The sequence below is a fragment of the Rhizophagus irregularis genome, chromosome 15 (genome assembly GCF_026210795.1).
Source record: "Rhizophagus irregularis chromosome 15, complete sequence".
Classification (NCBI taxonomy): domain Eukaryota; kingdom Fungi; phylum Glomeromycota; class Glomeromycetes; order Glomerales; family Glomeraceae; genus Rhizophagus; species Rhizophagus irregularis.
Window position 1 is genome coordinate 846,340 of NC_089443.1, and position 136,964 is coordinate 983,303.

The 136,964-nt window shown below is 25.7% G+C and overlaps 27 protein-coding genes across 28 annotated transcripts; 13 read left to right on the forward strand and 14 right to left on the reverse strand.

The window, feature by feature from the left end:
- Window positions 1-309: 309 nt before the first annotated feature.
- Window positions 310-994, reverse strand: OCT59_006949 (uncharacterized protein; the record flags this gene model as incomplete). Its single annotated transcript, XM_066138194.1, has 5 exons — window positions 310-348; window positions 447-518; window positions 586-617; window positions 748-766; window positions 842-994. The coding sequence occupies 5 exons, from the start codon at window positions 992-994 to the stop codon at window positions 310-312; spliced, it is 315 nt and encodes a 104-aa protein (XP_065998410.1).
- A 5,269-nt stretch (window positions 995-6,263) lies between these two features.
- Window positions 6,264-10,346, reverse strand: OCT59_006950 (uncharacterized protein; the record flags this gene model as incomplete). The annotated part of the gene is made up of 4 exons (XM_025323590.2): window positions 6,264-6,276; window positions 6,375-9,654; window positions 9,740-9,829; window positions 9,896-10,346. 4 exons carry the CDS (start codon window positions 10,344-10,346, stop codon window positions 6,264-6,266), a joined length of 3,834 nt encoding a protein of 1,277 aa, XP_025172245.2.
- A 9,962-nt stretch (window positions 10,347-20,308) lies between these two features.
- On the reverse strand, window positions 20,309-20,548 carry OCT59_006951 (uncharacterized protein; the record flags this gene model as incomplete). Its single annotated transcript, XM_025327250.2, has 1 exon — window positions 20,309-20,548. The coding sequence occupies one exon, from the start codon at window positions 20,546-20,548 to the stop codon at window positions 20,309-20,311; it is 240 nt and encodes a 79-aa protein (XP_025172244.2).
- Window positions 20,549-21,020: 472 nt separating this feature from the next.
- OCT59_006952 (uncharacterized protein) lies at window positions 21,021-23,094 on the forward strand (the record flags this gene model as incomplete). Its single annotated transcript, XM_066138361.1, has 3 exons — window positions 21,021-22,682; window positions 22,932-23,011; window positions 23,088-23,094. 3 exons carry the CDS (start codon window positions 21,021-21,023, stop codon window positions 23,092-23,094), a joined length of 1,749 nt encoding a protein of 582 aa, XP_065998411.1.
- A 4,766-nt stretch (window positions 23,095-27,860) lies between these two features.
- On the reverse strand, window positions 27,861-29,375 carry OCT59_006953 (uncharacterized protein; the record flags this gene model as incomplete). Its single annotated transcript, XM_066138420.1, has 4 exons — window positions 27,861-27,928; window positions 27,998-28,392; window positions 28,521-28,867; window positions 28,947-29,375. 4 exons carry the CDS (start codon window positions 29,373-29,375, stop codon window positions 27,861-27,863), a joined length of 1,239 nt encoding a protein of 412 aa, XP_065998412.1.
- Window positions 29,376-33,652: 4,277 nt separating this feature from the next.
- OCT59_006954 (uncharacterized protein) lies at window positions 33,653-35,971 on the reverse strand (the record flags this gene model as incomplete). The annotated part of the gene is made up of 1 exon (XM_025320047.2): window positions 33,653-35,971. The coding sequence occupies one exon, from the start codon at window positions 35,969-35,971 to the stop codon at window positions 33,653-33,655; it is 2,319 nt and encodes a 772-aa protein (XP_025172241.2).
- An 8,626-nt stretch (window positions 35,972-44,597) lies between these two features.
- Window positions 44,598-46,895, reverse strand: OCT59_006955 (uncharacterized protein; the record flags this gene model as incomplete). Its single annotated transcript, XM_066138526.1, has 2 exons — window positions 44,598-46,618; window positions 46,694-46,895. The coding sequence occupies 2 exons, from the start codon at window positions 46,893-46,895 to the stop codon at window positions 44,598-44,600; spliced, it is 2,223 nt and encodes a 740-aa protein (XP_065998413.1).
- A 123-nt stretch (window positions 46,896-47,018) lies between these two features.
- On the reverse strand, window positions 47,019-48,932 carry OCT59_006956 (uncharacterized protein; the record flags this gene model as incomplete). The annotated part of the gene is made up of 1 exon (XM_066138591.1): window positions 47,019-48,932. One exon carries the CDS (start codon window positions 48,930-48,932, stop codon window positions 47,019-47,021), a length of 1,914 nt encoding a protein of 637 aa, XP_065998414.1.
- Window positions 48,933-51,320: 2,388 nt separating this feature from the next.
- OCT59_006957 (uncharacterized protein) lies at window positions 51,321-51,884 on the reverse strand (the record flags this gene model as incomplete). 2 transcript variants are annotated; one of them, XM_066138658.1, is made up of 4 exons in its annotated part: window positions 51,321-51,398; window positions 51,478-51,542; window positions 51,675-51,704; window positions 51,785-51,884. In XM_066138658.1, 4 exons carry the CDS (start codon window positions 51,882-51,884, stop codon window positions 51,321-51,323), a joined length of 273 nt encoding a protein of 90 aa, XP_065998416.1. The 2 variants fall into 2 exon arrangements, with proteins under 2 accessions (XP_065998416.1, XP_065998415.1); XM_066138657.1 differs by having other exon boundaries at window positions 51,385-51,398; window positions 51,474-51,542.
- A 2,547-nt stretch (window positions 51,885-54,431) lies between these two features.
- OCT59_006958 (uncharacterized protein) lies at window positions 54,432-57,948 on the forward strand (the record flags this gene model as incomplete). Its single annotated transcript, XM_066138735.1, has 6 exons — window positions 54,432-54,656; window positions 54,735-54,804; window positions 54,900-55,087; window positions 55,174-55,522; window positions 55,699-55,796; window positions 55,894-57,948. 6 exons carry the CDS (start codon window positions 54,432-54,434, stop codon window positions 57,946-57,948), a joined length of 2,985 nt encoding a protein of 994 aa, XP_065998417.1.
- A 1,047-nt stretch (window positions 57,949-58,995) lies between these two features.
- OCT59_006959 (uncharacterized protein) lies at window positions 58,996-59,415 on the forward strand (the record flags this gene model as incomplete). The annotated part of the gene is made up of 1 exon (XM_025311381.1): window positions 58,996-59,415. One exon carries the CDS (start codon window positions 58,996-58,998, stop codon window positions 59,413-59,415), a length of 420 nt encoding a protein of 139 aa, XP_025172239.1.
- A 394-nt stretch (window positions 59,416-59,809) lies between these two features.
- On the forward strand, window positions 59,810-60,016 carry OCT59_006960 (uncharacterized protein; the record flags this gene model as incomplete). The annotated part of the gene is made up of 1 exon (XM_066138864.1): window positions 59,810-60,016. The coding sequence occupies one exon, from the start codon at window positions 59,810-59,812 to the stop codon at window positions 60,014-60,016; it is 207 nt and encodes a 68-aa protein (XP_065998418.1).
- A 1,408-nt stretch (window positions 60,017-61,424) lies between these two features.
- On the forward strand, window positions 61,425-63,826 carry OCT59_006961 (uncharacterized protein; the record flags this gene model as incomplete). The annotated part of the gene is made up of 7 exons (XM_066138925.1): window positions 61,425-61,508; window positions 61,687-61,759; window positions 61,866-62,377; window positions 62,437-62,480; window positions 62,571-62,840; window positions 62,942-63,540; window positions 63,603-63,826. The coding sequence occupies 7 exons, from the start codon at window positions 61,425-61,427 to the stop codon at window positions 63,824-63,826; spliced, it is 1,806 nt and encodes a 601-aa protein (XP_065998419.1).
- Window positions 63,827-75,527: 11,701 nt separating this feature from the next.
- OCT59_006962 (uncharacterized protein) lies at window positions 75,528-77,632 on the forward strand (the record flags this gene model as incomplete). Its single annotated transcript, XM_066139001.1, has 5 exons — window positions 75,528-75,900; window positions 75,983-76,234; window positions 76,364-76,456; window positions 76,523-76,895; window positions 77,104-77,632. The coding sequence occupies 5 exons, from the start codon at window positions 75,528-75,530 to the stop codon at window positions 77,630-77,632; spliced, it is 1,620 nt and encodes a 539-aa protein (XP_065998420.1).
- Window positions 77,633-78,206: 574 nt separating this feature from the next.
- OCT59_006963 (uncharacterized protein) lies at window positions 78,207-78,632 on the forward strand (the record flags this gene model as incomplete). Its single annotated transcript, XM_066139082.1, has 2 exons — window positions 78,207-78,285; window positions 78,505-78,632. The coding sequence occupies 2 exons, from the start codon at window positions 78,207-78,209 to the stop codon at window positions 78,630-78,632; spliced, it is 207 nt and encodes a 68-aa protein (XP_065998421.1).
- Window positions 78,633-78,839: 207 nt separating this feature from the next.
- On the forward strand, window positions 78,840-79,055 carry OCT59_006964 (uncharacterized protein; the record flags this gene model as incomplete). Its single annotated transcript, XM_066139163.1, has 1 exon — window positions 78,840-79,055. One exon carries the CDS (start codon window positions 78,840-78,842, stop codon window positions 79,053-79,055), a length of 216 nt encoding a protein of 71 aa, XP_065998422.1.
- A 540-nt stretch (window positions 79,056-79,595) lies between these two features.
- Window positions 79,596-81,048, forward strand: OCT59_006965 (uncharacterized protein; the record flags this gene model as incomplete). Its single annotated transcript, XM_025331446.2, has 5 exons — window positions 79,596-79,832; window positions 79,904-79,973; window positions 80,055-80,242; window positions 80,320-80,656; window positions 80,750-81,048. 5 exons carry the CDS (start codon window positions 79,596-79,598, stop codon window positions 81,046-81,048), a joined length of 1,131 nt encoding a protein of 376 aa, XP_025187671.1.
- Window positions 81,049-82,548: 1,500 nt separating this feature from the next.
- OCT59_006966 (uncharacterized protein) lies at window positions 82,549-83,298 on the reverse strand (the record flags this gene model as incomplete). The annotated part of the gene is made up of 4 exons (XM_066139275.1): window positions 82,549-82,760; window positions 82,845-82,897; window positions 83,011-83,195; window positions 83,272-83,298. The coding sequence occupies 4 exons, from the start codon at window positions 83,296-83,298 to the stop codon at window positions 82,549-82,551; spliced, it is 477 nt and encodes a 158-aa protein (XP_065998423.1).
- Window positions 83,299-85,223: 1,925 nt separating this feature from the next.
- Window positions 85,224-86,739, reverse strand: OCT59_006967 (uncharacterized protein; the record flags this gene model as incomplete). Its single annotated transcript, XM_066139333.1, has 5 exons — window positions 85,224-85,570; window positions 85,671-86,019; window positions 86,110-86,285; window positions 86,368-86,437; window positions 86,506-86,739. The coding sequence occupies 5 exons, from the start codon at window positions 86,737-86,739 to the stop codon at window positions 85,224-85,226; spliced, it is 1,176 nt and encodes a 391-aa protein (XP_065998424.1).
- A 2,583-nt stretch (window positions 86,740-89,322) lies between these two features.
- OCT59_006968 (uncharacterized protein) lies at window positions 89,323-95,388 on the forward strand (the record flags this gene model as incomplete). Its single annotated transcript, XM_025324158.1, has 4 exons — window positions 89,323-89,493; window positions 89,647-89,719; window positions 89,811-90,308; window positions 90,389-95,388. 4 exons carry the CDS (start codon window positions 89,323-89,325, stop codon window positions 95,386-95,388), a joined length of 5,742 nt encoding a protein of 1,913 aa, XP_025187673.1.
- A 517-nt stretch (window positions 95,389-95,905) lies between these two features.
- On the reverse strand, window positions 95,906-97,218 carry OCT59_006969 (uncharacterized protein; the record flags this gene model as incomplete). The annotated part of the gene is made up of 5 exons (XM_066139491.1): window positions 95,906-95,948; window positions 96,148-96,178; window positions 96,328-96,962; window positions 97,121-97,151; window positions 97,212-97,218. 5 exons carry the CDS (start codon window positions 97,216-97,218, stop codon window positions 95,906-95,908), a joined length of 747 nt encoding a protein of 248 aa, XP_065998425.1.
- Window positions 97,219-98,677: 1,459 nt separating this feature from the next.
- OCT59_006970 (uncharacterized protein) lies at window positions 98,678-99,865 on the reverse strand (the record flags this gene model as incomplete). Its single annotated transcript, XM_066139563.1, has 2 exons — window positions 98,678-98,814; window positions 98,884-99,865. 2 exons carry the CDS (start codon window positions 99,863-99,865, stop codon window positions 98,678-98,680), a joined length of 1,119 nt encoding a protein of 372 aa, XP_065998426.1.
- Window positions 99,866-112,200: 12,335 nt separating this feature from the next.
- Window positions 112,201-112,840, forward strand: OCT59_006971 (uncharacterized protein). Its single transcript, XM_025324160.2, has one exon. The coding sequence runs from the start codon at window positions 112,294-112,296 to the stop codon at window positions 112,657-112,659; it is 366 nt and encodes a 121-aa protein (XP_025187675.1). The 5' UTR covers window positions 112,201-112,293; the 3' UTR covers window positions 112,660-112,840.
- An 8,251-nt stretch (window positions 112,841-121,091) lies between these two features.
- Window positions 121,092-121,307, forward strand: OCT59_006972 (uncharacterized protein; the record flags this gene model as incomplete). Its single annotated transcript, XM_066139706.1, has 1 exon — window positions 121,092-121,307. The coding sequence occupies one exon, from the start codon at window positions 121,092-121,094 to the stop codon at window positions 121,305-121,307; it is 216 nt and encodes a 71-aa protein (XP_065998427.1).
- Window positions 121,308-124,701: 3,394 nt separating this feature from the next.
- On the reverse strand, window positions 124,702-125,505 carry OCT59_006973 (uncharacterized protein; the record flags this gene model as incomplete). Its single annotated transcript, XM_066139780.1, has 2 exons — window positions 124,702-125,316; window positions 125,458-125,505. 2 exons carry the CDS (start codon window positions 125,503-125,505, stop codon window positions 124,702-124,704), a joined length of 663 nt encoding a protein of 220 aa, XP_065998428.1.
- A 3,749-nt stretch (window positions 125,506-129,254) lies between these two features.
- OCT59_006974 (uncharacterized protein) lies at window positions 129,255-131,563 on the forward strand (the record flags this gene model as incomplete). Its single annotated transcript, XM_025331448.2, has 5 exons — window positions 129,255-129,479; window positions 129,580-129,652; window positions 129,750-129,934; window positions 130,021-130,354; window positions 130,440-131,563. 5 exons carry the CDS (start codon window positions 129,255-129,257, stop codon window positions 131,561-131,563), a joined length of 1,941 nt encoding a protein of 646 aa, XP_025187678.1.
- Window positions 131,564-134,643: 3,080 nt separating this feature from the next.
- Window positions 134,644-136,806, reverse strand: OCT59_006975 (uncharacterized protein; the record flags this gene model as incomplete). The annotated part of the gene is made up of 5 exons (XM_025313288.2): window positions 134,644-135,662; window positions 135,740-136,073; window positions 136,154-136,338; window positions 136,428-136,500; window positions 136,582-136,806. 5 exons carry the CDS (start codon window positions 136,804-136,806, stop codon window positions 134,644-134,646), a joined length of 1,836 nt encoding a protein of 611 aa, XP_025187679.2.
- Between the last annotated feature and the right edge of the window lie 158 nt (window positions 136,807-136,964).

The following is a 136,964-nucleotide window of genomic DNA, read 5'->3' on the forward strand; positions in this document are numbered from 1 at the left end:
ATAGCGCTCTAAAGCTATAAGTATCGCTTTTCTCATTCAATCAAATTTTTCTATTTGCCTTCCTCCTTCAAGTGCATCATCCAGCGACTTTTTATTATACTGAACCACGAGTTAAGAATTGTATCGAATTTAAAAAAGTTCGACAATATGTTTACACTTTAACCCAGATACTGATAATATTAAGGAATTCTGTTGTATAGGTATACTGTTTGATGTAAATCATTTCTCTTTCGTACAAATATTTGATAATTGAAGGGCTAATCCGTATTTATCCAGCCAATTTAACGAAGGGAATTCTCCTTTAGATAGTTACGAAGCGTATCCTTTGTTACAAATAATATTCTTTGTCTAGAAAAAAAAAATAAAAAATTCGCAAATATTTATTAAATTTAAAACAATTATGTGTACTGTAAATATTTCCAAACTTTTTTTAAAAAATAATTTACCTGAATTATCTTAATTATCCCGAAAAAATTTATCATCACATTACTATAGTCAATTTCCCGATGTAATTTTGTCTATAATGAATGATATGTAAAATTATTCTTAGTTTCGAATAAAATAAAAATACTCTTAGTTACTTACCTCGTGTAGAATTTCTTTAACAATAGCATCATCTTTTAAATTAAATAATTTCAACGCTACACATTTTTCGTTTCGTCCCAATGCGCTTTATCACAAGCTTCTCCCTGACATTTTTATATCAATTCTGAGGTATTTAAATTAATTAGCTTTAATTCAAAATACTTGTCGCTTCTTTGATTATCTTTTAAATTTTTTTAAAATTAATATTTAAATAAAACAAAACAAACAAATTACAAAATAATAAAATGTTTCATACTTGTATATTAATAATGTAATCAACTGGTGTATCAAAATTGTTTCCATTTAAAATTAGTAGTAATGTTAATGCTACTTCATCATGAATATTATCGTACCAAATGGTTTCGTCCAGATGACATTTCCCATAGGAGTACACCAACACTATACACATCTGATTTCTTATTGTCTATATTATTATTGTCGTTAATTGCTCTTATAGCGTCGCGAATCAATATAAGATACAATTCCAAAACACGTTCTTGGCAGAACTTGATACTCCAACTCCACATGAAAGACCAAAGACTATTAACATGACATTATTTTGATGGACTAATATATTATTAGAATGCTAAAAATATTAATTAAAAGTTAATATACTGAGATTACTAATTAAAAAAAAAAAAATCAAAATAAATAAAATACTTTACGAGATCATTATGAATAATATCTTTTTGACATGAGACAGCATCAGCAATTTGAATTGCAAATTATAGCTTAATATTAAAATCTAATTTATTATTGAAATTATTTTTTAAATAATTTTTCAATGCACCACTATCTGCATATTCAAGAATAAACGAGTAATTTAAACCTACATCATTTTTTTTTTAAAAAAAATAATTAATTAACTTTGTCAACTGATTTAAAATTATATAATACAAATTGTGCTTACTTAGATTACTCGTAATACCAAAAAAAAATTGAATAATATTTTCGTGAAAATTAATTCAATGCATTAATTTTATCTACAAAAAAAATAAATATACATTTAGCAAACTTAGGTAATGGTAATAATTAAAATGTAATAAAACAGCGTTCTGTAGGATAACAATAAATACCTCATTAACGACTTCTTCATAATATCATCAAAGATTTTTAATGCAACGACGGTATTTAAACATTTCTAGTTAGCTCGATAAATCCTCCAACACCAATATATTCCTATCTCATTGTAATCATGATAATTGATATATTCATTAGCAATTCCATCTTTAATCCATTGAATCCAATTATTATCCGTATCATTATTGAAATTACTCGTCATTGTGAAAATTATTTAATTTATAAAAATTAGAAATAACTCTTATATCGATTAAACGTAATTGTGTGACAAATCATCTGACCTGAAATCGTTGATTGGCTGGCTCAAACTCACTGTAGTATAAGCCAAACCGATGATGGTTTGAGGATCATTTCATCAGTTCTGGACGCTCAATTTTGGGGGCAATACTAGCTCGAACTTTTTTTTTAAAAAAAAAACTCTAACCCACATAATGTCTAACCCTACAGATTAGATTATAACGTTATTATCAGATATAACTAAAATTATAATGCCTCGTAGTTTGTTTAAATCACAGATAATTTATGAATCAATATGATAATTCGTCAAGGTAAATTAAAATTTACTGTTGAAACCCCTATTGTTTTCAAAAAAAAAAAAAATATCATTAACGATAATATTGGCTATAATGGGTTTGCGAAATAGTACTTGAAAAAGAGGAAAATTAACTTTAAATGAAATTATTGATGAAAATAATATATTTTAAACAATGTTCAGCCTGATTGGAAATGGTTGATCGCGATACCTTTCGACCCTTTCGTGTATGTGAATTAGTTGATATATAGAATTTTATACACGTTGGAGGTATTTTTTAGGTTTATTTTCTTATTTTCTTTTTTTATTTCATTTTAAATTTTAAATTTATATTAATGTATACATCTGCCAGTAGGATAGATGATCAATCATTTTTGTAGGTTTACAAAATCACTTAATAAAGTCGTACTACGGAGTTCATTAATAAATCACGTAATTAGATCATGGATGTACCATGACTTTTAATGAAATCAAGAAAGAAGATAGTAATTAAAAATTGCGAATTGACTGAAATTGTGCTGAGGAATGTTGATAAAAGTTGTTTGAACTTAAGTCAAATAATGATCGAATTATAAAAAAAATCTTATTTTATTAGTAGAAAGTTTAGGAAAATTAAAAATATCAGTTGGAGATTCTGAAAATATTTCTTATTATAAAATCTGGATCAAATTATAAATTACTCAAAAAAAAAAAAATATTTCAGATATTATTGTTCAAAAAATTTTATTTTTTTGCAACTGTTATTGATACGACGGAATTAAAGAATGGATTTATTTACTTATCAAATTCTTTATGGAAAACAAATTCCTATAATCCATTATTCAGAAAAAATTTCTAAGACGTCGTTACAAGTTGAATTTCTTAAAATTTTAATATTCTATTAATCGGACGGTCAAACTATGATTATCGCAGTTTTCAGAATTCTGTGTACGTTGTGATGATTGAGTGATTATGATTGCAGGACGATTACAGGACGATTACAGACAACATTGTCCGATTTTTGTCTGGTAATCGTCCTGTAATCTAATAATTTTTTTATTAAATGATCTATAGGGGGTAGCACAATTTTGAAAAGTTCGATAATACAGAATTAAAACGAATACAATATAATCCATACGTCAGTAAAGTCCCCCTTGTATAGAAATTCCTCTATTAACTAACTAGACTCTTCAAACAATTCTAGACACCACTTTTTATTGCTAAATAAATAAAGTTATACACCTTCTCATAATTCAGAAAGAAATTTAAACAATAAACAGGTTTATTATATATTCTCTATTTGTAACATATGATTTTCGATAGTATTGTTTTAAACTATTCATGATTTTATGGTCTAAAGACTAAAATAATGAAAGTCAAAATTTTATTATTAATGGATTAGCCAAGTTCCTTTACGAATTCTGATCTGATTCGCATTCTTTTTTTTTCCATCTCATTTGTAGTGAGTGGTTAAGGTAATTCGTAATAATCGACTTACGCACAAGATGCACATGTGTTATTATATACTTTTCCTTCGTAGATAATCACAAAAAAATAAGATCATTTGTTTGAATTATATCCTTATCAAATAATAAAAAGAATATTTTCCGATAAGTAGTAGTAAACTATTAATTTTTCTCACCGTATTCAAATATCCAAAGCTCTTTTAATAAAAAAAAAATAAATAAACTAGATAAAAAGGTCTTAATTTACCATAAGAGTAAGTACTATGTCAAGTATGTCAACATCCGATTTCATATTCGCTTATAATTATGATTCATATTAATATAATTAGTTCTTCTTTTAAATGTTGTTCTTAGAAGTATTTGATACTTCAGCCATCTTATGTGAATATCATACATACTATTAGAATGCTGTATCATAAAATAATATTAATACAGTTTACGAATCAGGTTGATTAAAAAAAAAAAAATTACGATAAATAATATTTTTCAATGTAAACTAGAATTTTATTTGCTTTATTTGCTTTATTAAAATTTTTATTTTCATAGAAAATAAAAATATATAATAATAATAATTTATTTATTTATTTTTTTAGGATGCTAGACAGCCAGACACCAAATATGCAACACGTACTTCCTGAATTATACTGTATTCGTCGTATTGCTATTATTTTACGAAGATGCGATTTTCATTAAGAATTATATTATTATATTCAATTGATAATTAAAATAACATACTATTATTCAAAAACAAATGTATTTTTTTATTTATTAGACAATAATAACACATAAATAAACTATTATTCTTCTAGAAATTTTTATTTATGAAATTAGGACTGAAAGAAAAAAAATGAAATCATAACATTTGAATTTTATAAAGAATGGTCAGATAAGCTTTTACTGAATCAAAATCTGATAAGATTGAATCCGGAATATTGTAATTACGTATAAAAGAGAATATTATGATATGTACACAAAAATATTTAGACAGTAAACATATTGAAATAGACCCGAGTCGGTCCTCGGATGCAACTCGAGTTTTTAAGTACTGAAATATGATTGGCCAGTTTTTTTTCATTTCGATATGTTAGAAATAATCTTTTTTTTTGAAAATTTCTTTACTTTGCAATATGCCCACTCAAGATTTTTGTATGCACTAATTATGATTGCTTTACTCTTAGCTGCTATTAAACAGTTTCATCAGGAAAAGTTCGTTCCATTGGGACACTGGACTTCATTAAACCAATTTATTAAATATTAACTAATGTTATGGAAAATTTCAACTACAGTATTTAGTTTATCTCACCTGATTGCATATCACGAGATGCCAGAGAAATTCTGTTAATACGTGCTACTTTTTTTTTACCTGTGATTAGGGATGGCAACGGTCGGTCACGGTTGGTTATCGGTCGGTCATAACCGGTTAAGGGCCTTTGACCGACCGACCGTTTTGGCTGACCGTTTTTCTGACCGTTTAACCGATCACTTTTTAACGTTTTTTTCTTGATTAAAATTCGTTAAAAAGAAGAAAGTGTAATTTAATAAAAAAAAACGCTATTTAGCTTTTTTTATTGATTAAGTTCGTAAAAAAAGGCTAAATAATTAAAAAAAGGCCAAATAATCGGTTAAACGGTCGGTTAAACGGTCGGTCAAACGGTCGGTCAAACCGGTCGGTTAAACGGTCGGTCAGAAGCCTTTGACCGACCGATATCGGTCACGGTCATAACCGGTCATGACCGGTTAATAACCGTGACCGTTGCCATCCCTACCTGTGATTGTAAAAGTCGATATCCTTGGAAATTATTTTATGTACTATATAATCTAATTACGCTTCTCGTCTATGAAAATTATGTTTATATTTCAGTATTTCTCTATTGTGTAAATTAAAGGAATTAATTAATAACAGATAAGTGATATTATGAGAGTTTATTTGATTAGATGCTAAAATTTTATGCAAGAAAAAGAAAATATTATTAATATAAGAAAGTTTTTAAAAAGAATTGCGTCAAAAAAAGCATTTTTAAATAACAAAATTAATTGGAAAAAGTAATTGAGTATTAAGATTTAAAAAATTTTTAAAAAAAATATTATAAAACGAAAAAAAATATATTTGCTATATTTCAATCACCCTACAGAAGTTACACTCGGAAGACTACGCAATATTGCAATAACGTAATACCGTATTTTACGATATTGTAATCAGTTCAATAGAATTATAAATTGAAAATTTTTTATTGATTATTATGGTAAATAAATACACATTTAAATATACAGTAAGAGAGGATTTAAAAATAAGGTAAAATGGAGAATGGAAGTGACCACGCTAAAACCTTAACGCCTTGAACCTAATCTGACTCATTCATCACCGACTCTAATAATACCGTGTATAGCGCACCGGGTGTAAAAAGAATGAACAAAATCTTGAAATCTGAAAATTAAATTCATTTATCTACATAAAAACGTGTACACAATTCATAAGTTCAGCAAGATCACATTATACCTATTAATGTAACAAAATAATTAAAATTCTAGGAAGCTGAAAGAAAATGATTATGTTACTTAAAATAATAATTGTATTAACTTACTATATTCATTATTTCATCATTGCAATTGATAATTTTTCGTTAAAATTTTCTTCTGTGAGCGTATATCCGATTAAGTTCAAATTACAAGAATGACATCCTTTTTCTTTATTATCAATCTTTAAACTTTTATATTCTGAAGATAAAATACACACACATATATCTATGATTATTGCTTCCTCATTAATTGATAAAGAATCAGTACTATCTTCACCATCATCGGAGCTTGCTATACTCGACGTTGAATTATTTAAATTTGAATTATTATAAATTGGTTTAAGTATTTGAAAATTAATACGATTTTTTGACCATCCAATTAGCTTAACATTAATAGGTTCATAATTTGTTGTTGAACAATGAATATTAATAGAAACGATATCTCCTTGAGATAATTGATGAGAAATTTCGATTGAGTAATTAGAATCAGAATCATCGTTTCTTAATGTAATAGGTTCTTTAATACGGTTAACTGGTAGTTCTCGGTTCCTTGGACTAAATACCAATAACTCTGAAGGTATTCCAGTAATCATCCATAAAATATAACATTCTGTTATATTGATCTCACTATTTTTATTTAGAGTTTTAATCATTGCAGAGAATCCATTAGGATCATATAACCCAAATCTAATAAAAAATTCCGATTTTAAATTCTCTTTTTTATTATTTGAAATAATTGACCCAAAAACTTCATATTTTCCATTTTCGAATGATGGGTTAATATTTATTCGTTTATAGTGCTCAGTATTATCAATATTTAAATCCTCTAAATCAACAATTCCTGTCATTATGATTTTGTTATTATTTTGTGTATTCAATATAATATTTATACTCCTTTGTTGTTCTTCTTTAAGGATATCATATAATGAAATTATGTTATCAAATTCAATAATTTCCAAATCATTATTTATACTTTGAATCCATTTAGGTAAATCATCTTTCTCAATAATACTTCCTTTTTTTGTTAAAAAATATGAAACATTAAAATTATCAAAAAACGGCGCCAAAGATTCAAATGATGATTCCATCTTTTTGAAAGTAAAGGGTAAAGAAGAATTTGGTAAAATATTTTTAAGAGATTTCCCCAAAACGATATTTAATGGATAAAAATATCCATAATTATCAAAGACATCTTGTAAAAATGTAAATGGCTTCATATTTTCAAGTGCATTTTCTATAGCTTGTTCAAATTCTTCTGAAGGTTTAATGTCCGCCTTACTCAATAAAATCCTATATCGTTCACATTTTATCATAAAATGTGTGTAATCTTCATAACTTAAATTAACTGAATGAATAGAATTTTTTATAAATGGTAATAAAGTCATATCTTTGTTTAGAAACTTATTAACATTATTGGATTTAAAAAAATCTTCTAAGGTGGTTATTGGCTTTATCATTTCCAAATATAATTTATCACTTGAATTCACATTTGGAACGTTAATAAAATTAACAGCGGTTTTCTTGCTATTTTCTAATTCAAGATGCTTATTAATTATCTGACCTTGGAAAAGACAAAATTCCTTAATCCATCTTGTCAAGTTAATATATATTGAATCTTTAACCCACTCTCTTAAACTTATTTTCTCCTTAAAATTAGTAACTCCGGGTTGCATTTCATTTACTGATGATGATGATTTTCCGAATCTTAATTCAGAAATGGGAACAAGGTTATTATAAGAAATTATGATATCAGAATTCTTTTGATATAAATTATTCATCCAATTGGTTAACTTATCATAAGTATTTAAATTTTCCCCATCTGATGTTGTTATTTTCGGGAAAAATTTCAAAGCAGTAAAATTATTAAATGGAATTGTTTTTTTATATTTTGCTGAATCATATACCCAAGTTAAGAAAGATTTAAACATGTCAATTTGTGTTGAAGTTGCTGATTTAAGATCATCAATAAATAATTTACCACCGATTAAAATTTTTCTTGGAAATAGATGTCCATACATTTCATATAATTTTACTTCATTATCATCCATAAAGCTTTCAAAAGATTCAGATAAATCAGCAGTATAAGTAATTTCTGCAACAGGAAAATTAATACACATATCTAATAATTGTAATGATTTGTTAATTTTAATGTTATTAACATCATTATTTTTAGAATTAAAACTCAATAAATTTATTTGAGAGTCTCGATCGTTTATAAAAGTATATAGAAAAGGTTGTTCTTTGCATAAACTTATATTTAATTTACCATCTTCAATATATACAGATTTTTTACTAGCTTTTATACTATATCCATCCAAAAATAATCCATGATTTAACTTAAATTTTTGAATTATTTGCTGCTTTGATAATAAGTTTTTTGCACGTTCATTCGATTGATCATTTTTTATATTTAATGATGATGATTCCCCTTGAATTATTGACTTTAATTGCATGTCTAATTTAGTTTTCTCTGCTTGCTTATGTAGAATATCTCGAATTTCTTCTTCTGTTAATCCATAATCAATTAATTTCTGTCTAATTATTTCTAGTTCTTCGGAAGCAAAATTATCATTAGTTAGAATAGCATTTCTTTGTTTTTCCAAAATATTATCCATTAAAAGCCACCCTTCATTATCAAAATCATGTTTTTTACCAACATAATTAACTAATTCACTTAACTCAATGTGTTGAGTTTGAATTCGAGAAAGAAAAGCACTTGTCGTCTCCTTTTTAAAATTTTCCATTTGGCTTTGTAATTCCTCAATAATTTTCTCTTTATTTTTTAATTTGTCCAGACAATCTTGACATTTTCTGGTTTCTTCATTCAGCTTATTTTGTAATTTCTCATTAAGTTCCTCCTTATTTTTTAAATTGCTTGAATAATCTTGACATTTTCTGATTTCTTCATCCAACTTACTTTGTAACTCCTCAATAAATTCTTTATTTTTCAATTGATTTTTAAGGGCAGTAAGATTATCCTCGGAAACTTGACACTTTCCGGTTTTCTCATTCAACTCTTTTTGTAATAAATCAATAAAAACATCTCTATCCTTAAATTGGGAAATAAATTTATCCTGAGAAGCTTCATACTTCATGATTTCTTCATTCAATTTTCCCTCTAGACTCACAGTTCGTTGCAGCAGTTTATTAATGTCATCATCTCTATTTTTAATTTGGTTATTGAGAGCAGTAATTTTCTCTAGAGAATCTTGATATTTTTTGGTTTCTTCATCTAACTTATTTCGTAATACCTCAATTTTCTTTTCATTTTGTTTAAGCTTATTAGTAGTATCATCATTATCTTTTAATTGGTTAGATAAGGTTTTTACTGATTCATCTTGTTGATTATTTTTTATGATTGTTGATTTTCTTTGAATCTTTGCTACTTTATCTGTTACTTGAACTTGAACTACTTCTTCTGTTTCATGATCGATAATTTTTTTAATAATACTACTCTTTAATAAAATACTATTTGGTTTACTATGATCATACTTAACTGTTATTAGTTTAATGAAAATAATATTTGTTAATTTTTCTTTTTTTTATAATTATTTAATAACATTAATAAAACTAGTAATTACCTGAAAATTTCTGGCTCATTATAATGTTATTTTGTTTATAATAATCATTAGAAGTTTTTGGTCTATCTCTTACCATTCCCAATTGAGAATCTATTTAAGAGATTAAAATTATATTAGTATTTTTACAATTAATTGGAAAATTTTATTAATAAATACCTGAAATTTTCTCGCTAACTATGTTATCGTAATGTTCATAATAATCGTCAGAATTCTTTGGTTCAGGAAGTTTATTAAAATTAATTAATCTACTTGTATAAATAGCTTCTGAACGTGTTTTATTACTTTTATAAGATAATAAGCCTAAATTAATTGGAGAAATACTCTCAGCTGAATATTTATAGTTAATTTCTTCTGCTTCTTCAATTTGCTTTTTTAATTCTGTTTGATTGTTAAAATCATGACACCATATGTATAAAATATTTTTAATTTCTTCTGATGTTGGTCGATTTGATGGATTTTCATCTAAGCATTTCTTAACTAGATGTACAATTAATTGTGGTACTTTAATTTTAAATCTTGGTCTAAGTCCTTGGCAAATTTTTATTGCCAAATTTTCATCATTGCTTAAATCATGATATGGAGGTAATCCAGAAATTGCTTCATACATAATTATACCAAAACTGTAAATATCAGCAGCTTTGGTATAATTCTGTCCTCTTAAAATTTCAGGAGCAATATAAGGCAAAACACCATATATATGATTTTTTTTATTTTCTGATACATTATCCGCGGGCTTACATAATCCAAAATCAGTTATCATAGCATAATCGGAAGACATTAATATATTACCAACATGTAAATCTCGATGAATTAATTCCTTCTCATGAATCAAATCAAGCCCAGATGCAACATCCAATAAAATACGCAAAATAGCATTCCAATCTAATTTATTATAATCTGTGCTTAAATAATTTCGCAAATTTCCTTTTTCTGCATAATCCAAAACCATTATATAATCTTTTGTTTTTGGATCTTGAGTTATTCCATAAAACTTAACAATAAATTGGTCATGCTCAAAAATATTTTTATGCAACGAAATCTATACATATAATAATATATTAATAAATGTCACATTACAAATTTAATAAATAAATTAATCTATACCTCATTTAAAATTTCCGATGTATTTTTTGAATTATCTAAGCTTTTCAATGCTACAAACTTATTAGGCTCGAGTCGTTTCCAATTTTGAACCGTATTATCCCAATTTAATATATACCCATCAATCCATTTAGCTTTATATATTCTGCCAAATCCACCCTTTGCAATATATTCAATATCATAAAATCTATCATAAGGTATCCATTCTAATACTTTATGATGAGTATTTGCTGATAATTGAGTATCTTGAATAAATTTGTCAATATCATCATTACCACTAGTCCAATTTTCAAAATTTTGTTGAAAATGTTTTGCATTACATGCTTTACACCAATCATCCTCAGTATTTCCTTGTTTGCATTCTTCACATAAAACTTTTTTTCCATGAGAAATAATGTTAAAGAATTTACCAAATTTTGTTAACAATTTAGTTCGCTCCGACATAATTGTTGTTTAACGTCGAAAAATTAAAGGGAAAGGGGTAAAATTCGGTATTTAAACATATGCGGGTACACCAATTATAAAAAGAAATAACATTGTACAAAAATCCTGGATAGTTACCCGGATGCATCCAGGGTAGTACCTGGATGTTACTCTGGATGTAAACACTACCAGGATGATCATTGAACTTTATACACCGGATGTTTTATATTGTGTAGATCACGAAATTTTACTTCAAAAAATTTTTTTCTTTTATTTAAACAAAATGTTGACTAATGTTCTTTTTTTTTGTAGGTCTAGGAAGATGAAAGATCTAGTCTCCCATTCTGAAGGTATAACCTTCAAAAAAAAAAAAAATTTTAGGTCCGGAACGCTGTTCTGGACTCAATTTTAAAAAAATTCAATTTTTATCTTTTTTAAAAAAATTTTTTTTATTCTAAATAAATTTCGTTATTTTAAATAGAATTTGATTTTTATTTTATTCTTGAAAAAATTTATCATTTTTAAAAAATTTATTAATTTAAATTATATATAATATTATTATTTTAAAAAATACGTTTCTTATTGTTAAAAGTTCATTTTTTATCATTAAAAAATTTGTTTTTTATTAAAATTTATTAAAAAAATTCGTTTTATAAGAAATTCGATTTTTATTATTATTGAATAACGTAGGACAAGTATAATCACGTGCTAACGCCCTATAAGAAATATGTATACGGAAAGGATACGTTTTGTATACATTTTATGTACGTTTCTATAGATTCCGTATACAAATTCCGTATATTTAATAAGCAATTCATTTTTGAACATTTTTTAAAAAAACTAATGTATACGAAATGTATACGGAAAAAATTAATCATACGGAATGTATACGGAATTTTTAAACTTAAAATATTTTTAGAAAATAATTTTACAAAAATCTCGTATCATAACACGAGATCACGTGATTGTTTATTGTTTTTGTTATGATACGTTTTTTGTTTTTTATATAAACCCTTACTTTGATGAGTTTGATCTTCCGATCTTCCTTTCTGTCTTATTTTTGTTATTTTTTCTAAATTTTTCTTCTTTTTTCGTCACCCCCCTTTTAAAAAAAAATTTTTTTTGATTTTATTCTTTTATTCCCACCCTTCTTTTTTTTTTAAAAAAAATTTCTTCTTTCTATTTCTATTTCCTCTTTATAAAAAATTTTTTATTTTTCTAACTTTGACGTCCTCCCTTTAAAAAAAAATTTTTTTTTAACTTTCCTAACTTTGTTACCCTCTTTTTAAAAAGATATTTTTTTTTTATTTATTCTTTATTCCACTTTCTTTTTTTATTTATATTTATCCCTTTTTTTATTCATAGGCCAGCAGATTTTTTTTTGTGAGAAGATTCAGTTTCTTTTTTCTTTTTTGTAGATCAGTTTGGGAGTCCTTTCCTTTCTTTTTTGTAGGATTGTTCAGGATTTTTTTCTTTTTTTAGGTCAGTTCAAATTTCTTTTTTTTTTTTGTAAGTTGGGTTCAGATTCTTTTCTTTTTGTAGGTTGTTTCAGTTTTGTTGCTTCAGAGTCTTCTTTTTTTGTAGGTCAGTTTTGGATTATTTTGTTGTTTTAGTTTCTTTTTCATCAGATGCTTCATAATTCTTTTCATTTATGTAGGTCAGACATTCTGGAGTTCCCTTTCTTTTTTTGTAGGAATGCTGACCTTTGGTGACTTGGACGATTGCAGATACTATATGAAGGGGGGGGTATAGGTTGTTTGACTCCAAATGAACCTGAACTTATAGATAATTTTGGTTGCAATAGGTGGTTTTAATAAGAAGGGAATTTTCATAATGTATTTGTATTTTGTTTATTTTTTTTTTTTTATTTAATTTAATAAAGTAAAATTAGATTTATGTAAATATAATTATAGTAAACTGTAATACAAATAGTAAATTCAGTGACCAAATCGTATAAATTTCGTGATAAAATCAGTGATCAAATCATGTAAATTCCATATGAATTCCGTGCAAATTCCGTATCCAAACCATATTTTTAGTAATACGGAATTGTGCATTTTCCCGTATCCTATTATGATACGTTATTTCTAAGGAAAAAAATCGTATAAAAACTTTATAAAAAACGTATCCAATTTTTTTATAGGGACGGCATGCGCATATACATTACATCATTATTACATAATCACTGATCAAATAAACTTATCCTACTAATTAAGCCACTTTAGACCGCTTTTTACAATCAGCATTTAATGGGTGGGAGAACGTAAACTCACAAAATCAATCTCATAACTGCGGACAGTATAATCACGTGCTACTGCGGAGAATTAATACTATCATCTTGGCTATTTTTATGCCAGTTCTTGAATGCTTATAAAAATAAGCGTATATGTATATGGTAAGCAGAAGGAATAATAAGTAAAATAAATGTTAATAAATGTTAATAAACGCGTAGTGAAATAAAGTATATTAAAATATTAATAAATATATCACTGCCGATCAATTTACGAAGGTTACACAATAAACAAATGTAAATTCAATCAAATGCGAATACGGTAATGCACACACTAGCATATACACTCAGACGCAAATATTGATTCACAATAGAACAAAACTCTAAAATAAACAATGAGATAACTTCTTTCAATAAATGCTTTATTAAATTCAAGACAAAATTATCTACTATTACATTGATTTGGAACGCATGTATTTATAACAATAAAATCTATGCTAATCATGTTTAAAATATTATATAAATGCTACATGTTTAATAAATTAATGTTATATGTTAAATATATTAAATATGTGCTATATGTTAAATATGTTGCATATGTTAAACATATCGAACATTCGTAACATGATCGTCGGTCACATGATTATTCGATTAACACTATTGTGTGCTTCGGATAGAATTATTGACGAAACTTGATTACGTTCGAGCATTTTCTTATTACCCTTTTTATAGAAGCGATGATTCCAAGGTTCTTAAAATTTATATAATTAAGAATAGCAAGTGTGTACATCATGTAATAATGTGATCGTACAATTCATATATATTTTGCGACTGTTAATCAATATATAGCACAAGTGAATAAATTAGTAGATTATAAACGCGCAATGAATTCAATTAAATTTATATAATTTAGGCCATACAAACTTAATTTTATGGTAACCCGCCGGCAACCTAGCTTTTAATTTGAATTTTTTTTCAATTTTTAAAATACAGCAAAATTCAAAATATACGGGACACTTGAGAAATTTGATTGTCGGGTTGTCGGGTAGTCGGGTTACTCGGCAGTGGTTATTTATTAGAAAGTACAAATAACATGTGACATGAGTATAATAATAGTAGTACTATATCAAATTATATAATAACCTACTTACCTACTGCTGAGTAACCCGGCTACCTGACAACCCGACAATCAAATTTCTCAAGTGTCCCGTATATTTTGAATTTTGCTGTAATATAAAAAATTTTTTTTTAAGACTTAACAAAAACTGACCGCCGGGATATGAAACCCATTTATACCACTTTGTGTCGCCTTATTGCTTAGAAATGTACAAATTATTTATATAAAACTGTACAAAATACTGAACAATAAAATTACATTATTAAAATATGCAAATAATATGTATTTTGAGGGCACAATTAAATCTCATTTGTAAACGATAATTTGTAAATTGTAACGTCTCTCATCCTAAATTACTGTGTTTTACGTTTCTGCTGCTGATATACTTTCGATAGAACAACGTATCAATGAAGCGAATATTATTATGATCATTACGAATTTGTCAACATAGAAGAGATAGATGAATCATACAAAGCAAATTGAAAACAGGGGTAACATTAAAGTCAATTAAATGACGATAATTTCAGTGAAATTAATTGCATATGAGGTATTTAGAGTTCTTTTTCTAAAAAAGTTGTATATCGTGTAGAATAATTATGCCATTTCAACAAAAAAAAAGTACGTATTGTAGTGTTTAATATTTTACGAGTAGTCTCACATGGAATAACCAAGTCTAGTTTAGGCAAATAATTTTTTTCGCTGGACGCCTTACATACAAAATGGGAGGATATTTTTGCAAGCATATATAAATAACATAATAGTTCAAAAAGAAAAAAAGAAATAATTAAAAATAGAACTGAAGCATACTAGTAGATTAGTATGACAAAAATATATTAGCCACTCAGAAATAATCATAAATTAGTTAGTTAAATACTTCATTACTAAAACAATAGTAATTATCTTTTCTATATTAATATATTATACAATATTTTATGTATTAGATAAGAACTTTACACTTCAGTACAAGTTATATGTATAATACTATAATGGGTTATCCTACTATTGTTTTTATAAATGTACAAGTTGCACTATAATAAAGTGGTTAAAAATTTAATTTATTATATTGATTAATAAATATTAATCCTGGTGCGAGGCAATGAGTGACTGTTAGTTAATTAATTAAAAAAAATTTTAACAAAATAAAAAAATAAATATCTTATTGTCCTTTTTTTTTATTCGCTCTAGAACAAATGAAATCAGTTTATCTTTTGAATTTAAATGACAAAGCGTCAATTGTAATTTACTCAAAATAACGAGCAATATACGAGCAAATTTTAAATAAATTACTTACATTTCTTTAATAATAATTAATTCATTGATTTTGTTAAATTCGTTATATTTATAGTATTTTATATGTTTCATTGACATTTTTTATCCATTCTGAAGTATTTATTTGGTCTAACATCTGGTTTACATCTTGAGAACTTTTTTAAGTAATAAATATAGTAAAATTCAAATTTTAACTCAGATGTTATACCACTGCGGCGGATTTATGAAATTTGGCAAAAACCCTGCTGCGCCCTCGGGAATTAAAATTGACTTACAGAAACATTAAGCTTTTTTCCTAGAAAATGTCAAATATGATGCACCTTTAACACTGGAAAAATTGGTTAGGTAACGGAAAAATTGGTTAGACGCAAGATTTGGGGTATAAAAAAATTTTTTAGGGCTCATTTTTGACTGTTCACTAATAAATTTGGGAAATTTGGTGGCTAAAAGACTGTCAAATATTTATTTAATTTGACATGACGGACAAATTTAGGGTATTTCATAAATCCGCCATGATGCGTAATCATATAATAATATTATTACCTCATTCTATTACCTTTTTCACTTAATTGCCAATCCGTCTAAAATCGGCACTGCGTTACTAATAAAATTCGGGGATAATAACGATAATAAAAAACCCCGTTTTTTACATCTCACGCGCGGGATAAACTTTCACCCATTTCACCCATTTCACAAATAAAAGTACCCTTCAATTTTTTACTAGTTCTATAAAGAAAAATATTTAAAAAAAAGTCTTTAAAAAAAAGCTTAGAAAGCCAAAAAATATATGTTTGTAATGTAAATAACATAATATAGTAAAATAAAATATTGAAATTTCTTACATTTTAAGGTGTAAATCTGACGCGCGTACATAGTAAACTCCTTATTTTGCATATGAACGTATAATTTTTTTTTTGCAAATTCTTTTTTTCAAGTATTTTTTCAGTATATCATATGACTTTTATTTATAGTTAATATGTCGTCTATGAAAATATCCCTTTCTGAAGATTGTGTTCTAGCACAAAATCGGCAAATTCAACCCCGAATTTTATTAGTAACGCAGTGCTGTTCTTAGACGAATCGGCAATTAATATAACAGTAATTGTCCGGAGCAAAGCGAAAGGACTACGCATTATAAAAATTGATCGATCACGTGAGTTTCTCTGTCCCTCACGTCATCCAATGAAATCGCAAATCTGAGTTTTATCTCTTTTTCGCACCGGATTTACAACAGTAGTTTTATTTAGCTTGATAAATTTTGAAATTCATTATAATCATTACCATTATTTGTCTGAAGCGATTACACAAATATGGTCACGTGCCGTCGTGATGATATTTATTTATTTATTTATTTTATGTGAAGTCGGAAAGACTATTTAAGAGAACATAGAATCTAAAAGACCTTGTCCAACCTTTAGTCCATCATCCACCCAACATCAGGAGTTGTATTTTTTATAAAATCTATGCAACATCTATTAACCTATATGTATCCAATATAAATTTGTTATATAAATTTTTATAAATCCGTAATATATATAAATAATTTATTTATTTTTCACATAAATATAAAATTATTATAAATAATTTATATAAAATCTATATAAATATAAAATTATTTAAATATAAATATATGTGTAATTTATAGCCAAATAAATTTATACAAATATTTTGAATAAAATTATTTAGATATAGAATTATTTAAATATAAATTTATATATAATATATAATTAAATAAATATTATACAAATATGTTATATACTAATTACATACATATAAAATTCAAGTACATATTTTGTATAAAATTTTCATATAAATTTGTATAGATTTAAAAACATTTATATATTTTATTTAAATTTTAAATAAGTATAAAATTTAAAGTAATATATATATATAATACAAAACTATCTGATTCCATAATTCAGAAATATACTTATATTATACCACCTAATACAAGTAATTTTTTTTTGATTTATATAATTCTACATACTACATATATAAGATATTGGCAGTGGATGTTTTATATGGTGTATTCTCAAAAGTGTGGCATCCTCTATATTTACTCGTACCATTAGTACATGTGTCAAGAGTGCAGTGTGGCACAGTATATTTGATTGACGAAATAGAGGACAAACATATAAAGATTTTAAAAGACATACAATATTTTTAAGATAAAATTATTCTAATAAATGATGCTCAAAGAAATAAAGTACTAAATGACAAATGACAATGTAATAATTAATTTTTTTCGTGCCAATAAAAAAATAACCAAGTACAATAAATAAAACATTTAAAAATACTTTTACATCAGTATAAAGTAATCATGTATATTCTCATTATTCTGACCATGACCGAAATTAGACAGTGAAAAAATGAGAAAAAGATATATAAAAATAACTAGTAGTAGGTAGAGCTATACATAAAACGCTACATGAAAGAAAACATAGGAACATAATTGTCTTTGAGTGATTTCCTTTTTAGGAATGGAATAAACTAATTTATACTCAAAAAATTTTACTAACCATTTACTTTAACTGATAAACTTTTTTTTTTACTTCGCTTACGGTAAAAAAAAACTTTGCAATCTTTTACTTTTTTACTCTGTCAATAAAAAAATTCTTTCACTTTATTTTTCAAATATATGAACTTTCTCCATTTTAATTACCATTACACACTATCAAATACGAAAATTTTAATATTTCATCAAAAAAAAAAAATACTTTATTAAAAAAAAAAAGATTACTATCCTGTATAAATATCGAATATCCAATATTGATACGTGACCAAATTGAAGAAATTCATTCTGGTGGAAAAGTATAATACTGAAAAGTTTCTTTACTCTCTAAATAACACACTTTATTGAAATAAAACTATTAAAAATTTTTACATCGCCAATGATCTCATCTTAGTTTCAAAATATTTATTTATCAAAACTACTATTTCCGTCCATTTTCCCTTTATTTTTCCTCCATAACCTTTTCAAATGGTTATTCAACTTCATTCTGCACTTTTACCAATACATTTTTACTCTTTTTCCTTTTTATTAATATTTGTTTTAGTAAATGCAAACTCCAAACATATTCATGATTACTATCTTCCCCTCTAAATAATCTTCTATATTTAACGAGCTTGTTGTAATTGTACAGTATCTGGTGTCACTGTTTTAGCTATCTGTCCTTTTTTGTAACATTGTTCTTCTATGACTTCTTTCACCTGATCTTTCGCAATATCTTTTGCTAAAATTGTATTCAGTGATTTGGAGTTTTGTTTAATTCTTACTGAATTTTTCTTTCTTGTAGGTTTCCAGATAAAAAATTCTTAATAAAAAATATATATATATATTCACTTAGGACATTGGACTTTCTTTAACGAATAATAGAAGATGGATGTGTATAATTATTTTATTTATTTTGAAAAAATATTTTAATGTTTCTTTTTTTGTAGGAATAACAGCATTTGATAAACTGGATTTGAAAATACTTAACGGGTATGTATAAATGTATAAAAATAGGTGATGGGTTTAACAAACACAACTTGAAATTAATGGAGCAAGTGAGTATAAGTAAATGTGGGAATTTTTTTATTTATTTGTTTAAGAGAGTATGGATTTTTTTTGTAGAAATACTGAGTTTAACGTACTAGATTTGAGAATTTAATGGAAGATATGGTGTAAGTATATATTAGCAGGATTTCTTTTTTTTTTGGTTTGAGAAACGTATTTATATTCCTTCTTTTTTTCTATAGAAATGCCAAGATTAACGAACTGGACTTATTGAAGGGCAGGTAGGCATAAATTAGGTGGAGAATTTCGTATTTGTTTATTTGTTGGAGAAATGTTTTTTAATGATTTATATTTATTTCTTTATTTTTGTAGGTAATACGATCAAACTGCTCGCACTTCTACTAGGAAAGATTCTACTAACAAAATGATATATTGCTCAATAAAATAAGACATTCACCATAATGATACTGCATCAACAGCCAACTGGATATTATGGTACACGTACAACTAACTCCTCTGTAACCCATGGTATCAGTATTTTATTTAAGGATTTTCATGGACCTTAATAATTTGGGAATATTAGGTGATATTATATTCAAATTATTAGAATTTCATTTAATAACAATAAGGAAATCATGTATTATTGTTGTGTAATATTTAAAAATAAAACTTATTTACAATAAATTTACAATTTACGAATTTATAATATTAAATAATAATTATATAAAATATACATACAATAAAATTTATTGAATGTTAAATAAAAAAATTATATAATTCTATATAAATATATTTTACACATAAAATCAGATTCACATGAAATCCACGTTGGGTCCTTAAAACTACATAGAATAGTATATGTAGATTTTATATATATTTTTCACATAAATCTACATGGAATATAACTCCTGATGATGTCAGTTTTGACAGTTAACGAGTCTCGTTCCACCAAGTGTTGCAGTTTTTGTAAACATTAGAACGATCTTTAACCAAGAAGGGTTTAGGTCGAGTTAAATGTTCTTCTGATCTAATAATCATATTTTTTAAACGATTCCACCGTTTGATTTGCTGTGGTGTTCTAGCGGCATCAAATTCAAGATTCTTGTATTCTTTGTAATACATGCGCGTAGTAGCAATACCTTTTTTTGTATTGGTAGTTGTAGGTTCCATTGTTTTTTGTAAATAACGGTCTTTTTTACCTTTCCATTCGTTGTATCTATGAGTAATAACGTCATATGAGAGACCTAAACGTGTTGAATGATTTATTTATTTATTTATTTTATGTGACGTGTTGAATGATCGTGACGATCTCCGGTAACACCAACTACACCAACTAATTTTCTATTCCACGTGACCTAAAAATATTCATCACCAGCAGCATCACACCCACCGCGTTTTCATTGTTTATATTTTATCTGAGGGACGGGTTTTTTTTGCCTCCAAAATTATATTTTTCACATTCCCTTAAATGTCACTGGTCATGTGGGGTAGAATTTTTAATTATAAAATTGTTGGTGTTACAACGGTAAATTCGATCTCCGGTTGTCGGGGGACATATTTATTTGTGTACAAATGGCTTGAATAATATGTGCGACATATAAACCCCTTTCTAAATTTTTTTTTTAAAAAAAAAATTTATATAATGTCTTTTCTTATAGATTCCAACGCTATTGTAACAGTAAAAACTATAGTCGACCCGCCATCATATCCACCACCCAGCGCTAGGACAGTCCGTTTAAATCTTGAAAATAATTTATCAATAATTCGTCAAGAACTTAAAGATAAGAAATTTATTGATAACACATTGTTGTTTTCAAAAAAGTATCGTGATGACAACAACGATAATATTAATTATGGATTTTCTGAAATACAACTTGAAGAAGAGGAGGATTACCTTCTAAATGATATTATTGTAATTATTGATGAAAATAATATTTTATACTTAAAACAATGTTCAGAACCTGATTGGAAATGTTTGAGTAAATTACGTAAAATAGATTATGGGTGTACCATGACTTCTAATGGAATTAAGAAAGCAGATAAGAGAGCATTTGAAATAGAAGATTGTGAATTGTTTAAAATTGGTGCTGAAGGATGTCGGAAAGGGTTTGTTGAATTTAAGTCAAATCATGATAGAATTATGAAAAAAAACTTAATTTTTAGTACTGATTTTAATTTAGAAAGCTTGGGAAAATTAGGAATATCAATTGGAAATATGAGAAATGAAGGAATTAATTCTGAAAATATTTCTTCTTATAGTTTTACACAATATGACAAAGTATCATTAAAATTTGGTGATCATTTAAAACCGACACAAGAATTTATTGAAGAAGTAGAGAAAGCCATTAAATCTGAAGATTCTGCTGAAAAGTTTAAACAAATAACTGAGCAATATGGTCAGTTTATCCCAACGACAGTTATTTTGGGTGGTAGAGCACATTATGATGAACGTGCAACATCAACTGGATGTTCTGCAGAAAATTCTAAAGAAGCCTCTATGAAAGTAAATGCCGGAGGGACTCTGGAAGTGAATGCAGCGGGTACTGCCGGTTATTCAGAAGCAAAGTCAAATCATTATAAATCTAACTATACAAAATTAATTGGAGGAGAACAAAGTGACCTTGAAAATTTTGACGAAAAAGCTTGGTTTAAGACCTTAGAAAATTATAAAAATTGGGATTGTATAGAATTACAAGGCCTAATTAGTATTTTCCAACCTATACCTGATTATTTACGTAAAAAAATCATTGAATCTGTTGGGAAAAGAATCCATCATTCAGGCTTTAAAGTAATTAGTTATAACTTGGAAAAGTTTGGAAAACCAAAAATCTTTGAATTTAAGGATGTTATACCTCCAAATATCTTAAATATTATTCAAAATAAAGAAGCAGACTGTAATGTTTTTGCAACTGTTATTGATATGGAAAAGTCACAGAATAATTTTTTTACCTGTCAAGTACTTTGTTCGCCAGGTGGAATACCAAATCTTATAATCCATTGTATTCAGAAAAAATTTAAGAAACGTCAATGCAAGTTAAAGATCATATGGATGGTAATTGGATATTATATAGATTTTAATTTCATAATTTCAGATTTCAATACTCAGTTGAAGATTTTCAAAAATGAAAATACGTCAGATGGTCAAACTACGATTAATACAAAACTATTAAACTTTGAATATGATCCATATATCAATGAAATTCCCCCTTGTATAGGAATTCCTGTATTAACTAAATTAGACTCTTCAAATGATTCTTTCATTATTGGACATCACTTTTTTAATGCTCAAAAAAATAAAACTAGTGTATGCACGTTCTCTTACAATTTGAAAGATAGTATTTATGATAAATTACCTGATTTTACTTTTTACACGCTCATTATTCCAAATAATAGTGCTCATAATATAATTTCTTTTTATCGTCGTTCATTTTCAAGAAAACTATATATTAATCGATCTAATCTATTTATTAGTTTATATTCTACTAAAGAAACCAATTGTGGGCCAATCTTTTTAAAACAAAATTACGAAAAAATTAGAACAAAATCTATTAAGTGTAGATGTGAATGTAAAGTTAAGCCTTTGGAAATATCAGAAAATAACATTAAGTGTGCTTTCTTTGATCCGAATGACAGGTATTCATTTTTACAGCTATTTTATTTGTTTTTTATATAATTACATTTACGCTAAAGTATCTACTGTATTTTTTAGGAATTAAGGAATGAATGAGTTCCCTAGATGTAGAGGGAACAGTGTAGAATTTACTCTCCAAAAGTAAAGATTGGTTGTTCCCGCATATAGTCGTGAGACAACCACGTGACATTTTATCAGAATTTTTTCCCGTGGTTTAATATATAATTCAATTAAGAAAATTAAGAACTATAGATTTTCAAACAAATGTATTTTATGGTGATTTTATTTCATTTAATTAAAAAATATCTTGTATTACTACTTTTCTATCAATGCTCGTTTGTATCATCATTCTCAATTATAAATTTTTTTTTACTTGGAAAATTGAATTTGTGGTTCGTTTGAGAAAGCCAGTGTTAAATCTGACCTGATAATAAGTGGTAACTATTAAAATTACTTTTTAAATCTGTGACGGTTAATCCATGTATTAATACTAACGTTGAGGAGCTCAGGATTTGCCAAAACTTTAGTAATTTGGTTAAAATCGCTTTACTGTCTAATGAAAACTGACGAAGTTATACTAAGTTTCTGATTGATTACAATACATTTACATATAAATTTTTTGTCATGGCCAAAGACATAACTACTTGTATGTTTTCTCGTTGAATTGAAAAGTTGCTAGCAAGACATCCATCAAGCGATTGTGCTTAACCGAAAATATTAATGAATCGGTGCAACATTAACTGGTGAAGAACAGATTTTAAAAAAAGTGATATTATAGATACCTTAGGAAAAAAATAATCGAAAATAGTTTAGGAAAGAACAGTGTATGAGATCCAGCTGTTAAAGTTGATGACAAATTAATATGACAGATTTTTCAATTTTAAATATAAATATAAAAACACACATGTACTGTACATAAGATTAAGATTAAAAAGAAATTATTTACTCAAGATAATTAATGATACGCCCCATATTTACTTTAATATACTGCAAAAATCCAGAGCGAAAGTTTCGTTAGTTTACGCCAGTTTCGAAAATTTGGTCGTGTTTCGCTAAGTTTGCCAGTCATAAACAAGTTTCGCTACAAACGTTAACTCAAATATGCGCGAATTGGATCTTTGATCATCTCGATATATTGGATTAATTACGATCCGTTGATACCCGTTTGACGTAATTAAATTTTGCCTATACTATAATACAGGTGTTATCTATTTGGTTACGGCATATTCTTGTGTATTTGTCACGGCATTGTACTTTATTGCTTTTAGGTATGAAACTTTAACCGATATGCTTTCGATCTTACCGTACCTGATTCTTTGGATGTTTATATTATATAAATACAACTTAAACTTACAGGTGCGGTACGAAATCACCTAATAAAATATAATACCTACAATATTTTTTTCTTTTTTAATTTAATTTTTAAAACTTACCACCAATCTATATTTATTAATAAATATTCATGTGGTTTACAATACTACCCAAGGAGACTCTGGAACACTTGTACGCTTTAATTTAGTATTTTCTATTTAAGAATGTGATAAGTTCCACTTCTTTTTGTTCTCACCTTTTTTCTCACTTCCTTTTTTTCTGGACAATCACCTTAAAGTATTTCGTCCTTTTTCTTTTCTTTGAAAATTCCTTTTCCTCTTTTTAGGGACGCTTGGGTACATTATTTAGGATTTCTTTCATTAACCATGGTAAGTTTCTCGTGGTACTGGATATTCTTTCTTTAGAAGTATTTCGGTTTGGAACTTTACTTATTATCAAATACTAATATTTTTCAACATTTCTTTTTATTTCTTTATTTTTAAAGAAAACCTGATTTTAAAATTTTTTTAGTTGTTTTGTAATGTTAGAACCTTAAATGGGTTTACATCAAAATATTTAATAAATTGTAATTTATATAAAAAATTAACAAAGATCATTATAATAAGCCTTTTAAAGCCTTCTTTATTTACAAAATTTAAATTTTATCAAAATATTAAGTAGCATATTTTTTGCAAAGAAGAATATTTTTAGTAACATATTTTTCATGAAACGCGAAAGAATAAAATTTCTTAAGTTGCAAAATTCTAAACCAGAACCAATCATATTTAAAAAAAATTTTTTATTGTTACTAATTAAGCTTAATCAATGATCGATTTGAGAAATCAATATGTTAGACATGAATCAAATGCGAAAATTGTTAACCGGAGATTTCTCCCTCATGTGATACATGATGTTATATATGGCCAAATTTGTAATTTTGTTTATTTATATTTACATAATTACAAATATCAAAATAATGTAAATAATGTTGTATTAAGCCTCCAATGGTACTATAATTTATACCGGTTTTTAAACTGGTTTATTATAATCGGTTCCAAATTCTTTTTCGATAGTATTTGATTTATGCAATATTGCAATATTGGCTAACCAAATTGACAACATAGTACTTATTTTAAGCAATTTTTTTAAAACTATCCAAATATAGTGAAAGAATATTTGCGGTCTAAATTAAAAATAAGAAATTCTTTCTATTAATGGATTAGATTATTTAGATTATTTTCACTCGCCTATACCCATAACGAATTTGAACTAAATCCCACATTCCTCAATAGGATGCAATGATGCAATCATGCAACTTGTATTATTATGCATTTTTAAAATGACTTTATAGATCGGTCGTCATCAAATAATAAAAAGGAATTTTTTCCCACCGTACTTAAATATTGATATCCTTTTTTTTTAAAAAAAAAAATGAATAATAAAATTAATAAAGATAAATGGGTTCGATATATCAAAGCTAATAAACATATAACGAATTCCAAAATATAGAATATAAATGCGATAGAAGATTTGGGAAAGTTTATCGAATATTATCGTTACATTAATATCTCTTAAAATGGTAACAATTTTATGATAATGAGGTATATGTATAAAATTTATTACGTATTATTTAATGTTTCTTAGTTAAATTTTACTTATACCAAAAAATTGAATAATATTTTTATGAAAATTAATTTTATTCAATAATATTATCAATAAAAAGTAAGTACATATAAATTATATAAATTAAATTTATTAAATAAAAATGCATGTATTGATTTAAAAAATACATTAAAATAATATTTTCTTTCTTTTATATGATAAAAATAATAAAGACAACAACAATAATAAAGATGATAAAGACAACGTTGATTCAGGTTATTTGTTTATTTTTCGAATATGCCAATAATGGTATATTGAGAGATTATTTCAGCGAGTTAGATTGGAATATTAAATTACGTTTTACGATTCATACATCGAAAAATATTATACGTCGTAACCTAGTAAGTAATGATCAATTTGATTTCAAATATTTGTCAAATGTATTAATATTTATAAAATGGCATTCTAATAGTTTATTTAGTTCATACTGAAAAAAACGATTAAATTAGCTGATTTTTGTCTTTCGCATAAGTTCAAATGTTTCTACTGATATTATAAAAAATTACATCGTTATAAAGCGAATAAGAAATTGAACGTGTGAACGTACTCTTATGGGAATTTCGTCTAATAAAAGAACATTTGAATCTTTCTCTTTTTCCGTTTAAAATTTTAAACATTAATGTCGACTTTTGGTCTGATCTATCATCTGCTAGCATCCTAAAAAAAAAAAATAATTTTATTTAAATTATTCTTTGATGCAATAAATATTTAAGAAATCAAATAAATAATAATGATGGTTATACTTTTATAGTTATTAATATAATCAATCGGTGTATCAGAAGTTGTAAATTTATATGCAATAAGTAACTTTCTGAATTAAAATCGATTAATTTAAATATGAATAATTTATTAATTTATTGCATACAAATATGATACCACTAATGAGAATATACGCGACAACAGAATTATTTGTTTAGATATTGATTTTATTATATGAAGATTTTATTCAAAGGAATTTATTATGAATATGACTATAAAAACATACAGTATAATATTCGAAAACAAAATGCACTAAACGATATATTTAATTATTTATTAAATGATAATAAGAAGAATAAATTTTTTATCGATATGGGATTGGAACTGAAAAAAATGAAAATGAAAGCATTTGAATTACTGTATATAAAAAAATGGCTAGAAAAGCTTTCGTTGAACCTGGAATAAGAAGTGAGAAAAGTAAAAAATGCACAATATACAAACCGAAAAAAGAATAGGAAAAGAGAACAGATTAATAAATAATAAGAATTTTGAAAGTTTATTTAGATTTATCAGAATTTGTTAATTTAGTGTTTCTCTCGCATGAATAACAACGAATAATATTTTACGATTTTATCAAAATAAATAGTGACGAATATAAATTCAAAAATTAGTTTATTTAATACATCATTTTGGATTGTTTTGGTAAGCATCATTTCTGTTTCGGAAAATTAACAGTAAGTGTTATCATATGTTATATTTATAATTTCTTTATTTGCTATGAATCTTTTCTATCCCCTCCTATTAATTTCAGTTTAACAATTTGTTTATTATGAATAATTTTACAAATTCAAAATAACAAGGTACTTAAGGTACTCTTATCATATATTAAGATTATTATTTATAACCTTAACTCAAAGTGTCTTTAATTTTGGCATTATCTTTTTGTTTCGTTCATTTTTTTTTATTTCATATAGTTATTCAAATTATACCACAGAATTTATCAATTATCTTATAGCTAAACTTGGCTAGATTAAAGAAATGGAACTTGTTAATTTAAATAGCCTAGCGTGAAATAAAAAGAATTTTGGTTTTTTTTAGTTTTAAAAAAAAATATAATTTTAATTGGAATGTGTCTGATGTAGTAATTTACAGTTTAACTTTAAATGAGATTGTAAAAAATTATACCCGTTCATTATTATCTGATCCTTCTAAAGAGAGAGAAAAATCGTATTGCCGAGTACAGTATACTATTAATAATAATATAATATGTTAGATTAAAATATTGTTTACTTAAGTTTATAAAGTATACAACATACTATAGTCGTTCGTCTTCATTTCAACATCCTTCGCTGCAGTGAGTTGTTTGAGACAGTCAAGTTTTTTACTAGCAAGCATATTTTGTGATTTTTTCAGAGGACATGAATTTGCAGCTAATTCTGCTAATTGTAATTTCCACTTTTCCTCCCGTTCATGGCTAAACGCTTCTTTAATTTTTATTTTCGTTTCCACCTGACTATCGCTGTGTTCAAATTTACATATAACTGTTTCCCATTTTACAATTTGCCCATACAACTCATCAGTTGTTGGTCGATTGGTAGGAATAGGATCCCAACAATGTTCCATCAAAGTAGCATATGGCTCAGGCGTATATTCAGGAATTGGCGGACGTTCTCCTTCGCAAATAGCCAGAACTAAATGTAAGTCATAATCTCTATCAACAAAAGGTGCTTACCACTAATTATTTCTAACATTAGCATTCCGAACCCGTAAATATCTGCTGATTTGGTGAACTCTCCACCACGTAAAACTTCTGGTGCGACAAATGGTAAGACTCCATACAATGATTTATCTGCAGAACTTTGATTTGCAGGACTACACAAGCCAAAATCTGAGATCACTGATTTAATAGTATTATTATGAATACTATTCAAGATGTTACCACTGTGGAAATCTCTATGGTGATAATTTTTATCATGAATGGCACTCAATCCATCGCAAATATTATAAAGCATTTTAATAATGAGCTTCCAATTCAGGATACTGTAATTTTTTTTAATCAATTCCCTCATATTACCATCATTTTGGAATTCAGTGACAATTACATATTCTCCATTTTGAGTATCACGTGTCATTCCATAAATTCCATTACAACGTGCTGTGTAATTTAACATCAAGTTATTCTTGACCTGCAATATAATATTAGATTGTGTGAATATGATTACATTTTATTATTCCATTTATAACTAATTATTTTAAATTATATACCTCATTCAAGTACTCTGAACTCACACTAGTCACATTTCGTAATTTTTTTATTGCCACTTTCTTGTTGCTGTTCCGATTCCATCCAGATTTGTTGATATTCCAAGAGTCAATTGGACCATCTTTCCAAATGGCTTCATATACATTTCCAAACCCACCATAAGCAACAAATTTAATAATTTCAAGGTTTGAATATTCAATCCATTCAATTAATTCATATTGATGATTTGCATTGAGTTGTGAATCTTGAATCAATTTATCAATTCTTAAACTACCACTTTTCCAGTGGACAAAGTTATTACGAAAATGTGATGAATAGCATGGCTTACAATAAGATAATATTTCATCAGCAAACTTTTGACCACACCCTGAACATCTATCAATTTCTATAATTTTTATATTTTCATATCCTCCATATTCTACGTTTGTCATATTTGTTCTTATAAATGTTACTGTATAAATAAATATTTTTTTTATTTTTTTTTTCTGAAAGCATTATTTAAGTAAGCGAATTAAAGTTATTGTGACCTATAGGAGGATCCCCGAACTAAAGAGATTTTTTTTTTTTTTTTTTTAATACTGGAAAATTATTTGAAGTTAAAATTATGAAATCAGAAATCAGTAAGTTAATGCAAACTACAATGATGAGCATATGTCAATATTGTATTATTAATAAATTCATCCAATCAGTCAATCCAAAAAGTTCATGTTTGCTGCATATCTGCATACCTACATGCATTGCATCCCTTAATATTCTTAGTGTCATCCTTGTTCTAAATATTTTCTCATTAAAAACCAAAAATAAATTATAAATATAGTATCATTCATTTAATGTAGTATCATAACTTTATCGATTTCAAATATAAATCAAATTATAGTCAAAAAGAGAAAATTGAAGATTGTATAACCAAAACAAATTTTTATTTTCAAGACAATACAAAAAAAAATTATAAGTTTTATTTACTGTAAATGTTAATTGACCTTGATAATTATCAAAGAACTAATTTTAGATTAATAAGAATTTACATAAAGTTATCATAATGAAAAAAAAAAACTAGCTCGTACTACAGTATATTATTGGTCGATCTATTACTGTACAAAAAAATTTGTTACCAATAATTATTTCTAAATTTATCACTTCTTAATAATTTTAAAGTAAACAAATTTTAATTCCGAAATAACGTGACGTTTTCAGTAAAATGTTTTGATTGGATATTTAATAAAGAAATTAAAATATCATGAATAATTACAATGTTTTCAATTCGAATTATCATTATTTTGTATGATAGTCCACTCGCCTTACAACGAATTTTTGATTCAACGAATCTCCAAATTTAGCGTAGCGAACTTTTGATTTTATTTTTTAAATAAAAATCAAATAAAAAATATAAACCTTTAAAAGTTTATATAAAAAATTATACTGGATATATAGTATAGAGTTATAGACATTACATAAATTCTATAAAAAAAAACAGAAATACAGAAATTGAATTACTTTTGGCTTGAAATTTTAGCCGAAAGTCACATGACTAAAATTTTTTATTTCGACTATGGTGGTCGTCACCTATAAACAACAATATTAATAATAGTCCGAAATTTAAAATTTTATTTATTTATATTGTGTAACTTATTTTTAAAGTACTTTGCTAGAATATAATAATTGCCGCGTGAGCGGCAAAATTTTTTTTTGCTATATTACATGGAATTCTTGTGGATTTCCATGGAATTTTTGTAAAATCCATAAAAATTACATAAAAACTAGTCCGAAATTTTATGTTTTTATTATGGCTACTTATTAAAATTATCTAACTTTAACCCATAATATTAATTAAAATTCTTATTAAATTCTATAAAATAACCCGATAGAAATGTTCAGTACATGTTGTTCTATCATTTTATCGGTTTAGTTTTTTCTTTTTACTATTCAATTTACAATTTATAAAAATTTGAAGTTACATAATATTAGTGTGGTTTATAGGTGACGTCCACCATAGTGGCTTCTTCTAACATATTTGGACCATCATGAAATCTTGATTGGAATTCATTTCCATTTTTTTTTTCTTTGATTTGTCGAATCAAGACATAAATATCCAAATGATTATAAATTTTGATCCTTTATATTGATTTTTTGAGGTTGATAGGTATAAAGCATTAATTATGTTTATTAATAAACTTCATTCAAAAAATTAATTATGTCTCGGAAATATATAATTAACTTATTAACTATCTACAACCAATAATTGAATGTTTTATCTTTTGACATCAAGTTTATTTTTGAAAATCTTGCAAAAATAATTCCTAAGCAGTAGTATCGCATAACCAAAAAAAATATTTTAACGAGACAATATTATATTATTTTATTTTAACCTCAATATCTTTATTAATTATAAACCAGCCCTATAAGAAATATGTATACGGAAAGGATACGTTTTGTATACATTTTATGTACGTTTCTATAGATTCCGTATACAGATTCCGTATATTTAATAAGCAATTCATTTTTGAACATTTTTTTAAAAAACTAATGTATACGAAATGTATACGGAAAAAATTAATCATATGGAATGTATACGGAATTTTTAAACTTAATATTTTTAGAAAATAATTTTACAAAAATCTCGTATCATAACACGAGATCACGTGATTGTTTATTGTTTTGTTATGATACGTTTTTTGTTTTTATATAAACCCTTACTTTGATGAGTTTGATCTTCTGATCTTCCTTTCTGTCTTTCCCTTCTTTCTCTTTTCTCTTGTCTTATTTTTGTTATTTTTTCTAAATTTTTCTTCTTTTTTCGTCACTCCTTTAAAAAAAAATTTTTTTTTTGATTTTATTCTTTTATTCCCACTCTTCTTTTTTTTTAAAAAAATTTTCTTCTTTCTATTTCTATTTCCTCTTTATAAAAAATTTTTTATTTTTCTAACTTTGACGTCCTCCCATTAAAAAAAAAATTTTTTTTAACTTTCCTAACTTCGTTACTCTCTTTTTAAAAAAATATTTTTTTTGATTTATTCTTTATTCCCCTTTCTTTTTTATTTATATTTATCCCTTTTTTTATTTCATAGGCCAGCAGATTTTTTTTTGTGAGAAGATTCAGTTTCTTTTTTCTTTTTTGTAGATCAGTTTGGGAGTCTTTCCTTTTTGTTTCTTTTTTTTTTTGTAAGTTGGGTTCAGATTCTTTTCTTTTTGTAGGTTGTTTCAGTTTTGTTGCTTTAGAGTCTTCTTTTTTTGTAGGTCAGTTTTGGATTTATTTTGTTGTTTTGGTTTCTTTTTCATCAGATGCTTCATAATTCTTTTCATTTATGTAGGTCAGACATTCTGGAGTTCTCTTTCTTTTTTTGTAGGAATGCTGACCTTTGGTGACTTGGACGATTGCAGATACTATATAAAGGAGGGGGTTTTGTTTCCAATTAAGTTAGACATTCTTATATTTCTTTTTTTTGTTTTTTTTTAGGTTGTTTGACTCCAAATGAACCTGAACTTATAGATAATTTTGGTTGCAATAGGTGGTTTTAATAAGGAGGGAATTTTCATAATGTATTTGTATTTTGTTTATTTTTTATTTTTTATTTAATTTAATAAAGTAAAATTAGATTTATGTAAATATAATTATAGTAAACTGTAATACAAATAGTAAATTCAGTGACCAAATCGTATAAATTTCGTGATAAAATCAGTGATCAAATCATGTAAATTCCATATGAATTCCGTGCAAATTCCGTATCCAAACCATATTTTTAGTGATACGGAATTGTGCATTTTTCCGTATCCTATTATGATACATTATTTCTAAGGAAAAAAATCGTATAAAAACTTTATAAAAAACGTATCCAATTTTTTTATAGGGCAGTTGTAAGAGGTAATTACGATCTAGAAAAATAACATTATATATTTTAATAAGTAAAAACAGTTTGTATCAAATGGAATGAACATCTTTTCTTATTAAAAAATTGCGATACTAAGAAATTACAATATACCTGATTTATGACAAATGTATATTATGTATATTGAAATTATAAACCCAATTTCAAAATTTCAATAATATTTTTTTTTTCTTATTTTTTCAAATTAAAATCACAATTTAAAAACAATATTATTCTGAATAAAATTTCACTTTTTTAGTCAAAATTAATTAAATAGTTAATTATTGGAAAAATCCAAAAAAAAATCATTTATCTGTTATAGTCATACAATTATTTCTTTATTTGTTAACATAATCCTATTAGATAAATTTTTATTTTCTAATTTATTTTAAAAAATCAGTAATATTAAAAGTATGTATAGATATCTTTAGTTATACAGTGGATATTTTCTAACCACATACAGTACAGATAATAAACTACATTTGCTTACCAATAAAATTAATTTCAAAATAATCAAATTTTTGATCGATCTTAATGTAATAATATTTTAAAATACCGATAAAACATATTGGCTTTTTACATTGGTGAATTAAATGAATCTTATATATTATACTAAATATGGTTTATTTATTTTAATTTAAATATAAGTATAAAAAATTTACAATATAAATGGTTATTTTAATGACTTATACAAAGAACTTTCAAAAAGTTTTTATAAATTAATAAAAAAATCTCAAAATTCCTAGAACTATTAATGTTCAATAAATTCTAGAATACTTAGTTTCACTTCAATGAATCAATAGCTATTTTATGAACTGTACTATAATCCATCAATATGGTTAAATCTAAACTTTTGCTAAACTTTTTAATTCTTTTTTTTCTTGGTTTAATTCTAATTTCAAATCATTCAAATTCTTTCTTAATGAATTTATATCTTCTGACATCATATTAGAATTTAATTGAATTCTAGTTCCTTCCTGAGAATTAGTAGCAAATTTAAAAATTTTGTATTTATCAAGATTGAAAGAATTCAACTTAAGAATATTTTCAAACATGAGGCTAACTTCCAACTCCTTATTTTCCTGAACAATTTTCTTTAAGGAATAATAATTTTTGTTCAACTCTAACAATCCATCATTATATTTTACAAGAATACTTTGAAATTCTTTAGTATATTTATCAGTCAATTTAGAGGTTTTCATATCTCTAATAGAACCAATAGTATTTCTTTCCTTATTAATAGAACTTTCTAGATGATTACAGCAATTTTGTAGTTTTTTAATAGCTTCTTCTCGTAAAGTTAAGAATTCACCCTTAACTTTCAGAAAATTATTGACTTGATTGAAAACTCGTTTTTTTCTATTGACAGTATAGGAAGTTGAAGTTCTCAATAATTCTTGTTGGAGATCATTCATCTCTTTATGTTTAGCTTCTTTTTCTTTATGAATTTCTTTAGTATTTTTTCCACTAGTTAATTTATTTAATAATTCCTTATCAATTTCACTCAATTCTTTTCTTTTATCTTGTAACTTTTTAATACGCTCTTGATCAAGGTTAATCAGCCTTTGTTCTAATTCATTTATTTTATCTTCTTTAATCTGTAAAGCTCGAGTTAATTGCATTTTGATTTGTTCTTCAATAATCAATTTTTGTTTCAATTGAGCAATTTCTTTTTCCAACTTGATTTTCAATTTAATTTTAAGCTTTTGTTCTTGTGAAAGACCTTCTGTCATATTGTATAATCTGATCTTTTCTTGTTCTGTCTGTTCATAATTAACTTGAAACTGATTTAAATTATTTTCCAATTGCTCTTTTTGTTCAATTAAACTTTCTTTGTGAGATTTTAATTCTTGAATATTAGCTTCTATTTGAGATAATTTTTCTTGCAATTTAGTTTCTTCTTGCTTTAACTGGCTGATTTGATCTTGAACTTGCTGGTTAGTTAGTTTATTTTGTTCTAACTGTTCAGTTAAATTGGTTAAATTGCCAGTTAATTTTTGCTTTTCATTTTGCAGGTCAATAATTTGGGTTTGTAAAATATTTTCTTTTTTTGCAAATTCTTTAATCTGTTTAGCTAATTTAAGCCTCAGATTTTGATTATTTTCATTTTGAAAACTTTGATAATAAGTTTCAGCAATCTTTTCTAACTTAAGATTTTCGTCTTCTATTTGAAGATTTCTTTGTTGTAAATTAACTAACTCATTTTGAGAACTTTGATAATAAGTTTCAGCAATCTTTTCTAACTTAAGATTTTCGTCTTCTATTTGAAGATTTCTTTGTTGTAAATTAACTAACTCATTTTGAGAACTTTGATAATAAGTTTCAGCAATCTTTTCTAACTTAAGAATTTCTTCTTCTATTTGAAAATTTCTTTGTTGTAAATTAACTAACTCATTTTGAGAACTTTGATAATAAGTTTCAGCAATCTTTTCTAACTTAAGATTTTCTTCCTCTATTTGCTTATAACCAATTTGAAATTGATTTATTTGATTTTTAAATTGATCTTGCTGAGATTTTAATTCTTGAACAATGGTTTCTGTTTGGACTAATTTATCTTGCAAATTATTTTTTTCTTGATTTAACTGACTGTTTTGTTTTAACTGTTCAGTCAGCTTACCATCTAAAGCTTGCTTTTCACTTTGCAGGTTTGTAATTTGGATTTGTAAAGTACTTTCTTTTTTTGCAAATTCTTCATTTTGTAAAGTTAATTCCATTTGAATATTTTGTAATTCATTATGAGAACTTTGATATTTTTGTTTTAGTTCAATTAATTCCCGAGGATCTTCTAGAATTAAAAGTTCATTTAATTCTTTACTAGTAAAATCAAGTAAATGACTTGTATAGCATGCTTTTGGATGAGATTCTACAATAAGATTATTATGCTCAATTGGTGCATTTATAAATTCCATAATATTGCTTTTCAATTCTTCATTAATATCTCCACCCAAAGGACGAATAATCCAATTTTTAATAATATCTAAAACTTCTTTAGAAGATGGCCTTTTTAATGGATTTTCATTCCAGCATTTTTTCATTAAATCTATATAACATTGTGGAGTATTTCCAATAATTTCAAGACGTTCACCTTTACAAATACTTAAAGCAAGTTGAAGATCATGTGCTTTATTATTAAATGGTGGAATTTCAGATGTAAATTCCCACATAATTATAGAAAAACTATATATATCACTAGCTTGAGTATAAGATTGACCTCTTAAAATTTCAGGTGCTATAAATGGTAAAACTCCATAGATATCATTTTCTTTTAAAAAAGATTTTGCAAGTTGATATAATCCTAAATAATCACTAATAAAAATTCCATATATATTTTCTTCATATTTGTTACATAAAATATTACCATTATGAAAATTATAATGAATAAGATCTTTTTCATGAATATTACTAAGACCCTTAATAATTTGATATAAATAAAATAATCTTTGTTTCCAATCTTTTGTTATTTCTGTTAAACATCTTTTTAAACTATTCTTATTTGTATACTCCATTATTAATACATATTTTGAAGTATTTGGATCTTTTGTAAATCCATATATTTTAATAATTTCATATGAATTAATAATTTTCCACTATAAAAAATAATATTTATTAGTAAGTTAGTATAAATAAATTATAATATTAAAAAAAAAATAATGATATTTAACCATACTTCATTTAAAAATTCATTTAAAATTTCATCTGAATTATTAAGATAATCAAAGTATTTAAGAATTACTTCAATACTATTAAATTTAGCTTTATATATAGTACCAAATCCTCCTTTATCAAGATATTCAATATTTTCAAATTTATCATAAGGAATCCATTTTAATTTATTTTTGGAAATAAATTGATCCACAATTTCATTTCCACTAGTACCAAATCTTTAAATATAAAAATGAAATTATATTAAAATTAAAATTTAAAATAAAATTTACAATTAAAATTTAAATATTAAACAATATTAATTATACTTACTCTAAATAAAATTATAATATTTTAATATAATAAATAATTAACTTAAAATTATAATTTACTAACTAAAATAAATAAAAAGGTTTAATTATTATGAGTAAACATTGTATAATTATAATAAATTAAATATAAAAATATAAGATTATTATAATTAAAAAAATGCAATACTTACAGGCTAAAATATATTAAAATTGTATAAATATAACAGGATTACTTACGATCTAAAATATTTGGATAATCTTTAAAATAAAGAATTTAGTTAGTTTAAGTTATATTACTTATATGTAAAATGTTATTTAAATAATAATAGAATTAAATAAATAACATACTCCCTATAATATTAAATAAATAATTTTTTAAATAAAGAATTTAGTTAGTTTAAATTATATGTAAATTTTATATAAATATAATAGGATTAAATAAATAACATAACATACTCCCTATAATATTAAATAAATAATTTTTTAGTAAATAAAGAATTTAGTTAGTTTAAATTATATATAAATATTATATAAAATAATAGAATTACTTACATTCTAAAATATTTGAATAATTTTTTAAATAAAGAATTTAGTTAGTTCATATTATATAAATATAATAGAATTAAATAAATAGCTTATAACTTACCAACTAAAAGAAATTATAGAATAATTTTTTTAAATAAAGAATTTAGTTAGTTTAAATTATATGTAGATATTATATAAATATAATAGAATTAAATAAATAACATACTCCCTATATTATTAAATAAATAATTTTTTAAATATTTAGTTAGTTTAAATTATATGTAAATATTATATAAATATAATAGAATTAAATAAATGGAAATAATAATTTTACGCAGGTGCGTTGCAACGCACCCCCCTTTTTGGAAATTATTAAATAGTAAATTTGCTGATCATAACGTGATCATAAAATTTACTATTTAAAAATTTCCAAAAAAGGGGGTGCACAGTTGCGTTCAAAATTTAAACCCTAAATGGATAACTTATAACTTACCAGCTAAAAGAAATTATAGAATAATTTTTTAAATAAAGAATTTAGTTAGTTTAAATTATATGTTAATATTATATAAATATAATAGGATTATATAAATAACATACTCCCTATATTATTAAATAAATAATTTTTTAAATAAAGAATTTAGTTAGTTTAAATTATATGTAAATATTATATAAATATAATAGAATTAAATAAATAACATACTCCCTATATTATTAAATAAATAATTTTTTAAATAAAGAATTTAGTTAGTTTAAATTATATGTAAATATTATATAAATATAATAGAATTAAATAAATAACATACTCCCTATATTATTAAATAAATAATTTTTTAAATAAAGAATTTAGTTAGTTTAAATTATATGTAAATATTATATAAATATAATAGAATTAAATAAATAACATACTCCCTATATTATTAAATAAATAATTTTTTAAATAAAGAATTTAGTTAGTTTAAATTATATGTAAATATTATATAAATATAATAGAATTAAATAAATAACATACTCCCTATATTATTAAATAAATAATTTTTTAAATAAAGAATTTAGTTAGTTTAAATTATATGTAAATATTATATAAATATAATAGAATTAAATAAATAACATACTCCCTATATTATTAAATAAATAATTTTTTAAAATAAAGAATTTAGTTAGTTTAAATTACATGCTAATATTATATAAATATAATAGAATTGCTTACGATCTGAAATATTTGAATAATTTTTTAAATAAAGAGTTTAGTTAGTTTAAATTATATTATTATAGATATAATAGAATTAAATAAATAACTTATAACTTATTACCAACTAAAAGAAATTACAAAATAATTTTTTAAATAAAGAATTTAGTTAGTTTAAATATTATGTAAATATTATATAAATATAATAGAATTACTTACGATCTAAAATATTTGAATAATTTTTTAAATAAAAGAATTTAGTTAGTTTAAATTATATATAAATCTTATATAAATATAATAGAATTAAATAAATAGTACTCATAACTTACCAACTAAAAGAAATTACAAATAATTTTTTAAATAAAAAATTTAATTAGTTTAAATTATATATAAATATTATATAAATATAATAGAATTAAATAAATAACATACTCCCTATATTATTAATAAATAATTTTTTTAAATAAAGAATTTAGTTAGTTTAAATTACATGCTAATATTATATAAATATAATAAAATTGCTTACGATCTGAAATATTTGAAAAATTTTTAAATAAAGAATTTATTTAGTTTAAATTATATTATATAAATATAATAGAATTAAATAAATAACATACTCCCTATATTATTAAATAAATAATTTTTTTAAATAAAGAATTTAGTTAGTTTTAATTGTATGTAAATATTATATAAATATAATAGAATTAAATAAATAACTTATAACTTACCAACTAAAAGAAATTACAAAATAATTTTTTAAATAAAGAATTTAGTTAGTTTAAATTACATGCTAATACTATATAAATATAATAGAATTGCTTACGATCTGAAATATTTGAATAATTTTTTAAATAAAGAGTTTAGTTAGTTTAAATTATATTATATAAATATAATAGAATTAAATAAATAACATACTCCCTATATTATTAAATAAATAATTTTTTTAAATAGTTAGTTTTAATTGTATGTAAATATTATGTAAATATAATATAATAGAATTACTTACATTCTAAAATATTTGAATAATTTTTTAAATAAAGAATTTAGTTAATTTAAATTATATGTAAATATTATATGAATATAATAGAATTAAATAAATAACATACTCCCTATATTATTAAATAAATAATTTTTTAAATAAAGAATTTAGTTAGTTTAAATTATATGTAAATATTATATAAATATAATAGAAATACTTACATTCTAAAATATTTGAATAATTTTTTAAATAAAGAATTTAGTTAGTTTAAATTATGTGTAATATTATATAAATATAATAGAATTAAAGAAATAACTTATAACTTACCAACTAAAAGAAATTACAAAATAATTTTTTAAATAAAGAATTTAGTTAGTTTAAATTATGTGTAATATTATATAAATATAATAGAATTACTTACGATCTAAAATATTTGAATAATTTTTTAAATAAAGAATTTAGTTAGTTTAAATTATATGTAAATATTATATAAATATAATAGAAATACTTACATTCTAAAATATTTGAATAATTTTTTAAATAAAAAATTTAGTTAGTTTAAATTATATGTAATATTATATAAATATAATAGAATTAAAGAAATAACTTATAACTTACCAACTAAAAGAAATTACAAAATAATTTTTTAAATAAAGAATTTAGTTAGTTTAAATTATGTGTAATATTATATAAATATAATAGAATTACTTACGATCTAAAATATTTGAATAATTTTTTAAATAAAGAATTTAGTTAATTTAAATTATATGTAAATATTATATAAATATAATAGAATTACTTACATTCTAAAATATTTGAAATAAATAATTTAGTTAGTTTAAATTATATGTAAATATTATATAAATATAATAGAATTACTTACGATCTAAAATATTTGAATAATTTTTTAAATAAAGAATTTATTTAGTTTAAATTATATGTAAATATTATATAAATATAATAGAATTAAATAAATAACTTACACCCTGTAGCATTATTAATTAATAATAATTAGAAGTAAAGTAATTATAGTCAATTAGACAAAATATTATAATTGTATATAAAAATTAAGTATATACAGTAACTTACAATCTAATTATTTAAATAAATATTATTTTTAGTTTAAATTATATATAAATACTTTTAAATTAATATAAAATTAGATATTTACTTTCTATAATATTAGTACCGTAATTATTAAGCAATTATATTATTAGTTATTTAAAATATCATGTAAAATACAATAAAAAAAATATTATAACAAAATAAATTAGTTGGTTATATAAAATATAGGTAAATAATTTAATTATCATTCCGATTATAAGATAACCTATTACTTACGAGCTAATATAGTAAAATAATTTTTAGAAATAGTTTAAACATTTAAATTATATGTTTATAATTTACAAGCTGTTAAATAATTTTTCTTACCTTTATCTTTCTCAATTTTTGAAACTAGTTTCATTATGTTGCAAATTTGGTTTGAAAAAAATTTTAGAGCAATTTCAATTTGTATTAGATATCTATATTCATATTATATACTTTTTACCTTCATCGTTACTTTGAGCCATTACTAAATAATTTTATTAAAATTCTTCCTAAAAAATAGGGTAAATACAATTAAAACGCCTTTATTCGAGTATATATAGTTGTTTGTGTAATATTATCTATGCAAAATGCAGATACCAATTTCCAGGTTTTAGTTCCGGATATATTTAATTAGGCAGCAAGAACCGTTAGAGCGTCCGAAATGTTGATGGAATCACTAAATTATAAAAATAACAACTTTCTTGTCTATAATATAAAAAAATCTATTATAAGGCCGGGCAAAAATAAAAATGACCCGGCCGGCCGGCATTTTTTTTTATATTTGTAAAATTTTTTTACGCCACATTGGCCAATAACTTATAATCACGTGATAAAATTTTTTACTATAAAAAAAAATTCCCATTTTTCGAAAAACTGACCCGGCCGGTCACGAGAATCTAAATTTTTTTTTGCCTGGCCTAACGAAGAAAATGCTGCATACCATTGAACGAAGTAAGTATATAAACTCTATATATTAAATATATATAAAATTACTCTTATTACAACTAATTTTTGTTCATAATGAATTTTTATTTAACATAACGAAAATATTTGTGCGGCACGGAAGTTGAAACCGGTTTTCATATTATTCGGGACAAAGTAAAATTTTGAACCCGACATCCGGTCCGGTATGTCGGATCATGTTAGTTTATTTACATAACGATAATAGTTAAAATAGATATAATTCATTGATTCAAAATTTCATATCATATCTAAATTTATTTTTTCCAAATATATATATATAAATGTCTCAAACTGCATCTTTAACTTATACAAACTAAAACATATCGGACAAATATTAGGACTATAACTTGCGCAAAAAAGTGGAAATAATTGTATTTGTGCACCCAAGACTCATAAAAAACCAAGAGGATCTCTTCACAAACCAATTACAAAAATATGGATATATAAAATATAAAATATAAGAAAGCAATAGATTATGCCTTTTATGCATAGTTTAAAGATAATGTACCTACTAAACTTATAGTTCCCGATAGTTTAGATTTTATTAACATATGCAAAAGTTACAAATATGAAATCAAAACAAAAAAGAAAACAAGTATAAAACTGCGAAATCAATGTAGATGATCAAGAAATGAATAACCTTATTCCAAAACTCATATCTAAGGTTAGTAAATCTTGATTCAAGTGACAATCCGCCGACATCCGACATACCGGCGGATGTCGGGTTCAAAATTTTACTTTAGTTGTCCGAATAATATGAAAACAGCTGTAATTAACCGTTAAGGTACCTCAAATTTCGGGTTAACCGGTTAACCGATTAATCAACTCTATTTTGTTTTGCTTTAATAAAAATAATTTTTATTACATTTTTATAAAATATTATTATTTAGTATCAGTGATGATGAAATAATTTTCTTACTCTAATTTTTTAGGATTAAACAAATGGCAGCAATAAGCAAAAAAATAAAAATTATTCATTCTTATAAAATTAATTATTGAATTTAGAAAAAATAAACTTAAGTACAACAGATTTCTTATCAATATTAATCAATGTTAAAAAATATTTAAAATTTATTTTGTTTATCTATGTTAATATTCGTAAACATTCCCTGCGCCATAAAAATCATAATAATTCAGAAAATTTATATATTTAACCGCCGATTAATTAATTTAACCGATTATTATCCAGGTTATGATGGTTAATCGATTCCTTGTCGGACCATTTTCTGAATACCATTTTCCTGTATATACCTTTTCTCGAATCCAATTTTCTGAATGCTTATTTCCAGAAATTGATCATTTCCTGAAACTCCATTTTACCAAATTCCAATTTCCCGAATCTCAATTTCTGGAATTATATGAAACATCCAATTTCCCGAATTCTTTTATCCTGAATTATTTTATCCCAAATTCCAATATCATGAACCCTGATATTCTGAATGGACATTTTACTGAATTTAATATTATTTTGTATAATTTTACATCATAAATTAGAATTATTAATTTCATAAACTCAGCCTTTATTTTATTTATTATACTAATCAATAAATTATATATAATGCATATAATATAATATGTAATAATTAAAATAAATAATGCAAAATCAATCAAAGTATCTGTTTGAAATTTGTACCTGTACCAAATCTTTTTCTCCTAAAATGCAAATTAATTATATTTACTTGATGTTTAGGAAAATATTATCAAGCACTTAAACTCAGTGGGTCAGAGAAAAATTTTGTTAGCTAAAAATGTAATATTTCCTAATTGATTGTATATTGCCTTATGTTTACTTCATATTTACTTCAATTGATCATAGTAATACTTGTACAGGTAAGGGATGCTTGAAAAAGCCACTCCCTAAATTACATATAACATGTTGGCGTTTATACAATTATAGCAGAAATGCGCAAAGAGCAACATCAAACTCATTTGCTAGCAGAAAGTATTCTTCGTGGAGAACCTTTACCATACAAACGCAAGCATCTAATAGATTGTGAAAATCGAATTTTAACAGTTAATAATCAGTACTTTGAAAAATTTTTACAATTGTTAACATTATATCTGCTTATAAATACTGTGTATTTGAACAATAAAACCTATAGTTATCAATAGTTCTTTATTTTTTAGATTTAGTATATAGTTTATTTATAAATCATACGAAAATATACAGTTTATTATATAATTCAAGAAATTGTCCATTCGGAATATTAGAATTCGGAATATTAGGATTAAGGATATTTGAATTCGGGATATTGGGATTCAGGATATTTGGATTTAGGATTCGGGAAATTAGACTTCAGGAAATGGGATTCGGGAAATAAGGATTCGGGAAATTGTATATTTCAAGAAAATGTTCAGTTCAAAAAATTGGCATTCAGGCAAATGACTTCGGAAAAAGATATATTCAGGAAAAAGGCATTCGGGAAATCGTACTGTAACCAATCGATTATTAGATCGCCAACTTCTAGCGTGACATACAATATGTCGTGTAGACGAATTTTCTTATAACGAAGGCCTGATTGGCCAAACCATCAACTTTGATATAAAGCGAGTAGAATGAAGCTACTAAAAGTTTGAGTAATTGAATATCACTATTTCTATATTTTCTATATTCTAGTTTCTAATACGAAATGATTACGATTATTATAATAGAGATAAAGAATTCCCCCATTTCAATATTAAGATTTTTGAATTAGAATAATTATCGAAAGCTTCTTTGATTATTTCTCTAAATAATTTACCACAAATTAAAATTTTTCTTGGAAATACAGTATATCCCATATAATTGAATTTCGATTATTTATAGAAGTATATGTAAAAGGATTAAACTTATGTTTAATTTACCAGCTTCGACATATACAGTACTATATCTATCCAAAAATAATCTATTTATTTGTTTTGTAATAAGTTTTTTACATATTCGTTCGATTGAATATTTTTTATATTTACGATTAACCGATATTATCATTAATTAATTTTATTTTTAACCTAATTTCTTCTGCTAGTTTATCAAAATCTTTACTTAATTTAAAATTATTATTAGTTAAAATAATGTTGTTTTTTTTCTAAAATATTACCCACTAAAGAGTTGTCTTTTATACAAGTTTACGTTTTTTCAACATTAAATCAATTAGCTTTTGATCAGCTTGAATTTGAGAAATTAAAATAAATATTTCTTTAGAATGAAAATTCTGAGAATATTGATATTTTTCGATTACTTCATTCAATTCACTTTTTAACCCCACACTAAGTTCTTCATTATTTCTTAATTGGTAATTAAGGGGAGTAAGATCCTCTTGATACTCTCTGGTTTCTTCATTCAATTGCCTTTTTAGTTCATCAGTTTGTTGCTGGTGTTTATTAATAATATCACTATTTTCCGATTGTTTATTGAGAGCAGTAATTTTCTTCTGCGAATTTCGGTCATTTAACTTATCAATAAATATCACTTCATCCTTTATTTCATTATTAGTTTTCTCCTCATTTTGTTTACCGGGCTTATTGATAAGTTTTTCATTTTCTTTCATTCCATCATAGAGAGCAGTAATTTTCTTAGCACTTTGTTGTTGGAGATTACAAATAAATTTTTCCTTTTCTTTTAATTTGTTATTCAGAATTTCAAGAAGCTGTTGTAAATTTCCCTTATCCTCATAAAGTTTTTTTATACAAGCTTGTTGATTAATTTGTTCATTTTGAAGGTCTTCTTTATGCTTTCTAGTCTCTTCAAGTTTATTCTCCATTTCTTTAGCTTTCGCTGCTTGTTCATGTAACAAATGTATTTGCTTTTTCAAGTCATTCATTTGCCTTCTCAATCCGGATGTACCATTTTTAGTGAACCTTTTTTCGTGCTCTAATTTTTTTTCGAGTTTATTTAATTCTACTTTTTTTTCTTCAATTCCAGATAACGATGATTTAATATTATCTAGTTCATTTTTTATGTTGACATATTTTTCATCTTCTAATTCCAATTTTCTGTTCGTTTCTTCTAATTGTTTTTCTGATTGTTTTATATCTTCCTCTTTGATCGCCAACTTATGTTTTAAATCCTTTATTTCTTTTTGTAATCTTTTTTTTTCCACTAATTCCTCGGCAATAAGCGATTTTAGCTTATCCTCTTCATTTATTTGCTGCATGGTTTGATAATAAACCTCATAATCCTTCTCTTTTTGTTTCAATTTCGTATTTAATTCATTGACAAATTTTTTCAAATCATTATTTTCTTGTTTCAAAATATCTTTTTCTTCCTCCAAATTCTTTACTTTTCGCTCCAGTTGATTATATTTATTTATCACCTCCTCTTTTTTTGCATGCAAACTACTCCCCTCTTTTTCAAGTTCTATAAATTTAATCTTTAAATTTAATTTTTCAAACTGTTTGTTTTTATAATAGAGATCTTCATTTTTTTTAACTAATTTCCAGTTATTTTTCCACGCCTTCAAATTATATCTACCATCAATATGACTTATAGTATAAATTTCAAGTTGTTCGTATATTTTTTTCACTTTAGCTTCCGATCTTTTATCAGCTAAGCATCGAAAATTTGTAATACTATCAGGTAAGAATTCTATACCAGATTCTATATCAGTATTACTAATACTTAAACTCTCTAATTTAACCAATTCTTTTAAAGGCCTCAAACTACCATGAAACTGATTATATATTCCTTGCTGGATTCTATCTCCATCAATGTTTCCAATAAGTAGTTCCTTTAAATTAACTAAACTACTAAAACAATTTAAATTTTGAGAAAAAGAATTATCAAGTAAATTTAAATATTCCAATTTTTCATTATTTGTAACGGGTAATTTCAATTCATTAAGTTGATTAGAGTTAGCCGTAATAGATTTAATATTCAAACAATTACTTAGATCTAAACTAACCAATTTATTTTGGGAGCAATCAATCTCAATTAATTGTTTATTCTTACTGATATCCAAACTAGTAAATTGATTTCTGGAACAAATAAATTCCTCTAAATTAACAAACTCGGACAAATCCAAATGAAATTCTAAATTTTTATTATCAATTATTAATCTGTTTTCCTTTTCTTTGTCGATTTTTGTTGGATATCTTTTGTTTATATATTTTCGTATATTTGCTTGTTCTAATTGTGGTTCTATTATAAACATTGAAATTTAAAAATTTGATTATATTATTCGTAATTACAAGAAGAAAAAAAAAAATAACTTACCTTCAATATAGTTATTTTCGGTTAGATTATATCCCATTGTATATCCCTTTCCGTTAATATCAATTATTGAATTTCCAAGATCTGAATGTAGAGTACAAACTGCTACTTCAACATTAGGTTGAACGTAATTAAAATCTATATTTGTATTCGAAATATTTAAATAAACACAATTCCTTGACCATCCAGTAAACTCGATATTCATAGGCTTAAAACAATTAAGAGAAATATCATATCCTTGAGACAATTTGTGGGAAGTTTTAATTGAATAAGAAGAATTATTACGTTGTAATGTAATAGATTCTTTAATATAATCAACTTGTATTTCTCAATTCTTTGGACAAAATACTGATAATTCTGAAGGATTCCCGATCATCATCCATATAATACGACATTCCTCTTTGCTTATATTTATATTCTTTGAAATATTTGTCGTCGCGGAAAATTTATTAATTTCATATGATCCAAACGTAACAAAAGTATCTTCCAATTTTGAATTATTTTTTGAAACAATTGATCCAAAAACCTCATAATTATTATTATCCAACGATGGTTCTATATTAATAATTATCTTCTCAGTAATACTATGTGAATCTTTTAAATTAACACTTCCGGTCATTATAATCCTAAAATTATTTTGCTTATTTAAAATTAAGTCTATTTTTTTCTTTTGTTCTATTTCAAGTATATCATATAAAGGAATTATATTATCATATTCAATAATTTCCAAGTCATTCTTTGTATTTTGAATCCATTCAGATAAACCATTTTCTTCAATAATATCTTCTTTTTGCGTTAAAAGATACGTAATACCGAAATCTGCCAAATGCGATTTTAAAGATTCGAATGCTAACGATGCTAAATCAATCCTTTTTGAAATGTAAGATGAATTTTCTATTGTATTCTTAAGAGATTTTCCTAATATAATACTTAATGAAATAAAATGTCCATATTCGTCAAAAATTTCTTGTAAATATATGAGTGGTTTCATACTTTCAAGTGCTTCTTTTATAGCTTGTTTAAATTTTTCTGAAGGTTTAATATTATTTCTGTTTAATGAAATTTTATATCGTTCACATTTTACTATAAAATACGCCTTATCCTCATAACTTAGATCATCTGCTGATACTTTAAAAAACGGAAAAGAGCTTATATCTTCATTATTATCAGTTAAAAAGATATTATTATCAATAAAAATGTCTTCTAAAATAAGCGTCGGTTTAATAATTTCTAAATAAAATTTATCATTTGAGTCTATATTAGGAAAATTAATTAATTCAAAAGCATTTTCCTCGCAAATTTTTAATTCAAAATTTTGATCGATTATTAAACCTTGAAAAAGTTGAAATTCTTTAACCAATTTTGTATATTTTAAATATTTAGCCCAATTTTCTAAGGTTAATTTCTCTTTAAAATTAGCCACTCCAGGTTGTTTCTCATCTATCAATGATGATGTTGTATCGAATTTCGAAATGAGAACGAGATTATTGCAAGAAATTGTATCGGATTTTAATTGAGAAATGGGAATGAGATTATTATAAGAAATTATTTCAACCTTATCATCTCGGTATAAATTATTCATCCAATCGGTTAATTTTTCATGAGTATCTAAATTTATTCCTTCCGTTGTTGTTATTTTTGGAAAATGATTCTGAGCGGCAGATAAGTCATTAAATGGGATTTCTTTTTTATATTTTGCAAAATTATATACCCAAGTTAAGTAAGAGTTAAAAATATCGATTTGTGTTGAGTTGATAGATTCAAGACCATCAATAAATAATTTTCCACCAATTAAAATCTTTCTTGGAAGCAGATGACCGTACATTTCAAATAATTTTTCTTCATCGTCATTCGTAAAGTTTAAAAAAGATTCTGATAAACCGGCATTATAAGTAATTTCAGCAACAGGAAAATTAAAACATATTTCTGTTGGTCGTAAAGATTCGTTTAATTTACCATCATTTTCATTAGAATTAAAACTGGAAAGATATGCAGAAGGTTGATCATCAAATAAATTTATATTTAATTCGCCACTCTCAATTAGTACGGCTTGTTTACTATTTTCTAAACTACACCCATTTAAATATAATCCATGATTTAACTTTAATTGTTGAACTAATGATTTTTGGTTATTTTTTATTAGTCCTGAATCTTTTAATTTCTTTAATTTTAAAGTTGTCTGAATTTGTGACCTCTCGTTTATATCATCATTTTGAAAATTATTCTCTTTATTTTGTTCCATTTTGAAAAGTTTTTTGAATCAATAGGTATGTAAATTTTATTTTTATTTTTTATTTTACAGAAACAATAATTTCAGAAATATATCAATATTCAATAGGTCTATGAAACGTAATTTAGATTTTAAAGTCATATAAATACAATTTTATCGTCGTAACACCAAATTAAAATTCTACCCTCACGTGTCCAGTGACATTTTAAGGGAATGTGAAAAAAAATAATTTTGGAAGGCAAAAAAAAACTCTCTCAGATAAATATATAAACAGTGAAAACTCGGTAGGGTGTGATGCCAGGGATGAAATATTTTGATATATTGATATAAAAATTGACATCTTGCATCTTGCCGTACGACCTGTACGTACTTACAATGAATAATTGTTCCCACTATAAAGTCTGTTTTGGTATTTAGAAAATCAGTATATTACGATTATACAAATGAATGCCGAACTAAGGTAATAAACATGACTGTCATATAAAAAATATTATACTAATTAATACAATAATCAATGAAAATGAATCTATTCCAAGTAAAATTTCAGATGTTAAAGATCGACATTGATCATATAAAGTTAGATCCTGTTATGGCTTTCAATATGATAAATATATTTTCATTTACTCTTCTCAAAAGAATATGCACAAAAAAAGAATAGGTTTGACTTTTTTTTTAAAAAAAAAAGAATATTATGTGACACTAAATTTAAGTTTATGTTAAAAATAAACATAAACAAAGTTATTAAATTGTTAAATTAATAAAAAACTAAATTTTATTGGTTCTTTAAATAAGTACCGTATATCAAATAAATAGAAATAAAACAAATAAAAACAAATAAATCAATCGTACATATGATCTGCGGTCATAGCTCAACCCTCGGTTCCAACCACTATAACGAGTATTTACAAAAACGGAAAATTTTTTTATAATGAACCTTATATTAATACAAACAAAAAAGTTTCTTTTAACTAAAATATTTTGTTAAAGAATTTCCAATTCTGTGTATATTTAGTAGATTTTAAAACCAATGAATTATTTTTCTAAATTTCTCAAAGCTTCTTTATTAAATAATAGTATCATTTCTAATTTTTCTAATTTTTCATCATTTTCAAGATTTGGAATTATTGTACTTATAATTTCTTTATCTGATAATAGTTCTATTTGTATTTCATAATTTGATCTTATGAATTTAATTCCTTATTTATATAATATAATTGTTATCATTCAATTATCACCCTAATTCTTTTTAAAGTGATTCGTGAACAATATACTAGTGATTTCACGTGATATTCACGAATATAAATTTATAATGTACGTTCTAATAGTAAAAGTTCACTATATCCAATATCGAGATTTTAATAGTAAGTTTACTATAACGAGCAAGATTTATTAGTAAGTGAACCGGGGGAATAAAAAAATTTCACTATAAGCCAAATTTACTATAACGAGCTTCATTAAAACGAGCGTTGACTGTACATGACTTTCTTGTACATGTTGCGGACAAGACATTACTTTTATAAAGACAATAAAGACCTGGTGCATGTAGTACAAGAGATTGGAACTAACCTTTATTTAATCAATTAAAAACCAATTGACCGAAGGTCCTGAATATTAAAAAATATTAAAATTTTTCTTTTGACTGCAAATTGTACTAATTTGTTTTTAAAGCATTCTAAATTCATATTTTAATCTTATTAAAAAAAAAATTAATTAAAATTCGTTTATTAAAATTTGAGTTTAGAGAAAAATCTCTATCTCTAAGCCGCATTAGATAATTCGACCAGAATTACAACTTAGATAATTTTAATTAATTAACTGATTTTTGACCGGGTATACTTGTCCGAAATTATGAAGTTCAACTATAAGATCAATGGATGTTTAATACACTCATTATATTAATTACAATTTTTATAGAAGGTAATTTGTTGTATAGTTGAATTTAAGAAAACTATTTATACTCAATGTATGTGTAAAATTTCACCAATTATGCCAGTTTATGTACAAAAAAAATATTTTCTTTTATTATCACTCGTTATGACTTATGACGCGAAAGATCTTTAATTTTAGCATATTTATTATCACAACGCAACGATGCGGTATAATCTACACAATATATTAATAATCAATACATACTCATATTTAATAACTAAGTAATTAATTTTAAAATATAACTTTATTACGTCTTATAAATAATTATTCTAATTATTATAAGTACAAAAATGCTACCTTTTCAAAAATAAAAAAAGTAGTTGTGAATCTTTCATATAAAAAGCGATAATATTCTAAGCCCCAGACAAAGTAATAGAGAAAGATACGCATGGATTATACCTTTTAAGATTTCTAAAATTAGTACATCACGTTATTAAAAAAAAAAGACCTTAATTGAATATACAAAAACTTTCAAAAGAAAAGGTGTGCTGCTAGGGCAGGTAGCACTGGTAGCAGGTAACGTAGGTTGGCTAAACTAATTTGATAGTTCTATTCGCAAATAAAAAAATATTTGCTAAAATGTTAAAAGATTAAATTAAAAATTAAAGAAAAATGGAACTATACCAACATTATCCAAAGAGCCGTTCAACATTGTCCAAAGAAACTTAATTATACATTCACCGAAATCCACATCTAAAGAAGGAAAAAAAATAAAATAAAATGTTACGTTAAAAGATGAAAGTAAAATAATTTAACGAAGAAAAAATATACTCACTGAAATCCACGTTCGAGTCAAAGAATCACTTTAGATAAAAAAAATGAAACCGTGTGTCCAGAAGGCCGGCAAAGAATAGTCTAATAAAGACAAAAAAAAGAACGGTGTATTAATAGAGTAATGTTCGTTAAAAGATATAAGAACAAAGAAAAATGCTTACCAAAATCTGGCGTCCGTACTTGTATAGGTGTAAATATAATAAATATTGTATCAAAAGTTATAGTATCTCTGAAATTATAACTAAATAGTGCTGCCGTCATTCAAATGATATATCCTATAGGAGGCGCACAACAATACTACACACATCTGATTCTGATTATCGACGTTGTAAGGTACAATTCCAAAAATATCTTTACAGAATTTGATACTTCGACTCTAACCTAGCGTATCTTGATCATATTCTGATAAATAATATATTTGAGGATGCGAATTTAATAATTGATGTATCAAACACTATTTGTGAATTATAAAGTTTTTAAGAAAATAATATACTTACTTACTAGGCCACAATTTTTCGTTCAATGTAACATTATTTACATATTCAAAAAAAAAAAAATGTTTTGGAACCTCGTTGTCTTTATCATCTGGAAGAAATGAAAAAGTAAATTCATCAATACTTTCAGCCAATTTTAAAATTTAATTAAGTTCAAAAATTGAATAACGTTAATAATAATATCTAGTAAATTTAAATTTTAAGTAACGCAGGTATTATACGTAATCATTTAATAATGGCCTTACCTCATTATATTACTCTTTTCGATTTTAATTGATAAAAACGGCAATTTCTCAATAAGTTTGATAAACTTATTCCATATTTTGAATCATTGCTCAGTATGTTAAGGCCTATTTTCAGCTATATTTTTACGTTTAAAAAAAACAGAATCTATTTATATCATCCCAACCACATGATTAAACAATGTAATAAAAAAAAAATTTTTGGTAATATACCGCAGTAGTATTACACAATAAGTAGGAAACGATATTTAAAAAAAATTAAATACAAGAAAAAGAAAAAAAAAGTAAGAAAGAAATAATCTTGTTTCACAAGATTTATTTATTATCGTAATGTTTCACAAGTTGAATGATTTTCGCTCTGGAGGCATTTATGTGACAAATCATCTGACCCGATGCTTGTCGATTGGCTGTAGAAAATTGCACCTGATAGTCCCGACATCATGGTGCAAAGCATGAATAATTCTTTTTATAGCACAGTTTTGATAAAAAGGAACATTCAAAATCAACTGTAAACTTTCATACTAGACGATTTTTGATCTGTAACCCATGCAATTTTCTTCATCCACTTACGTCATAATTCCCTTTTTGAATTAAACTGCCCCTGCTTAAGATTTCCAATATAAGTATTTTATGTATACTCCGAAGCAAAGGACTATATAATACTATGCAATATGATGTTCAATGCCTTTTAAATTTTTATTATAAATTTTGATTATTCTAATTATTTTAATTTAATATTCTAACTATACATAGTTGCATTGATAAAGGATTTAATTTTGAAAATGACTAAAAACTTCCTCTATCATGTTTCGTAAACCCTATAAAAATTTTTATTTCAAATATTTCCATTATTTCTCCGTTGCTTTCGTAAAAATTCCGTAAAAATAATACATTCCCGGAAAAACATGGAAATATAAAACACGGATCACAAGAATTTTTCAAGTCGTTTCTAGTAAATTTGATCGATTTTTTCGATAAAAATTGGAATTCAAATTTAACAAATTTTTTTATTGTTCTAATTAAGGAAATTGGTAATAAATGTTCGATTTGAGCAATCAAATATGTTAGACATAAATCAAACATGCATTGAATGATCACTTGCAGCAACTAATCAATGAGATTAAAAAAAGTACGAAAATTGTCAACCGGAGAATTCTCTCTTTTTTTTTTTATGTAATGCATAATGTTATATATCATTGTTTTTTGCTAAAAGTGTCATGTTCCCGGATTACTTGACAAGAATGAAACACAAAAATGGATGATTATACATTGTGTTAACTAAAACTGCAATATACTGTATCTAACCCTAAACTTAAGTTCGCGCATAATATGAGGCGGTTTTTCTAATTAATTTTTTGGCGTATTATATGTTTATATTATATAATACAAAATATAATAAAAAAAAAATAAAACAATTCTATACAAAAAAAAAAATTTTTTTTTTAATGAAATAAATAAATTAAGACTCCGAATTGACTAAATTTGTCAAATCAAATGTAAAAAACTAAACTGGGTTTATTATATCCGGTTCTAATTCTTTATTTGTAACACAGTAACACATTTTCGATAGTATTTTGACTTATGCATATCGACCAATCGATTATTAAATAAATAATGCATGTATTGAAATGATCCAACCAAATTACAGTTAATTGTTGTCAATAAATATCAATAAAGAAAATAAATAGTACTTAATTTAAGCAATTTTTTTCAAACCTTCCAAATATAGTGAATTAATATCTTGTGGTCTAAATTAAAAAATGAAAAATTCCTTCTATTAATGGATTAGATTATTTTCGCTCGCGCCAGACTCCCACGAATTTTGAAATTTTTGAAATATTTCCTCAATAGGATAGTCAATACCTTTGAAATAATAGTTTTTTGTTTGTTTTGTCGGCTTAATGCAAACAACAATGATGCAACATGTGTTATTATGCAACTTTCAAATGGCCCTGTAGATCGTTTAGCGTTATCAGGATTTATTGTTATTATTCCATCGTTACTTAAATATCGAGATCCGATCCTTCTTTTTTTTTTAAAAATAAAATAAAATAAAATAAAATAAAATAAAAATGAATAAAATTAATAAGGATAATAAATGGATTCGATGGATCAAAGACAGTATTGCTAATAAATATATAAATTATCACGATTACGACGAATTCCAAAATCTAGAATATATATGCGATAGAAGATTTAGTAAAGTTCATCGAGCAAATTGGAAAAGTTTGAATAATATCGTCACATTAAAATCTCTTAAAAATGGTAGCAATTTTATGAAAGAAATTGTTAATGAGGTAAATGAATAAAATTTAATTATATATTATTTTAATGTTTCTTTAAATAAAAATTTATTAGTTTTTTTTATTATTTAGATAACGTTATTGAATAAAATTAATCTTCATAAAAATATTATTCAATTTTTTGGTATTACTAAAATGATAGGTATATTAAATAATATAAAAGTGCATTGCTAGTGCATTAGGTAAATATTAAAAGATATATTAATAATTTATTTTTTTTTACTTTTATATGGTAAGATAATAATAAAGATAACGTTGATCCGAATTATTTGTTTATTTTCGAATATGCTGATAATGGCACATTGAGAGATTATTTAGAAAATAATTTTAATAACTTAGATTGGAATATTAAATTACGTTTTGCGATTCAAATTGTTGATGCAGTCTCATTTATACATCGAAAAAATATTATACATCGTAACCTAGTAAGTATTTTATTATGATCATCATCATCAAACAATTTGATTAACAAAATATTTGCCAAGTACATTAATATTAATTTATAAATTAGCATTCTAATAGCATATTAGTTCATAAGAATATGATTAAATTAGATGATTTTGGTCTTTCACATAATAAGTTGGCTGAAGTATCAAATACTTCTGCGGATATTATTGGAATATTACCTTTTATCGATCCACAACATTTTAAGGAGAAACTAAATGATAATTATAAAGCGAATAAGAAATCGGACGTGTATAGCGTTGGCGTACTCTTGTGGGAAATTTCATCCGGCAAAAGACCATTTGAATCTTACAATAAACCTCATCAAAAATCGACATTAATGTTGGAAATTTTAAATGGAAGAAGAGAAATTCCAACTTCTGATACACAAATTGATTATGTGAATACCTATAAAAGTATGCATTCATTATTATTTTATTTACAGTTAAACTCTCTATAGTCACCCTTTAGTCACACCATATAGTATTTTCATAATCACACCATTTTTTTTTTGATCCAACTATATAGGGTCGACTGTACTTTCTTAATTATTTATTATATCTTAATATCAAATTTTTTTCTTTTTTTTTAGGATGTTGGCAAGATAACCCAAATGACAGGCCAGATATGCAACAAGTACTTTCTGAATTAAAATCGATTAATTTAAATATGAAGAATGATTTATCATATGTAAATAAAATTAATGAGAATATACACAACGACACCATTATTGATATAGATGAAAATAATGAAATAATTATTAATGAATTGATATTATTATACGAAGATTTTATTCATTTATTATGAAGATGATTATATTCAATTGATAATTAAGAAACATATAATATTTAATAACAAAAACATAAATGAAATATTTAATTATTTATTAAATAATAATAATAAGAATAAACAAAATATTATTCTATTAGCAATTTTTTATCGATATGGAATTGGAATTGAAAAAAATGAAATGAAAGCATTTGAGTTATATGAAGAAATGACTAGAAAAACTTTTATTAAATCTGAAATAAGTGAAAAAAGTAATAGTAAAAAAACATTTAAAGTATGTGTAAAAGAGAATAATAAAATAAATGCACAAAAGTATATAAATCAAAAATATCCAACAGAAGAAGAAAAAGAAAAAGAGAACAGATTAATAATAAATAATAAAAATTTAGAAGGCCATTTAGATTTATCAGAATTTGTTAATTTAGAAAAATTAAATTGTTCTAATAATCAATTAATTAGTTTAGATATAAGAAAAAATATGAGATTAACTGATCTTGATTGTTCTCAGAACAAATTAACTAATTTAGATTTAACAAATAGTTCAAATATTACTTATATAAGAGCTAATTATAATCAACTTATTGATATAAGACTACCTATTGTAAATAAAGAAAAATTAGAATATATAAATTTACTTGATAATTCACTTTCTCAAAACTTAAATTGTTTTGGTTGTTTCGTTAATTTAAAACAATTATTCATAGGAAATACTGATGAGTATAGAATTCAGCAAGACATATTTAATCGGTTTCATGGTAATTTGAAACCTTTAAAAAGCTTAAACAAACTAGAAAGTTTAAATATTAATAATACTGATATAGATTCTGGTATAGAGTATTTACCTGACAGTGTTAAAAATTTTAGATGTTCCATTGATAAAAGACCGGAAGCTAAAGTAAAAATTATATATAAGCAGCTTGAGATTTTTGCTATCGACGTTATAGATGCTTTAAAAGGTAGATATAATTTGAGAGCATGGAAAGAAAATTGGAAATTATCTAAAGAATATCAAAAATCAGCATTAAATGGAAAAGGGTATGAAGAAAAAAGAGTTAAATCAGCATTCTTTACTGCTGAGCAATTAATAGAAATTGGAGTATCGCACGAAGAAGCAAATTCCTTGAAAGGTAAGGAGATATATAAAAAACAATTAGGAAAAGAACTGGGAAACCCCGACGAATTAAGAACCAAGGAAGATGAATATGCAAATTTAGAAGATCAATTGATTAAATCTAAGTCATTGATATCTAGTATCGAAAGTAGAAAAACGGAATTAAAATATCTCAAAAAAAAATTGGACGAACAGAAATATGAAACTAGATCTAGTACAGCCAGCTTGAGAAGGCAAATGAATGACTTGAAAAAGGATATAAATTCGTCATGGAAGAAATTGATAAAAACTATGAAAATAGATAATAAATTTGAAGAGGTTAAAGTAAATGAGGAAGATCAACAAAAAGAACGGAGTCATTTACAAGACTGTTTAGAAAAACTTCGTGAAGACAAGGAAAATTTATGCAATAAACTTGAAATTTATAATAACCAACTAACGGATAAAGAAGATTTTATTAATAAACTCCAACAACAAACTCGGAAAAATATTGAGGAATTAAAAAAGCAATTAGATGAAGAAACCAGGAAATATGAAAATTCTCAAGAGAAACTTGCCATTCTCGATAATCAATCAAAGGTTAAAGATGATCTTATTCAACAAAGCGAGCAACACATTGATGAATTAAAAAGACAATTAAAAGAGATAAATGCCTTGTACCCTCAAATAGAGACTAAAGAAATTGAATTAAGAAATACAATTAATACCATTTCTATCAAGAGCGAACTTGGTAAAAAAGGGAAACGTTTACTGGATAATCTTCTGGAGGAACAAATAAAGATTGTTCTAACTAATGATAATTTTTCTTCAGAAAAACTGGAAAAAGTTAAACTGAAATTAAGCGAAGAAGAAGAATTAACTAATGAAGAAATTCAAAATATTCTAAATAAACAAACAGAAGTAACTTGGTTGAAATTGAAGCTTAAATCCCTTCAAGATTAATTCGTAAATATCGGACTTTAATTTGGTATTACAAAATTTTTTACCTTTCAAAATAAAGTTATCCGTGAAGTTCCCGTAAAATTTATTTTTTTATTACATGTATAAAAATAAACTGTTTTAAATTTTCAACATGTTATGTATAATCATACATTCTTTACAAATAATTTAGCTTTCCCATCCCGTTGGACTTTGCCAGATAGAATTTTTTTTCGACATTTACTACATAGCATAATTAAAAGTTTGTAAAATTATTGCTTAAACACTTAAACGCGACAGTCGTTAATAAAGTATTTAATTTTTTGTCAAATACAAACATCTTTTATTACCAATTAAGGAAAACGCTAAACCTATAGTAGTACTACCCAATCAAGCAGTGAAATGTGACAATGAATCAATCATTGAATGAATAATACAGTAATGAAGCTATACTGGGATGACATCGACTAGAACTACCAGATCATTAACATTCACACATTCCACAATACAAAAAAAAAAATTTACTGACCAAATAATGCATTATTTATTTTCGGGTTTCTTTTACGGAAAAAAAACTATTTTTCACTTCTCTAGCCGATTAAATGAAAAATTAATGACAAATCCTGGTTTATTCATTATTAGTCCGGAGCGAAGCGGAGACTATGTTGTAGTCCAAATCAAACCATGTCCTAATCCTCATCATCGGCCTAAATTAGGAGATCATCGTTGGTACAGTCTTAAGGCATTATTAGATTGAGCTGATAATTCGATTGCCATTACACTATGATTATACAAAAATTTTCAAAATAATTATTGAAAATATTGTTTCATGATCTCTTTGTTTTATTAATAGTTATGCAATCATGAATAATTAAACTGTTGATTAAAAACAAGGAATTTTCAAAAGAAAATTTTATTCTGACTAGGTAAAACATAATCTATGACGTTAATTTGTTATGAATAATAATTTTATCCATTAAATCACGAAAAGAACAATTTTTTTTTTGAAATATAATTCTGAAATAACTTTTTATTTGTAGATACTACAGCTTGCGATTTACGAAAAAGAGAATGTTATGCTTCAAATCGAACAACAAATTATCACATTTGACCTACGGTTATACAATATACACAGTGGGATCTCTCAAATCATATTTTGCGTTAATACTAAATAATTACTTCAAGTCACAAAAGGATTTGGAAGATACACTTGTAACGGCAACAGAAAAGGGTGATCCTACAAAATGGCCATTTCGAACGTTCAAGGAGGTCAAGAAGTCAAGGAACAAACAAAGAAGATGTCGGAAGAGAAAAGTTCGTCAAGAAAACGGAAAGAAGGCCTATTCGAACGTCAAAATCAAGAACGAAAATTATCATTTGGAACAGGGTGATTTTCAAGATCGTTTCGGAATTCGGATGGGATCTCGACAGACTAGAAGAAAAGGAAAAAATCTACATAAAAGAAGTATTACATCCTGCGGTCGATGTTGAGCCAGAGGAAGTGGTGGAAGTGATACTGTGATAGAAGAACAAGAATAAAACGCAATCACGTGACCTCGAGGAGGGCAAAATATCGAAAGCTTTTTCAAGAATCCTCGATAAAAGAGACGAGAAACCGTTAACAGAGGAAGGCATAGTAGCAATTTTTCGCATATCCTTCATTAAAATTACATTGTCATCCTCTTCCTCATCAACTTGAAGTGTAAAATTTTGTATATCAGAAATATGCCTGTCATCAACAGGATTCTTAAGCTTTAACAGATTAAGTCTGTCTGGAGCGAAAGGTTGACTATATTAATTTATGTAGACATTCGGTTTTTGCAAAAGGGGAATATACTGTACAGAAGAATTCGATCGAAAATGTTGGGGCATATTGTCTGATCAAATGGTGAGTAGAGCGAAGATAGATAGAAAGTACGTTCCAAGTTTTACTCCCTATAATTCCAACATGATCCCAACGAAAGAAGCTGTGGAAGAATTCGATAACAACAATAAAAAGATGGCAGATCGACTTGCGAAAGAAGACAAGACGAAAAGGATAAATTCGGAAACGGTGGTGCAGCTAATGTTTAGATTAGCCAGTATAAATTAATTTTGAATTGCTGATCCGTATTCTTTATAGTTAAGACCCAAGTCATGTTGTATATCTAATCCAATTCCGGTTAATCGATTTTTTCATTTATTAAAAATTTTTCGTTTTTTTTCATTCTTTCACCGTTTAGATTTTGTTTTTTTTCCAATTTGAATCAAATTATTATCCTTTTTTTCAGAACTTATTCTTAGGTTTGGATCGGTGATCAGATCAATGTTGCGGCGCCACGGCAATTGCCTTTTTTCCCGATTCTTATTATTAATAATAATTGTATCAAGCTCAATAATAGACTAACATAATTACATTTATTTATTTTTTGTAATAGATCGTTATAATTAAATTTTCTGAGAATTTTTTTTTTCATATTTATTAGTGAAATATTTTTTTTCTAGAGGATGTAATTTTTTTTAATGCTACAATGGAATTTTTTAAGATAAAAAAAAATTTTTTTGTTTTTTATAACAATGTAACAATAAGCTACTTTTTTTGTAATAAATTTTGTAAATTTCACAGTACTGCAACATTTGTTTCGTGTGATAAATAAAATTTGCATTTAATAATAATATTTCATATACTGTATAACACTTGCACACAATTCATTGTTATTTGTATAATCATATAAATTGTGTAATTTATTATATTTATTTCCTATTAATCTCATCTGACTCACACTGCATGGAAATAAAATATAAATGTTATTATTACTCTCTTATTTGATTGGCAGGTATCATCCCGGCGTTACGCCTAGTTTATTTACAATTCAATTCACTAAATTTACGTGAGTATTAATTAATATTCTATTTTCATATTCATTATTATTCAAATTGTAACATAAATATAATAAAAACAGCTTTAACTTATTAATAACACATGATAATATATTTAAGAACAATAGTACGACGAGATTATCATCATCATACATCATTATATTCTACATTTTTGTCAATTGGTGATATAATAGAATTCATTCAAGCAATTCCTAATTAGGATTTAAACTTTATATTGTTATGACAATATTGTTGTTGTGATGATACAAAACCAGAATAATTTCTCAAAAATTGACTAATCCGATAATAAATATTCTTTTTAAAAGTCTTTTTTTATGATTTATTCAAATTTAGTACAACGAAGACTACGCAAAATTGAAACTGATTAACAGCGATCATAATCATTCATGTCTATTCGTTTATCAAATTCAAGTCGTAATCCATTCTGATAATATCCAAAAAAATGTTGCAAAAACTTTCAATTTATTCGCACAATAATAACGCCAAGTAACACAAGGGCAATTGTGTATCTCTTTCATCTTAATTACTGTATTATAAATAACAACTTCGTTTATATAACAATAATTTGTACGTCTTCACGCTAAATCACTGTTTTTTTCATTTTTACTAATATACTCTCGATGGAGCAACGTATAAAAGAAGCGAATATAGATTATTATATACAAAGCAAATTGGAAACGGGGTGGAAAACTTATAACATTAAAGTCATTTAAATTGGATGACGATAATATTAAAGAAGTTGCCCACGAGGTATGTAAAGTTTTTTTTCTAAAAAATTGTGTTATTCTAAAAAAAAGGCATTATGCACTATTTAGTATGAAAGTCTAACACGTTTAAGACTTACGATTTTCATGTGATCACTAAAATTTTTGATTTTTACAGATAAAACTTCGTCATAATAATGATTCTAATAACGTGATGATGGGATTATATGGAATAACCAAGATTGATACAGGTAAATAATTTTTTCACGGGACGCCATAACTCAAACTGTCTAATTATATCCAAATGTATTATAAATACACATATTCTGAATATAACGTGACAACATTATATTTTAGATAAATATTTATTGGTAGTAGAATATGCAGAAGGAGGCACACTTCGTAATTATTTGGAAAAGAATTTCCTTTCGTTAAATTGGATAAACAAATATGAATTAGCTATTCAATTATCAGTAGCGGTAGAATTTTTGCATGAGAGGGGAATCGTACATAAAGATTTACATTCAAGAAGTATACTTGTACATCAAAATTCCATTAGGTTGGCAGATTCTGGATTAAGTAAACGTATTAATAATTCTAGTCAAACTTGGTTAGATACAATTCCTTATTCTGATCCACGAGGATTTGATATTGAAGAAATGTCTTCGGGTGCATTTGAGTTAAACGAGAAAAGCGACGTTTACAGCGTCGGAGTATTGTTATGGGAATTATCTAGTGGGAAAAAACCTTTTTCTGATAAAGTATACAATTCATTTTTGGCTAAGGAAATTACGCAAGGATTAAGAGAAGTCATAGTAGATGGTACGCCTAAAGGTTATTATAATCTTTATAAGAGTAAGTATTTTTTCGTATGTACCCTTTAAAAGATTGTTATTTGTTAATTTTTGTATATGTATATTTTTTGTAGAGTGTTGGAATGGTGATCCAGAGAACAGACCGACAATTCAGAAAGTTATTACAACTTTAAAATCAATAATCAAACAACAACTAATGATTCAACAATTTTAATTTGAATCATGGACTATTCTTGAATGGGTATAGCATAGAACCGAGTAAACAAGCTGTATTTACTGAAGATGGAGAATTGAACATTAGTTTATGTGAGGATCAACCTTTATTGTATACTTCTATAAACGATCGTAACTCACGTAAAAATTTATTAAGTTTTAATTCTGCCGATGATAGTGACGTTGAACTTGATGATTCTCTACAACCATCAGACATATTTATTAATTTTCCTGTTGCCGAAATTACTTATATTTTCGATTTATCTGAATCTTTCTCAAATTTTATGGATGATGACAAGGGAAAGTTATGTGAAATATACGGTCATCTTTTTCCAAGAAAGATTTAATTGGCGGCAAATTGTTTATCGATGACCTTAAATCGGTTACTTCAACACATACTTTTAGTTCTTACTTAAATTGGGTACATGATTCAACAAGATATAAAAAAGAAATCTCATTTGATAATTTATTCGCTTTGGATTTCTTTCCAAAAATAATAACAACAGACGGAATAAATTTAGATACTCGTGAACAATTAACCGATTGGATGAATAATTTATTTCACGATGATAGGGTTGAAATAATTTCTTATAATAATCTCGTTCCAATTTCTCAATTAAAATCCGAAACAACGTTATTAGAAGATGAAATACAACTTGGAGTTGCTAATTTTAAAGAGAAATTGACTTTAGAAAATTGGGTTAAAAATTCAAAATATGCAAAATGGGTTGAAGAATTTCAGCTTCTTCGAGGTTTAATAATTGATCAAAGTTCTGAATCAAGAATTAGTAACGAAAATACTATCGATTTAATTAATATCCCTGATGTAAATTCAAATGATAAGTTTTATTTAAAAATTGTGAAACCGACGACTATCTTAGATGAAATTTTAATAAATGATAACATCATTTCAACTAATAGCGATGAAGATATAAGCTCTTTTCCGTTTATTAAAGTATCAGATGATCTAAGTTACGAAGACCGCGTACATTTTCTGGTAAAAGGTGAACGACACAACATTTTATTAAATAGAAATAATATTAAACCTTCAGAAAAATTTCAACAGGCTATAGAAAAGCACTTGAAAGTATGGAACCACTTATACATTTACAAGCAGTTTTTGACGAATATGGACACCTTATTCCATTAAATATCGTATTAGGAAAATCTCTTAAAAATACAATAGAAAATTCATCTTATATTTCAAAAAGGATTGATTTAGCATCACCAGTATTCGAATCTTTAAAATCACATTTAGCAGATTTCAGTATTCCGTGTCTTTTAACGTAAGAAGGAGATATTATTGAAGAAAATGATTTATCTAAATGGATTCAAAATACAAAGAATGACTTAGAAATTATTGAATTTGATAATATAATTCCTTTATATGATATTCTTGAAGTTGAACAAAAGAAGAGAATAGACATAATTTTAAATAAGCAAAACAATCTTAGGATTATAATGACCGGAAGTATTGATTTGAAGGATTCAGATATTACTAAGCAGATAATTATCCCTATGAAAAAAGTCTGTGTGATTTTTGTTGAAAAATCATTCAATTAAATTCACTACGATTTCTGTATATTTGACCATACAATAATTGTGCTAAAAATTGCAATAAATCACACAATTATTGCATGGTAATTCATTCAATAATTATCCTATTTTTGACCTGAATTTATACAATTATTGTGTGATTTTTGAGCCAAATTTTTTTAGGCCATATTTTAGGAATTATAGGTTAAATTTTACAGTAATAACAGGCAATTTATAAAGTGAAATTATGAATTTTTTTTATTGACTTAAAATATAAAAAATATACACAATATTTCATAAATAAAATACTAAATTTGATATAATCATAAATATAAAAATTTGTAAGAAAATAAAATAAATAAAGTATGTTAGTAACATGAAAGTAAATTAGTATTATCAAAGAAGAAAGTAAATTATTAGTGTAAGTAAATTATTAGTATTAAATAAAAAAGTATGAAGTTAGTGAAGAAAGCAAATTAGTAGTGTTAAAAAGTACTAAATTATTAGTGTTAGTAATAAAAAAGTATGAAGTTAGTGAAGAAAGCAAATTAGTAGTGTTAAAAAGTAAATTATTAGTATTAGTAACTAGAGTAACTTGGTAATTATTAGTGAGTTATAATCATTATACTGTCAGATTGACTCGAAAATTTTGGGTCGGGTCATCAAACGTTTTTATAATTAAATATAAAAAAAATTGATTTTTTTATTAAAAACGTCAGACTTGACGTTTTTATGATTAAAAAATCATTTTTTTACGTTAGATTTGATTAAAAATCAAAAAAATTGATTTTTTTGGTTAAAAACGTAAGACTTGGCGTTTTTGTAATTAAAAAATCAAAAAAAATGATTTTATTAATTAAAAATGTCAGACTCGACGTTTTTGTAATTAAAAAATCAAAAAAATGTTTTTTTTAGTTAAAAACGTCAGACATGACATTTTTGTGATTAAAAATCAAAAAAAAATGATTTTTTTAGTTAAAAAATGTCAGACTTGACGTTTTTGTAATTAAAAAATCAAAAAAATGACTTTTTTAGTTGAAAAACGTCAGGCTTGACGTTTTTGTAATTAAAAAATCAAAAAAATGACTTTTTTAGTTGAAAAACGTCAGGCTTGACGTTTTTGTAATTAAAAAATCAAAAAAATGACTTTTTTAGTTAAAAAATGTCAGGCTTGACATTTTTGTAATTAAAAAATCAAAAAAAAAATGACTTTTTTAGTTAAAAAACGTCAGACATGACATTTTTGTGATTAAAAATAAAAAAAATGATTTTTTTAATTAAAAACGTCAGATTTGACGTTTTTGTAATTAAAAAATCAAAAAAATGACTTTTTTAGTTAAAAAACGTCAGACTTGACGTTTTTTAATTAAAAAATCAAAAAAAAAATGATTTTTTTAGTTAAAAACGTCAGACATGACATTTTTGTGATTAAAAATAAAAAAAATGATTTTTTAATTAAAAACGTCAGATTTGACATTTTTATGATTCAAAAAATTATTTTTTACGTTAGATTTGACAATTTTGTAATTAAAAATCAAAAAAATTGATTTTTTTAATTAAAAACGTCAGACTTGACGTTTTTGTAATTAAAAAATCAAAAAAAAATGATTTTTTAATTAAAAATGTCAGACTCGACGTTTTTGTAATTAAAAAATCAAAAAAATGATTTTTTTAATTAAAAACGTCAGACTTGACGTTTTTGTGATTAAAAATCAAAAAAAATATTGGTTTTTTTTAATTAAAAATGTCAGACTTGATGTTTTTGTGATTAAAAATCAAAAAAAATATTGATTTTTTAATTAAAAACGTCAGACTTGGCATTTTGTAATTAAAAATCAAAAAAATATTGTTTTTTTTAATTAAAAACTAGGTGTAACCCGTCGCGCTGCGCCGGGGATAGTATTTTGATAATAAATATTTACAATATGGTAAGGTTAGACTAATAAATTTATACAATTTATATAATTTACATATTTAATTCTATTTCATCATTTTTAGGTCCTTTAGTTCTTCCAGTAAGGTTCAGTCGTTTTTCATTTTACATTTCGCTTCTTACTCATTTTTTTATTTTTTATTTTGTTTCTGTTTCATATTTCGTTTTTCACTAATTTATTTTATTTTTTTTCAGATATTTTAATTCTTTCAGTTCTACAATTAATAAAGGTATTTTTTTTATTTTTTTTTATTTTTTTTATTTCGTTTTTATCTTATATTTTATTTCTTACTAACTTCATTTTTTGTTTACTTTATGGTTTATTTTTTACTTTGTTTCCTCATGATCACTTTTTTATTTTTGTCTCTCATCATTTTTCACTTTATACTACTTCTCATTATTTGTCTCCCATTATTTTCTATTACATCTTTATTTTCCATTATTTCATTTTCTCTCCAATTTACTTCCCATCATTTCTTTTGTCTTTCAATCACTTCTTTTCATTTCCATTACTTCTTTTCGTCTCCCATTACTTCTTTTGTCTTCTATCACTTTTTTTCGTCCCTCATCACTCCTTTTTGTCTCTAATCACTCCTTTTCGTCTCCCATCACTCCTCTTCGTCACCCATCACTTCTTTTCGTCACCCATCACTCCTCTTCGTCTCCTATCACTCCTTTTCACTTCTCTTCGTCTACAATCACTCCTTTTAGTCTCCCATAACCCCTCTTCATCTTCCCATTACTCCTTTTCGTCTCCCATCACTCTTTTTCATCATCCATCATGTCCTATTTTCCTTTTTGTTTCCTATCACTTCTCATTACTCTTTTTTACTCCCTTTCTTCTTCTATTACTTTCCATTATTCCATTGTTATTTCATTTTTTTTATTAGCATCTTTCTCCTTGATCATTGTCATTTACTTATCTTTTTTATTTATTGTTACTGTTTTTTTTATTGTATCACTTCATTAAAAATAAATACAGTGATTTTTTTCTTTAAAATCGAAAATGTGGGACTTAATTTTAAAAAATTTCATTTAATAAGATTATTTTGAATAAATATGTTTGCAAAAAAAATTTATCTTCACAATAAAATTTTGTTTAACCGATCAAAAATTAGCTAAGCTAAAAAAATCTATACGTTTGCCGATCAAATAAATGGCCTTAACTTTTAAGTTTAAATCAGGCACTGAATCATGCTACACAATTCAAGATTATTTATACAGACTTAATCTAAACGTTAGAAGATCGACATGTATTTTTTTATTATATTATAAAATCACAAAAAAGTATGATTATTAAATATTCACAATAAATTATCTGCTATTATGTTAATAAACAATATAAGGAAAAAAATTTAATTAAAAAAATTACAAAAATACTATTATACAATTTTCATTGTAGTAAAAAAATCTGTTATAAGAATTTATTATTATTAACAAAAATTAATTATCTATTATTAACTAGTGTACTTTTGGATATAGTGAGTGAGTTTATTTTTGAAAGTATACTAATAAATTAATAAAAGATTTTTTTATAACAATAGATTGTGTTAGTGAGATTTATAAAAAAATTTAATGAGATTTTTTTTTAATAATAGTTTGGTATAAAAAAATTTTCATGATTTTTTTTAATAACAATATATTGGTAATAAACAATTAACTTATTAACTGAAGTTAATAATTGTTTTTAGTAAGATTTTTTTTATAGTTCACAGTAACACTAATATTACTGATAAGTAATATAAATAAAACAATAGATTACATTTAATAAGGTTAATAAAAAAATTTTCCAAGATTTTTTTAATGGTATAGTACAATAGATAGATATAATAAAATTTTCTGAGATTTATATTAATAACAATAGGTATGCTAAATTTTTGGTGATTATTTTTTTTTTTAATAACAATGATAGATTGGTATCATAGTACAATGGATGGTATAGTACAATGGATTGATTTAATAGAATTTTTTGTGTTTTTTTTTAATAACAATAGATTGGTAATAGACAATAAAAAATGTTGCAAAAACATTAAAAACTGAACTGATAATGAATTGGCAAATCATATTGGTTTTCAATAATTACTAGTCGCAGTAATAATTGTCTATTACCAATCTATTGTTATTAAAAAAAAGTCACCAAAAATTTTATCATACCTATTGTTGTTAAAATAAATCCCAAGAAATTTTATACCTAGTATCTTTTGTACTATACCAATTAATTTGTCATAAAAAATTCCAGAAACTGATCTATTGTATTAATAAAAAATCTTAGAAAATTCTTTATATCTATCCATTATAAGTTGTAACATACCAATCTGTTGTTATCAAAAAATTTTTTATATTGATCTAATGACTCTATTGTTAAAAAAAAAGTTCAGAAAATATATTTATATCAATCTATTATTAAAAAAAAAATTCAGAAAATTTTTTTATATCTATTCATTGTACTATACCAATCTATTGTTAAAAAAATCTCAAATTTTTTTTATATATCTTAATCTATTTTATAAAAGTTTATTAAGTTATCTATTACCTATTAGTAGTATTAGTATTACTGGAAAAATTTTACTAAAAAACAATTATTAACTTAATAAGTTAATGATTGTTATTACCAATTTATTGTTATTAAAAAAATCACAAAAATCTTATTAAATAAATCTATTGTACTATGATACCAATCTATTGTTTAATATTAAAAAAAAATCACCAAAAATGTTATCATACCTATTGTTATTAAAATAAATCCCAGAAAATTTTATTATATCTATCTATTGTACTATACCATTATATTATTAAAAAAAAAATCCTAGAAAATTTTTTTATACCAAACTATTATTAAAAAAAAGTCTCATTAAATTTTTTTATAAATCTCACTAAACACAATCTATTGTTTATAAAAAAATCTTTTATTAATTTATTAGTATACTTTTACAAAAGTACACTATTTTTTTTGATTTTTAGCTAACAAAAACGTCAAGTCTGACGTTTTTAGCTAATAAAAATCATTTTTCCTTGATTTTTAATAACAAAAACGTCAAGTCTGACGTTTTTAGCTAATAAAAATCATTTTTCCTTGATTTTTAATAACAAAAACGTCAAGTCTGACGTTTTTAGCTAATAAAAATCATTTTTCCTTGATTTTTAATAACAAAAACGTCAAGTCTGACGTTTTTAGCTAATAAAAATCATTTTTCCTTGATTTTTAATAACAAAAACGTCAAGTCTGACGTTTTTAGCTAATAAAAATCATTTTTCCTTGATTTTTAATAACAAAAACGTCAAGTCTGACGTTCTTAGCTAATAAAAATCATTTTCCCTTGATTTTTAATAACAAAAACGTCAAGTCTGACGTTTTTAGCTAATAAAAATCATTTTCCCTTGATTTTTAATAACAAAAACGTCAAGTCTGACGTTCTTAGCTAATAAAAATCATTTTCCCTTGATTTTTAATAACAAAAACGTCAAGTCTGACGTTCTTAGCTAATAAAAATCATTTTCCCTTGATTTTTAATAACAAAAACGTCAAGTCTGACGTTCTTAGCTAATAAAAATCAAATTTCCTTGATTTTTAATAACAAAAACGTCAAGTCTGACGTTTTTGATTAAAAAATCATTTTTTTTTGATTTTTTAATCACAAAAACGTCAAGTCTGACGTTTTTGATTAAAAAAATCATTTTTTTTTGATTTTTTAATCACAAAAACGTCAAGTCTGACGTTTTTGATTAAAAAAATCATTTTTTTTTGATTTTTTAATCACAAAAACGTCAAGTCTGACGTTTTGATTAAAAAAATCATTTTTTTTTTGATTTTTTAATCACAGAAATGTCAAGTTGATTAAAAAAATCAATTATTTTGACGTTTTTGATTAAAAAAAATCAATTATTTTTGATTTTTCAATCACAAAAACGTCAAGTCTGACGTTTTGATTAAAAAAAATTAATTTTTTTTTGATTTTTCAATCACAAAAACGTCAAGTCTGACGTTTTGATTAAAAAAAATTTTTTTTTTTTATTTTTCAATCACAAAAACGTCAAAAATTTTTGACGTTTTTGATTAAAAAAAAATTTTTTTTTTTTTCACATTTTAATAAAAAATGATCAACATACTATTTCATGATCTGTCAAGTTAACATTCTTTTTGAGCAGCACAGTTAAACTCAGCGCAAAAAGTTTCCATAGTGAATGTTCACTTTCTCTGTACATGTACATGTACTGTACATGTTCATGTTCATGTTCATGTTCATGTTCATGTTCATGTACATGTACAAGTACATAATAATATAAAGATTAACTGGAGACTTTTTTACCAAAAAGGCAATTTTTTTCGTATCCACGGCAACTGTGCATGTGGTGATTTTTAAAAATGGAATGGGAAAATTTTGGCGAAAATCTGGTCAAAATGGGATGATCGACTAAAATTTTTTCCCCTTAAAGATAAAAATTACCAGAAAATCTTATCTTTGGGTTAATGTCAGACTTGACGTTTTTGTAATTAAAAAATCAAAAAAAATGATTTTTTTGATTAAAAATGTCAGACTTGATGTTTTTGTAATTAAAAAATCAAAAAAAATGATTTTTTTGATTAAAAACGTTAGACTTGACATTATTGTAATTAAAAAATCAAAAAAAAAATGATTTTTTTGATTAAAAACGTCAGACTTGACATTTTTGTTATTAAAAAATCAAAAAAAATGATTTTTTTAATTAAAAAACGTCAGACTTGACATTTTTGTGATTAAAAAATAAAAATCAAAAAAATATTGGTTTTTTTTAATTAAAAACGTCAGACTTGACGTTTTTGTTATTAAAAAATCAAAAAAAAATGATTTTTTTAATTAAAAACGTCAGACTTTGACATTTTTGTGATTAAAAATCAAAAAAATATTGGTTTTTTTAATTAAAAACGTCAGACTTGGCATTTTGTAATTAAAAATCAAAAAAATATTGTTTTTTTTAATTAAAAATGTCAGACTTGATGTTTTTGTAATTAAAAAATCAAAAAAAATGATTTTTTTGATTAAAAACGTTAGACTTGACATTATTGTAATTAAAAAATCAAAAAAAAATGATTTTTTTGATTAAAAACGTCAAACTTGACATTTTTGTTATTAAAAAATCAAAAAAATGATTTTTTTAATTAAAAAACGTCAGACTTGACATTTTTGTGATTAAAAAATAAAAATCAAAAAAATATTGGTTTTTTTTAATTAAAAACGTCAGACTTGACGTTTTTGTTATTAAAAAATCAAAAAAAATGATTTTTTTAATTAAAAACGTCAGACTTTGACATTTTTGTGATTAAAAATCAAAAAAATATTGGTTTTTTTAATTAAAAACGTCAGTCTTGACATTTTTTGTTAAAAAAATAAAAAATGAAGAAAAAACGTTTTTGCGTTATTTTTTTTATAATTTTATATGGAAAAATGCCAAAACGTTTTTTTCTTAATAGTAATGCAAAAAAAAAAGTTTTTGGCATTTTTTTTAATAATATTATATGAAAAAACGCTGAAACATTTTTTTTACAATTTTTTTATTTTTTTGCAATATTTTATGAAATTTTAATGATCAACAAAAAAATGAAATTATGCAAATATTGAATGACGCAACAATTTAACAGGGACTTTTAGTGGCACAGGAAGAGTTTTTGCGAAAAGTTGGCATTAGAAGTTTTTTTCATTGTCATTGTCATTGACATTGACATTGACATTGACATTGACATTGACATTGTCATTGACATTTTTTTTTTTTTTTTTTTGAGCCAATCAAGGATTTTATTAAGTTAATGGTACGAAAGAGTAACTTTACAACAGTTTTGAGGATAACCTACTACATAAAGAAAGCTACAAGGCTAGCCAAAAGAGTTAAAAACCTAGAAGCCTGCCTGCTCAAAAAAATCGATTTAAAAGGAAAAAAAAATCAACCCCAAAAAGGGGCGAACAGGAAAGAAAACTATAACTAAAAGAATGAAAACAAACAAAAAAGTGCACCAAGATAAAATATATCCCCTATTTGACTACATACTATGGATAACAAACCTATTTCACAAGGACCACCTTGGACCTAGATCTACCTAGATAAGTCAATCCAATAATAGTCCAACATGTGACCACCTTGATCGGCATACTACAAAAACTGCGGTACCCAACCTGTCACCCCCCTTATCACCCGAGTGATCATCGATTTTGAAATTGTAACACCAAGCCACCATGACGATCAAATTTTCCAGTATCCCCCACCCCCAAAGAAAATAAGGTTACACCGAAAAAAGTGACCAAGAAAAACAAAAAACAAAAAAAAAAGACATAAACCTCAGAAAAACTCGAAGTGCAATGAGAAAAACCTGAGTAAAAATCACCAAACATACACCTCAACTCCGTCTCCTTAATTTAGAAGACTAACTCCCCAGTTAACAACATCAACTAGCAAGAAATACGTTGGTCAGGAGCTCCTTCCAAGAAATACCGGTCCGGCCTGCGAACCACTTGGCCAGTTAGACTTTAAAGGCATAGGAACCAAGACGCACTACTTTTCAACCTTTCAGAAAGCCCAGGGGAACGTTCGTATGGAACTGCCATCTTACAGTATTGTTGGTAACTCCAAGACTCATGATAACGGTCCTAACTCAATATAAGCTGTAAGGAGTTCGGGCGAAACTAAAGACCTCGGTAATAACTTCATATAACGTCGAAAAGTCCTTTTACTATCGCTCAAGGCAAAAAATCCTCATATTTTTCATCCATGTCTTCTTGGGAAAAAATGGGCAGAGCCCAACAGGAGAACATTGTCATTGACATTTTTTTTTTTTTTACTGGTTAACATTGTCATTGACATTTACATAAAGTTATATAAGATTAATCTGAGAGTTTTTTACCAAAAAGGAAATTTTTTTATAAAAAGGGAAATGATTTTCAATTTTGAGGCAATTCAGCAGGTGTTTTAATAACAAATTGAGAAATGATTTCCATAGAAAATCTCGTGACAAAATTTATAATAAATTTAAAATAAATGATCAACAAAAATGATCAACAAAATCGTTACTAGTTTTATAAAAAACGCCCAATAATATCTTTTTATTGTTTTAAATAAAAAAAAAGTATGGGTTATAAGGTTGAAGATTCCAAGCTGGAAGGAAGAAATTTCCATTTCGCTCAGTGGTGAAAGTTCGCTTTCTTAATAATAAGGTGTTGTTCCTGGTGATAGTTTGGTGAAGTTTCCCTCTTTACCTAGGTTTTTACTCCTTTGGGTTGGTTTTCCTAGGGTTATGAATTTTTCTTATTTTTTTGGTGAATTTTTCTCGTCTTTCTTTTTTGCCTTCTGCTTTTTGGAGTTTTTCTGGGGGGTAGAGGGGTATCCCAAAATTGATCGACATCAGGTGGTTTGTAGATCTTTTCTTTTGAGAGAGTTGGGTGTAATTTAAGGGGGGTGCAGATCTTGGTGATCAGTTTTTGGTCAGGTGAGATCAAGGTGGCACATGTTTGGACTATCATGGGTTTTTTTTCTGCGGTTTAGTTTAGATTGGAGGGATCATTCGAAATGAGGTGGGTGTCCTTTCGGGAATTGCACGACACTAAAAAGTTCCCCTTTAGTTTACTCTTAGGTAGTTTATTAACTCTGGTAATATAGTCACTTGGAGAATTTATTTTTATCGACCAGTGTGGGGGGATTTTTCCAACCAGGGGCTGGCAGTTCAGTTTGATAATCTGCGGGGTACAGGCTTCAACTTACCAAAACTTAGGTTTACCTAGGCGAGAGTATGGGAGGCAGTGGCGTTATCTGGGTTTTTGTGTCGTGGGGTCTAATTTTAGTATCTCACATTATACCTTCTTCCTGTTAATTGCCCACCGGTTTGACACAGGTCAAAAAGTGAAAAATCAGGCACCAATCAGTCACCAATCAGGTAGCTGATTGGTGACTAATTGGTGACCGATTGGTGCCTGATTGGCATTTTCGCCAAATACCGTCACCAATCAGGCAGTTTGCTAACTTTTGATCCAGTGATCAGAAAAAGATGAAATATAGCTCATTGGAATCGTCTCAACAAGACGAATCTAATGGTAGTAAAATCGCATTTCTAGGATTAATACTTGATGAGAAATTAAGTAAAATATAAAAATGAAAATGTATCATTTATATTTTATTTAATTTTATATTAACTATTAATCCTAGAGATGCGATTTTACTACCATTAGATTCGTCTTGTTGAGACGATTCCAATGAGCTATATTTCATCTTTTTCTGATCACTGGATCAAAAGTTAGCAAACTGCCTGATTGGTGACGGTATTTGGCGAAAATGCCAATCAGGCACCAATCGGTCACCAATCAGGTACCTGATTGGTGACCGATTGGTGCCTGATTGATGCCTGATTTTTCACTTTTCGACCTGTGTGAGTAGATTATTTTCGCGTGTAGTTTAGTTAGTATTTTTGTCAATTTTGGCTTATATGTAATTTTCTACTTATAATCGCGTCCATGTTAGGTTTCTAACTGGAACCCATTAATAAAAATAAAAATAAAAAATAAAAAAAAGTATGAAGTTAGTGAAGAAAGCAAGTTAGTAACATTAAAATGTAAAAAGTTAGGAAAATAAAAAGATAAAGAACACAAGTTTTTCTTACCTGATATTTTAAAAGAAAGTTGAAGAAAAGTTAAAAGGTTAAAAAAACATAAACAAAAACATTTCGCGTCGTCATATTTATTTTTGACGATCAGATCACGTGATCAACATATATAATTTTAAGAGTTGATTTTTACCGCATAATTCTGGCCAAATTATAATTCCGGTCAGAACTAATTGTGTAACCTAATAAAAAGTTTTTGACTTTTTTTTAGTTACAAGATGATACAAAAATTTCACCAATGGGTCCAGAAGATGCCCATTTATAAGCAAATATGCAGTTGAATTTTATGTAACCTTACTGCATAAATCACTTTACTTAGGAAAATCTATTTGTAATGGTTAAAAGTGGTCTATTCGACCCTAAAAGTGGTCAAATGTAACCATACAGGTAAGATGGAAAGTAGTATAGTAGGATTACCCAAAAATTGCTTTCTGTATCCTAAATTTAAGTCTATTTTCAAGTTGTACAATAATCACAATTTTTATTGTACAAAAATTGAATGTTTTCTGTATCCTAAATTTAAGTTGTATAAAAATCACACAAAAATTGAACATTTTCTATATCTTAAATTTAAGTTGTACAAAAATTGCATACTTTTAATATGCTTTGAAAAACTTCATAGCTATTTTTATCTAAAAATCTGCAATAATTGTACAATTTCCACACGGACTTGAACAAATATTGTACAAAAATTGGATGATTTTTTTTCATAGGGTATAAGTATAGAGCCATCGTTGAAAAATAAAAATTACGAGGTTTTTGGATCTATTATTTCAAAAAATAATTCAAGATTGAAAGATATTTTTGTTACATTTAGATCATATGAAATTGATAAATTTATTGCGACAATAAAAACCTCAAATACAAATGTAAACATAAAGGAATGTAATATCCTATGGATGATGATTGGAAATCCTTCAAAATTATCAGTATTTAGTCCGAATAATCGAGAAATACACGTTGGTTACGTTAAGCAATCTATTAAATTACAACGTAAAAATTCTTCTTATTCAGTTAAAACTTCTCACAAATTATTTCAAGGATACGGTATATCTATTAATTGTTTTAGGCCTATTAATATTAAGTTTACTGGATGGTCAAAAAATTGTGTTCATTTAAATATTTCGAATTCAGGTATAGATTTTAATCACATTCAACCTAATGTTGAAATTGCCGTTTGCACTCTACATTCAGATCTTGGAAATTCATTGATTGATATTAACGGAAAGGGATATACAATGAGATATAATCTAACTGGAAATAACTATATAGGAGGTATATTATTTTTTTCTTCTTGTAAATACAAATAATATAAACAACTTTTAAAATTTTAATGTTAATTGATGATTTTTTATAGAACCACAATTAGAACAAACAAATACACGAAAATATATAAACAAACGATATCCAACAGAAAGCGACAAAGAAAAGGAGAACAAATTAATAATTGATAATAAAAATTTAGAATTTCATTTAGATTTGTCCGAATTTGTTAATTTAGAAGAATTGATTTGTTCCAAAAATCAACTTACTAGTTTGGATATCAGCAAGAATAAGCAGTTAACCGAAATTGACTGTTCCCAAAATAAATTAGTTAGTTTAGATCTAAGTAATTGTTTGAATATTTAAATCTGTTACAGCTAGTTGTAATCAACTTAATCAATTAAAACTACCTGTTGCAAATAGTGAAAAATTAGAATATTAAATTTGCTCGATAATTCATTTTCTCAAAATTTAGATTGTTTTAGCCGTTTTGTTAATTTAAAGGAACTATTTGTAGGAAACACCGATGGAGATAGAATCCAACAAGGCATATATAATCAGTTTCATGGTAGTTTGAAACCCTTAAAAAAGTTGGTTAAATTAGAGAGTTAAAGTATTAATAATACTGATATAGAAACTGGTATAGAATTCTTGCCTGATAGTATTATGAATTTTCGATGCTTAGCTGATAAAAGATCGGAAGCTAAAGTGAAAAAAACATATGAACAACTTGAGGCTTATACGCTGAGTCCTATTGATGCTTTTCAAGGTAGATATAACTTGAAAGCATGGAAAAAAAATTGGAAATTAATTAAACAAAAGGAAGCGCTACAACAAGTTGAAAAAGAGTTAGAACTAGACGCTAAATTTACAGAACTTGAAGAAAAAGAAAGTAGCTTACGTACGGGAGAAGAAGATTTAGTAAAAAAGAATATTCTTTTAGAGCAAGAAACAACTAAATTGAAACAATTGATTAATGAATTAAATGCCAAATTGGAACAAAAAGAGTTGTTATTCAACAAACCAAACAACGATTAGAAGAAAAAGAAAAAAAGCTAAAAAGCTCAAACAACAAAATGAGGAGCAAACTACTGTCCTTAATAACGAAATAAAAGATAAAGAGGAATTTATTGATAAGATTAAACACAAATAAAATGAAGAAAAAATTAACGCTCTCGAAAATGAACTAAAGGAAAAAGAGGAACTTATTAATAGGCTCAAACAACAAAATGAGAAAAAAATTGTCGCCCTCAATAACGAAATAAAAAATAAAGAGGAACTCATTAATAATCTCAAACAACAAAATGAGGAAAAATCTATTTCCCTCAACAATGAAATAAAAGGTAAAGAGAAACTAAATGATAAGTTAAATGAAGAAACCAAAAAATGGCAAGATTCTCTTAAGGAAATTAATGCTCTCAATAACCAATTGGAAAATAAAAATGTTTCTATTAATAAACTCCAGAAACAAACTGATGAACTAACGAGACTATTGAATGAAGAAACAGAAAAATATAAAAACATGATCTTGATAAAAAAGGGAGAACTTTCGTGGATAATATTTTGGAAAAAACAAAGAAATGTTATTCAGACCAACGAAAATTCTGCTTCCGAAGAGCTAGAGAAAATTAGACGGAAATTAATTGATGATTATGAAATAACTGAAGAAGAAATTCGAGATATTCTGCATAAGCAAGCAGAAAAAGCTAAATTAGATACGCAACTCAAGTCCTTGATAAATTAAAATTTTGTAGATTTTATATGTCATTTTGTGTTTATGTAGTATTTCTTTCTTTTTGCAAAAGTTTTAACTCATTAGTAATTAATTTCTAAATCGAACGTCTCTTTTCCTTCTTTATAATTACATTTTCTTTTATTGTAATATTACACGTTTTATAATGAGTTTAATAAATATATTTTTTTTAATTACTGCTTGATACATTGTATATTATAGCGAAGTTATTATTCTTTGTTAATTTGTTTTTTTTTTTGTTATATCATATTATTACTTTTGTAGTCAGTTTTTTTGGTTTGAGCTGATTGGCCAGATCTGCTTTGCTGCGCAATCGAACTTCTTATAGTACTTTGTTATACAATTAATTAATTGATTCCATTACATAATTTTATCTTATTTTTTTTATTGTAGCTTTAAAAATTATTATAGTGTTTATTATATTATGTTTGTTTATAATCAATTTATAATTGAAATTTATTATTAGAAAATTCATTTACGTGAAATATTGAATCCTTGATTAGTTTAAAGGTGGTGAAGGCTGAAGATACGATAGCCTTTATCAAAATACTCAAAATACCAAAAAATGGAGTTATTAGCGTATTTTGTGAACGAAAATACGTTGATGGAGGCTGTCGAAAATTCTCTTAAGAATGGATTAGAAGGTAAAGTGTTGGATGTTTCGGACTTTTAGGGATATTGTAAGTGGAAAAGGAGGTAAAGAAGTTGAAGTTAGAGATAAGAAACAGGAGAGAAAAGTGGAAGAGAGTATGAGTGGTATAAATTTATCAAGTCCGGTTACACCTCCAAATAGAATATATGCGGAATTACCGTCGCCAGGTAAAAATATTAATCGGAATTAATCACCATACTCACTGCCAAAGACTACGGGGCTAGTAGTAAGGTTGACAAGGAGAGTACAGATAAGAGGAAAGAAGTTGAAGTAGTTACGAGAGTATCAGAAGATCAAGTTGTTGAAACAATTGAGAAATTTGAGGCGGATATGAACTAGGGGATGTGTCAGAGGATTCATTAAAAAAGAGGGAATTAAAGAAAGATAATGTTTCACCGGAGGAAGTAGTTGAAATCATTAATCAACAAAGGGAAGAGAGTAAAATCCTTTACAAACGTAATGATTTTTCAACTACACAAAATGACTCTGGATCAAGGCTTGACGAGAAGATTGGGAAATTTGAGAAAAAGTTGGAAATAAGATGAAATGGGAAGTGTTAGGAGTGCAGATGAAGTTTGTAAAACATTAGGTATTAGTGCGGCAGATACGAGTCCAGGTGCTTTAGAGAAAATGCAAAATAATTTTAAATTGATTGGAGAAGAAATCATCCGGGTGGCAGAAAAACATGATGTCATCGAAAAATACACTACGTTAAACGAAGACACAAAAGGCTTAAGGATGAAAATAGAGATAAAGAATTGAAGAGTGGGAGTGATAAACGTTTACAGAATAGTCCGAAGAATAAAGGTAATTAGGAAAAGATGGCGAGTTGAAAAAGAAATAAGGAGGATAAAGAAGAGTTGTAAGTTTAGGTAATTGGTTATTTTTAAGTCACGTGATTTAACGTAAAAAATTTTCCAAATTTAAAGTCAACCATATAAGTGTTTAGTTTATTATTGGTTTATACTGTACTAGTGTAGACTGCAAATAAAATTTTCAGTTTTTATTTAGTCTATGTTTGGTGTGTAAAAATTTTTATGTCAACATCGGTATAAATAGATCGATTTAATTATCGGTTTTATGCTGATACTAATAAGGTAATCATGTGAACGTAATAAATTGTTCGATTTTAGCATATGATCGAAAATATAAATGGAGCAAAAATCATGCAATTGTGCAAGTTATGCAGTATGCGTAATGGCGTTAACACACTGCGATTAGCCCAATCGAAGTTTATATAAAATCATTTTTGTTTCATATTTTATTTTGATACAATTTTATTAATTCTGAATACTTTAAAAAATGACGACCAGTTCAGATAACAAAATTAACGATAATAAATGGGATCGATGGATCGAGAATGGAATTGCTAGTGATTATATCAATTACCATGATTTCGATGAATTTCAAAATATAAAACGTATTGGTACTGGAGGATTTGGCGAAGTTTATCGAGCTAATTGGGAAAGTTCAAATACCGTTGTTGCATTAAAATCTCTGAAAAATGATGATTGTTGTATGAAAGAAATTGCTAACGAGGTATATAAATTTAATGATTATTTGGTTTATTTTCCAATAGTTACATACTAATTACTATAAAACTTTTTCAGATAACGATGATGCATAAAGTTAATTTTCATACGAATATTGTTCAATTTTATGGTATTACCAAAAGAAAAAGTGAGTATATCATTAAATAAAATTTAATACATTAACGTTAACGTAGGTAAATTATTTACTAATTTACATTTTATAATGAAGATAATAACAGAGATAGCGTTGATTCAGATTACTTGTTTGTCCTTGAATATGCAGATAGTGGTACACTGAGAGATTATTTAGAAAATAATTTCAATAAATTAAATTGGAATGATAAATTACAATTTGCGATTCAAATAGCTGATGCCGTTTCATGTATACATCGCAAGAATATTGTTCATCGTGACCTAGTAAGTACTTTTTTTTTATTTTAATTTGTATATAACAACGCATATATTAATTTATTTATTATTAATTATGAAAATAGCATTCTAAAAATATATTAGTTCATAAGAATATTATCAAATTAGCAGATTTTGGTCTTTCACGTAGGGCTGAAGTATCAACTTCTACAAACAATATTATGGGAGTGTTACCTTATATTGATCCACATCATTTCAAAAATAAAACAAACAACGATAATAAAAATCTTCCAAGTAAAAAATCAGATGTGTATAGTGTTGGTGTTCTTCTATGGGAAATATCATCTGGACAAAAACCATTTGGATCTAACGATGCATCATTTTTACTGTTTGATATTATAAACGGTAAAAGAGAAACTCCAATCTCTGATACACCAGTTGATTATGTTAATATTTACACAAGTATGAGCCCTAATTCATATAATTCAATGCACTATCTTCGTTAATTAATATACAGTATTCATTTTTAAATTTATTATTTTAAATAATTTCTAGGTTGTTGGCAAGATAATCCAGATGACAGACCAGATATGAGAAAAGTACTTTCTGAATTAATGTTAGTAAATATTAATGAAAAACTAGTAAAAACCTGGGAAAATACAACTGCTAGTGATAATTATTCATCAAATGACTACACGTCGATTAAATCATTATTACATAATTCGTTAAGTTGTTTGTTACAACTTGGAAACGAAGGAATAACTACCAAAACTACAGATGTTCAATCGAGATCAAGTAAGAATGAATTGCTGAGAAGTTTCCTGAAAGATCATAAAGAAAGTCTTAAATTATAAGAGTCTTATAGAAGAGTAAAAAAAATTCTGGTAATACAAACTAGTAAAAAAAAGAAAAAAAAATAATGCAAATTCATTAAATTGTTATATTCTCTTTTCATTTCATAGACTCAAACATTTTCGAAAAAAAAAGATTTAGAAACTAAGTTCTTTAGGTCAAAACGTGAAATTTCAATTACTTCAATTTTAGGATTTTATGTGTGCGCAGTAGTCAATTTAGTACCTGCGTATTAATTTTCTATAATAACTTTATTTAGATTTTAGATGAATTTAGAACATTATTTATTTTATATTACGATCAATTGAAATACTATATTTAAATAAATATCTTAAGTTTTAACAATTAAAATAATGAATTGCTGACATTAAATAAATATACAAAAATATTGCCTTTTTTTTGATTTATAATAGAGTAGATAGGAATTAAAAAATTAGGATCATATAGTAGTACGCGGAATTTACTGAGTTGGGGCTTGATTCCTAAACGTCCGCAGCTTCATTTGTTTTTTATATTATTTTAGTATTCATCTTTATCTAAAAATAAAAACCTGTTATTCCATGGGTATCTAATAAATACTCCATATACACCGATGCTCCCCTCCCTTCGGGGGGTCCACAAGGCATCGGTGAATATTTCAGTTATTCATTGATACCCATGGAATAACAAGTATATATTTCGCCATTTCGGTCAATTGTAAGAATATTTTTTTTTTTTTACCTTTTTTTCATCAGAGTCGCCGCGACGGAAGGTCGATCACGGGATCCAAGAATTCGGGTAGTTGGAATAATCACCCGGGTGTCGGAAATTATACGAACAGAGCGCAACCTATGAAATAATGAAAGCCGTATGCGTTTTTATTTATAAAATTAAATAATCGTATAAAGCGCTATTATGAAATATCGCCCCTATCTACTTTTAATTACAAGCGCAGAATTTAAAACGTGTACGCTGCGCCAACTGCACGGATCCAATTTCTATCACTGTCTGGGTTAAAAGGAATATACCGTTATAAATATAAATAAATTCTTTTTAATATTTCAATACGATTTATAGGTTTATTAAACTTTAACTTGTAATACATAAGTTTCATTTTAAAAAAAAGTTTTTTACTATTAAATTAGTATTTTAGGATACCACCACAGATTTATTGACAATAACGTATTTAGTTCCATTTATCATATTAATATTTATCATATTAATAACTAGGTATTAATTTAAAACGCGTCTTAAAAATATAAGTATTACTTTTGCAGAAATAAAAAGTAAACTTTGAATCTTTATATAAAAAGCGATAGTATTATTATGAACCCTTTTTGGCCCTAAATGGCACGCCGCGTCGCCGCTACGCATGTGATAAAATATAAGCCCAAAATTGAAGTAAATCTTACACTCGCTCAAGGATCAAGACTTTTCTTATGATCTTTCAGGAAACTTCTCAGCAACATATTCTTACTCTGTAGTTGTAGTGGTGGATTTTTCATCAATTTCTAATAAACAATCTAATGAACTATATAACAATGAACTAATTGTCGAGTAATTACTAGCTGATGTTGATGAGTAACTATTTGACGAACTATTTGATGTATTATTATAATCACTATTAATAGCGTTGTATTATTCCAAGTTTTTTGTTCATTAGTTAGATTAATTGATTTTAATTCGGAAACTTGTCGCATATCTGGTCTATTATCCGGATTATCCTGCCAACATCCTAAAAATATATAACAAAAAAAAATAAGTAATTATATTAATTGAAAAAATTAATGCACTAAATTATATGAATTAATATTCATACTTTTGTAGATATTAACATAATCATCTGCTGGTGTACCAACAATTGGAATTTCTCTTTTACCGTTTATAATATGTAATGTTAATGTTATTTCATTATGAGGATTATTATAAGATTCAAATGGTTTTTTCCAGATGATATTTCCCATAAAATAACGCCACCGCCGTACATATCTGATTTCTTATTTGGATGATTATTATTATCTTTGTTTTCTTCCCTTTTAAGATAATATGGATCAATATAAGGTAACATTCCAAAGACATATTTTATAGAATTTGACACTTCGGCTCTGCGTGAAAGACCAAAATCCGCTAATTTGATAGGATTTTTATTAACCAATATATTTTTAGAATGCTAATTTTATAATCAATAATTAGTATTTTGACATATGCGTTTGTTACATGCAAATTAAAAAAAAAGAAGTACTCACTAGGTCACGATGAACAATATCCAGCATCAGCAATTTGAATTGCAAATTGCAATTTAATATCCCAATTTAATTTATTGAAATTATTTTAAATAATCCCTATATTTTTGGTTCTTATAAACTAGGAAATTTATTAAATGCTTTTTTTTTTTGATTCTTGTAAACTGGGAAATTTTTTTTCTTATAGACTGAAATTTTTTCCGATTTTTCAAACTGAAAAAAAATTTTTAAAATCGATTTTTTATTTTTTCGGTTTTTTTGATTCAAACCGAAAAAAAAAATTGAATTTTTAAATTGATTTTTTTTTTAAATATCCATTTTCTATTTACTTATTAATTATTAATAATAATTAACACTGATAAAAAAGACTTCTTTTTATTTATCATTAATCGCCTGTGGATTTGTACAACATCATGATATTGTTATCGTCAGTTCTTTAATTGCTTAGATATTAAGCGATATATAACTTAGAGTTATATTAAGCGAATCTGAAAAAAAAATAACAATACGGTCTAAAAAAAAAGATCGAAAAAAAATTAATATAAAAAAAATCGGTCTTAAAAGACCGAAACAATAGCAGATAGGATTATTTAATAAAAAAAAAAATTTTTTCAGTTTGGTAAACGGGAAAAGAATGAGAAAAGCTAAAAATATTTGAAAAAAGTCACGGGTTTTAATTATGGGATTTCAAGTTACACAATTCAAACTATTTATACATGCTAGTCTAAACGTTACCTGGCCGGAGTTAGGATAAAATCGGATAATGCGAATAAATAAATATGGTTGGTTTATATTGCGAAATATATAATAAAATCGTACATTGTGATAAAATTAATTATAAGTGGATTTGGTTTACGTTAAGAGTCAATCCCGAATCGTTATAACTAACAAAATAAACCATTCTATTGGTGAAACACGTTCGACTGAAAAATCAAAACCCCAAAAAACTTTATGGGTCAAAATGTTGGTCATTCATTTGTTACATAAAAATCAGACAACCGAACAAAAAAATGCAACCGACCGGGCTAACGGTTCCCATTTGTTACATGCATGGCAAATTTTTTAAAAATTCAGCACAATCAAAAAAATTCAAAAAAATGGTTTTACCCAAAAGATAACGATCTTGTAACTATAACTACATCTGCATCGTACCTATACCAATTAAATGTATAATAAAGAGGGACAAATGGAGAGTGACGCTAAGGAATAAAAAAGTTGATCACGTGATCATGATTTTCTTGGTGCGCTTTGGATTAGTAGAATAATCCCCGGGCTAAAAGGAATATACTGTTATGGAGTCAGTTGTTAATAATTACTGTATATTATTCTTTTAGACATTTCAATACGATTTTTAGGTCTATTAAACTCAAATTTGTCATACAGAAATACAGATGAATACACCCTTCGGAACAGCTTTTTTATTATTAATAATAATTAAACTCAAATTTGTCATACAGAAATACAGATGAATACACCCATCGGAACAGCTTTTTTATTATTAATAATAAAATGGCAAATAACATGAATAAATATATCGAAAAAAAATTATATAATTTATCTTTTATTATCACTAACTATGACGCGAAGAGAGCATCACGTAATTCGCATGTTATTAGGATACGATGTAAAGTACTATTTAATATATTGTAAAAGATTATCTTTAAAAAAACACCAGAAGTTCGTTTTACTAGTTTTAGTATTTTTAGGATACCACCCTACAGAACTATTTAAAAATTATATTGACAATATCCCCCATTTATCATAATAACTAGGTATTGAATCAAAAAATGTGTTTAAAGAATACAAAGTGTTTCTTTTTGCAGAAATAAGAAGTAAATTTGTATCTTTATATAAAAAGTGAATATTCTGAACCCTTCTTGGCCCTAACAAAGTTATACGGCACGCTGCTACGCTTGTGATAAAAATATAAAACCCTAATAAAGTCGAAGTAAATCTTACGTTCGTTCAAGACTCTTCTTATGATCTTTCAGGAAATTTCTCAGTAGCGTATTCTTACTTGATCTCGATCGAACAACTGTAGTTGTAGTGGCTTTTGATTTTTCATCTTCAATTTCTAATAAACAATCTAATGAACTGCATAACGATGAATTAGTTGTCGAGTAATTGCTAGTTGATGTTGATGAGTAACTACTTGACGAACTATCTGATGAAGTATTATAGTCATTATTAATAGCGTTTGTATTATTCCAGGGGTTTTGTTCATTTGCTAAATTAATTGATTTTAATTCGGAAAATACTTGTCGCATATCTGGTCTATTATCTGGATTGCCCTGCCAACATTCTAGAAATTTTTGAAAAAAAAAAATTAATATATAAAAATGTGTATTTGTATTATAAATTAAAGAAAATAACGAATCGAATAAATGAATTAAGGTTCATACTTGTGTAGATTTTAACATATTCATCTGGTGTACCAGCAACTGGAATTTCTCTTTTACCATCTATAATTTGTAATGTTAGTGTTATTTCATCAAAAGCACTTTGGCAAGATTTAAATGGTCTTTTTCCTGATGATATTTCCCATAGAAGAACGCCAACACTATACACATCTGATTTTTTATTCGGATGATTATTATTATCATCGTTTGCTTTCTTTTTGAAATGATGTGGATCAACATAAGGTAACATCCCAAAAATATTTTTTATGGAATTTGATACTTCGGCTCTACGTGAAAGACCAAAATCCGCTAATTTGATATTATCTTTATGAACTAATATATTATTAGAATGCTGAATTTATAATCAATAATCAGTATGTTGACATATACGTTTGTTATATGCAAATTTTTTTTTGAAAAAAAATAAAAAAAAAATACTTACTAGGTCACGGTGAACAATATTTTTGTGATGTATACACGAGACAGCATCAGTAATTTGAATTGCAAATCGTAATTTAATATCCCAATCTAATTTATCGAAATTATTTTTTAAATAATCTCTCAATGTACCACTATCTGCATATTCAAGAACGAATAGATAATCTGAATCAACATTATCTGTACGTTTTACAGAAGGAAAATTAGTAAATAAATTTATCGACGTAAATATATTCAATTTTTTATATAATGATATGCTTACTCTTCTTTTTAGTAATACCAAAAAATTGTATAATATTCGTATGTAAATTAACTTTACGCATTAATCTTATCTAAAAAATATATATTTTTTAGTAATTAATATAAAAATATTAGAGCTAGTAATAATTAGTTTCAATACCTCATTAACAATTTCTTTCATGTTATTATTACCACTTGTCAAAGATTTTAATGCGACAACGGTATTTGAACTCTCCAAATTAGCTCGATAAACTTCACCAAATCCTCCAGTACCAATACGCTCCATATCATGAAATTCATTATAATCATGGTAATTTATATATTCGCCAGCAATTCCATCTTCAATCCATTGAATCCATTCATTATTAATTGTGTTATTGGAACTGGTCGTCATTTTTTTAAAGATTTTGACAAGGATTAAATAAAAAAAATAAATTTGAAAAAAATGGGATTCTTATCAGTTATGTTTGTATTACCAATATGATATCATGATTGGCATAACGATCATCAATCTACGCATTTGATTAATGCATTCATTTCTAAATTTCCATATATATACTAGTTTTATGTTGTGCATTTCCCCAATCTTTTCTATTTTATGACTTTTCAACCAAGTAGGGCTAGAATTATGTAATCAATAATTCTATGAATGAACATTGCGGACGAGCTTGTAAGTGAAACTTCCGAAATCTCCGAACTTCCAAACCCAAAAAGGAGTGATTTACACACACAGTACGCGCAGTAACTGTGTGAATTAGCATAATATTCAAATGTAGATGGATCCAAAAAATGAAATTATCATAGTTTGGTGGATTCAGCTACTGAAGTTTATGAAATAATTGATGCTATGTAAATTTTATTATAAGCATTTTAGCTAAATTTTGTGTGTATTTTATTATTTTTTTTTTAAAAAAAAAATAAATTTGGACAGTCTTAATTTATTCTTTAAAGTTTCGGGGATTATGGAAGTTTGGCCAACTTTGGGCCAAAATTTCGTAATTTGACCTCAAAAGGCGAAATATTTAGCCAATCTCAAAAACAGTTTCGCTCGTTAACATCACTTTGAAATCATTCCTGTAACAAACGCAGATAACGATGGGAAATTTTTTGGTATAATACAGTAAAATATAGGAATCATCATTTAATAAAATGGATAAAGCAACGTGAAATTACTAATTTGAGAAATATTTCATGAAATGCCAACGTCAAATTGTCGCATAAAAAGGCCAACTGGCAACTGTATAACTTTCACAACGCGTGGCGCAATATCTTGTTTAAAAAAAAAGGTTTTTGTCGTGAAAAAAATAAATTCAAGTTTATAGTTATTTTCGTTATATTATGTAGTTAATGACTGTGGAAAAAAAAAGACCATAATAATTTCGCCATAACACTAATATAAGTAAATCATTATACACATTTTTATTTTAAAAAAAACGCTAATTTGAAATTACATTTATTACGAATAGTTTAAATAATTTGAATTGTGTAACATTAATGATGGCCGTCACCTATAAATTATGTGACTTAAATTGGTTATACTATCGGGTTATTTTAGCTGTAATTTTTATGGATATTTTACAAAAATTCCATGGAAATCCACAAGAATTCCACGTAATATGGCAAAAAAAAATTTTGCCGCTTACGCGGCATTTTAGGAATAACAAATTTCAGACTATTGTTTACTTTTTTAATTTGACTTTTTGACTTTTTAATCATATTTCTTGGGATGGTATAATCGGCCGCAGCAGATCGCAATTTTCGCTAGATATCCGGTAACCTTTATTTATTTATTTATTTTTTTAAAACCCTTTTTTTACCGAATATTTTTTTTTTTGGTTCTTTTTTTTCAAACCGAAAAAAAATTTATTTTTTTATTTTTTGTTTTAGTTCATTACCGAAAAATCAAATTTTTTTTGATTTATATTTTTTCTTTGGTTCCAAAAAAATTTATTTTTTATTTTAATTTTTTAGTTCAATATCGAAAAGAATTTTTTTTTTGATTTTTTTAGTCAATACCGAAAAATAAATTTTTTTAATCATTTTTCTTATTTATTTTTTTTCTGTTCAAACCGAAACATAAATTTATTAATTATTAATAATTAACTAACGCCAGTAAAAAGACTTTTTTTTGCTATTGTTTTTTTTTATTGTTCATTTTTTATTGTAATTTTTTTTCCTTTCAGGAAATATTTGAAGTTAAAGGTTATGTAAAGAAAAACAAGCCTGTAACAAAAATCCATGGGGTATAAATTTTGTAGATAAGCAACATATTATAATTCTGTTGCAACACAACAGGCTACAGCTAGTTCGCTCTAAATATATATATAAAAACATTATATGAAAGAAGACTTAATTATAAAGAAGGGGGAAGTGAGGAAAAAATCCTTTCTTTTCTATCTAGATTTTGTGAAACTAACGCAGTACGTTTAGAAGAATTCTTTATTATGAATTGAAAATATCTATTTTTAATATATTAACATATGATCTATACGCAATTATGCACTATATAACAAGTCGTATAATAAAAAAATTTTGAATTTAGAATATCAGATAATCTTTCGCAGCATGTGCAAGTGATAATCTCGTTACAGAAATTACAAATTCGAACTTTATTTTAATTTTTTACTGATAAGGTGATATTGTTAATATTATTCATTGTTCTAACTTTCCAAAAATGTACCATTCAAAGACAATTATGACATATGTGATTACATAGTTTTTAAGTCTATTCTTTTTTTGTTAAGTATAACTCTCCATTATAATTCTTCCCAAAATTGTATCATATGAAAGATCATCGCATGCAGTAAATGAACCTGTTTAAAGTGATTAAAATGAGCATTCGTTTTTTTTTTGTCGCACGGATGATACATCACGTGATAATAGAGAAATTTTAAAATCTCGTTTGTAAACAATAATTTGTAACGTCTTTCATCCTAAATTACTGTGTTCTAAATTCCTACTAATTGATATACTTTCGATGGAACAACGTATTAAGAAAGCCAATATAAATTATTATGATCGTAACGAATTTGTTAACATAGAAGAGATAGGTGAATTATACAAAGCGAATTGGAAAAAGGATGGAAAACTTGTAACATTAAAGTCATTTAAATTAGATGACGATAATGTCAGGGAAATTGCACATGAGGTATTTAGATTTTTTTTTCTAAAAATTCGTGTAGAATAATTATTCCATTAATCCATTTCAACAAAAAAAAAAAGTACGCATTGTAAAAGTCTGGCGCGTTTAATAATTTTACAAGTCTCACATGATCACTAAAAATTTTATTTTTTTTTACAGATAAAACTACGTGCGAATAATGATATCAATGACGTAATGATGGAATTATATGGAATAACCAAGAATAGTTCAGGTAAATAATTTTTTTCACGGGACGTCTTACTTAAACCACCAAAGTATCATATATGTATTCTAAAATAATATTATATTATATTATGTTTTAGATAATTATTTATTGGTAGTAGAATATGCGGAAGGAGGCACACTTCGTAATTATTTGGAAAAGAATTTTCTTTCGTTAAAATGGAGAGACAAATATGAATTAGTCATTCAATTATCAGGAGCAATAGAATTTTTGCACGAGGGGGGAATCGTACATAAAGATTTACATTCAGGCAGTATACTTGTACATCAAAATTCCATTAAGTTGGCAGATTCTGGATTAAATAAACGTATTAAAGATTCTAGTCAAGCTTGGTTAGATACAATTCCTTATACTGATCCACGAAGATTTGATATTGAAGAAATGTCTTCGGGTGCATTTGAGTTAAACGAGAAAAGCGACGTTTACAGCGTTGGAGTATTATTATGGGAATTATCTAGTGGGAAAAAACCTTTTTCTGATAAAGAATATAATTTATTTTTGGCAAGAGAAATTACGCAAGGATTAAGAGAAGCCATGGTAGATGGTACGCCCAATGATTATTATACTCTTTATGAAAGTAAGTAATAATTTTTCTTACATTAATTATATTATGTTAATTGTACATAATCTAAAATTAACAAATGGTAATCTTTTTAGGATGCTGGAATGGTGATCCAGATAAGAGACCGACTATTCGGAAAGTTATTACAGCTTTAAAATTGATGATATCATCGCTAGATCCGGAATATTCGGAGTCATCATTATCTAAACAAAAGCAAATAATTCAACAATTTAATTTGAATCATGGATTATTCTTGAATGGGTACAACATAGAACCAAGTAAACAAGCTGTATTTACTGAAGATGGTGAATTAAATATGAGTTTATATGAGGGTCAACCTTTAGTGTATACTTCCATAAACGATCGTAACTCACGTATAAATTTATTAGATTTTAATTCAGATGATAATGACGTTCAACTTGACGAATCTCTACAACCATCGGATATATGTATTAATTTTCCTGTTGCCGAAATTACTTATACTGCCGATTTATCAAAGACGTTTTCAAATTTTATAAATGACGATAGAGGAAAGTTGTACGAAATGTATGGTCATCATTTTCCAAGAAAGATTTTCATTGGTGGAAAATTATTTATCGATGGCCTTAAATCGTTTACTTCAACACAAATCGACATTTTTATCACTTACTTAACTTGGATATATAATACAGCAAAATATGAAAAAGAAATTCCTTTTAATAATTTATCCGCTTTGAATTTCTTTCCAAAAATATTGACGCCGGATGGAATAAATTTGGATAATCATAAAAAATTAACCAAATGGATGAATGATTTATATCAAGATGATACGGTTGAAATAATTTCTTATAACAATCTCGTTCCAATTTATCAATTAAAATCCGATACAATATCATTAGTAGACGAGATACAACCTGGAGTTGCTAATTTTAAAGAGAAATTGACTTTAGAAAATTGGGTTAAAAATACAAAATATATAAGATGGGTTAAAGAATTTCAACTTCATCGAGGTTTAATAATTGATAAAAAGCTTAAATTAAAAATTAGCAAGGAAAATGCTATTGATTTAATTAATATTCCTAATGTAAATTCAAGTAATAAATTTTGTTTAAGTATAGTTAAACCGACAACTACCTTAGATGATATGTTAATAGATAACAACGTTTTTTCAGATAATGAAGATATAAGCTCCTTTCCGTTTATTAAAGTATCAGATGATCTAAGTCATGAGGATTATGCACATTTTCTGGTAAAATGTGAGCAATATAAAGTTTTGTTAAATAGGGATAACATTAAACCTTCAGAGAAATTTAAACTAATTATAGAAAGAGCGCTTGAAAATATGAAACCACATATATTTTTACAAGAAATTTTTGAAAACTATGGACATTTTATTCCATTAAGCATTATATTAGGAAAATCTCTTAAGAATACCATAGAAAATTCATCTTACATTTCAAAAAGGATTGATTTAGAATCACCAGTATTCGAATCTTTAAAATCACATTTAGCAGATTTCAGTATTCCGTGTCTTTTAACGCAAAAAGGAGATATTATTGAAAAAAATGGTTTATCTGAATGGATTCAAAATATAAATAATGACTTAGAAATTATTGAATTTAATAATATAATTCCTTTATATGATATTCTTGAAGTAGAGCAAAAGAAGGAAATAGATATAATTTTAAATAAGCGAAATAATTTTAGAATTATAATGACCGGAAGTATTGATTTAAAGTATTCGGATATTACCAAGCAATTGATTGTAGGTATAAGACCACCAGTAGAAAAGAAAAATTACGAGATTTTTGGATCAATCGTTTCAAAAAATAATTCAAAGTTAAAAGATATATTTGTTACATTTGGATCATATGAAATTGATCAATTTACTGCTACGATAAGAACTTCAAAGAAAATAAATATAAAGGATTATTATATCTTATGGATGATGATTGGAAATCCTTCAGAATTATCAGTATTTGGTCCAAATAATCGAGAAATACAAGTTGAATATGTCAAGCAATCCATTAAATTACAACGCAACAATTCTTATTCTATTACAACACACCAGTTATCGCAAGGATATGATATCTCTATTAAATGTTTTAAACCTATAGAAATTAAATTTGCTGGGTGGTCAAAAAATTGTGTTCATTTAAATATTTCAAACCCTAAATCTATTAAATCTGATATAGAAAATGTTGAAATAGCTATTTGTGTTTTAAATTCAGGTCATGAAAAATCATGGATTGATATTAACGCAAAGAAGTATTCAATTGGATGTATTTTAACTGAAAATAATTATTTGGATATTGTATCAAACGCACAAAAATATTTAAAAACGACTTATCCAACAAAAAATGAAAGAGAAAAGGAAACAATGTTAGTTATTAGTAAGAAAAATTTAGAAAATCATTTAGATTTATCAGAGTTTGTTAATTTAGAGAAATTAAACTGTTCTGGAAATGATTTAACTAGTTTAGATATTAGTAAAAATAAACATTTAACTGAGATTGATTGTTCTCAAAACAAAATAATTAGTTTGGATTTAAGTAATTGTTTATATATTAAATCTATCACAGCTAATTGTAATCAACTTATTGATATAAGACTACCTATTGTAAATAGTGAAAAATTAGAATATCTAAATTTGCTCGATAATTCATTTTCTCAAAATTTAAATTATTTCAGTCGATTTGTTAATTTAAAGGAATTACTTATTGGAAGCATTGATGGAGATAGAATACAGCAAGGCAAATTTAACAAGTTTTATGGTAGTATGAAACCTTTAAAAAGTATGATTAAATTAAAGAGTTTAAGTATTAATAATACTGATATAGATTCTGGTTTGGAGTTCTTACCTGATTGTATTACAAATTTTCGATGCTTAGCTGATAAGAGATCAGAAGCTAAAGTGAAAAAAATATATGATCAACTTGGGATTTATACATTGAATTCTGTTGATGCCTTTCAAGGTAGATATAATTTGAAAGCATGGAAAGAAAATTGGAAAACAGTTAAAGAAAAAGAAGCTCTCCTAAATCAAATTAAACAGATTGAAGAGCTAACGTCAAGTGATAAACTTAATGAACTTGAAAAAGAAGAAAGTAACTTGATTGCAAAAGAAGTGGAGTTAGTAGAAAAAAATAATCATTTGGAAGTAGAAATAAAAAATTTGGAGCAAGTAACAAATAATTTGAAACAATTGGTCAATGAATTAAATGCAAAATTAGAACAAAAAGAAGTTGCTTACCAACAAACTAAGGAGCAATTAGAAGAAAAAGAGGAGAAACTAAAATCCTTTACTGGAGAGAAGCTAGAAAATTTTACTACCGAAAAATTAATGGAAAAAGAAGAATTGAATAAAGAAATAGGGAACTTAAAAAAAATGTTATTAGATAAAGAGAAAGATGTAGAACAATCGGAAAAACAACTGGAAGAAATCAATACGGAGCTAGAAACGAAAGAAAAAGAATCTGACAACTTGAAAAATGAATTAGATAACATTAAATCATCATTAACTGAAATTCAAAATAAAAAAGCGGAATTAAGCAAACTCAAAAAGAAATTAGAACACGAAAAAAAATTTTCTAAAACTGGTACATCTGGACTTAGAAAGCAAATGGATGACTTGAAAAAAGAATTGCAGTCGTTAAAAAATCAAGAAATAAAAGCTAAGGAATTAAAAAATGAACTTGAAGAGATCAGAAGAAACAAGAATAGACTTCAAAATGAGAAAGCTCAACAACAGGACATTGTAGAAGACCTTCAGAAAGAACAGACAAATTTACAAGAAAATCTTAAAAACCTTAATAACAAATTAAAAGAGAAAGAAGGTCTTATTAATAAGCTTGAGCAACAAAAAGAGCAACAAATTAAAGATTTACAAAACAAGTTGGAGGATTGTTTGGATAAATTAAAAAATAAAGAGGAACTTATTGAGGAATTACAAAATAAATTTGATGAAGAAATCAGAAAACATCAGGAGAATCTGTCTTTCCTTAATAGCAAATTAAAAAATAAGGAGAAACTTATTGAGGAATTACAAAATAAATTGGATGAGGAAACCAAAAAATATCATATTTCTCAAGAGGATCTCGCTTCCCTTAATAACAAACTAAAAAATAAGGAGAAATTTATTGAAGAATTACAAAGTAAATTGGATGAGGAAACCAAAAAATATCAAATTTCTCAAGAGAATCTTGCTTCCCTTAATAACGAATTGAAAAATAAAGAGGAAATAATTGAAGAATTACAAAATAATTTGAATGAAGAAACCAGAAAATATCAAATTTCCCAAGAGAATCTTGCTTCTCTTAATGACGAATTGAAAAATAAAGGGGAAATTATTGAAGAATTACAAAATAATTTGAATGAAGAAATTAGAAAATATCAAATTTCCCAAGAGAATCTTTCTTCCCTTAATAACGAATTGAAAAATAAAGAGGAAATTATTGAAGAATTACAAAATAAATTGGACGAAGAAACCAAAAAATATCAGGAGAACCTCGCTTCCCTTAATAGTAAATTAAAAAATAAAGAAAAACTTATTGAGGAATTACAAAATAATTTGAATGAAGAAACCAAAAAATATCAAATTTCCCAAGAGAACCTTATTTCCCTTAACAACGAACTAGAAAATAGAGAGGAGCTTATTGAGAAATTACAAAGTAATTTGGATGAAGAAACCAGGAAATATCAAGTTTCTCAGGAGAATATTACTTCCCTCAATAATCAATTAAAAAATAAGGAAGGTCTCATTAATGAACTTCAACAACAAGGTGAAGTGATAAAAAATCGAATAAGAGAGACCAATATTTTGCTTCCTCAAATACAGACTAAAAATACCAAACTGAAAGAATTAATTGATACTGTTAAAAAAAAAGATCTTGGTAAAAAAGGCAAGCTTTTAATAGATAATATGTTGGAAAAACACAAAAATTTTATATTAGGTGATAATGATTCTGCTTCTAAAGAATTAGAAAAAATTAATCAGAAATTAATCGAAGATTATGAATTAACTAATAAAGAAATTAATGAAATTTTAAATACGCATGAAGAAGTAATTAGATTTGATATACAACTCACGTCCTTGCTAAATCCGGAAAGTGAGTAACGGTATTATTGTGCAATTTGTGGGTCAAATATTCTGTTTACAAAGGTTAACTTGAATATTATTGTTAATTTTATACTATTTTTTAGCTCATTAATTATTTAATTCTAAATCAGATGGCATTTGCCTTTCTTTTTATAATAATTATGTTTTTTTGTTGTAATAGTATCTCTCTTTAGAGTAAATGTAATAAATAATATATGTTTTTTTAAGATAAGACTATAATGCGTTTATTGTTGTGCATTGTGTACATTTTCAGTTAAAGTTTGATAATAATTAATTAATCCTAAAAATCCTAAAAGACTGTATATCATAAATCAATAATTCTTTAATCTGTCTCATTTTTGATATTTCATCTAGGGATGGAAAAAGTTTGGATTGAGCGACCTGAGTCGGTTCGTTTCATTTGGTTTGGTATACTGACTCAGTTCTGGACCGAAGTGTCAAAAACCGATTATGGAACCGAACCGAGCGAGCCATCCCATTCGCCTGATCGGCAAAGGATATAATCCATCGTGTCTCAAATGCATAGGGAGCGAGTTGTTCCATCCCTAATTTCATCCCTGGTTTGTACAACAAATGAAAAATTTTAAATTTCTCATATATCTATCAAATTTTAAGTACAAGATCATCTATTTTATAAGTTTGTATAATTTAGGCGAGACAAAGTTAAAAATTCGGTTCTCATATCCCGCCCGCATCGATAAAGTGACACTCCGAACTTTTAATTTTTTTTATGATAACCAATCAAATTTAACTCACGTGAATGTACCAATAAAATTGAAAATTAAAACTTTTTTAAAACTGTTTTTAAATTTAAGCTTAAAATATTAAATGTTTTATCAAAATGTTTAATATACATGCTGCGCTGCTAAACGCGAAATCAAAAAAAAATAAAAAATTGTCTAAATCAAATCTTTGTACGCTTTCCCTTATCTTTACCACCTTGTTTCCACTTTAGACGTTTCTTTGAAATGGCAGTATTATCACTGCAACTACTGCAATGTGGGAATTTGTCTTCTGCTGTTTCGTTAATATCTAAGCTTCCACACTCAATGCAAACGTCCGGATAGATTCCAGCTGAATAATATGGTTTTTTAATCTGTGACGTACAAGACCAAGAATCATTAACAAAAACTCTTGAAAAAAGTTCACGAATAGAATCCTTCATATTGTTATCAGATTCATTCTCATCATCTGAGTTTTCAGGTTCGTCTTCATTACAATCATCTCCCTCATCCAAATTTTCTATTTCATCATGTTGCTTTGATGGTACGGGTGTGGTTATTGCCAAATCGCATGTATTATGAAATGACATGCCGCAGGTATAGAAGATTGTGTCTAAGAAACTTTGTAGTCTTGTCCTATCCTTTTTGGACAATTTTCTGGCGCTGAATAATAGACGTGGTTTCTCACACTCAGCACAATTTACAACAACACCAACATTTTTTGCACGTACAGCAGAAGGGCAGAAGGGCATACTGTGTTTCACTTTTGTGGTTGTCATATTTTCTTTTTTTTGCTTTAGCATCCCTAAACGAAGGTCTATGATCTTCTGTTGTTGGTGTACCATATAGCTTTTCAAATGATATGTAATGCAAGTCTTCACCAGGTACTGGATCTGGAAGATGATGCAATTGTTCAAAATCTTCTGTTGAACAACGAATAGGACGGCAAATAGTACAAGTTGATTCACCACATTTCTTGATTGAAAAAAAGTAATGCCTTGACTTACAACAGTGCTCTAAGAATTCTTGCATATATTCCTATAATAAAGTTACATTAATGAAAGTTTTTTTACGCGAAAATTAATCAATTTTATTTACCTTTCATTTTATATGTTCTGCAGTACGATCTTCATGAGTAACACTATCATCTACAATCTGAATTGTTTTCCAAAATCTTTCTATTTCCGTTTCTGATGCTGCTGGAAATGTTTTGAAAGGCTCACCTTTAAGAGCTTGATGACTAAACACATCACGAATCAAATGAATTGGAACTTGAAGGCTTGTAATTAGATCTTCCTTCAGGTTAGGATTCTCCTCTGCAATTTTGCGGATTTCATTCATTGTACCACACTTACTCATTAGATTTTCAGACTGATCATTCATTTCAGCTCGCATCAAACCAACACTTTGAAGTCCTAGATTCAGGATTGACATGATGCACTCAACAAGATTTTTCCATGAATGTTGTGGTGGAGTTCGGACTGCAACAAGATAATCAAGATCTAATGCAAGAAAAAGACAAATATACGAGAGTTGGACTCAGGTATATGTACAACGATAGTCTGGACCACCATCCGTATAGAAACATAACACAGGCTTGTTATAAAGATTTTCATCAAGTAGTATATTGAACAATTCTGTTGCATGTCGGAGAGGTGAGGAAGGTTGAAAAATTGGATCCTTTAATCCAATGCGTACTTTTCCCACATAGAAATCACCATTGATCGATTCTGGAATGTCACATATCATCACTACACTTGGTATAATTCCCGTTTTTGTAAAATCATGGTCGGCTACTGTGAATGTGGTGTCTTTACTAACAACTACTTTCTTTCCCCTCTCTATTGCAGCAACAGGAAATCCAGGTTCACCAACTTTGCAACGATGCTTATCATCTAGAAAAATCATATTTGTGATCTCACGGAATTTCACTGCAAATTCCTTCTCATATCGAAATAATGCTGATGCATAATGGGCATCTTGATGATTAGCTCGTAGTTGTCGTGTCTGAACCATAAATTTCAGAGGTAAACGACCGGTAAATTGCAGGCTACTAAGCCATGTTGGATTCTTTGGCCAAAATTGTAATCGTAACCATTGTGCACTAGGAATCAATATTTCAGGTGAACACTCATGTTTAATTTGGTGCAAAAGGTCATTCACTGAGATTGCAGTTGCAAGATGTACGACTGTGTCATGCCTGCGTTCATCTACAGCAGTTACAGTGTCTGCTGCTTTTCCTGCAAGAAACTGAGCTGTAATTTTCCAAAAATCATTATATTTGCCAGGCTGCCCATCGTTATGTTCACGTAAATCTATGGTAATCTCCGGGTCTCCAAGTTCCAAAGCGAGTCTAACACGTTCATCAACTTTTGCTTCAATTGCATTCTCAGCCGCAGAAATGTCACCTGTTAGCATTCGGTAAATTGTTCGGAGTGCTGATGGCTTGGCCTTTGGGAGGAGAAGATCACATGTACGTAGATAGTTTATCCGCATTGCTCTTGTGTGATAACGAGGTGCATCAGCCTGCAATTCCATTACAATCCGTGTGTTTTCTTGAATTATCAAGTCTTCATTAACATGTTCGTCAACTTTCCAGATTGAAATTGCATTAAAAGCATTATTTCCAGAACTAAATCGATATTCTCCAATTTTGAAAGAAAATGCGTGAGGTAAACCTTGAATGTAACGCATTCTTTGCCTACAATATGGATTTTGCATTAGAATTTTAAACCAGAAACAAGATTTAATATTTTTTTCTCATGCATACACAGGATCATTTGGCAAGTATTCTTCAAGATCAACTGGTTTCCATGGTGGTAAATTGCTAAGCAACTGTTCAAGACGGTAATATTTGGTCTTATCGATAGGTGTAACCCAAATGTTACACTTGTGGACTTTGATCGTTGTTGCTTGATCGATGGATCGTATGGGGATTCTGATGCATGATTCACAGCAGTAACATTACGATGACATTGAAGATATCCAGTATAATTCGAAATGGCAACAATGAAATTGTCAAATGCACCACGGAGCCAGTCAAAATTCGCCATTAGCATCCATGACGATGTAGCGCATGGAGCAAGAGATTGGCAATGTAAGTTTAATTCATTTGCATCAAAGAGTTTTCGGGAATGCTTATGTGATTCAGGATTTGCACGGTCAAAAAACTCAAGGAAAATATTAGGTATATGAAAACTACGTTCTTCAAGTTTCTTGTGACTACGCATATCAATATACCAAATTGCTTCAGTTAAGCTAACAATAAATTCCTTTCCTTGTGTATTAGCATATGATTGAGTAGACCATCCTCCACCATTATTGTGAATCCAATCAACAAGATCATTACGCAGTGTTTGCTTACGATTTCCTGATTGTGGGAATGTTGGCAAATACAATTTAGATTTGCGTGCATTTTGCATCAAGATCGCAAAGCCATTTTGTGATGCTGGAGTGGCTGTTGTAATATCAGTTTTGAGTCGGTAATGTATATATATTCCTACACCCTTCGTAAGTTCTATGATATTACAGTTAAGACTGGCTTGGGTTGCAGAAGCAGCTAGTGCCTCACTTAACTCAATACGTTCTATTTCTTCAGAACTTGTCACAGCAATATTGCATTCAGGAGATATTTCTTTATTAACAAGCTTCATAAAAAAATCTTTTAATGACATTTCATAGGGAAGAGGATGGATATACCAGCCATGGAGTACTCGTGACCCTTTAGAGATGCGAATATTTGCAAATGGCATATTCAAGAAAAAAATGAATTCATACAAGGTTGAAGAAAGTATATCTTAACGCGTTTTTTAAAATTTTCCATTTATGCAATTTTCTATAAGGGGCGCAGTCAAAAAAGGAAACCAGAACGATTGTTTAATTTCTAATATCATAATACATGCAAGATGCATATTTGCTTTATAAATTCGTTTGAGTATTTTTTTTTTCGCCAAAGATCTTTATGACTTATATATTTAAAAAATGATTCCCACGCTTAATTCGTATTGTATTTATTAAATTGTTCATGAAAATCGAACTAAAAACTTGAATTAACTTGATATGTAAATCAATACATAATAAATACGTAATACAATTTACAATAAATCTCGAATTTTATTGGTTTAAAATTTTTTGTTCTATAAAATTAAAATCCGCGCGCCCGCATCAAATTGAGGCAAATTTTGATATGAGAACCGAATTTTTAACTTTATGTCGCCTTATTAATACGGAAGCGAAATTTTTTTATCTTTTTCGTACATTCAATAGATTCCTTAAATAATTTAAAATTTTTTCTTTTAGAAAAAAGATTTCTGAATTTTCGGTTTTTCTACTTAGAGCAGCCATGCCACCCTTTGTAGAAAAGAACTATAAGTGAAACAAGTCGCTAAGATAGTAACAGGGGAGTGAATTAATATACAAAAGTAGAAACGGATAAGAAAAAAGATTAAAGGAAGTAAAATTGAAAAACAAAAAAGAAACCTACAGACCACTATGTAAAAATTTGATAAATAGAATTCAGAAGGAATTTCTGTCACCTCTTGGACGAATGGATTTGAATATCCAGTAACACATGATTAGCCTGTAATGGTGATTTAGTAGTCGATGATGATGAATCTCGACGGCGATGTTTATAATTTTTGAAAGAACTCTTCGTTATGTTATAATGTTGTTTGATTTCTTTAAACTTGGTGTTTCTCGCTTTCCATATAGTAATTTATGTGTCTAAATGTAAATTATAAAGAAAAGAGAATAAGAGTTTTTTGATAATTTGAGATTTGGTGTGCACTGTAAATGTTTTGTATAATTCTTCCAGAATCAGATAATAAATTAATTGCGATCTATCGATGAAAAGTTTGATCTACTCCATTTGAAAATCTTATATCAATCATCATCAAATAATCGAAGAAAATAAATCTTTTCTTTTGTATTTTTCAAACAATTAAGAAATTTTTTTTTCGGGATTAAACAAGAAAAAGATCGTTTAACCGTGTCTGGTACGACGATACTTATCGATTTATAATATAGTTGTAAGGTTTAATTCGTGTTTTTCAAAAATAAGAGATAAAAGGTTTGAAGCAAAAGGACATGACCATAAATGATCGTTGGTTTCTAATGAGTCTTCATATAAAAAGCAATTGGAGAGATTAGAAAATAGGTTGAGGAATTTTCTGCTTAAATTATCCAATGTTGGAAGAGAGAAAGTGGTGTTTTTATTTTTTCAACTTACAAATTCAACTTACAAATTTTCTCAGAGAGGAGCTTGTCAGTTGATCGGTCAGATTATAACTGGCTTAATCCTCTGTCCATTTCAACTGATTAGATTCTGTAATGAAAAGTGTTGTAATCGTTATTGAAGCAGACAGGAAAAGTGATTCGTCTAAAAAAAATAATGGATATTGATTATTCTTGTTTCTAAATCAGAAGTGAAACAGGTATTACTATGTTTCTTTAATAAGTTGATGAGGGTTTCTTATAATTGGGGAGTATCTCTTTAAGTATGAGATTGATGACAGTATGAGGAAAAAATTTTCATCTTACATACGTTCTATGCCTTATTAAGAGGAATAATGTAGTCATGCGATTTTTCACGTATTTTAAATGTCCCCAGCATCACCAGAAAGTGATCACAAAGATCATTATGTAATCAATGCAGATCTTAAATCCCACAGCATTTTCTTTATTTGTCTGAAATGTAGCTGGGAATATCTTCAGTTAGAAACATTGTAATGCAAGGTATATCTGTCCGCATGCGTGATTAACCAATAAGATGTATACTTGATCGTTATCACGTGATCAGATTTTTTGTGACGCACCTGACACGTAATTTTAAACGAGTGCTTTAGACATTATAACAGATCCCATTACTCAAATTATTCTTCACTATTTTTACAAACTAAATTCAAGAAAAATTCCATACCCGCTAGGTTTAACGTTATATTCAAAATGTCTTACTTGTGATTACTTTTTTAAACTTTTTTTAAACTTTATTTCTAACTATAAATTTTCATTTTGCAGATAGTCACTGTTGCTGAAAGACATGGAGTCAAACAAGAAGGGTTAAGGAAGTTTGAAAAAATCTTAAATCATTTTGAAAAAATTCGGTTGTATTTTGTAGTGCCAAAGGAAAGGTTTGAAACATACAAAAAACAAAACTACTTAGATGGAAATAAGAAAGCAGAAAATGTTATTCGATAGATTAAGCAAATAGAGCAGTATGCATTATGTATAGTAGTTTGTAACTAATAAAACGGTTTTTACATTATGTAACTTTTGCAAACAAAAAAATTTATTGTGAATATGTTTCATCGTCATCCATTAATCACAACCCTTGTTAGAATAAATTAACTTTTCTCCTTAAATTGTTGTTATTAGTGATAACCATTGATTTATATATATTTTTTTATTTTCTTTCAATTAAACTCAGTCATAAAAGTGTCTTTACGCATATATTACTTAAATTATTTGCCTTTTAGCTTATTGAGATAATAAAGGTTTTTTATAGATATACAACTTACAGGGGTTATTAATGCCTACTATTTGTTTCAAAAGCGTATCTTATCTTTGATCTTATAAATAATTTTTAACTATATACGCTATTATACTATGTACAATACGTGGTATAACATTTTGTTCATATTGAGCGACTTTATGCGTGGATTGTGTAAAGTCTATGTATCATGATGTACTAAAGGTTTAGATGACTGTTGGAAATCTGAATGAAAATATGACATTACTAATAGCTAAGTGAAGAATTAGTAGTAAATAAAATAAATCGGAAATAAAGTGAAAAATGCTTAACGTCAACAAAATATTCTTTTTTTACTACTCTTAAGTTTATCTTTATTATGAAATAGTTAATGAAATCGATATAAAATAGAATGATTTTTTTTAAAAAATAAATAATTTTTATTGCGATTAAATTTTATTTATTTATTTATTTTTTTTTTAATCAACTAATAAAAATTAATGTAAAACATTTAGATGAATCAAATAATTATTTATTTTCCTTAAAAAAATACGCAATCATTCTAATTTAACAAATATTGTTTAGACGAAAAAAAAAAATAATGTTGTAATTTTATTTTATTTTATTGAAGTAGGTCAATTTGGTTAAATACATGGAGAATCGAGTATAAAGAAACTATCCAGAATTCTAGATTAACATCCTACTGAAATTGCTCGTCCATGAAAACATCAGGACCGCCTTTCGTTAAAAAAAGAAACCTAAATCTAGTCACTAGAATAGGCAACGAAAAGGAATTACAAATTAAGTAAAGCAATCTAAATTAAAAAGCTCAGATCCGTATTTTTCAAGGGAACTGTCATATATAAATGCTGTCAGTACTAAGGCAGGATGTTAATAACAATGACTAAAAAAGTAAAAAAATAAATTAAAAGGGCGCATGGTTGAAGGATGAAACTTCTTAGGGAAATACGGTATCGTGGTAGGTTGATGAAAGATCCGTCATCATAGGACGTGCGTAACAATTGTTTGGTGTCATCTGAAAGAACCATCTGCATCAGATGATTCGTATGCTAGTGAAAATTTTTTCCATTCTTTTTCTTAATGAATTTATAATTTATCAGCTTAAAACATTTCGAATTTTGCTTACTCTGTTACGAAATTTCTCGTTATGTAGACGTTCTACATATTTGTATTTACTTGTGTGCCTTTGAGAGTATCGATTTTGTCTTGTTCAAGGAATTTCTGGTTTGCAATTCTTTTACACTTTTTCGCTGACTTTTTTAATGTGACGTTGCCACATATCGGAATTGGGATATTTTTATAACAGGGGCTGGTGGAGTTTAAATATGAGCTTGCATTTTTCAATAGAAGGAATGATATTAGGAGGAGGTTGAGGGGTTTATTAATGTTACTTTGTGTCGCATTATTAATAGGATTTGTGAGTCAGTGCTAGAAGTAGAAGTGTGTTGTCTAATTTTGGTTATATCGATATGTTTTGCGTCTAAAAAAAAAAAGGAAACCAGCTAGCCCCTATAAAAAATTTATTCTGTATTTTTTTATTCCATGTAAATGTATCATATTCACGGAGTTTTACAGAAATTTTTTACAGGAATAGGGATAATTCTCTGGTTCTGGAATTTGTTTCTTTTTGTATGAAAGATGACAGATAGGTTTTCGTATGAATTGTGTAGGATAGGTACTTTGTATGTGTATAATACAGGGTTGAATTCTTTAAACAACATGGGTATATACAGTAATAATCTACCTAAAATTAAAAAATCAGGATTGAAGATCAATGTTTTCTGTAAACTAAAAAGTGAGCGCGCATTTTTACTAATTCTGATTGTGCGGAGTATTTCATTGGTGCTTGATTGTTGATCAGCTAACTCAAAGAAGATAAACATTTACTCCTCCGTTTTGGTTTCATAAATCTACGGTCACATGAATTTGTCGAAATGAATTTTTGAAGTAACGGGCTTTGATAATGACATGGTAAAGTAACATAAAAAATGTATGTTTTTTTATTAATAAAGATGTTTTATATTTGCGGAAATGTGTTTTGAGGACGAAGTGTACGTTAAAAAATTTTTGAAAGGCGATAATAAAATAAGAATCACGTGACCACCTTGATTCTCGGGCCGAATGATTTTCCGAACAAGTATATTAAAGTTAGCGTACTGTTGGCGTTTAGCAATTTTTGCATTTTATTTCTTAAGTACGAAATTTACTTGAAATTTTAGAAGATAATAAATTTTATAATAATAAACTATTGGGTTCGTTACGACCATTACGTAAAAATTTTCCATGCACGTATGGTCATTTTAAATTATCGTTCCTCTTTATTTTATAAAGAGTTTTATCAACTGATGAACATATTAAATTACCAAACAATTTGTCCTGAAATATTTCGATTATTATTGAGGTAAGGAGAATTGAAATAATAAATTCTTTTTTTTTAAAAAAAAAATATATATATGTATATTAAATACTTATATGGAAATATTCATTTTAGATATCTATGGAGGAAGACTCTCTTTAGAAGAGTATGATACATTTAAAATTTTTAATTGCATCAAGTGAACTTGGTCTTAATGAACTAATCTCTCATTTGGTGTCATTCTTGATTTAAAACAAAGAAAAAAAAAATTGGATGCGAACAAAATTTTACCATGATATATAAAACAAGTTTTAAGAATGATTCTTTCTTTCTTAAATTACGTCGAGAGAACCAGAGAAAAATTTTCGATTTTTTACTTTACTTTTAATAAAATGTCTGGTTTCTCTACTTCAACATGACAATGTTCAATTGAATGCTTTTAAAGTTTGGGAAAATGTACTTAAATGGATTAATGAAGCTTATTATTTTCGTGATTAACATATTAAGCTATTGTTACGGGATATATTTTTTTCTTTTTTTTTTATTTATATTTATATTTATTTATTATTTGTTATTAGTTTATTTTTAGTTATGTTACATAGAGATATTTTTAGTTATTTAATGATTAGACGTCACTTTGGCCGGGAGGCGAGATTTTTAACGATATAGAAAGGACCGATGGTGGAGGAGTAGTTAGAGAAGTTCGTGTAGGTTTTATTTTCAATAGATAGATATTACGGATATTACAGAACGTCGATAGAGTAGAGGCAGTAATATCGTATTTTATTCAAGTGTTAATAAACCCGCCTTGTTTCCGATTTATTACAACTCGTTTATTTCTTTAAAGTTTTATCTTTTATTGACCTTTTGTTACATATCGTTTTATTACTTTTATATAATTTAAGTCAGATTATAAACAGATTAATATATACACGTTTCACATCGTTATCATTTACTTATCGTTATCAATTGCTTATCGTTTGCACATACATTAACCGATTTGCTTTAACGCCTGATATCTAACGTCATAATATCTATCATTTGTTAACCGATTTTATATTTCTTTCTGTTACTACCTGACTGAACGTCAAAAACCGGTGGCAACACACTATTAAATTAGTTTTCTATAATAAATTTTCTATTAAAATTTGATGTTTTTTAAACTTTCACAACTTTGGATTCTTCTCGTCATTTTTCATTCTGAATTCTGCAAAAACATTCTAAAACACCGTCTCTTTTATGAAATAGTAGAGTTCGATTTTCTTAAAAAAAACTGCAACAAGCATTTGGTAAGCTTTCTAACTGCTTCTCTATAGGAATTTTTTTTTTTTTATCTTGAGCAATTTCAAAAAAAAAGCTTTCTATTTTCATTTTCTTCAAGTTATTGTGTATCTGTTTGTATTTTTATTATTACTTAAAAGTTATCGCCGTTTTCAAATTAGTGCGACCCCCGCGTGTCAAACAGGGCGGACATCCTTATATCACCTTGCCGATCATTTGCCGATCTTATAGTAAATTGGGTGATATCAGACTTTAAAGCTTCGGCCGAAGTCACAGAAGTTTGGCCGAAACTTGAAACTTTTATGGGTCATAGTTTAACTGATTTAAAATCAATGGCCGAAGTAATCATTCCTAATTTTAGGTAATCAAGAAGTTATGGCTAAATTTATACTTGCAATTATATTTGTTATAATCTATATAATAAATAGAAATTTTCAAAATGCAATTTCTCAATCAATTTAGTGTAAAAATTTTATGAAATTACTATCAAAATGTTTGTCTTGACGAGATGAATCTAAAAAACTAACAAAAATTATATTTTAATCACTGGTTGTCACAATATCATTAAAATAATTTAATTTTCTGATTATTATTAAAATTCAGCCCATTTTTGGGTTTTAGTTAATTTTTGGATTTGAAAACATTAATTTTCGGACTTTGGATGAATTTTGATAACAAATAAAATTTATATAGTTAAATTTGCAAAAAAATGGTATTTTTTATGTGATAATATTAAAATAGATGATCGGCAAAATGATCGGCAATAATGTGATAATATGAGGATGTCCGCCCTGTTCGCGTGTCACCCTCTAAGGAAATCGATTTCCAAAAATTTGCGAAAACCCAGAATTTTCCTGAATAACTACGTAGGAAAGGGTCAATTATTAGCGATTTCCAGAGGAAATCTTGCGAAATTCTCAGTTATAAAGGTAGTTTGCTTATAAAAAAGTGTTTACGTTATACAAAGTTTTATCACTCACTTATAAGCAAACTATTTGAATAATTGAAAATTTCCTGAGATTTCCTCCAGAAATCACTAGCAATCGGACCTTTTCTACAAAGTTATTCAGAAAAATTCCGGGTTTTCCACATTTGCGAAAACCGATTTCCTTAGGGGGTGACATGCAGGGGGTCGCACTAATTTGAAAACAGCGATAATAAAACATGATTTCTCGAAAGATTTTCAGATTTTTAATGGGCAAATGATTATCACAAAAAAGCCCACCATTTGTAAAGTAATACCATCAATAAATAATTTATAATTTAAATATAATATCCAAAAATCCGGATATAATATACCCTGTATAATTTTCCTAACACTATTCCGAATTCGTAAAAACTAGTGAAAAAAAAAAATCTGAATTATAAGGACTATACATATATTTGATTTAATAAGTATATCTACCCCAACGTGTCAACGATAATGAAGAAGAGTACAGTAATGGTTTTTAGTCATAGAAAAAAAAGGCGTAATTCCGTATTAGACTCTCACTGTTTTGTATGAGATTATTTCATCATGACTTAAATTTAATAAGAAGAATTATCGTTATAAAATAAGAATTGATTATACAGTGTATATTATAACGAATAGAATAAGTTATTAGTATTAATGTAATGGGAATTTATTTCAGTTAAATTTAATTTTGTGTATTCATTCATGACTTAAAATTTAATAAGTGAAAATAGATTATATTATATTTTCCTTAAGAGATATTTTGCATCATTTTATTCCTTTTATTAAATTCTTTAAACTTCTAGAGAGTATTTGGATAAAGTCTATTTGTATAAAAAAAAATTATATCAAAAGACTTGCGTGAAAATTTATCTAGACATTTTATTGAATAACCAAAATAACCAATTCAAAAAAGTATTGGTTCAAAAATCATTACATTTCTATATGCTGAAATAATCTATGGATTCCATGAGATTTATAATAATCAATCTCATGCATACTAATATCAATTGTTAAAGTGAAAGATAGTGACAAGATTCTTGGGGAATATAATCCAATAATATTGGAAATCTGATGTTAACTTTAGCACTACTAAAGATAGTTTAATATTTTCTTTTAAGAATAAGGAAAATATTAAAGATTATGTTTTGGGTAACGATAACCTTTGAATTGGAGTTATTGTTATTCCGATTATTATGACAATGAAGTCAATATGGGTTATATGGGTTTGAAATATTTCAAATTATGAAAGATTGATTGATTAAAGATATCAGTGTAATCTTCATATATATATAATTATAACAGTTTATAATATGTAATTATATCAGTTATTACAAATATTACAAAATAAACATCTGATGTTTATTTATTTATCATTTAGTTGCAATAAAAAAAATTTCTTTCTTAGGTTTCTTCTATTTCATTGTCCACGAAAGTGAATATTATAGTGAATTCGTTTTATAATAATAAATTTCTTTAATTACAAGGTCACCGATATTCAAATTATTGCTAATGTATGAATTAAAAATTATTATTTAATTTGATAATCATATTCTTTCTTCAAAACCTTATAGTTCAATCGTTGTTACCTCACACGCTCAATAATATTTGATTTGTAAAAAATGCGTAGAATTAATGTCCAACGAACCAGGATAGATATATCGACAAGTCCGCAGTAATTAAATATCTATAAATAAGGAACCAACACCAAACTCTGATTTTCTTATTATTTATATCACAACAATGACATCAAAATTAGTTATCTGGCGACTATGAAAATTTTTTTTGAAACATTGAAACAGAATCTGGTATGATGTTTTATTTATTCCGGAGAAGATCTAAATGTCAAAGAAATTCATGCTCATTCAAATATTTTATGTACCTAGGTCTCGATCTTTTCGTTCTACATTTTCTAATGAATGGACTGAGAAAGAAAGTGAAAAGACTGTATAACAAAATTTATTATTTTCAGATTCTAACTACAATTTATGTTATGTTTATTTGGAAATATTGAATTATAGAATTTACAAAGTCATGATGTACTATTAAAATTATTGATAGCAGTTGATGAGATTAAAGAGTTTTTGATCAAGCATCAAACTGAATTTTTGCGTCAAGATCCAACTGCAATTCTTGAGACTATTTATCAATATGAAACATTTGAAAATTTTATCAATATAAAAGCCCCTTTAATAGAATAATTATTAAAAGGAGAAGATTTGACTATGAATGAAATTGAAAGAAGAATTTCCACCTAATCATAGAAAACTAGTATATAAATTATTGAAATGGCGTTTTGCTCAATAAAATGTACAGAATTATCCAACATGATGGAATAAAGATGATATTACAAATATTGAAAGTGTATTATACTAATTCATTCCTTTAATTCGATTTTATGATATTGAACCCACTGATTTTCCTTCATGAAGTTATTGCTACATGGAATTTTACAAGATTTATTCATGACCTTTTTGAATATAGTGTTCTGAAAGGGCCGAATTGGGTCAGGTTTGAGGATATATTCGAACTCGACCCGACTATAAAAATCAACCCGCACAAATACTTGGGTTAATATTTATATAACCCGACCTCTGACCCGACCCGTTATAGTTTAACCCTCGGATGACCCGGGTCAAATAAAATTTTTAACAAATTTGTTCATGATTGCAAGACAATAATAATGTATGTCGCACAACTTTTACAAAAAACGATTTTGATAAGTTTTATTTAAATTTTTATTATAAAATTATAAAATACAAACTCATACAAGTACAAATTGTATTTGTTTTGAGATTGCTTCTTTTTACTGCTGTTACTGCTGTTATCAAATCAGCTCCACCGGAAAAGATCCGTTCTATTGGCAAAATCATTTAATTAGTTAATATTTAGCAATATTAAAAATAGCTAAATTATTTTTTACACAGTAGAGCATCTTTGATTTCAAGGATTTTTAAATATTACCAAAAACATGATCTAAGAATATACCATGTTTTCTCGTTTTATACACAAGACTCATAACGTGGACATATTACTCTAAAATATCTTAAATATCTTATTAAAACCCGGGACAACCTGGGTCAAGCAAAGGCATGACCCTGACCCGACGAGTCGGGTTGAATACAGGACTTGTGTCAAATAATGATGAACCCGATTCGGATTTTAAACACGAGTCGGGTCAAATGACCCGGGTTTGGCCCGACCCTTTCGGAACACTAAGAATATCAAACAGTTCCTACATAAAGTTAATTTACCACCTTAAAGTAAGATTAAACCTTGATTGAATCGAATCATACTCCACATTTTACTTCGTGGATTGATTGCTTGGAGAGATTCTTCAATTATCGTTATGATAGAAAAAATAATCCTTATGAAGTCAGGATGGAATGGACCAACTATGAGTAATTTATACCGTTTTATTAATATCGGATATGGAGACATTTATGCTAAAATAAGGATTCCAGAAAAATTCGAAGATTATGAAGTATTTCTATAATTAAAAAGTATTCATCTTCATTATTATTTAAAAAGCGTAGTCTTCTAAAAATTGTTTCATTATCAATAATTTTTGTGTATCCTAAGCAATACAACTTTAAGCAAATATTTTAAAATATGAATGATAAAAGTGTACGTGATGACTTACGACGGATGATCGTGTAACTATAGATTTTATAATGGGAACTAGAAATCATCCATTAAAAACTTATAATCCTGTAAGACGAGAGAAATCAATACATTATTTATTAATTCGTAGACAAGATGCTGAAATTCTTTCTAAAGCATTACTTAACTATTATACAGAAAATCATATTTTGTGTAACAAGAAATACGAAAACAATGTGTTATTTGGATATTTTGTAGAAATAAAATACTAAGGGTCATAAACATAATAACAGATAATGAATGTTCATGATTTATTGTGAATTTTATGAATCATTTTAATTTTAGTAGTATAAATTAAAGTTACTTATTAAATTTCATATAGTAATTTGTTAATGAAACTGGCGCAGAATTTACTTACGTCACTATTTCGGGCGAAATTATTGTAATTCCGATTGAAGTTATAATGTTGACCCAAATTTAGTTAGCAGTCTTTTCAGTTTAATCTGAGATTCTTCATTATACTATGTTAATCTCTTGTTTTGATTATTTTGGTAAGTAACCTTTGATTGACATCCAAATTTAGTGATTAATAAGTAATTTATTTTATTGTATAGCAGATGGTACTGCATACTATGATCCATACGCATGTTAACTGTTAAAGCCAGTTAAAAAAATTATTAGCAGCTTTTAGTAAGTCAGTTAATTGATCTATTCGAAAATAATAAATAATATTGTTATACAAACGCTTGAATATAATAAATATATTTTAGCATGTGTATTGTATTTTATTGACAGATTAGTTTATAAATGAATACTCTACGCCAAACATTTTTCCATGATGTTCTAAATTACGTGTATTTGTAATTTTCAAAACAAGTCGTAAATTGTCCTTTTTATCAAAGGTTTTAAGGTATAATTTTATATTTATTTTGGTTAGATTTTACTAAAAGTTTTGATATTAAAAAATCAAAATCTCATTTACATACGAATTTCGTAGAAAATCTTACAAAGGATCAATTATTATAATAATGCCAAATCGATTTGTAAATGAAAGTTAGTTGATCAACACGGGGGAAATTTACATTTAATTACGCATCATAAAATTTCCAAAAACGCGTTATAATGGTCCAATTTATAATAACAAATCATTTAACCAAAAAAAAGGAGGTTTATTTGAAGTCAAAATGTTCTCAATTATATGATTCTTTATTAAATTTCTCATTAGTTTCATAATATTAACTATTCGTAAGGCAGAAATATTTATTGATAATATGCCAAATTAGATTGTAAATGAGTTCAGAAATTTAATAATCGAATGTCAAGAGAATTTGATTGTAAATGGGTTTTAGAAATTTAATAATAAAATTTCACTTATTTATACCCCCTCATATTTCCCTGATTCGTACCTAAAACTCTGTATTCGTTTCAGAATATACCCTTTACTAATTCAAAAGTAACAAAAATATCCAAAAAGTAATATCGATTTTTTACAATTCATAAGATGTCTGGTCCAAGCAGCAATTGTTCATTTGACTTTGATGGTTCATCTGCACGTGCAAAGTTTGATACTTCGTTACTTAACTTACGTGATGAAAATGTAAATTTTAAGTTGTTTAGCACCTCAGCGGAAACGAAAGCTGGATTAACCGGTCTTGGGATGAAGGCAGGTGTTAATTTGGCAGAAGTTGAAACTTCTGATGGTATTAAAGCAAAGGTTGGGCTTAATTTTGATTCAGGTACATCAATTAGCAGCGATGGTGTAGAAACTAAGGTTGGAGGTTTAGGTGTTAAAGTCGGAAAAGTAACAGGTGTCAGCACACCTTTTGGAGAGGTTGAAATCGATTTTGGAAAATTTCTTGGTTTATAATTGTCCACATTTTAAACTGATCAATAGATAATAATTTATCTCGATATTTCTATTTATTTCGTGATATCTTCAATTATTTGATAACAGCGTTAAATTCTATCAATATAAACATAGTATAGTTCTTTCATATTTGTATTTTGTTTTATAAATAAAGTTATTTACTTATTATTATATTGTGATTTAAACATTTGTAAATTGTGATTTATAAGAAAAGTCATCACATATATTTTACTATTTGATTTTAAGTGAAGTGTAGTTCAGATTTTTACTTTTACATAAATTCACTCTTTGATTGTTTGTGAGATGAAGAAATAAAGCACAAATTATTGTGAATCAATTCAAAGCCAATAGTAAAACTTTAAAGTTATACTCCATTATGTTCATCTCTTTATTTTGGCCTATAGATAATGTGATCAAACAAATTTGATTGAACCCGTCGTTGACACATGATTACATTTAAATACTTGTAAAAAAAAATTTGCAAACGTATTTAGGTTTAAACAATAAGACCATAAGACCATAAATATTTTTTATAATAATAATACTAATTACTTTGTTATTATTTATTTATTATATTAACATAATAATTTCATTATTTTATTTTTATAAATAAAGCCATACTCTCAGTAAAAGTTCTACCTGTTAACTATTGTATCAAATACTTTTTTTAATGTAAAGTACATATAAAAATTATTAGATGATTAACTTGTTAAATCACTAGTTCTGAATAATTTAGTTTTATTAATAAAAACATAAATGTAACTAGTTGTTGCTCTTCATGTTTTCAACGATATTATCAGTTATAAATATTATTATAATTTTTCTTGTAAAGAAATTTACTCATTAATTCCTATATAAATATTTTTTAGGTACTTTTCTGTTGAATAACTTTTAAGAATGGAGATTTTAAACATTATTATGAAAATTCTAAAATATGATCTAACTGAAATTGTTTTATCACAAAAACTTTTAGTAGTGTACTAGTATTGATTAATAAATACGAGGTTATAAATAAACCAAATTAGTAATTGCTTGTTAAAAATGAAAAATCATAAACTTCCGGAATATATACGTTATACCTCAGGTGTCGCTTTGCGTCAGTTGATAGCTGACATGCGTCAGATGTAGATTGATACCTGACGCTCGTCACTTGTCACATAAAACTAAGGTAAATTTTCCAGTCTTAATAACTTTGCAGAAACTTTTAAAATCGAAACCATATCGTAACTATATCAAAACTTTATCATAGTGCTCCGCAAAATTCGGGTCTAACCCGGATAATTCAACCTGAGTGAATTTTAAATCGGGTCGGTATTAACAATTTTAATAACCCGTGACCCGCATGACCCAACCCGTCAGGTCGGGTCATTCATTTCCTTGACTCGAGTTTTGACCTGAATTAGACCCGAATGTCCATTAAAATCACTGATCTTATATTGATTATGCGTTAACATTGATTACGTTTATATAATTTTGTTAGACGAATGAGGTAGTATATCCTCACTTAGCGAAAATGGCTAATGTATATGAATTATTATTATTAATTATTAACATTACATTAACTAATAAGTTGATTTTGATGATTAATAAAGCAACTAGCATTCGAGTATTTTCTGGTGGAACCGATTTGATAGCTGCAAAAATATGTAGTCTTAAAGCAGATACACGTGATTTAATAAAGTTTCTAATTTTTAATCTGGCCAACTTTTTTGATTTTGGCCTACATGTGTTTAAAGTCTTGGCAGACATAAAATATAGTCAAATTTCTGTTAAAGCAAGTGATACAATTTCGATTTTATAGTTCAAATATAAAGCAAGTAATAGTGCAATGAAACTCTAGCCGGCACTATCTAAAAAAGTAAAGATCTACATAATTTTTTTTTTTTTACTACGCAAACCTTTTTATGTATTTTTCGGGATCCTTTCATACTCATACAAGGAAATTAATTAAAATAAAAGAATAGAAATATAGAATCTAAATAATTATATTATCTGTTATTATCTTTTTCTCTATATTTTTGTTATGCAACAATGATTGACACACATTTCGAATATTTCCAGATGTGCAAAATTTGTTTAGTACAAATAAATTATTTGTACTAACCAAATTTTGCCACAATGTGCACATGTGCACATTTTAATTTTTATGTGCACAATTTTTAAAATTTAATGTGCACTATTGTGCACAAAATTTCTCAAAGAAAATATTAATAAAATTAATAAAAATGTGCACTATTATGCACAAAAATCTTTTGATTGTGCACAAAAAAAAATGCTTTATGTGCACATGTGCACATATAATTTTTTTTTAGATTTTATAAACTGAGTACAATGCTTGTACTTGTGATCAATATTTTGCATATAATGCATTTTGCATAAATATTATAAATAAAAAGAAAAAAATTATTACTTTTATCTTTTCTGGTTAGAAAGAATATAGTAATAATGGCTCACAGCAATGATAAAGGTATAAATCATATATAGCAAAAACATTTATTAATACAATTAGAATTCTAAAATTTTTAAACAAATTTGCAATATAAAAAAAACTAGTTTCCGATTGTTTTGAAGAAAGTGGCATTGGAGAATTTGAGGAAAGTGGCACTGAAAAATTTAAATTTAGTATTGAGGAAGAATTTGAAGAAAGTATTATTCAGGAATTTAAAGGATGTAGTATCAAGGAGTCTAAAGGTATATCAAACAAGCTGAAATATTAAATTTTTATTTGTAAATAATTAACTGCTATCTATAATTATGCCTTATGTAATATGCAAATATAATTTAAACTGACTATATTATGTAAAATTATATAGCTCGTAAGTTAATAAGTTATTTTATCATGGAATTTCCTATTAATTTTGTTATATTATATGTACTAAATATTTCATTTAATGATTAATAATACTATAGTTAGTAAGTTATCAGTTATTTAAATCTTTAGTTTTTTACTTTACTTATTTTACATAATATTCAGATAACTAAATTCTTTGTTTAAATAACTTCTAAATAATTGATTATATTGCAGATGGTAAGTTACAATATATATTATATTTATTTGTTTAATATATAGTATAATTCAACTAATTATATTCTATAAATAACTAGATTGTAAGTGATTTAATTTGCAATAAATACTTCTGTTTATATCTATATCCAACTAATTAATATTAATAACACTACAGGGTGTAAGTAATATCTATGCTACTATTATTTGTATAATTTAAGCTAATAAATCTTTATTTAAAAAATTATTTTTTTTAGTTGGTAAGTTATAAATTATTTATTTAATTATATTATTACTTATTTATATAATATTTACATATAATTTAAACTAAATTCTTTATTTAAAAATCATTAATAACATAGAGCGTAAGTTATTTATTTAATTCTATTATTACTTATTTTATATAATAATTTAAACTAACTAAATTTTTTATTAAAAAATCATTTAATAATATAGTGCGTAAGTCATTTATTTAATTCTATTATTAGTTATTTATATAATATTTAAATATAATTTAAATGAACTAAATTCTTTATTTAAAAACTTATTTTGTAATTTTTTTAGCTGGTATGTTATAAATTATTTAATTATATTATTACTTATTTATATAATATTTAAATATAATTTAAACTAACTAAATTCTTTATTTAAAAATTATTTAATAATATAGAGCGTAAGTTATTTATTTAATTCTATTATTACTTATTTATATAATAATTTAAACTAACTAAATTCTTTACTAATAAATTATTTAATAATATAGTGCGTAAGTTATATTTATTTAATTCTATTATTACTTATTTATATAATATTTGCATAATTTAAACTAACTAAATTCTTTATTTAAAAAATTATTTAATAATATAGTGCGTAAGTTATTTATTTAATTCTATAATTACTTATTTACATAATATTTGCATAATTTAAACTAACTAAATTCTTTATTTAAAAAATTATTTAATAATATTATAAGAGTGTAAGTTATTTATTTAATTCTATTATTACTTATTTATATAATAATTTAAAACTAACTAAATTTAAAAAATTATTTAATAATATAGGGAGTAAGTTGTTTATTTAATTCTATTATTACTTACTTATATAATATTTACATATAATTTAAACTAACTAAATTCTTTATTTAAAAAATTATTTATAATTTCTCTAGTTGGTAAGTTATAAGTTATTTATTTAATTCTATTATTAGTTTATTACTTATTTGTATAATATTTACATATAATTTAAACTAACTAAATTCTATATTTTAAAAATTATTTAATAATATAGGGAGTAAGTTATTTATTTAATTCTATTATTACTTATTTATATAATATATACATATAATTTAAACTAACTAAATTCTTTATTTTAAAAATTATTTAATAATATAGGGAGTAAGTTATTTATTTAATTCTATTTTTACTAATGAATATGTATAATTTAAACTAAATAAATTCTTTATTTTAAAAATTATTTAATAATATAGCTTGCAAGTTATTTATTTAATTACTTACTTATATAATATTTAAATATAATTTAAACTAACTAAACTAACTAAATTTAAAAAATAATTTTGTAATTTTTTAGTTAGTAAGTTATAAGTTATTTATTTAATTAATTACTTATTTATATAATATTTAAATATAATTTAAACTAACTAAATTCAAATTATTTTGTAATTTCTTTAGTTGGTAAGTTATAAATTATTTATTTAATTCTATTATTACCTATTTATATAATATTTAAATATAACTAAATTCTTTATTTAAAAAATTATTTAATAATATAGGGAGTAAGTTGTTTATTTAATTCTATTACTATTACTTATTTATATAATAATCACATATAATTTAAACTAACTAATTTCTTTATCAATAAATTATTTAATAATTTAGGGAGTAAGTTATTTATTTAATTCTATTATTACTTGTTTATACAATATTTACATATAATTTAAACTAACTAAATTCTTTTATTTAATAAATTATTTGATAATATAGAGCGTAAGTTATTTATTTTATTCTATTACTTATTTATATAATATTTACATATAATATAAACTAACTAATTTCTTTATTTAAAAAATACTTAATGATATAGAACGTAATTTATTTATTTAATTCTATTATTACTTATTTTATATAACATTCACATCTGACTAAATTTTTTATTTATAAAATTATTTAATAATATAGGGAGTAAGTTATTTATTTAATTCTATTATTACTTAATTGTATTTGCATATTATTTAAACTAACTAAATTCTTTATTTAAAAATTATTTAATAATAGAGAGTAAGTTATTCACTTAATTCTATTATTATTTATTTATATAATATTTACATATAATTTAAACTACTAAATTTTTTATTTAAAAAATTATTTAAATAATGTAGAGAGTAAGTTATTTATTTAATTCTATTATTACTTATTTATATAAATATTTACATATAATTAAACTAACTAAATTCTTTATTTAAAAAATTATTTTATAATTTCTCTAGTTGGTAAGTTATAAGTTATTTGTTTAATTTTATTATTACTTATTTATATAATATTTACATATAATTTAAACTAACTAAATTCAAATTATTTTGTAATTTCTTTAGTTGGTAAGTTATAAATTATTTATTTAATTCTATTATTACCTATTTATATAATAATCACATATAATTTAAACTAACCAATTTCTTTATTTAAAAATTATTTAATAATATAGGGAGTAAGTTATTTATTTAATTCTAATATTATTTATTTATATAATATTTACATATAATTTAAACTAACTAAATTCTTTATTTAAAAAATTATTTAAATAATATAGAGAGTAAGTTATTTATTTATACTATTATTACTTATTTATATAATATTTTTAATATAATTTAAACTAACTTAAATTCACATTATTTTGTAATTTCTTTAGTTGGTAAGTTGTAAATTATTTATTTAATTCTATTATTATTTATTTATATAATAATCACATATAATTTAAACTAACTAATTTCTTTATTTAAAAAATTGTTTAATAATATAGGGCGTAAGTTATTTATTTAATTCTATTATTAGTTATTTATATTATATTTAATTACATATAATTTAAACTAGTAACTAAATTCTTTATCTAAAAAATAATTTAATAATATAGAGAGTAAGTTATTCATTTAATTCTATTATTATTTATTTATACAATATTTACATATAATTTAAACTAACTAATTTCTTTATTTAAAAAATTATTTAAATAATATAGGGAGTAAGTTATTCATCTAATTCTATTATTAATTATTTATATAATATTTAACCTAACTAATTCTTTATTTAAAAAATTATTTAAATAATATAGGGAGTAAGTTATTTATTTATTTAATTCTATTACTACTTATTTATATAATATTTACTATATAATTTATATAATTTAAAATAACTAAATTCTTTATTTAAAAAATTATTTTATAATTTCTCTAGTTGGTAAGTTATAAGTTATTTATTTAATTCTATTATTACTTATTTGTATAATATTTACATATAATTTAAACTAACTAAATTCCTTATTTAAAAAATTATTTTGCAATTTCTTTAGTTGGTAAGTCATAAGTTATTTATTTTATAATATTTACATATAATTCAAACTAACTAAACTCTTTATTTAAAAATTATTTAAATAATATAGCTTGTAAGTTATTTATTTAATTCTATTATCACTTTATTTATATAATATTTACATATAATTTAAACTAACTAAATTCTTTATAATTTCTCTAGTTGGTAAGTTATAAGTTATTTATTTAAGAAAAAATTTATTTCTTCACCGGTGATTTACGTCATACCGATCATTTGCCGATCATTTCAAAAAATGTAATTTTTGACGAAAAAAATTTATAGCTTTGTATACCCTTCAAAATCATAATTTATGAGTAATTTTGCCTGTTCAACAAATTTACTTAATACCTTAAGAAAGATTATAAATACCATTTTTGATATTTTTAACAATTTATGACTTGTGGTGAGGAATATCGAATCTCACCCAGGGTGAGATTACTTATTTATATAATATTTACATATAATTCAAACTAACTAAATTTTTTATTTAAAAAATATTTAATAATATAGAACGTAAGTTATTTATTTAATTCTATTATTACTTATTTATATAATATTCACATCTCTTTATTTATAAAATTATTTAATAATATAGCTTGTAAGTCATTTGTTGTTTTTGTTGTTATATATTTTATACAACATTTTACTTGTAACTGAATTCTTTCATTTAATAATTCCCATTTTTTAGTTGGTAAGTTGTAAATTATAGATTATTATTATATATATTTATACAAAAGCTAAACCATCTGTTATATTGAATTCCCTATTTAAATTTTAGAGTAAGTGTTAATTCTAATTTTAAATTTTATATGAATTTTAATATAAACTTTAATATAATTCTAATTATTTAATATTTATAGATTTGGAAAAAGTGGAAATTCAATTATAGATGATTTTATTTTGAAAAGACACTTAAAATGGATTCCTTATAATAAATTTAAAAATGTTGAATATCTCAATGAAGGAGGATTTGGTATTATATTTAAAGCTAATCGGTTAAATGATGCAGATGAAGAAGTAATTCTTAAATGTCACAAGAATTTAAACGAAAATTTATATGAATTTTTAAATGAAGTATGATAGTATGTTATTAAATTTTTTAATTTAAATCATAATTTAACTATATTAATATATTATTATTATTTTTTTCATAGTGGGAATATCATGAAAAGTGTTTGGATTCAGATAATATTATTAATTTTTATGGATTTACAAAAGATCCAAATACTTCAAAATATATGGTAGTAATGGATTATGCAAACAAGGGTAATTTAAGAGGAAATTTAACAGGAATAATCAAAAATAATTGGAATCAAAAATTATATATGTTGTATGAAATTATTTCTGGACTTAATGAGATACATGGAAATAAACTTATTCATTGTGATTTTCATGATGGCAATATTTTAAATCACAATTATGAGAATAACGATAAAATTTATATTAGTGATTTAGGATTATGTCAACCTGTAAAATCATTCTTGCAAAAGTATGATATTTATGGTGTTATACCATTTATGGCACCTGAAGTTTTAAGAGGCAAATCTTATACTCCAGCTAGTGATATATATAGTTTTTCTATGATTATGTGGGAATTTACATCTGGAGTGCCGCCATTTAATGATAAAGCACATGATCTTCATCTTAGTTTAAGTATTTGTAAAGGTGAACGTCCTGGAATTATTGAAAATACTCCACAATGTTATGTAAATTTGATGAAAAAATGTTGGAATGAAGATCCATTAAAAAGGCCATCTGCATCAGAAGTGAGATATGTTATTAAAAATTGGATTTTCCGTCCTTATAATGAAGAATTAAAAAGTAACATTATGGAATTTATAAATGCACCGATTAGGAAGCACAACAATCTTGCTACTGAATCTCATCCACAAGCATGTTATACAAGTCGCTTACTTGATTTTACTAGTAAAAAATTGAATGAAATTCTTGTAAGTGAAGATTCACAAGCTTATAATGCAAGTTATTCTTCTACTGGTATAACTGAAGATTTAAATGATTGCATAATTAAAGTTATGAATAATTAGGTATGTTAATATAATGTATAATCAAAAATTAATCTTGCAAATTACTGTACTTATGTAAAATTAATTAATTTATTTAATTATTTAGATATTAAAACAAATAAAATTAACTAATTATTGTGTTTTAAAGAAGATTTATTGTAGTTTTAAGTAATATTTAATATCATGTATTCAACAAAAATTGTTCTTTATTTTATTCTTTTTAGATTTATTTAAACACTAAGGCAGAGTAGTGAAATATTTTAAAGATTCTTAGTTTGTAATTTAAATAATTCATTTTTTTTTAAATATTAAATATATATGTTCTCTTAGAATTATTTAAACACTAGGGATAGATTAGTAAATATTTTACAAATTTCTTAGTTTGTAATTTAAATAAATATTTCTTTTTATAACTTTCAATGTAAATATCAGAATAATAATAAGTGTATAAAACCATTTTCAATGTAAAAGTAAATAATATAAAATTTATTATATAGCCGATTGTATTTATTTTATATTTATTTTTAATATTGATTATTTAAAGCCTGCAAGAAATCATATTATTAAGACAAGACATTTTTGTTATGCATAACTATACATAATTATTTTGACTTTATAATCATTGACAGATAATTCAAATGGTCAAATTGAAAATATTTTTTAGAACTTTTTCGTTTAACAATATTTGTAAAATAGTCATTTACGAATTTATTATTGATTTTTTCTTTCAGATCATATTAACATTTCCTAATAAGATGCATATTAAAAATATTCAGCACGACCAGGAAAATGACAAAAAGCATTTATATTTGCCTATTCAATTTGGAAGGTTATTTTATCTTGTAAGCTAATTTCAAATAAATCTTTTTAATAATCTTGAGTTCTTGACATTTTACATTTGGTAATTGATCAAAAAATTTTTTTTTAACACTAAGATTGTAAGTCAATTTATTAAAGTAATAAAGTAAGCAGTACATAACCATTGATACAAAAAATTTACAAACTAAAAAGAACTACTGACTCCCTTATCTACCATGATAGTAAACTACCCAGACAGAATGGGTGGCAAGTATAATTGTAAAAATAACGTAGGCATATAAATTATAATGAGCAATAAAAGTAAAGAAAGAAATTAAGTATTAAAGAACACAAAAAATTTTTCAACCTGATATCAGTGTATAATTTTAAAATTCCAACTGAATGGAAATCATAATTGGAATAAAATAAATGAAAATATTAAAAAAAATTATAAGTGTTACTATTTCTAAGCAAAATAAAAAATATAAATACTATCAAAATTTCTATAAATCTAGGAAAGACACTCCAAATATAGTCAAGTTCCTCGTAAACAATTTACTATAATTTGTCAGAAAAGATTCCCATTCGATGTATGTTAGCATCTCATGGACTGCGCCAGAAAAAAATAAAGACGAATTTCAAATTCTTCAAACTCCTTATTATTATGGCTTGGAAGCATATACTGTAAATTGATGATAAAAGCCATAAAACTATGGAGATTAACCCTTGTATAACAGCTTTCATTATTTTACCTTCTAATAATATGGAATATAACAGATAAAGTTTGTTCACATTTTAATTTCACTTCCTTTTTTCTTTTTTCTTTACGTGTTCCTCCTATTCTTTAGCTCGACTTTATCTATTCTTTATAAGTAAAGCAACCAAATATATTAATCATTTTATCAAACACCACAAAATCATCAAAAGCCAAATAAACTGATATAACGTGATGAATAATGATATTCTCCTTATGACATCTGGAAATTAAGGTTGGTTGCCGTAAGTAACTATTTTTATATATCGAAATCGAATAATCGAATTACAACCTTTAGCAATTGTAATATTATAAACGTAAGCTGTAAATTGGCTGTAAATACTACACCATCGTGGTTAGCTAAAAGATGGTAATTCTGATTTACAACTGTTATATTTACTTGACTTTTGGACTTACAACTATTTACGGAGACCAACACTACTGGAAATAGTAATTACGAAAGGAATTACAATTGGTCAATGGTAGAATTATTTCTTATTAAGCTCTTAATTAACTCCAAAGATTAAAAAGAAATTTGGCACCCTTTGAATTTGTTTTGTCAAATCCAAAAAATTTACTGTATCGTCAAATTTAATTTGATTGGAGAAGATATTTTAGCATTCTTAAAAGTTTCATGTAAATTATTGGTTTGTTCGATTAAGGTGAAGCTGAGCTTATGTTGTTTCTTGTGTCATAATAATCATGTCAAAAAAAAAAAATTAATTTATTGAAAAAAAAAAACTTGTTAATTTGGCATATGCTGTATTTCACTTTTTAGGCTTGCAAAAGTCTATCGCGGTACTTGGATATAAATACAGTATTTCATACTTCTAATAAATACTGTGCATCAAAATAAAAATATTTTTATTGAAAATTATTTTGCAGAATATAAACCATTGAAATTATCAATTATTAAATAATAAGTTTAGTACTTTAAGAAATTGTAGCAATTAAACGTGTAAGTGAATATACTGTATATGTACAGTATATATAAGTATGAATAATTATGAATAATTATAATTTAATAAGCTGTATAGAATGAGTACATAGTAAAGTAGTATGGTACGATATGATATAATAAGTAAGGTATATTAATTATGTACAGGTACGATACCAATCGTATCGAAATTCCATAGGAATTACAATATCATATGGGTATGATTAATCACATTACAGTCGTATTATAGTAGACAAAATAAATACTAATTTATACAAAATTCCCTTTTTAAAATTTTTAATGGTAAGTTTTAAATTAAATTAATAAAAAAGAAAAAATGTTATAGGTATTATATTTTATTAGGTGACTTCGTACCGTACCTGTAAGTTTAGTTGTTAATAATCAATAATTTTATTTTAAACGTAACTAGTTAACGGTAATGATGAAATTTTTATATAACTAGCCAGTATTTTTTTTTGTTTCAGTACCCACCACAGAACACGGGACTGACGGGGACAAAATTTGAGCGTATTAATTAATAGCATCACGGGATCAACGATCAGGGATTGGAGCATATTATTTTTTAATATTAAAATAATTAAAGATCGTAAATTTTAGAAATGTAAGAATGCATTTGTTTATACGAGATTATCATAAATGTTGTAAATCATCATTAGAATAATGAAGAAAAATAAATTGTTTCATTTGATGTATTGTTTTAATTTTATTTATTATTTAAAAAAAAATACAATAAATTAAAAATTAATGTGAAAAATTTTATATATTTAATAAAGGAAAATAAGTTTAATGCAATCTCCGATACCTTTTTTGTTTATTATTGACTTTTTTATGCTCAGCAATTATATGGTTAAAAATATATATATATATATATTTTTAAAAAAGAATAAGAAAATAAATTTTATTATTTAAGTTTCACTAGAGGTTTCGTTTTGGGTCATGGTTGGAAGGGGGTTTTCTTGTAATGCGGATGCTAGTGATTGGCTTCGAGTCTTCCTGGTGGAAGATAGTTGTGAAAGTGTAACACGACCTCTTTTTAAACGTGGTGTAGATCCTCTTGGTGTACGAGGTGTGTTCCTTGAACTTGTTGACTCTTGGTTCAACCATGGTAGATTAATGGATTGAGCAGACGTATTAGGTCGGTTGCTAGAAATTAGTGATATATCATCTAATTTCAAGATATGTTTCCCAGGTATAGACTCTTCAGTTGTGCTGGTATCTATGATGGATTCTTGATAATAGAGTAGGCCTGATAAAATTGCCATCGTAGATCTCATGGTTTGATTGATAGAATTAGTTTTATTGGCCAAATAATTAATATTTGAATTATGTCTCATCTCTAACCAAAAATCCTTTGGTTCTCTATTTCCAAGATTTTCTTCCACGTGAAAGTCAAGAACAGATTCGTCACATACATTTTTAACAGTTTGAGTGGTCAAACCCGTCACCATTATGTTTATGCCTACAGCTGGCATCATATCAAAATCAAGACTTGGCATAGGTTTAATGGATGTAGCGTTGACCTATTAATTCAATTTTTTCAAAATTAATAATTTGATACTAATTTTTATTTTATTTTAATTTTTGTTTTTTGAACTAAAAATAAGTAACATTACCGTGTACCATCCATTGCAGGCAATAAATTTACCTCTCAAGTAAATTACCTGGCCATTTTCAAATTCTTCGATTTGTGTATCAATTTCTTTATCCATAGAACAGTCAAATAAAAGTCACGAAAAAAAAATTTGTTTTTATACCAGTTTTTTTACATGAATTTATTCGATTTATTTATTTATGTAAATGTAAAAATTATGAAATTATGAAATTTGATTGAGTAAATGAGTAAAAAAAAAGAGATAGGAAACAAATAAAGATCAGTTTTTTTTCTTTGATTTAAATTATTTTTTTTATGAATAAATAAATTTTATACTGGAAAATATATTGATTGATTGAGTAATGTGTAAAATTTTTATGAAGAAAAAATAATTTTTACGAAATATATTTTTCGTAATAATTTTTGTAATAAGTTAATTTTGAAAAATTTTTATGAAAAAAATAAATTTTATATTGCAGTAATATATGGGTTTATTTATTTTTACATAAATTGACAAATTTTATATTATATAATACAGTATATATTGAGTAATACGTAAAATTTTCTTTATTTTATTTTTTGTAAATATTGCATAATACATTGAGTAATTTTTTATATATGAAGACAATGAAGAAAATTTTTTTGATTTGTTGAATAAATTGATAAATTATATTAGGTATAAAATAAAATTTTTTTTTTTGCGTAAGTAAATATTGCGTAATACGTAGAGTAACCCAAAATTTTTTTTTTTTAAAATGAAAAAAAATGAAGGAAAAAAAATATATATAGCCCATCGGTTCATAAGGAGGGAGGGTGGGCGTTATACTCTTAGATTTAGGATTCATTATTCTTATTATTAAATCTATAATCTAAAATCTAAGATATTAAATTCGCAGGCAAACTTTTCGTGTTGATCACAACCAAAAAAGAGTATACTTTGCAAGTGTTTTGATGATCGTTTGACCGGGAGTCTATGGGGCACATTATTTTAAAAAATATAAAAAAAAATTGTACCACTATATTTCAGAGAGTACGACAGATTACCGAATAGGAAAAGGCTATTGTCTGTTTTTTACTCTACGATAAAGATAATATATGACGATAAAAAAACTACGGTAAATATTTTTGTAATTCGTAAACATGTTTAATTTATGATCAAATAACCTACTTGGAACACTTCTATATCATCAGTATCAAAATTTCATATCAGGATAATCATTTGGATATGACCAAATTGTAATCTATCGTTAGAACACCACATTGCATATTGTGGATTAATAACCCTACCAATTATGCCTATATTAATATTTTATAAACTATATGTTGTCGACCTAAATGTGTTCCTCATATTCCAATCTAACCTCCAATTATCTGATTGAATTTCTCCTTTACCATCACATTTTGAATAAAGTTCTTTACAATGATAACTGCGTTTTGTACTTGATAACGGCTTCCATTTCCTAGTTATTATTCAATTTTTAATTTTCACAAATGTATTAATAATATGATTCCAAATACAATTGCGAGCTAATTTATGATCATTAATTTTTATTTTATTTTATTTTATGTATATTGAATTCAGTTTATTTCATAATTACTATTGTTAGCTTATACGATTAGGGAAGTCAATTGGCGAAGGACTTGTTACGGCACAAAGATAAATTGTCCAAATACAAGTTGATCCATGGCCAAGTTGACGCTTAATCAAATTGCCCATTGGAATTTCATATTATAAATAGCCTTCAAGATTGAGGAAGACAGGTTTTTCTTTTGAGAAGAGTATTAAATTTTTTGATTAAAAATTTTATAGAAAGTATTTGATAATATTGGGATTTACTACCGACAGAACGCTGGGTGAGAAACCTAGCTTAATACATTTAAACTATTATCTTATATTTGTAAATTATTCTCTCAAATAATAATGTATGAAGAAATTAGCTTATATATATTTAATAAATATTGGCCAAAATTATATTATTTTACGGTTAGATAGTCATTTATTTGATACAAATGATAAAAAATTTATGATTCACTAATCTTTGTAATTTTGGGGAACTCTTTTTGCTCATGTCCAAAAATTTTAGGATGGAAAAAAAGGTGGAAGAGTTCACAAAGTGTATAGGAAAATTTGTTTTTAGGCACATTTCAACATCACCAACTATTTATTCACTACTTTATGAACCTTTTGATATAAGTTTTATTGGGTCCCGCTTAGTAGTTTTCAATTTTCTTGTTCACAAATATTATTTCTTTCTGTTGGCCAAAGGTAGTGACCAAAAAAGGGCCAAGTAGGGTGAGGTGTTTGCTCCATAAAGGTATCAATGAGGTAATTGTTGTGGTCCAAATTTGCTGGCCATTTGCGACACCGCAGCAAGCAACGTGGAGATTGAGTAGATGATGAGATAGAGCCTTTTTCTCAAGTCATGTGAATTCACGTAAAAAGTTTTGAGATTAAAATATAAGGTTTCTTCGTAATGATAGCTGTATTATTGGTTAGAGGTAACTGGACAAGCTGTTATGTTTTAAAAGGTTGGTGGTAAAACCGGAAAACTGTGAGCAGATATAAACTATGGGGAAGAAGATCTATCTGGATAAAGCTTTAGAGGAATTTCTCTATACAGCTGGCATATTTGTTCGGTAGGGTGGTTACTAAAGGTGGTGGATATGCACCGAATGAGTGTATAAAGTCACTAGAGAAGATCGATACTGGATATTAGGAGTAATCTGTCGCTTAGCGGGATTCTTTTGGGGATTTTAAATAAATCGGTAACTAGTTTGTAGACTAATTTTTATTTTGTAGGATGGTCAATGAATGTTTGTTTGAGTTTAGTTTAGGCTAGTTTAGACTAGTGTCTGATGGCTCACTGTTTAGAATGTGTCATATAGGTAGAAGGTTTTAGCTCTGTGGTCCTTTATTCTTTATTATTCTTTATTTATTGTTTATGGGTTCATTACGTAGCAGATAGTGGTACTACAACTTTGTCGTATGGGACGAAGGTGAGGTAAAGTGGGAGGTACATGGTATGCACCAAATATAATGTTTTTTTTTCTGTTTGTATATTCTCTATCATATAAATAATAAAGTTATTCCTTTTATCCAAAAAAAAAAATCTTTGTAATTTTAGACTTCCAGTTTTAAAATAAGCAAAACTCTAATATTAAATTTTTTTTCTAAAGTTGACTGAATATATACAGTTATTCATTGAGTAAAACGATTTTCAGTCAAAACTTTTGTATTAATTGACATGGGTATTAATTCACTAATTACGAAATACTATTAAAAAAAATCGACTTAGTAAATTTTAATTTGGAATTACGAATCATATGATATGCATATTATAGCGTAACCACCAAAAAAATTACCGGCACGTGACCAAAATTTTGCGAAAATTAGATGATAAAATTTACCGAAAAAATTTCACGTTCTTGTTTTTCAAATAAAACTTATCAAAGCAATATGTAGTTTTTAAAATCAAATCCTACATGTATTTGCTTTTTCTACAAGCTTTACTTAGAGAAAAAATGGAGTTTTTGAATACCAATTTCTTAATAATGTCAACTTTTACAAAATCAATAAAGTTAAAAATGGTATTTATAATCAATCAAACTTGCAAACATTCTTATATAAACAATGATTTTTTTAAAAAAAAAAAAACCAAAAATTTTAAGTTGCTCTAGACATTTTTAGTTATGATCGGCAAAATTTTTTATCACGTGCCAGTAATCTTACGTGGTTACGCTGGGGATATTTGTTTGTTTGTATTACATTACCAAGAATTTATATATATTTAGTAAGTCCATAATAGAATTATTTTTTCTCTTAATTTTCTTTCTTGTACTTTATGATTACCAATATTAATATCAAAAATGCAAAACACAATAAATACAAATGAATGGATTAATTATATTGAAGAATCTATTTCTAGTGAATATTTTAAACTTTATGAACAAAAACATTTTAGTAATATTCAAAAAGTTGGAACTGGAAGATTAGGAGAAGTTTACCGTGCAAGTTGGAAAAATTCACAATATTTTGCGTTGAAATCTTTTTTTAATCTTGATGACGTTACTGCAAAAGAAATCGTTCATGAGGTATAAATTATGAAATAATTATAATATAACGTCTTTTATATTCATAATATACAGTATATATGTACTCAATGAGTTTATATTTATTATATTGATATTCTAGTTTAAACTTCAAAATGATATACAATTTCATAATAATATTATTAAATTTTATGGAATTATAAAATTTGATTCAGGTATAATAAATTTAAATATTCTATATGTTTAATATGTGATTTTATAAAAATATACTTTAATAAAAAAAAATGATTATTTCTTTATTTTTATAATTAGAAAATCAAAATTCTCAATCAAATAATTATTTATTAGTGATGGAGTATGCTGATTCTGGTCCTCTTAAAAATTATTTAAAGGAAAATTTCAATAGTCTTACATGGAATGTTAAATATAATTTTGCGTATCAATTAGCCTGTGCCGTGTCATGTTTACATAATGAAGGAATAGTGCACTGTGATTTGGTAATTTACTTTATTAATTATAAGAGTAGTATTTTTGTGAATTCTTTGTCATATTTTTAACATCATAACGAATTTACATTTTAAAGCACTCCGGTAATGTATTGGTCCATCAAAACATTATCAAGTTATCTGACTTTGGGTTATCAAAGAGAATTGAATCATCATCTAACACGCAATCAAAACTTTTTGGAATAATTCCTTACGTTGATCCAAAAAGATTTAGTGAACAAATATTTTCGTTAAATGAAAAAAGTGATATCTATAGTGTTGGTGTATTATTCTGGGAGATATCTAGTGGTCAACCTCCCTTTTATTCTAAAGGCAAACAATATGATATTGATTTGGCTTTAGAAATTTCACAGGGCCTTAGAGAAGAACTTATTCCCGATACACCTGAAGATTATGTTAATATTTATACCGGTATGTAATTTATTTTTTGAAAAAAAAAAAAAATTTCAACAAACTCTCATTATTTTACAATATGCTATTATATGTTTTTTTTTAGAATGTTGGAATGGCGAACCAGATAAACGTCCAACCATAAATCAAATAGTAGAAGTATTAAAGGCAATTATGACAAAGACAAATATAATAACAGAAAATTATCAAACAGAATTAATTCTTCATTCAACATCAACAGAAGGATTAAATTTTATTCCAACTAATATTGATACTTTATTAAATATTGATAATTCATTACATGGAGAAATGATACAAAATTTTGATAAAATGGATATAAGAGAAATAGTACCTAGATCATTGAATGAAAAAAATTTAAATAAAACAGTTAATGATACAGTAAATTATATTTTCAAAATAATTAATAAGGGAAAAGAATCAACGCGTGTCAAGTATAATAAGGATATTCTTGATTATTTTGATAATAATATAAATTTACAAGAAATTTACTATTTACTATTAACCAATCAAAATGATTTAAATTCCAAATTCTTACTTGGATATTTTAATTATTTAGGGATTGAAACAAGTGAAAATAATAAGGAAGCATTTGATTTATTTATTAATGCATCAGAGCAAGGTCATATATTAGCACAATTTTACGTTGGATTATGTTATCAATCTGGTTGTGGAACTGTAAAAGATGAAAATTTGGCTTTTAAATATTACGAAAAAATAGCCAATATGGGATATGCATCAGGATTGTTAAAAATTGGTTATTTCTATGATCATGGTATTGGAACTATAATTGATAAGCAAAAAGCAATTGAATTATATCAACAAGCAGCGAATTTAGGAAATAGTGTGGCTCAATATAATCTTGCCCTTACGTATTATAATGGAGATGGTGTTGATAAAGATTATGAAAAAGCTTTTGAATTATGTTACAAGGCAGCAAATTCAGAAAATAGTGATGCTCAATACAATCTTGCTCTTATGTATTATAATGGAGAAGGTACTGAGAAAGATTATGAAAAAGCTTTTGAATTATATTACAAAGTAGCAAATTTAGGAGATAGTGATGCTCAATACAATCTTGGTATTATGTATGAATATGGAAAAGGAATTGACAAGGATATAAATCAAGCAATTTATTGGTATGAAGAATCTGCTAAACAAGGAGATCAAGATGCTCAGAATAAATTAAAAAAATTTAAGAATATACAGTAAATAATTTTATTTGAATATATAAATTGATAGTATTTTAATATAATGTAGTACAACTAGGCGTAACGCGCCGGGATAATACCTGCCAATCAAATAAGAGAGTAATAATAACACATTTATATTTTATTTGCAATGCAGTGTGAATATGTCTAGTTTTTTACTGATTAGTAGGAAATAAATGTAATAAATTACACAATTTATATGATTATACAAATATCAATGAATTGTGTGCAAGTGTTATACAGTATATGAAATATTATTATTAAATGCAAATTTTATTTATCACACGAAACAAATGTTGCAGTACTGTGAAATTTACAAATTTATTACAAAAAAAGAAGTTTATTGTTACATTGTTATAAAAAAAATCTTTTTTTTTATCTTAAAAAATTCCATTGTAGCATTAAAAAAATTACATCCTCTAGAAAAAAAAAATATCTCACTAATTAATATCAGAAAATTAATTATAACGATCTATTACAAAAAATAAATAAATGTAATTATGTTAGTCTATTATTGAGCTTGATACAATTATTATTAATAATGAGAATCGGGAAAATAGGAAGAAAAAAAGCCAACCCGAAAAGGAAAAGGGGAAAAAAATTTTCGGATTGGAAAAAGTCTACCGGAAAAAAAATAAAAAAAAAATAAAAAAATTCGAAAAAATAAAAACGAAAAAAAAAATTTGTGGGGAGGGACAAAGAGAAAAATCGGGTTGAAAAAAGAAACCGAAAGGGAAAAAGAAAGAAAAAATAAAAAAAAATTCAAAGAAAAAGAAAAAAAAATTTGGGGAAAGAAAAAGGATAAAGAAAGAAATCGGCTTTTTTAAAAAAAAATAAGTACCGAAAAAAATTCTGAAAAAAAAGGATAATAATTTGATCCAAATTGGAAAAAAAACCAAATCTAAACGGTGAAAAGAATGAAAAAAAAAATAAAAAAAAATAAAAAAGGAAAAAAAACGAAAAATTTTTAAAATAAGAAAAAAAAGGAAAAGAAAAAGGTGTTTCGAAAGAGAAAAGAGGAAATTTGAAAAAAAAAGAAAGAACCACCGATTATAATAAAATTGTATATCGTATATTGCAGCATAGCGGACATCCCTATTTTATCACAATACTGACTGATCATTTGTCGATCATTTGCCGATCATTTTTCAATTATCACATAATATAAATACCGTTGCTAAAAAAATTTACATAATAATTAATATGTTCAAATTTCACAAATAACTTAAATTTAGTTTTAATTTATTGTGTATTAAATTTCATTAGATTTTATTAGTATTTGGCATATATTTATTCATTTTACGAAATTATTCACTAATTATGTTACTAATAAAAAACCTGCATTATGAATCAGATCACTGCATTATTTTTTTTATAGATTCTACATAATATAAAGAATATTTGTGCAAATTCTTAAGTTTCGCACTCACATATTCATCTTCGCACTTCAATTTTTGTCTGATGATCGGCAATAATTAGTGAATTACCATATACAAATAATATTTTTATGATATTATTAAAAATTGTCTAATAATTACATAATTAAAGTCATATGATAATTTAGTGGTTTTACTTAGATTTCCATTATTTTTTTGCCACAAAATTTGAAAAATATTTGTGATTTTGCAATAAGTTTTTAAAATCCGGAATTAGTGATCAGCAAATGATCGGCAAGGTGATATGAGCATGTCCGCTATGCTGTATATTGCGGGGTATGATACAAATTTCGGGGTTGACCTTGTATTACCACGTCTATAAATCAAATTTATTATAACGCATTATTTCAAAAGCTTGTATAATAATCGGAAAATTTTTCACCTATAACTTCTGGGCAAGATTTGATTCTCTAAATAATAAAATTGATAGAAAAAGTAACTTTTTCACATAAAAAAAGGAAGGGATATTATACATAAGGGGTGCTACTATGGCCCACAATATATGATGAATCCATAGCTAACTCCAAATTCATCAGTATTCAGAAATGACATAGTCATTTAATGACTTAAAGAAAATCAAGAGAATAGGGTTAGCATAGATATCATAACTTTTAACTCCTAATTTCATTTTTTGATCGGTTGATATTTTATCATATCATAATAAGGAACTTATTTTAATAATAATTAAATTTATTGTTTCTTTTATATATTTATTATTTATATATACAGTATATTGCATTGCAGAAATCCCATATTTTTGAACGTCGTAACTGCGCCAAAATCACATAATTACTGCGCGTCATTATTGAACGGTCGACGCGTTGCAAAAGTGAAAAGATGTATTATCACTAGTATGCACCTTTTATGTTATTGTAAACATACAAAGTGAACGAAGCAATAGTGGAGATTACATAGGTAAAAGTAATTAATTTGGCTATCAGATATTTCTTACCTCACACCTATCAAAAATTATTACTTTTTGTCAGTGAACCAGCACCTAATTTTAATCGTATTAAAGTAGCAATTACTAAATATTAATTTTACTTTTCAGATAATATACTTCTTATTCGATATTAACTTATTTTGATTAATAAGCAAAAATTTTTATATGGGTATAAAATTTCATATAAGTTCTAAGAATTGTGTAAATGAGAAATATTTTGGCATTTCCTTTTTTTGGTTAAATTTTGTTTTTAACCATTTGACAATTTTATGATGAGTAATTGTGTCGCACAAAAAGTTTAAAAATTTCTCTCATGTTGATTACCAATTTTCAGTTAAAATTCAATTTAACATTATTATAATTATTTCTTTGCGGAATTTTTCGTAAAATTCATGTATAAATGAGATTTTGATATCTATTTTTAGCAAAATCTAGTCAAAATAGATGTCAATTATGCATTAAAATGATAAAAATGATCATTTACAATATGAAGAGCATCGTGAAAAAAAAAATTGATACAAAGAATTCACAAACTAAAATATTTTCACTTAATTATAAAACAATAATCTTTATATATAAAAAATAATTTGGATTATTTAACCATTTTGTACTGGGTTACAACAAAAAAATAATTTATTTGCTTGTACTTTATATTAGTTATGTATTATAATCTTAGTTATTTTATTTACATGATTCATTTTCTTAATGTTTTGATTTATTTTGAGCTTGTTGATCTCCTTGTTTAGCAGATTGCTCATACCAATAAATTGCTTGATTTATATCCTTGTCAATTCCTTTTCCATATTCATACATAAGACCAAGATTATATTGAGCATCACTATCTCCTAAATTTGCTAACTTGTAAAATAATTCAAAAGCTTTGACATAATCTACCTCAGTCCCTTTTCCATTATAATACATAAGAGCAAGATGGAATTGAGCCATACTATTTTCTAAATTTGCTGCTTCTTGATAAAATTTAACTGCTCTTTGCTCATCAACTGTGGTTCCAATACCATGCTCATAGAAATAACCCATTTTTGATAATCCTGATGCATATCCCATATATGCTATTTGTTTGTAATATTTAAGAGATAATTTTTCATCTTTTACAGTTCCATAACCAGATTGATAACATAATCCAACAAAATATCGTGCTAATATATGGCCTTGCTCTGATGCATTAAAAAATAAATCAAATGCTTCCTTATTATTTTCACTTGTTTCAATCCCTGCATAATTAAAATATCCAAGTAAGAATATAGAATTTAAATCATTTTGATTAGTTACTAATAAATAGTAAATTTCTTGTGAATTTACATTATTATCAAAATAATCAAGAATATTCTTACTATTTTTAATACGTGGTGCTAATTTTGCTTCATTAATCATTTTGAAAATATAATTTACTGTATCATTAACTATTTTATTTAAATTTTTTTCATTCAATGATCTAGGTACTATTTCTCTTATGTTCATTTTATCAAAATTTTGTATAATTTGAGACATTTCTCCATATAGTAATGAATTATCAATATTTGATAAAGTATCAATAATATTAGTTGGATTAAAATTTAGTCCTTCTGTTGATGTTGAATGAAGACTTAATTCTGGTTGATAATTTTCTGTTAATAGAATGTTTGTTTTTGTCATAATTGCCTTTAATCCTTCTACTACTTGATTTATGGTTGGGCGTTTATCTGGTTCACCATTCCAACATGCTAAAAAAAAATCATATAATAGAATAATGAGAGTTTGCTGAAAAATTTTTTTTTCAAAAAATAAATATATTACATACCGGTATAAATATCAACATAATCTTCAGGTGTATCGGGAATGGGTTCTTCTCTAAGGCCCTGTGAAATTTCTAAAGCCAAATCAATATCATATTGTTCGCCTTTAGAATAAAAGGGAGGTTGACCACTAGATATCTCCCAGAATAATACACCAACACTATAGATATCACTTTTTTTATTTAACGAAAATATTTGTCCGCTAAATCTTTTTGGATCAACGTAAGGAATCATTCCAAAAAGTTTTGATTGTGCGTTAGATGAAGATTCAATTCTCTTTGACCACCCAAAGTCAGATAATTTGATAATATTTTGATGGACCAATACATTACCGGAGTGCTGTAAAATATAAATACGTTATGATGTTAAAAATATGACAAAATATTCACATTATAGTATAAATTAATAAAGTAAATTACCAAATCACGATGCACTATTCCTTCATTATGTAAATATGACCCGGCACAGGCTAATTGGCTTGCAAAGTTATATTTATCATTCCATGTAAGACTATTGAAGTTTTCCTTTAAATAATTTTTAAGAGGACCAGAATCAGCATACTCCATCACTAGCAAATAATTATTTGATTGAGAATTTTGGTTTTCTAATTATAAATAATAAAAATCAAGAAATAATCATTTTTTATTAAAATATATTTTTATAAAATCACATATAAATATAAATTTATTATACCTGGATCAAAATTTGCAATTCCATAAAATTTAATAATGTTATTATGAAATTGTATATTACGTTGAAGCTTGAGCTAGAATTATCAATATTATTATAAATATAAACTTTAAGTAAGCACATATACATATATTATAAATATATAGTTAATTTATACCTCATGAACGATTTCTTTTGCAGTAACGTCATCAAGATTAAAAAAAGATTTCAACGCAAAATATTGTGAATTTTTCCAACTTGCACGATAAACTTTTCCTAATCCTCCAGTCCCAACTTTTTGAATATTACTAAAATGTTTTTGTTCATAAAGTCTATAATATTCTCCAGAAATAGATTTCTCAATCCAATTAATCCATTCATTTGTATTTTTTGTGTTTTGCATTTTAATATTAGTAATCGTAAAGTACAAGAAAGAATAAAGAGAAAAAATATTCTATTATGGACTTTGCTAAATATATAAATTCTTGGTAATGTAATACAAACAAACAAACAAGCCAATGTGCATATCATATGATTCGTAATTTAAATTTACCAAAATTT

Bases quoted from the DNA above. Each gene is read 5' to 3' on its own strand.
- OCT59_006971 (XM_025324160.2), top strand. From the start codon at position 112,294: ATGTCTGGTCCAAGCAGCAATTGTTCATTTGACTTTGATGGTTCATCT.